The sequence below is a fragment of the Urocitellus parryii genome, chromosome 1, assembly GCF_045843805.1.
Source record: "Urocitellus parryii isolate mUroPar1 chromosome 1, mUroPar1.hap1, whole genome shotgun sequence".
NCBI lineage: Eukaryota > Metazoa > Chordata > Mammalia > Rodentia > Sciuridae > Urocitellus > Urocitellus parryii.
The window spans coordinates 219,690,114-219,834,292 of record NC_135531.1 but is presented as its reverse complement, the minus strand read 5'-3'; the positions used below and the strand labels follow the sequence as shown (position 1 = coordinate 219,834,292).

Here is a 144,179-nt window from a genome sequence, read left to right as displayed (position 1 = left end):
TGTTGAATATTTTTTTCATACATTTATTGACCATTCGTATTTCTTCTGTGAAATGTCTATTCAGTTCCTTTGCCCATTTATTGGTTCAGTTATTTGATTTTTTTGGTTTAAGTCTTTTCAGTTCTTTATATATCCTGGAGATTAATGCTCTATCTGAAGTGTATGTGGCAAAATTTTTCTCCCAACCTGTAGGCTCTCTGTTTATGTTGTTGATCATTTCCTTTGCTGTGAAGAACCTTTTTAGTTTGATACCCTCCCAATTATTGATTCTTCATTAGATCCCACCATTTTCTTCTATTGAATTCATCTTTCCTGTACCAGCTCAAACCAATGCATACTTCCTTGTGTTTCAAAGGTGCTTTTAAAATACTTTCATTCAAGCAATTATATCATGCTTTCTATTCTGGTCATTATGTATGTTTTTTTTTAAAGACTATTATTCTTTTGAAAGCAGAAATCTTCCTGATTAATGTCATATTACTCTTTATGTGCTGGTGACCCTATTTCCACGCTCCTGTTATGAGCTTCAGAGCATCCTGGCTAATTGCTTATTGAAGCTGACTACTTTATGTCTCTAGGACCTCAAACACAATATATCAAAAAAAAAAAAAAAAAAAAAAAAAACAGTCCCATTGTTTTCCTCTCCTGCTCTTCAAGCCTCACCTCTTGGCTTTCCTATCCTAAGAAAGGAAATGATGGCCAACGCAGCTGTCTGAAAATATTCCTTGATGCTATTCTCACTCCTGGAGTTCCACATTGGACTGTCAGTGCTAACTTTTAGCTTTCTACACTATAACCACATTCCTGCTCACAGTGTGTTCCTGTATATCTCCTGTATATGTTAATTTGGTTCATTTGGCAACTGACCTTTCTGCTATCAATTTGTCCTCCACATTAAACACAGATTTCATCATTTCCCTGTTTCATCTCTTTATAGCTAAGTGTATACCTTTTTCGGTAACTCCCTTTCTCTCCAATGTATCTTTTAAGAAAAGAGTTCTCTAAAAAGTAATGGGAGTAAAGAGTCAATATTTCCTAAGTGATTTAGTGTTGGTACCCTGGATCTGCAGCTCAGCACAGGTATTCCTTATTTAGAGTGCTATAATCAGAGTACCAAAGCATGGAGCTTAATTACCTGATGGTATTGAAATGATTACCACCTAAACAGTGACCTGCCTTTCTGAATACATTGACAGTCTATAATACCACTCAGGAGTTAGAAAACTAAAAATGGAGCATCCCTTAGGGTGTTTACAATGTAAACAAAGCAATTTGATAGTGTAAACAAAGCAATTAGATAATATAAGCAAAGTAATTAGAGCCAAAGGAGCAAGTAAATTCTTCAGAACCCTGGAAGTGTTAAATGGAAAAGGCCTCCAGATGAAATTTTGACTGTAGTCTGGTTTCTCAATGTTAACACATTTGATTTGGGGGGCTATATAATTCTTTGTTGGGATGGAGGTTGCATTTTTTTTAGGATATTTAGCATCTTCCCTGGCCTCTGCACATCAAAAGACAAAGCAAGCACCTCATTCCTCCATGTTTCCATGGTTGAGAGTTGTGAGACATTTCATTTATACTTGATAGTGTTATGGGCCAAACTATATGTGCCTTAATCAGACAAATTCCATTTTACCCTGAGACTCCATTTCATGTGAGAAATTATTGTTTCATGAGATTACCCTGCCTCTGCTACCTCCTGCTAAGCACACTCTGTCCAAGGACACATGGAAACAATGTATTATTAAGAAATGCATTTGTAAAATGTTCTCCATTTAGGTACCATTTTTCTTGGGCAGTGTGCTATACCCTAACCTGGGTCATTTTGACCCACTTCCTACATTGCTATGGGTTTTGACTTACTGGTAGTTTGTGGGTTTTAGCTATAAAAATGTACCCAGCCTTCTGAAAAGGGGTGAAGATTGCAGAGGCAACTTGCTTGCTGCATTTCCATCACATTGGTGAATAAAGACCCATGTCTTGCTCCAAAACCAACCTGGTGACATTTCAAATGCACCACAACAATATCATGAGTTGAACTCTATTTAATGATTTTTATCCTATATCCTGCATTGGATATGACAGTATGCCCCAAACTTCCTTTATTCTTCTTATTTCAACAAGTAAAAATTCTGCAGTTAAAGATATTTTTCAGCCACAGTAGCACTCACTTAAGTGGCATTAGTAGCTGAAATGCTTTTTCTACAAGTGACAATCTGTACATTCCAGGTGTTTCTCCTATGGATTTGGCTAAGGAAAACTGGAAATACTTATTAAGCATTATTGTTAGTGTTGTATAGATTTAATGCAATTACTATTAAGGCTCCAATGATGTTCTTTATAGAAATAGAATTTTTAATAAAAAATTTTTAATAAAAAATTAAATTTATTTGGAAAAAATTCCAGTTCCAGATTAGACAAAGCAATCCTTAGTGAGAAAAGTGAAGCAGGAGGTATCACAATACCAGACCTTAAATTATACTGCAGAGTTATAGTATCAAAAATGGCATGGTATTGGCACACACACATACACACACACACACACACACAAAAAAAAAAAAACAGACATGAAGACCAGTGGTACAGAATAGAAGACACAGAGACAAATCCACATAAATACAGTTATTATAATAGCAAATGGTTCTGGGAAACCTGGAAATCCATATGCAAAAAAAAAAAAATGAAATTAGAACCCTCTCTCTCACCCTGCACAAAACTCAAATCAAAGTGGATCAATGATCTAGGCACTAGACCAGAGACCTCATACCTACTACAAGAAAAAGTAGGCCCAACTCTCCATCATGTCAGTTTAGGAGCACAATTCCTCAATGAGACTCCTAAAGCAAAATAAATAAAATCAAGAATCAATAAATGGGATGGTATCAAACTAAAAAGCTTCTTCACAGCAAAGGAAACAATCAACAACATAAACAAAGAGCCTACAGAATGGGAAAAAAAAGATCTTTTCCACATGCACCTCAGATAGAGCATTAATCTACAGGATATATAAAGAACTAAAAAAACCTTAACACCAAAAAAAAAAAAAAAAACCCCAAGTAACTGAACCAATAAATGGGCAAAGGAACTGAATAGGCATTTCATAGAAAAAATAAGTAAGTTCAACAAATGTATGAAAAAACAATGTTCAACATCTCTACCAATTAGAGAAATGCAAAGTAAAACTACACTGAGATTCCATCTCCAGTTAGAATGGCAATTATCAAGAATACAAGCAACAATAAATATTGTCGAGGATGTGGGGAAAAAGGTACACTCATACATTGTTGGTGAGACTGCAAATTGGTAAAACTACTCTGGAAACAATATAGAGATACCTCAGAAAACTTGAAAAGGAACCCCCATTTGATTCAATTATCCCACTCCTCAGCATGTACCCCAAATCAGTACACTATAGTGACATGGCCACATCAATGTTTATAGCAGCCCAGTGCACAGTAGTTTAGCTATGGAACCAACCTAGGTACCCTTAAACAGATGAATGGATAAAGAAAATGTGTTATATATACACAATGTAATATTACTCAGTCATAAAGAAGAATGAAATTATGGCATTTTCTGGTAGTGGATGGAACTGGAAACTATCGTGGTAAGCAAAATAAGCCAATCTGAAAAAAAAAAAAAAAAAAAACAAAGGCAGAATGTTCTCTCAGATATGTGATGCTGACTCACAATAGGTGGGGTGAAGTGGGGTATAGGAGTGGGGTTTCCTTCATTGGATGGGGAAAGTCAGAAGAAAGGAGGGGTGAATTGGGAAAGACACTAGAATGAATCAGACATAACTTTCCTATATTCATATATTAATACATAACTAGTGTAACTCCACATCATGGACAACCACAAAAATGGGAAGTTGGGCTGAGGATGTGGCTCAAGCGGTAGCGCGCTCGCCTGGCATGCGTGCGGCCTGGGTTCGATCCTCAGCACCACATACCAACAAAGATGTGTCCGCCGAGAACTAAAAAATAAATATTTTTTAAAAAATGGGAAGTTATACTCCATGTATATTATAATATTTCAAAATTATACTGTCATGTAAAACTAAAAGAAAGAAATAAAAAATTAAAAAAAATTATTGTTGGGAATTCAGAGTATTTGTTTTCATATTAAGGGAAGGAAAAGCTATTCTTTAGCCCAAGTTTTGAGTTGTGAACAGGTAAATATTGTTAGTGATAAATTTGGTTCAGGGTACATTGTCTGAAAAATCAGCCAAACTGTAACACCCTCATTCCATTGATTATGTTTCTTGAAAATCTTGGTTCACAACAGCTTCACTCCTGTAGCTATGCTTCTGGGGGTTAGCAAGTCAAGAAGAGCCAGCCCAAAGCTCCTAAGACTATTAATCACAATCATCACATCCCTGTCCCTCTCATAACTGCCAGCCAATCAGTGACAGCTCCCATGATTTCAGAAAACAGCTAATTGGTATGTGCTTCACTCTGACGACTGTGTTTCTGATACGCCATGGATCAATAACCATTTTAGTCCAGTGTCATACTAAAACCACTGTAAGTCCATTATTCCCTTAACATACCTGCTTCTGCAAATTCATCGATCACTGAACCCTGTGCTTCCACAGCAGTATGAACTCCTGGCTTTGTTCCGGGGGTTTGTACCTCACAAGTGCACTTCCTTCTTGCAAGCCACTAGGAATTCTATAAATTTTGCATCAGATGTTGTGTTTGCTTTATTATTTTCTCAAAGTTTTGCAACCATTTCAATGGTTCTGCTCTTATTTATGTTTACTTATGTGATTGGAACTAGTAGGGAGCATTAGTGACAAGGCTGTGATATTATCAAATTCCTGTGTCAATATTGTTGTCCATTTTTAAAATTTTTTTTGAGGGGGAGGGGTACTGAGGATTGAACCCAAGTGGGCTTTACCACTGAGCTACATCTCCAGCCCTTTTTATTTTATTTTATTTTTTAATTTTGAAGCAGGATCTCACTAAGTTGCTTATTTAGTTGCTGAGGCTGGCCTCAAACTTGCAATCCTCTTATCTCAGCCTCCCAAGTCACTGGAATTGCATTCATGCATCACTGAACTCAGCTATTATTTATGATTTTAAATATATATTTTTAGACATTGATGGACCTTTATTTTGTTCATTCATTTATATGTGATACTGAGAATTGAACCCAGTGCCTCACACATGCTAGGTAAGTGCTCTATCACTGAGCCACAACCCCAGCTTCTGTTATTCATTTTTGTTTATGTATATGCAAATACTGCAGTGTCAAAGTGCAGTGCAAATTTTCATTATCAATACTGGATAGTCAATAGCAAAAAAAATGCCTTTTGAAGCTTTTTGTGCAGTGATTTTTAATAATGAAAAAGGTGAATAAAAGCAGACATAAGGCAGCACACTAATAGCTATGTATGAGAGTTGCATAATTTTTCTTAACTTCTACCAAAGTGATAGAATAACTTTTTTTTATTAAGAGATTCAGATGAAGATAAAATAGTCAAAGTAGAAGTCATCTTCTACTTGGTGTATGCCTTTAAGCTCAAAAAAATGGAAGGGACTGCTACCACAGTGCTTTTTAATTCAGAATCCTTAAGTGAATTTACAAACATTAAAGACAAAATCTATAGCAAAAATAAGAACTGTAATATCTCTATGTATCACCATAGAGGTTAATCACAGATCAAATGCTTCATCATTTTATGTTATAGCTATATAGAGTTACAATTTAAGAAAAAAAAATATTTGTGAAATAGTTAATACTTTCCCTGTGAAAAGGCCTTGTTTACAAGGCCATTATGAGTAAAATACCTTCCAGCTGAGTCTTCAAAAATAATGACAATTTTCTTTTTTCAGAATGCCTCCTATTGAGTTAGTTATTAGAGCACAGGAGCAAACAAGTTCCGGAGCAGTGTTAAATGAAAAAGACCTCCAAATGAAATGGTGGTCTAAGACTAGAAAAATCAGATTTCTTTCTGTGGAGATAATACAAATACAAAGTTGGTGTACTTTTGATAAAAGTTTCAATGTTTATGCAAATTTGAAACAAAGCATAAGTGAGGCTATGGACATTTTTGCTCTATGTTGTAGCACGTGGCTTAACAGCAAGTGATGTTGCCTGTGTTTGTTGTTGTTGTTGCTGTTACTATAAGGAAATATCTGAGGCTAGGTAACTTATACACAAAGAGTTTAATTTTGGCCCACAGTTCCGGTCCCTACTTAAAGGGTCATATCTAGTGGTGGCCTTTTGCTAGCAGATACTCAAGGTGGTGGAGGGCATGATATGACAAAAGACAATATGCACACACATGTCTACGCCCTCCAGTTTCTCTCTTCTTAAATAGCCACCAGGATTTAATCATGGAGGCCCCTTGATGAAGACCTTGTCTAATGCTTAAGATGTCCCCATTGGACCCACCCCCGAACATCATTAGGTTTTCATCCTCTTAATACTTCTACAAAGGGATTATTTCAACATGCAAACCCTTGAGGGGTATGTTCAAATTCTATCAGAACCAGATATTGTTTTTTACAACAGAGTATTTGCCATGAAATTATTCATTTATTTCAGCATTTACTCTGTTCAAAGTGAACTACTAACGAATTTTTGTAATTTTATTTGTGTTTCTTATTTTTAAGTTCTCTCCTATTTTAAAAAGTTGTTAGCTCTCTAACAAATGAAGTTCAGAGAATCCTCAACTTATATGAAGCACAGAAATCATACTTTCATTCTAAATAAAATGATCCAAATTTCTTGTGCAGTGAAGCCTACTGGTTTCTTGCTCACAACTTTCACTCTCTTTAGGAATAGGATTATACAGTTTGAAAACAGAGTGAAGGTTGCTATCGAAGTTCTCCATTGTTGAAGAGGACTTGTTAAATGTCTTAAAGAAAAAAAAATAATGAAAATTTTATTTCTGAAATGCCAAGGTTGTCTTAAAAGGAAAAATATTATTTAGGAACACAGGGAAAGCCATAATCAAGTGAACTATTATTATGACATTTGTTATGTCTATATTCTGAAATGGCTTTCATTCCTTGAAGAATTTGATTCTTCTTTTTTTAAGTGTTTATGTATTTATTTTTAGTTATAGATGGACACCATATCTTTATTTTATTTATTTTTATGTGGTGCTGAGAATCAAACCCAGTGTCTCACACTTGGTAAGGCTTTACCAAGTGCTTTATCACTGAGCCACAACCCCAGCCTGAATTTGATTCTTTTATATGGATGTTAATAAATATTTTTATAGAATAATAAAATGAAGAATGGAGCAAGTGAAATCATTATATGTAGTCAAAGAAGAAGGGAAGAAAATATCAACAAATGTTGTTCAAAAGTTGTCACAAGCAATTTTTGAAAAAGTTGTAGGTACACAGAAAAAGAGAGAGAGATAAACATACAGATAGACATACATATGCATACACATTATCTCTAATTCGATTTAGGATTAAATAGTGAAGTGAAATACTATCTATTTGGAGCTGGGGCTGTAACTCAGTGGCAGAGTGTTTGCCCAGGACCTGTGAGGCACTGGGTTTGATCCTCAGCACTACATAAAATAACAGCACCTATTCCCCTTCTCTAGAAAAAAAATATTATCTAATCATCTAAGATTGTCAGGTAGGTACAATCAGACACAGATTGATCAGATAATTATAATGGATATATTATATATATTTAATGCAAATGACAACATTCTGTTCCAGGTGGTGGTGTATTTTTCAATTGTATCATTTTACTTTTGAATTTAAGTGCCATCTAGTGGCAATGGATAGTGTTCCCTACCCTACATAGAAGGTCATAGATGATTTGTATTTTCTTTCTTGTAAAGTTATAATATTGAAGATCAGAGAATTCCCAAATGATTTAGACCTAACTCTGCCTATTCCGTTATCTAATTTTATCAGTGGAATATGAAATAGTATAATTGCAAAAGGCAATACACTAAACAGTTATATTTAGTGGGAGCATTTAAGGGCATTTAGGGATTGGGAATATAGTTCAGTGGTAAAGCACTTGCCAGGTACAAAGCCATGGACTGGATTCCCAACACTAAAAAAAATTAAAAATTTGCAAAGGAAAAAGAAAAAAAAGGGGCAATTAAAATTGGAAGCATGGAATTTTATTTATTTAATATTCATTTACTTGTTGGAGAGGGTTACTGGGAATGGAACTCAGGGGCACTCAACCACTGAGCCACATCCCCAGCCCTATTTTGTATTTTATTTAGAGACAGGGTCTCACTGAACTGCTTAGCACCTCACTTTTACTGAGGCTGGCTTTGAACTTCCCATTCTCCTGCCTCTGCCTCCCAAGCTGCTGGGATTACAGGTGTGTGCCACCACGCCCAACTACTTTATATTTAAAATTGAATTCCCAGAATTTACCAGTATATTACGTGAAGTGATTACTCATACTCTTATTACTCCAAGGAAAGAAAAAAAATTATAGGATAAAAAATTAAAATTATCTTCATTACTGGAAAAGATTATCATCTGTGAAAAACACAGTATTGGAAATGGGAATAAAGTAACATCACTGTATATAAAGTAAAATAATTAGAACTAGATTTCTACTTAGGAACTAGAATATATATGTTTTTTAAAAATAGGACACATTCAAAATAGTGACATAAAACTATTTAGTATCTAAAGTTAACTGAGAAAGTACAAAAGTTACATTGAAAAAATGTAAAAATAATAAAGAATATAGGGCATATTTTAAATAAAAGTCATTTCATGCTTTTTTATGGAGAGACATAAAAGTATAAATTCTTCATAAATAAATAGAAATTTCAATTGCATTTTAAGGAAATTGACAAGTAGATTAAAGGTCACGTAAGAAGAATTTAACCTTAAAAATGGGAAAGATTAGTCTCTATGCAGTATGACACTCTATAGGAAATCTTTGTGGTAGTAGAGAGGCTCTATTAAGCAATACTCTAAGATCATTAAAGCAAGGCTGATTAAAAAATGTCTGTTAAAGGAAGAAAAGATAACAATTGATAAATAGTAAGATGACAGACTAGAAGATATTTGTGATTCTGAAGCTGACGGGGTATTAAAATATAGTATATGCAAGGAACGTCTGCTAATTAACCACTTAAAGATGCAATGATAATTTTAAAATGGGGAAAAGGAGTTTGATACAGTAGTAGATACACCTGTAATCCAGTTACTTGGGAGGCAGAGTAAGGAGGATCGAAAGTTGAAAGCCAGCCTGGGAATTTAGCAAGACACTGTCATAATAATAATAATAATAATAATAAGAAGAAGAAGAAGAAGAATACGAAGTGTTGAAGGTATAGTTCAGTAGTAGAGTGCCCCTGGGTTCAAAGAAATAATAAATTAAAAAATTTAAAATGGGGAAAAATAACAATTTATACCAGAAAGAAAATGAGAAAGCTAACAGACATACAAAGAATTGTTCAGTATCATTATTGACTAGAGAATGGCTAAATTTGATAATACTGTAATTTTTGTATTTTTTTTACTATTTAGTCTGGCAAAAGCTAGAAAACTGAATATTTGGCAAGTGTTGGTAGAAGATTACAGAATGCTCATGCACTTCAGGTGAAATAAAATAAAGTGCACTCAGTCTAGAGAGACCAGTTAAGTATGTGTTTCCTAGGATCTGAAAATCATGCTCCCAAATGTAGATTGCCAAGAAATTCTTGCACAGCTCCAAAAAAAGGGACATGTGCACCATCAATCATGGTGGTGACAGAGGTTGGTTTGCTTATGAGGTAATAAGATCTTGGCTAGAAGAAGCCATAGGAATGGGTTCATGTGGTTATATATATATATATATATATATATATATATATATATATATATATTTTTTTTTTTTTGGCATGAGTTATAAAATTAAGCTATTTTAACCATTACCCTAATTTCCCTACTGAAAATGAGTATAGAAATAACCATGGGCATATTTGGTTTGTAACCAGAGAATCTGAGTTGAATACACATGAAACTTGAGTTCAGTGGACTCATTTATGTTGCTTGCAGTCAGATTTATATAAATTTATTATGGTCTCAATATATATATATATATATATATATATATATATATATATATATATATATATATATAGAGAGAGAGAGAGAGAGAGAGAGAGAGAGAGAGAGAGAGAAAGAATAAAATTGTATAGCACTATGTCCTTCTCTTTTCTTTAACTTTGCCACAGCAGGCAGGGGGAACTGCCTCTTCACTATCTAAATCTGAGTAATTAGGTATTGTCCAATACTGACCTATGTTTTTATCTTCATTGTATTTCATACAGGGGCTATTTTAAACACACATGCTGACTTGAAATTTTCCTTTGTGTTCTCTGACTACATAAAACTAAAGCTACACAAAATAGGTACAATCAAATTCTAAATAATATTTTCAAAAAAAATTTAAGAAACCTAAATACAAACAAGGTTTAAGATATTTGTCTAGAGTGGGGAGCAGTGGCACATGCCTGCAATCCCAGCAACTCAGGAGGCTGAGGCAGGAGGATCTTAAGTTTAAACCCAGTCTTAGCAACTTAGCAAGGCCCTAAGCAACTCAGAGAGATCCTGTCTCTAATAAAATATAAACATGGACAGGGGATGTGGTTTAGTGATTAAGCGCCCCTGGGTTCAATCCCTGGTACAAAAATCAAACAAACAAAGACGACAATTTGTCTATAAGTATATTAAAGCTCAAATATAAAATGATAGGTTAACTGAAATTTGTAAATATGAAAAGAATATTTTATATAGTATTTTCTGTGCCACTTTAACTTTTTGTATTAAACTACCAGAGAAAAATAGGGTGATATGAAACAAAAGTTATAAATAAAAGCAACCAAGTCTATGAAATCATACTAACAATGAACAGAGAAATATATAACATGTTTCATCAAACAGAAGCATAAGTAAGGATGGTATTTCACCAAGAAGTGGGGAAGTATTATATAAGTTCCTGGATTACTTAATAAGCTTATTGAAGAAGAATGAATCACACGAATATGTTGGGAGAAAAAAAAGATTTAAAACTCTGATGAAATATCCCCGCCCCCCCCAAAAAAAAACTGAATGAAAGGTTGAGATTTCTTGTTATTTGCCATGAAATACTAACATCCAGATGATACAGAAATGATCCTACATCACTACCTTGAAGATACTGAGGGCAAAGTGGTTAAAGAGTGTTACTAACTCATGAGTGTTTAAGTTTGGCTTCTGAATGAAGACACTGTACGTGAAAGGAACTTGCTCTGGGTTTTCCCCAATTTAACAGTAATACTAAAAATTCTTAAAGCATTACCAAATAGGAAGCTAGGAAACTACCGTCAGGGATAGACATGCACACACTACAGTTAATCACGCTAAATACAGAACTGTATCTATTCTCTCCACCAATAAATTGTTGTCCTGGGAGGAGATAATCAATCAAAGATAATGAAGACAAAAATGGGAATATTCTTGGGGATTAAAGAAATACATCAGGGAGTAATTAATACAATTTGGAAATTTGTGGTATTGGTTAGTGTTTTATTTTAAATGGGAAAGTCATTTCATTTATGTTCTCGTGTTTGATAAATATTCCACTTTGTCTCAAATTGTGCTAGTGTTTTATGTCTAATTTGTATTTTTTCATGTATCTCCATTATGTAAACTACAGACCCATGAACCTAGATGTGTCTTGGGTTGTAGATGGTAGCCAGGTTTTCCCACTGAATTCAGATAGGTAAAATGTCTGATGATGCACATTGGAGCATAATGAAGTGGTTAGAAATACAGATTGTATGTACTTATAGCAATATGGATACTATACGTAGTTAAAACTATAGTGAGAGGAAAAAGAAAAAAGAAAGAGATGCAGAATGAAAATGTTGTGTAAATTAGAGACACGAATCCAAGAAAGTACTCAATTTTCAAGAAAACAAAGGATATACAGTAAGCACATTAGAATGATTGTCTAAGGATGGGACTGGGAAGGGCGAAGTGACAGAGAATGCATATTGAAGAATAGTGTTGAAGAAAATATAACATGGACTTTGCACGTTAACAATGCAGCCAAGAGCTGCAAGTTTTAACCTTTAAATCTGAGATTAAAAACTATATGTAGAAGGTAAGAACTTCTGTTGATATTTTCTGCAAATCAGCTAAATTATAATTTAATATATATAAGGAAGGTTAAGATTTGTGCAATTTTTTTATGTCAGAAGTGTCTGAGATTATAAAAATTCAGAAATAGAATCTAAAGTGTTCATGAAGACACATTTCAAATTCCATGGAAGGACAAAGCCAAAGATTATTTTCTGTTTGAAAAACTGAGAATAGTGAGGGCAATCAGACTGGAGATGAACCTGAAGGTGAAAATCCTGGACCAAAGCAAACACTTAACAGTTTCATGAATGAAGAGTTACAAGAGGGAAGATTTGAAAAGTCACAGCACAGATCAGCTAGTTTCTATTCATCCCTGATCAAAATCTTTCTATTTAAGTACAGGTCAGCTGCCTTTTCTGAGTGTTCTCATTGTTCCCATATGATGACTGCATTGCAATTGTTTACCTGCCCATATTCCCCAGTAGACTGTGAGTCCCAAGGGACAAGGACCAAGAAAGCCTAGTTTGTATTCAGTTTCCAGCACTTGGCACTTAGCAGTCACTTTAAAAATATTTGCTCCTCTTGCCTTACACATACAAAAATGGCAACTATTTAAAATGGTGGATATGTTACTTTGTTTCATAGCCACCTTTTTACTATCTATATGTATCCCACAATATCCTGCTTTATACCTTAAATATACATAATAAAAATTTATTTTAAAAATTTTTGTTGAATAGGAAATAAAATGGAGCAAATGTTAAAGGAATATCTGTATCATACCAGTGCATACATGTAGCCATTATTCTATTATTTGTATAACCTGCTGAAGTGGGGATCTTTTCTTTTCTCTGTCTCCTCCCCCTCCCCTTCCCCCTTCCCTTCCTCCCCCTCCTCCTCCTCCTCCTTCTTTTTTAATATTGGGGATTGAACCCAGGATGTGCTAGACAAGCACTCTATCACTGAGCTACATTCCCAAGCCCTATGTATGTTTTAAATTTTGAGATAAGTTCTCACTAAGTTACCCAGGCTGGTCTCAACCTTGCCATCCTCCTGCATCAGCTTCCCTAGTGGCTGGGATTACAGGTGTGTGCTACCACGACTGGCTCAGGCAGGGGTACTGCTCTTAAAATAAAAATTACTTTCATTTTGTTTTATCAATTTGAACATTAAGAATCTGTAAATATTTAGGTTTTCCTGTGTAATTTTTTATATTTTAATAAAGAAAAATCCCCCAAGTATTTTTTGTTAGTTTTACTAGAAGGCTATTATTATAGTAATTTAAAATACATTTCAATAAAACTAACAATAATAAAAATAATTTAACTGACAGCTGGTCTTTTAAAACCATTTTCTAATTACACTTCAGTTATTACAAGGTCTTACAAAATAAAGCTATTTCAAAAAAAGGAATTTTTATACTATATTATATATTAAGGGAATTCATGAAGAGTATGTTCTACATAGAAAAAATTCATCTACTGTTTTTTAAAAGCTTGGAAGCAATTACTTGAGCAATAAAACCACTCAAATGTTATAGACTTAAATAACTGAAAGTTGAAATAAGTCAAAGAGAAATCTATACAAGTTACCTGTATATTTGTATATATGAATAATGATAAAGGATTCAAGCAAATTACAAACTAGAACCTATGCATTTTATTCAGCACAGTTTTAAAACCTACAAAGCAATCATTATTGCTTGTTTAGTAATTTTTTCACCTTTGTAGAGTAAAATTTTCTTGCATTTTCCCAGATACTTACCCAGCCTAATGTTCTTCATTTCTTGAGGCATTTCCATCTTGTGTTTAAGATCATTACTTTCTGCCTAAAGAATTTTCTTTAGTGTCTATTTTAGCACAATAATGACTTCTTTTTGAAAAGTTTATTTTAATTAAATCCTGTTATAATTTAGATGTGGTATCCCCCCAAAGCTAACATAATCAGTTAATTAATCCTTGATGGAATTACTGGGATGGTAACTGGAGGCAGGTGGGGAGTGGCTGAAGGAAGTGGTTCATTGGGGGTGTGGCTATAGGTTGTATATTTTGTATGTGGAAAGTGGATTCTCTATCTGCTGCTTGAGCATCATATGAGCTGCTTCTCTCTGCCACATTTTTCCACCATGATGCCCTTCCTCACCTTGAGCCCCAACGGATGGAGCCTGTTGACTCTGGACTGAGATCTCCGAAACTGTGAGCCCCGAAATAAGCTTTTCCTCTTCTACGGTTGTTCTGTAGGGTCATTTAGTCACAGCAGTGAAAAAAGCTGACTAAAATAAATCCCATATTCATCTTTTTTAACTTTGGTAAAGTATAATATATAGGTAGAAAAATGCGTGTTTCCTTAACATGCAGACCAATGAATTTTTCACAAATGAAACAAACCATGTAACCAGTACTGGGCTAACAGAATTCCCTCATTCTAGAATATGCCCATTCCCTCTGCTAGTCTGGATTTTCAGTGACCACAAAGACTACAAAAATCAAATGATAAGTCTATTTTGCTACAAGCACAATTACAAGCTAATAATATTCTTCCTAGAGATAAAAAATCTAACAATTGGTTAAGTGAATGTATTAAGTTAACATATTTATAGACTGTAGTTAAATGGTGACTATTGCATTTCAGATCTGGTTTGTCCTGCAAAGACTCCTGTGTTAAAGGCTTGATCTTCAATGCATCCTTATTCAGAGTGAGGCTTTGGGAAAGAGATTGGATCATAAGGGCTCTAACCATCATTAACTAGTGAATTAATCCATTGATGAGTTCCTAGTTGAATGGACTATTGGTAGGTGATGAAAACTGTAGGAAATTGGGCCTACTTAGCAAAAGTATGCCATGGGGGCCTGCCCTGGAAGGGTTTATCTTGTCCCTCTTCCTCACTATTTCCTGGCTGGCCCAAGGTAAGCAGCTTTACTCTATCACATGCTTCTTGCCTTGATGTTCTGTTTTGCCAAAGACCCAAAATGATGAGTCCAAGTGCCCATGGACTGGAACCTCTGAAATCATGAGCCAAAATAAATATTCCCTCCTTTAAGTTGATTTTCTAAGGTATTCTTATTACAGTGATGAAAAGCTGCCAAACTAACACAGTGATATGGATTGGGGTTCCTAACACTCTTGTCAGGGATTGCTCCCCCACAGTACTGATGAAAGATGACTAGAGATCATTGAGGCCAAGGGAAATGGAACGAGTTACTCTGACTGACACTAGCTGTCTAGTGACATGGACTGGATAAATCCTCAGTGAAGACAGGCAGTTATTTTGTATATAGCATTATACTGTATTTGGTTGTTCACTTCTGATGCAATTATAAGAAATTATATAAAAGATAAAAGCAGATTGAGGTATTATATTGGGGAAATGAATAATTGGTATATAGATTCATAAGAACCAGTTTAATTCATCTCCTTACTCCATCCTTACATGTGGAAATTTTCGCTAATTTTTATATTTCAAATAACAAAACAAGTCATATAGTCATTATCTATATCATGAAGTTCAATGAATTGTGACCATTAGTTTTACAGATTCTAAACTAGACAAAGTGTAAGATAAAACATTAGAGATAAAAAAATTGTTAATATGAAAAGGTATATCATTTCAGCACTCTGAGTAAACTTGAGTATATAATAGGATCTGCCAAGATTACAGCTGCCTCCCTCTATGGAGTAGATGGAAAATACCAAGGCAGAAAATTTCAATATTGGTGAGTGGTTTTCCCAGACCCTTCACTGCATATTAAATGCAATGTTAAGCAGTATTTGGACATAACCCATACTGCTTCCAGTCTTCAGCCTGAAATTAAGAATCTTCAGTGATTTGAATGGTCTCAGTCTATAAATTCAGTTTGGATACCATTTTTGTAAGGTACAGGGTTTCCAAGCAGTCGTGATTCAAGTATGAGTTCTTTGTGTTGGCATGACTGTTCAACCACTAAATCTCTGTTTCGGAGAAACATGTGGTAACTGTTAGAGAAAAATGATCAAGATGCTTAGTCTAAAATGCTTCCATTAAAAAGAAAAGCATTGAGTGGCAATGCCAGGACCTTAGGTCTTACTTGGCAATTTCTCCAAGGAGCTCTCAAAAGTAAGATGAGCATTATTTCTAAGCTTTCCCAGAACAGTTTCACCTTATGCCTGCTGTCTTTAAAGTCTTATGCAATGAACATTTACTCTTGACAAAACAAACAAAAAATCCTGATTTGGAGCACAAATACTTTAGTTATCCTACCAAGGATGAAATAAATTTCATAAATATAACCCTGACAGCCAAGGTAGAGCAGTCTATGTCCTTCCTCCGAAGATGTTGTACTGCCTTCCCCTCTCCACCAAAGGGTCATAATTAAGCTTCTCCAAAGACCCTCACCGTAATTGTTCTTATCAATGGGATATCAGCAAAGAGTTCTGCAGAGATCTCAATGTGGTTTAAAGCTTCCTCTTGTCTATAAGGGCCAATTTTATCTGTCTTGTCAAAACTAAGTTTGCCATAAGCTTGATGCTATACAGAAATTACCATCTGTCTTACTGGTAAAAACTTGTGAAAACCTTTGTGTAATCAAAGAAAATGGCACAAAAAGTACTTGGTGTAAACTCCCACAAAAATTATAAACTCCGTATCACTGAGTATAAAGTTCAAAGAAACTCCAGCCTCAGGGCCCAGAGACATTTCAGGTATTAGTCCCCTCTGGACCACTGCAGCTTAAATAAACCAACTTCCTGCTAATTCCTTCGGTGTCCAGCCTCATCTGTCCTACATCAATGTGATCAGTATTCAAATTAGTAAAATGGGAACAGTAGAGATATACTTTAATTTCGGTTAGAGAGAGGATAGGACTAGACTCAAACCTCTCCTACTTTACTAATTTTTCCTTGTATTCTCCATATTCAATCCTCTAGCATGTTTTACATTCTTATCGTAACTCTAGAGCTATTCAGTGACTAAACTGAACTTCCTGTTGTTATTGAATGTTCCAGTTATATCTTGCTTGTTATTGACATGTAGGATTTTTATAAACTTGACATTCTACTCACATACTGAGGCTCAGTATGTAAGTCCTTTGGTTCCAGTATGAGTAGAAGAACATCCAGGTCCCATCTGAAAAATTTTCAATTCTCATGGAAGAGAACTTAGATCCTAAGAGTTTGTACTGTAAGGAAACATCACCTCTTTATTTCCCTTGATGGTGTCTTTCTTTTTTATTATTAAATTTAGTTACTATGGATAGAGAAAGTATGAAGGCGATAACACTAAACATAGGAGAAGATTTTTAAAAAGTTTTGGTGACAACAGGGTCTTTTATGGTTATGTTAGTCTGTTTCCATCAGTACAATCAAAATGCCTGATAAGAATGACTGAGAGGAGGAAAATTTTACTTGACCCCATGGTTTTAGAGGTTCAGTACATGGTTAGTCAATTCCATTGCTCTGGGACTAAGGTGAGACAGAACATGATGGCAGAAGGGTATGGTAGAGGAAACTGCCCAGTTCATGATGGCCAAAGAGCAGAGAGTGAAATCAAGGATCCAGGGACAAAATACATTCCCCAAGATCTCACACTCAGTGACCTACTTCTCCAACCACACCCAATCTGCCTACAGTTAATGCCCAGTAATTCACTCAAAGTATTAATCTGTGAATGGATTAATCCAATGATTAGGTTTCAGCTGTAATATCTAATCATTTCACCTCTGAATATTCCTGCATTGTCTAATACATAAGCTTTAGAGAGGACACCTAATGTCCAAACAATAATATTATTTAAAAATCATGTAAGCTCATTGTGATGGTGCACACCTGTAATCCCAGCAGTTTGGGAGACAGAGGCAGGAGGATCATGAAGCCAGCCTCAGCAATTTAGCAAGGTCCTAAGAAACTTAGTGAGACCCTGTCTCAAAATAAAATGTAAAAAAAAGAGCTGGGGATATGGCTCAGTGGTTAAGTACCACCCAAGATCCACACACACAGTGGGAATGGGGTTCCTTTTGGTAGAATGGGCTGAGAAATAAAAGCTGAAAAAATAGAATAGTAAAAACACCACAGAACACAGAAAGTAGTTTCAAAGTGGGGACAGGATAGACAAACTGACCATATGGATTGAGCTTCTTAACACAAAGTTTTTTTTATTTATATCAGAAGACATCAAAGAAATTCTATAGACTATTCTTCACCAAAATAGGATAAAGATGGAGGCAGGTAAGCTGCTCAGTTCATAATGGTTATGCCCATCTCTGGTGCTACTATGATGGACCTTTCTAGCACAGCAGAGGGGAAGTTCACATGCATCGGGTGCTCTGTCACCATGGGAGAGCCACAGGACATTCCTAGTACCAGACCTACTCTATCCCTGGCTTCCATGCCCAGAGAAGTTCCCATGTATTTCACAGATGGCTTCCAACAGTTAAGCATCCTGAGTTTGATCCCTGGTACCAAAAATAAAAAATAAAAATAAAAGTCATAAAAAAATAAAAATAAAAGTTAAGTATAACCTTGATAACCAGGATGAAACTGTCTTGTCTTGCTCTGATGATGATAGCAGGTGTTTGGATGTCATTAAAATGACAATTTTCAGAGTCTAATTGACTTCTTTCATTGCCGTGTTACCCCATAGTTCTCATCATAACAAACAAACCAGGAGAAAGCCTTTTATAACCTGAAAAGCATTCTAAAGATGTATATACAATAAAACTATCATTTGGAAACTTAAAAACATATTTAGTACTCTTAACGCTATCGTGTAAATGAAACTGTCCATATTCTAAAAGAAAAGATGCACAGAATACCTTATGTTGTATTTTTTAGTCTACTGAGTCAAAATGTCTCTCAAATATAATGAGGACTCAGACATTGTGACTCCAGTTTAGTTCTAGTTTTATAAACTGTAACCTCAGTCCTGACCCAGGCAAGTGCACTTATAGAAAATTATGCTCCCAGGCATAATGTCTTGAAGAAATTGATCAGCATTTTTCTAATGACCTCTTGTTGATCAAAACAATGATATTTTATACTGTATAAATATAAATTTGTGCATATTAATTACAACCCATTTTAATTAAAAGTAGTTCAAATTTGTAAATCTTTTGTCACTTAGGTATATTTTAGGTAAAGATAATATATTTACTTGATAAATTCATATGAATTCTTAACTTCATGTAATGCTACTGTAGAATTTATTTTTTGAGACAGATTCTCAATAAGTGGCAAGCTGGCCTTCAATTTACAATCCTCCTGCCTTAGCCTCCCAAGTAGCTGGGACACCCAACCCCAATTTTAATTTTATATGATTAGAATTTAAGTTACTACAGAGAGGAGTCTCAGTGATGTCATGCAAAACAGTCTGAGATTATCATACAATTGTGAGTTGATAACGTTCCCTTCTCCTTAAGAAAATATCATATCTTAGTACCTCTTGTCATAGTTAAAAGAAATAAGAACTTCAAACATGACTTGCTTTCTAAAAGCAATGTTGAAAGCTGTCAAATAAAACGTTTTGGGTATTTTTAAAATAATTACTCCATTCAGAATCATGTTTTCATATATAAGACAAAGTATGCTGATAAGAGGCATTACAAAAGCATACTCAAACTGCAAAGTTACCTGAAAATAATATGCACATACCCTATCAGCAGTCCAGTAGAGTTGTGACTCTGATGTTAAGACATCCTTTGGAAACTGCAGTACAGTTCCAAGGTGAGGCACCTACTATGTGGCAAAGCAGGTAATTGAGGCCACTAAGGCTTTTTCTAGCCTTTGATGATGGGCACAGTTTACTTTCCTCCCCTTCATTTAGGAAGAACTGGCATTGGGTTCACTTCTGTGATTTCCGGAAGATTCACAATGTGTACTGTAAACCTCTAGGGGAATCCACTCCCTCCTCATGCTCTGGGACTCCAAGAATACCCTTTCCAGAACAATATGTTCAGAGCCATACCTGGCCCCAGAGTCCTTGAAACTCTCAAGAGACTTGTGATGTTTCTCTGCTTGAAGGAAAAGATCATTGCTGTCCTTTGCTCAAAGACTCTGTTAATATTACTTAAATGCTTCTCAGAAGATGAACCAACTGTTGGAATTCATTTCCTTTCAAGTCTGTTCATAAATATTGATTTAATTAAAAATAGAAGAGCCCAAAGTCTTAATGATATTTTCTGAACTACATAACTTTGTCTATTTAAAAAACATTATTTCACAGATCTTCACATAAGTTCAAAACAACAAAGGTAAAATAATGTGAATTTACTTGAAGAGTGGAAGTGTAGCAGCAAGCTAAGCTGAGCAATCAACATTCATTTTAGGGATATTTTTGTAGTGCTTAACATTCCATGTTAAAAGGACCTGGAAGGCCAGGCATGGTGACACATACCTGTAATCCCAAAGACGAGGGAGGCTGAGGCAGGAGGATTTTAAGGATCTCAAGTACAAAGACAGCCTCAGCAAAAACCAGGCACTAAGCAACTCTGTAAGACCCTGTCTCTAAATAAAATACAAATAGGGCTGGAGATGTGGTTAAATGGCCCCGAGTTCAATCCCTGGTACAAAATAAATAAATAAATAAAATAAAATAAAAAGTAACTGCAACTGTTCTAAGTGCTTCCACTATTTTAGACTTAGGAATTGTGTAATTGGGACATCCAAATGATACCAATCTAGAGAGACTCGAGACTCTCTGTAGAGGAGGGGACCCACAGATCTGGTGCCCAAGGGAGTGGGGGTGTCTTGCTCCTTTATAAATTTTAGGTTTCCTTTCTTCTTATGCCTACATGACCAAAAAGCAGGAAGAAAGCCATCCAGTGGTTTATTGCTTGTGTTAGAAAGTGGGATCCTTTCCCAACCCTGGAGGCTGTTAGCAACAGGTTGATGGAAAAGTGCTATCTTCACATTTCCTTTTCTTTGATAATCAGCTACCTGTCCTTTGCCTGGTCTCACAAGGTTCCAGAGCTAGTAAGTGGCAAGTCCATGATGCAAACCCCATATTTCCTGGATCAAGAACTTGCTCTTAAATTACTGTGCTAAACTACATCTCTGTTTACTATTATAGATGTAGGATGTTTCAGGTTTAAAAGACTGATAATATATACTTTAAATTAAAATATCTTCAAGTTGAATGTGATTAATTGATTTTAATTATGGAGATAAAATGAAATTGAAGTTCAAAAATCAGATTTTTAAAATAAATGCTTGGAAAGGCTAAACATATCTCCTGGTTGATCAGTTTACAGCTGCACTAGTTTTCTCTGCTCCTTGCTTGTTGCTTAGCAATGGATTGTGTGAGGTTGCACTGGAGCTGACAGGATAAGGGATGAGTGAATATGGGAGGCACTCAGAGGATGGGCATTGCATGCCTTAAATGAACAGGGGGAGAATAAGGAACATAGAGTTGGAATCACATGAGTAGTATGAGTAATGTTTAAAGTATAAAGTCACAATTAAAAATTTTACATATTGAAGAGCTTGGTTTTCTTTTTCACTGTCTTGTGATTATATCTAAACATGTGCTAGGGACCAAAAATATTCTTGTCACTTTTTCATCCTCTTTTTTTCCTATCATTCTCTGGTCTAAAATTTCCATCAGTTTTGTTTTATTTCTACTACTTCTATTGGTTGGATTTATACATTTAAGTAGCACTTATCTGACTCTATTTCCCATTGCCTCAACTTTGGCTAGAACACACTGATTCCCTTCAATGTAAATAAGGAAATCAGCTCTCCTACATCTCTTGCCCTTCTCCTCTCCCTTTTGCCTCTCAATTTATGCCAGCTAGCTCATGATTTTTATATAAAAAAATAATATTTTCAATACGTAATGCACACATATCCTGTTCAATACAAACATAGTTACACTTGTATTTTGTGTATTGTTATATTTTGGATGTGTGGTGGCCCCCAAAGCTCATGTGTGAGACAACACAAGATGGTTCAGAGGGGAAATCATTGGGTTGTGAAAGCCTTAACTCAATCAGTGAATTAATCCCCTGATGGGATTAACTGAGTGGTAACTCAAGGCAGGTGGAGTGTAGCTAGAAAAGGTGGGAATTGGGCTCGTGGCTTTGGGGTATATATTTGTATTTGTCAAGTAGATACTGTTTCTCTGTTTTTCTGATCATCATGTGAGCTGCTTCCCTCTGCCATACTCTGCCTCTGTGATGTTCAGTCTCACCTTAATCCCCAAGGAATGCAGTCTGCTGTCTATGGACTGAGACCTCTGAAACCATGAGCCCCCAAATAAACTTTTTTTCTTCCCCTACAATAATTCTGGACAGATTTTTCAGTCACAGCAGCGAAAAAGCTGGAAAATACATATATACTTTGGTAATTGGTATATTTGCAAAATGATAAATGGATACAATTTGATCATACTATAATTATACAAATATCTTTCATTTTAAAGCAAGTATTATAGTTTGACACAAAGAGGGAAATTAAATTTCCCACTTAAATTCTACTACTTGAAGACCGTATCAAGCTGAAGTGGACCCTTTGCTCTCTAATTCCACCAGTTTATCAAACAAATGTCACATTTTGACTTGTTTCCTATTTAGATAATTGTTACACTGCATAGCTATTAGTACTTTTTGAAGAAACAAATTCCCCTTCCTTTTATTCACACTACATTCTGAATAGTCTAATTTAAAATGTTTCTTATATTTTACGTGCTTTTAGAAGTACATTTTAAAATCCAAAGTAATTTAAAACATGAAAAGGAAATAAATTTTGAATCTCTTTATACTTAAAATATGTTTTGCTTGACGTCATACTTGATAGTAGGCAGTCAGAAAATACTGATTTTTTCCTAGCATCATATTTGCCTGGGCAATTTTCATGGCAATCTGATTCTCATTCCTTTGTATTACCTTCTTCTTTCCGGAAGCTTTCCAAATCATGTTTAAGTTCTAAATTTTTACAAGAATTGGCCTTACAAATTAATCTTTTTTCATTCTTTTGGCCTGAAGATTCTTGATTAATTTTCTGTTATCATGTCTCTTATTATTTCCCATCTTCCATTTTTCTGTTCCTTTGGGAATTGAGATATAACTGATAATTGGTTCTCTGGATTATTTTTTACCTGCTGAGTTTTATTTTAAGTTTTACTTTGCCCCTTTTCTCTACTTATGGGAGATTCTTCTTTGGCACACATCTAAAGCATAGAACTTCATTTTTACACATGTCCAAACCCACACCACTAGAAATGTGCCTGCAATGCTGACTTCTGTTTTTTATTCCATGAAATACTTTTAATTACAAGGATTGTGCTGTTGTTATTGTTGATTGCCTATTGTTTTCTTTTTTTTTTAAATTCTTTTTTTTTTAAGAGAGAGAGAGGAGAGAGAGAGAGAAAGAGAGAGAGAGAGAGAGAGAGAGAGAGAGAGAGAGAGAGAGAGAGAGAATTTTTAACATTTTATTTCTTAGTGTTCGGCGGACACAACATCTTTGTTGGTATGTGGTGCTGAGGATTGAACCCGGGCCGCACGCATGCCAGGCGAGCGCACTACTGCTTGAGCCACATCCCCAGCCCTGCCTATTGTTTTCTATAATGGATTTTCTATCCTCTCAAATATCTTAGGAATACTAACTTTAACATTTAATATTCCCCAATATTTGCTAACTTTTTATTTGCTCTAGAGTTAATCATTTGGTCCACCGATTGGTTTTTCAGTTTTATGTTTGGTAGTCCTTCTTACCAATTCATTTTTATAATGTATTAATATTAATTCTTAAAAGAACAGATTGCTGTTGGCCAGTATTCTGTCTGCCTTTAGATAGGTTTACTTCCTAAACAACTTCTCTCTTGGAAGGGGGCAATGACTGCAAACTCTGTCCGTGTCTGGTGTGTTGATAAGCAGGCTGGTTACAGTTTTAGGATGTATGGGCAAGGAGTAGGCAAAAAGAGTCTACCTTTCACTGAACTTTAGGGGGAATAGCAATAGACACCTGAGGAATCCTAGCTCAGCTAATTCTTAGATTAAATTTTTAGTATACTTTGGGGTAAATATCACACTTGCTTTGTATCTAAATATAGTGGGGGATTCAGAAACATTGTTGAATAAACATTCTTGGATTAACTTGTCTTCTGATTTCCTTTGTTCCTGTGCCAGCTCTCTTTTCTCTGTTCTAATCTCCCAACAAGTGTTGTAGGCTGTGGCTTCTGCCTTGATCTCCTCATTAACACAACCTCATCTGCTGTCTTTTCTTCAGATTTGTATAACCATTTAGTGTCTTTCTTTGATTTTCAATGATATCATGAAATTCCTTACCATAAGTCACTTTCTTCACTTTCCCTTGAGGATATGGAAGCTGGGGATGATAAACACTAAACACGTGGACTCAGACCATTGTCATGAACTAGATACCTATCATGAACTGGATGCCTTTGACTAGAAAGATAGATGAAAATCTGTAGATAACAGGTGGATGATTATTAAATAGACAAACAGATACATAGAAAATTACATGCAAACATACCAGCTACATAATAAGAAAAAAGTCCATAATAAATATTTTGATAAATATTTTAACGGCAGGAAGTCCTAGATATCAGGATAACACATTCACTTTTTATTTTCAATAGTTGCCTAAGTATCACTAATATGAGATTAAGGGTGAGTGGGTAAAACAATCATGAAAACACAAAGTAGACTCTTGATGGGCAAAACTGTGACCTCGTTCTAACAAAAATATGATCATAGTAAAATGAACATATACTGGAAATGTGGTAATTTTTTTTCAAAAATCTAATTTAAACATGATAAGAATAAATACTGATTGACTTTGTTAAATTAAAAGTAATCATCATAAATCCTGGAAGACACTTGAGGTTATCCCTTTGGATAAATTCTTTGAAGGAAAAGTATTTAGCAAAGAAAATAAATCAACATATTTAAGACTTTCAGTAGATATTTCAAAATTACCTTCAAAACAGTAGTACACACTATGTGTTCTTATTCAGGCAAAAGCCAGTGCTTTTCCCCCATAGCCTCTCTAATATGGCCATCAATTTTAATATCTTTGCTCATTTAATAAGCTAAATTTGTTTTTCCATGTTTATTTTAGTTTTTGTGTCTTTGATTACCTGTGAAGTTTGACACGGTTTCAGTATTTTTTAATGATTTGTATTTTTAAAATTATTTATGTTCTTTGCTAATTTTAACATTGAAATCTCTTTTTACTAATTAAATAAAAAGATTTCCCTCTGTTATTTTTATTGTATTTTCTTACTGTTATGTAGATGCCTTCCATTAAAAAAAATCATTGTGATGATAATCTAGCATTCCTTTTCTCTAAAGATTGTGTCTTTGGTAATATTTTAAAGGGTGTCTCTACTTTTACACTATCTAAGTGTTCACCTTCATTTTTACTATAATTTTTGAGCTTCATTTGCCCCCTTAAGTATGTACTCTACCCAGAAATCTCAAATCTTAAACTGGATGCATGACTGAAAAATACCTGTGGACTGTTTAGTCATCTAACTGACTAAGGAAGGGGAACAAAAACTTTAGTCATGGGTAGGTTATTCTTCATCATTGACATCTTCTCTGGGTGCATTGGAATAGCACATTATTACATTTTTAGTTATGTGGCCCATGGGAACCCTGTCACCCAGCCTTATTGTACTATTATTTCCAATGAAACTCAGATGCCATCTAGAGCTGCTTCTTTTAAAAGCCACTATATTAGTAAAATGGAAGTAAGTTTCAGGTGTTCGAATAGATGCTACTACTGATGCAACTACTGAATAGAATCTGCTACTGCTGCTGCAGGAATCTGACCAATATCTCCTGGACTTACCTTGATGCTAGTAGATACTTTGTCTCTTCCTTCACTTTTCCATGTCCCAATCCACTGTTTGTGTGTGCTTAGTTATTCATGAGCTGCGTTCTGAAGAAATGCATAAGCAGAGAAAGAAAGAGAAAGATGGAGGGAATAAAAGGAGGGAGAAATGAGAACAGGAATACTGGAAGAGTAGAACTGGTGATAGACTATTGATAATATCTATTTACCTAAATTTCTGTCAAATAATTCTTGAGCCCAGCCCGATGGCGAATGCCTATAATCACAGTGTCATGGGAGGCTGAGGCAGGAGGATCACAAGTTCAAAGCTAGTTTCAGCTACAGCAATGTGTTAAGCCCTGTCTTCAAATTAAAAAACAAAAACAAAAATGGGCTGGAGATGTGGTTCAGTGGTTGAGTGCCCATGAGTTCAATCCCAGTACACTCCGCAAAATAATTACAATAATTCTTGAAACAGATGACACCCTCTCACTTGATAGCAGAATATTCAAAAACACCAGTTAGTCAAGCCATTTTTTCTCCAAGACCTCAGGTCTGTCTTTGCTGAAAGGCTATGGAGGCTAGTGACTTTGTCCTCCTCATCTTTGATTTCCAGAACTACTGAGGAATCTCCAAAGTGCAAGTGGCAACTGCTCTCCCTGAATTCACTGCCTTACTTCTCAGACTTATCTAGTATAGATTCAAATAGTTCATTGACCTCTGAAATCAAGCCACCTGATCTGTGGTCAAAGTTTTATACACTGTGCCAAGCTTGAGCTTTAAGTGATAGAAACTTTAAATCCCTGATTCGTCTTAGGCCCAAAGGATTCCCAAGTTTATACTCAGCCCATGGAGATTCCACGGGTTGTATGGGTTTGTTTCCATTTTATTAAACCCTTCCCTCATTTCAGTACAATTTTCAAAAAATTATGAATCAGTTTTTAAGTGTGTTTTTGTAACAGTTTTATCCAGGTATAATTGACACCAAAATCACCATGTTTAAGTATATGATTCAAGAGTTTTTAGTATATTCACAAAGTTAGTTACCTAATTTTAGAACATTTTTATCACCCCCAAAAGAAACCCCATACCCATTAACACCATCCTATTTAAAATATACACACCCAAAGACCCCTGTTTTTCACTGCATTCTTTTTATTTGATGGACTGATTGATTTTCTGGTACTAAGGATCAAATCCAGGGCCTTGTCCATACTGATGTCCATACCACATTCTTTAGCTCTCATTACATTTTTCTTAAAAATTATCTTAATTTTAGTTTCCAACAACATATACATCTTTTCTTACGGGTATTAAAACATAGGAATAATGGGGCAAATAATGTTAGTAAAACAATTCAAAACCAGGGGCAAATTAGTAACTACAGAATTAGTTAACTAAGTTAACTAACCAAATTCTGTTCTCAGAAGATCAGCCATATTCTACTCTTGTTTTCACAAACTAAATATTATTAGCTGCTTGTACCCATCAAAATAGATGGCTTCATTCTTCTTTGTTCATAATTATAAAATTCCATAATTTTGAGTTCATAAGAAGAGATGTATATGACCAAAATTTACATTAAATCACTTTCATTTTTAAAATTAATTAATTTATTAATCTATTTATTTTTTACATCACTTTCAATATATTCTTTCCTGGGAAAATTTGCTATATGTCTACCGACAGTCAAAGGCTTATAGTCCTCTATTTTTATAAGTGAATAGGGAAAATCAAACGACTTGAGGAATTTCTATCAGAAATGTATAAAATCTTGTGCTATAACCAAAGGGACTCACCACCTTCAATTACCTATAGTGGTCTTTCCCCTGACATGTGTATGTTTCTGTGTCTCTCTTTCTACACCAGAAGAAACAAGGGGTCTGTGCTAACAGCCTTCTCCTTTATCACACTGAAATTAGGGTTGTCTTTGCTGTATGAATTCATGAGATTGGCGCCCCTTTTCATAATGGAAATTCCTTGAAGACAACTGTTTTCTCCTTGTTCTCACAGTTCAATAATATCTGAATAGTAACACACTTAGATAATATATTTGGTACAAATATTTAATATAAATGAAGATGGGTTAAATATGAACATGTTATGATATATATGCCATGAAATGTCAATCATTTATAGATCATAAAAACAGCAGTTTTCAGAAAAGCAAAATTTTCTCTATAAATTTTTTAAATCATATGTTCAAAATTTTCTGTCCTGTTTTTAAAGAGGTTTACCATCTCTTTTTAAGATACACAGGTTTCTGGTAATAAAGTGGCAACTCTTTCCTAAGATGTTTCTTTATGTCTCTGCTAATAGCTATAACCTGCTAATTAATTAATTAATTTCTTCCTTCCTTTCTTTTTTTCTGGAGAAGTCTTTTTTTTTAATTTCATCCCATGCTGACTATACTCAAAATTACCATGAAGTTAGAGGAACGAAACACCATTTTGTTTTCTCTAACCATAGTAATCACAGGAAAAAAAATCCAAATATATTAAATATTGGTTATCAACGTCAAAGCCTAATTCTAAGTATTAAGATTGTCTGATACCAATTCTTCCTGCCAAAACATCTGACATAGCAATAGCCAGTGACACAAAGCTAAACTCAAGAGTTATTTTTTTTAATTATTTCATCATTTTTCAAGAATATATGGGGAGAGTTGAAAATATCTTAAAAGTGCATGTACATACACACATATCATCATTTCTACCTATTAGTTTTTAGTGCTGGTCCTCTACAAAGGGGAAGATAGGGCAGGGAGAAGAAGTCAGAATTGTTAGATATCAGGTGGTTTCAGAAGCCTTATCTGGTGAACACCCAAACCCTGAGCAGCTTTCCTCAAGTTTCCAGTTTTCAAAGGAAAAAATCAATTATTTGAGCATGAATTTTGGCTCCAAGTTACTGCTGATTTAATTACATTAGCTGAATTAATCAGAATCATCTTTGTTTTGAAAGAATCCCAGTTAAAGGAGGATGCTCTCCCCTTCCAAGAGAAAAACAGTGTGACTGGGTGCCGGGGGTTTGGGGTTGGGGGTGAGCCAGAGTGGGCTGAAATCCTGGGCAAACACAACCAAAAAACAAAAAGCAGAAGACAGAGCAACAACCTGCTAATTTCTTCTTCTGTACATACGCTTGCTCAGCACCTGTGACAGGAACCCGAGCTGCCTGCAGAATGAGGAAAGGATAAAGTCTACTTGCATGGGAATGTCTTGAAACCTGGAAGTCTGTACTGTGGAAAAGATACTGAGAATGAAGGGTTATGCTCAGCATTTGGTGAAGACTCCATTGGGCCTTCACCTCTGCTGAATAAACCTTGCTCTCCTACCTCTCCAAGTGCTACTTGTCTCTTTGCAATGCCAGCATTTTCCATATTTTTCTGTATTTTTTGTAACAGTTAATTACTGTTACAACCCATTGTTATACTTGTTCTGTGCCCAAGTAACTTCAAGGAAAAAGTTATTCATTGTGTTATAATTGAAGTTTATTTTGTTTTACATGGAAATAGGAGAAACCTGGGAACTATAAGTTTTAACTGGACCCTATTTTTTTTTTTTGCATCTATACAACCCCTGTGGTTACTACTTCAATTTCCATAATTTTAATATTTAGCACTGAAAAAAAAGAGTAGAATGTGACTCCTTTTATTTATCCTCCTTCTATGTGTGACCATATATCACTTAATATGCAAGCAGTTTACATGCCAAGAACAGGTTGACAGGTGAGAAGCTGGTGTGTACCAATTCTCAAGCAAGCTTACTGCAGAAAAAGAAGACTCATTTTTATTTTGTAATGGAGTGTTATGAAGTTACTTTCACTTATTAAAATGATGAGTCTGGAAGGGGATTGAGAGGAAATACTGGGGATGAAGACATAGAACCAGATTGTTCTATTGCATGTATGAATATTCCAATAATGATAATGCACAAATAAAAATAATGGTAATAGAAGAAAATCAGTGGATTAAAGCAAATGACTCAGAAGGAGGAGAGATATTGGAGAAGGAGATTGAGCAAATTGCTATATGCATTTGTGAATATGACATGATGAAACTCACCATGATGTATAATTATAATGCTCCAATCAAGAATAAATTTTTAAAAAGAATCTTGCTTTTTTTTTTTTAAATAAGAACTCTCATTTTCACTCTAATATATTTGAAACATATAAACATAATTACATATAAAAACTCATTTCTAAATTTTATCTTCTGTAATTTTGGAATTTTTTCTATAGTCATGTAAATTGATCAGGGCACTTGTAGTCTGAATGCATATTATAGTGGCTTTTCATTTTTAATATTGACTCCATCACAAAAATTTTCTAATTTTTTTGTCTCTTTGTTCTTCCCATAATATTTTTGTTTACATCTCAAAATAGAAATATAGCCTTCTGATTTTTAGAAGGTATATCTATTTATTGAAAGAAAATATAAGTGTGTAAAATAAAGGAAAAAAGAGAAAAAGAGTGTACTTTGGGTTTTGAGGGAAAGGAGAAAGTGGAGGGTGTTGCTATCAAAACCAATGTGAAAAGACTAAAAGAAGAACATTGAGTCGAATCTCACCAAAGATAAGTACAGGTGAAAAGTAAAGGGAATTTAGAAAAAAAAATCTTTGGAAAATTGATCTATTTTCTTTTATTTTACTTTAGAGCTATGATGCATTTATTTTAGATTTTTAAATAAAGATCATTAAGAGGCATTTTCATGAGTCCTGTACCTTCCCTGGTACATAGTGGTCACTACGCAATTTGATAGTAAGTCTGTGAGCATCTTACCTATTGTGGTTTGTGTTTTTTGTTTGTTTGTTCTTTTTGTACCAAGGATTGAACCCAGGGGCACTTAACCACTGAGCCACAGCCCTTTCTATGTTTTATTTTGAGACAGGGCCTTACCAAATTGCTGAGGTTGATTTGAACTTGGGATCCTCCTGCTTCAGCCTCTGGAGTCTCTGAGATTACAGGCATCTGCCACTAAACCCAGCCTATTGTGATTTTTAAAATTTTTTATTTTGCATTTGTTCTAATTAGTTATACAAAACAGTAGAATGCATTTTTACATATAACACATAAATAGAGTATAACTTCTCCTTCTTCTGGTTGTACATGATGTAGAGTTATACAGGTAGTGTAATCATATATCCACATAGGGTAAATAATGTCTGATTCATTCTAGTATCATTCTTACCCTCATATTCTCTCCCTCCCTTCATTCCCCTCTGTCTACTCCAAAGTACCTCTATTCTTTCTTAGCCCCAATCCTTATTGTGAATTAGCATCCACATATTAGAGAAAACATTTGGCCTTTGGTTCTTTGGGATTGGCTTATTTCACTTAGCATGATATTCTCTAGTACCATCCATGTACCAGCAAATACAATGATTTCATGCTTCTTTAAGACTGAGTAATATTCTATTGTGTATATATGCCTCATTTTTTTTATCCATTTATCTGTTGAAGGGAACCTAGGTTGGTTCCATAGTTTACTATTGTGAATTATGCTGCTATGAACATTGATTTGGCTGTGTTACTGTAGTATACTCATTTTGAGTCTTGTGAGTATAAATTGAGGAGTGAGATAACTGGGTCAAATGGTGGCTCCATTCCAAGTCTCCTGAGGAATCTCCATTCTGCCATCTGTGTTTTTGCTGCTCACTTCTGCAGTGCTAGGTACCAACCCAGAGCATTGTTATGCTAGGCAAGTGCTCTACCACAAAGCTACACTCCTGACCTGTTTTTATTTTTTAAGGTGCCTATCCAGGCAGCAAAACATCAAAGTCTGTATTTCTTCCCAGGCCTCTTATGTAAGGAGCTGAAGGGGAAATAAAATATACAGGATGAAAAGATGGCAACGTTGCCACCCCCAGGACCTCAGAGCTTTGTCCACTTCACAAAACAGTCCCTTGCCCTCATTGAACAACGCATTGCTGAAGAAAAAGCAAAGGAACCCAAAGAAGAAAAGAAAGATGAGGAGGAGGATGGTCCAAAGCCAAGCAGTGACTTGGAAGCCGGCAAGCAGCTGCCCTTCATTTATGGAGACATTCCGCCCGGCATGGTGTCAGAGCCCCTGGAGGACCTGGACCCATACTATGCAGACAAAAAGGTGAGTTCTTGGGACGTCAGTGGCAGGTTTTTGTTGGCTTCCTTCTGTACAAAAACAACAACAACAACAAAAAAATTAAATTGAGGTTAATTTGAACTTAGTGAACATATCATCATCAAAATATTAAGTTAAATACATACATAGTAAATTCAGAATATGTGCTTCTAATTTTTCATTAATCCAGATTTTAGTGTTGCTAATTTGGTTTCTTTAGTCTTTTTAAAGGGTTCAGTAGTATACTATTCTGCCTGTCTGAATATGACACACTGATCCCACAAATTTCAGTCATTATTTTCCCTGCTCATAGTTAATTCCTGAGTGTATAAACTCAAAAATTTCATGAAAATGTTTAATACAAATGAATATTTCTGATTTAAAATTTTAAACACCAAAATCATTATTTTTTTTATTTTATTTTTCAGATTTCAAGAACAGGGTAGCTTGAACTTGACAAGGCTACATAGCAATGTTATGACTTCCATGCTAGCTTGGACTCTTATCATCACCACCTGTAGCATAATTGTTCACATTCTTTCTATTTGTAGAAAGAATGGATGAATGGATTTTTTTAAAAGCACGGGGTATTATTGTTTAAGAAAAATCAAGGACTACTTATTAATTTTAAAACTGATATTCAATGTGAAAGTGAATTTTATGTCACCATTTAGACATACCTGATGTAGTGAAAGGGAACAGGAAAATAAGAGCATGTGAAAATAATTGTTTCTGATTGGCCTCTTGAGCACTTGTTGCCACTTACAAATAAAAGTGAAAATTCATGAAATTATCTCCCCAGTTGGGTTAATGCTTATAGCCAGAAGGCCACTGATAAAGAATAAGCAACATAATGAAGGCTAAGGCAGTGCCTTCTAGATGACACAAATAACTTGGCTGCCATGACAGGGATTTAAACCTGGTCTTTCTGAATTCCAGGGCAATGGCTTGGGTTGTTTTAATGTTTTCCTGTAGCAATTATTTTCTCATTTGTTTTTCACTTCTCACATACAGAAGCGATAGATAATGTCACTCGTTACACAATGGATATAATATTTTAAGAAAGCTTATTTTTGCTTTTATTATTTTTTAAAATTACCATGGATGGTTGGCAAGAAAGTTTTTTTTTTAACTTATAATGTTTTAATTTTAGCCATCACTATTATTACAATTAAAATAGGGAAATTGAACTGAGTGTTTGGAAGGATTCTTCCAACTCTGACATTCCTTAAATTTATGAAAATATATTTTGGGAAAACTCATTTACTATTAACCATGACAATTGTCAGCAAGTATTAAAATTCTCAAAATTTGATGATTAAAATTAGAGATGCTACTTTCTGCCTGATTAGATTAAAATGTAGTACAATGGAAGAGAAAGAAGTTATATTTATTTGTTTGTTTAGTTATTTATTTTACTGGGGATTTAACCTAAGGGTGTTTAAACACTGAGCCACGGCCCATTTAATTTTTTTTTTTTTTTAATTTTGAGACAGTGTCTCCCTAAGTTGTTCAGGGCCTTGCTAAATTGCTGAGGCTGACTTTGAACTTGCAGTACTCCTGCCTCAGCCTGGAATTATAGGCATGCACCCCTGTGCCTGGTAAAAATTGTATTTTAACTAATTTCAGTAGCTACAAATTATTGTTGCTATTGAAGAGATATATGAAAAAGAGAAAACATAGTATTTTGGAAGCATTAAGAAATGCATGATTATAAATATAATTGAAAAGAATCAGAGTTCATTGATCATGGTGATATTGATAGTTGTGTTGTGACCCTGGAAGCAACTTGCCTGAGTTCAGTGGCACTATTTTTTAAAGATGACACTACCAAGTGAAGCCCAACTGCTGTTATCATGTGCTATACTGAAAATTTACATTCTTAACTTCATACTGTTTTCTTTTTACTCCTGCAGACTTTTATAGTATTGAACAAAGGGAAAGCAATCTTCCGTTTCAATGCCGCACCTGCTTTATACATACTGTCTCCTTTCAGTCGTCTGAGAAGAATATCTATTAAGATTTTAGTACACTCATATCCTTTCCAAAATATATACTTGAAAGATATTGGAGAGCAAAGTTTTTACTACTGTATTAGAATATAGGTTTTAGTTCTTTTGCATCTTGAATGACCCTGGTTTTAATTTATGGATTTCAATATAAATCAGTGTAGATCTCAGGATTAGGAGAATGTCATTATTAGCATTTTTATAATATTACTTTTATTTATTTTTCAAAAAACCAAAAAAAGAAAAAAGAAAGAAAGAAAGAACCAAAACTATAAGCTCCTTTAGGTTCTTTTCTAAGGAAAAGTTGTTCATATTTCAGCATGTATTATCATCCAATATTCAAAGTTCCTATTGTGGTCTCTTGTGCTCCTTGATTCTAAGCTACCTTATTCAGCATGCTTATCATGTGCACTATTCTGACAAACTGCATATTTATGACCATGAGTAGCCCTCCAGAATGGACCAAAAATGTAGAGTAAGTGGATATATATTTTAATATAGTTTCACATTATCATTTTCATCCTTTCCTTTCCTTCTAGAAAGTTAGCTTCATAAAAATCATGATGTTTATCCTCTTCCTATATAGTTGCTTTTCTTTAATTTATTTTTTTCTCAATGCTATTATCTCACTAGCAGTAGATTAGAATAATTTGATACCATATTTTCAAGAACAAACTCATCAGCTCCCTTGCCCTGTTCTTAAACATGTCTTCTATCTCTTGTTCTTGAGTGTATTTTTGATAGGAGGAACCTAGGAATTTTCTAGGCAGACCTAACACCTATGTTCTTGGTTATTTCAAGCATCTTCTCTGTCTGGAAATGTTTCTGATATGTACATTTTAAGAATTTCTGGAAAGAACTTTATTGCAATTTATTTTAATAGAAAGTAGGTCTATAAACAAACAGTATCTGCCAATAGATGTCTTTGGTTAATCAGAGGACATAAGTAATAAAGATTTACACAAAGCTATATTCTTTTCACACCTAATATACCTATGGGTTCCTGTGTTTAGGTACACTTTTACTGGAATATATACTTTTGAATCACTTGTAAAAATCCTTGCAAGAGGCTTCTGTGTAGGAGAATTCACTTTCCTTCGCGACCCATGGAACTGGCTGGATTTTATTGTCATTATTTTTGCGTAAGTACTCTCATTTTTTTGGAATGGCGAACTCATGAAAATCTCAGACAGCACAGTATTACAGTAAGAACAACCCATGGGGTCTGATTTTTCCTGCATACATAAGGGTTGCAGTTAACAGAACAAGAAGCTGTATGAAAGTTACTTGTTGATAGGTAAATAATACATTTTTCAGATAGAGTATTTCCTATTCAAATATATATGACATCAAGATTGATCACCTTCATGCTTAGAACTTGAGTGAATCACCTATGCAGTACCAATTAGGTGTGCATTTTTTCCAACATTTTACTTAAAAATCTTAAAAATCTGTAAGAAGTACAAAAATATCCTCAAGTTATTATAAGTATGGTGCTCTTTTTATTAACTTGTATTATTCAAGGTCTAATGTGGGGGCTGGGGGTGTAGCTCAGTGGTGGAGTGCTAACCTAGCACATGTGAGGCACTAGGTTTGATCCTCAGCACCACATTAAAAATAAATAATATAAAAGTATTGAGGCCATGTACAACTAAAAATTTAAAAAAGGGCTAATACATGTTTTAAAATAAAAAAGTGTTTTATGGGAATTGTCACTATTTACTAGACCTAATATTAATGCCTTTTATATGCATTCCATATACATCTACAATTTATATTTGAGGGAAATATTACATTAAGACATTTTTTTAAACAGAGAGAGAGAGAGAATTTTTAATATTTATTTTTTTAGTTTTCAGAGGACACACATCTTTATTTTATTTTTATGTGGTGCTGAGGATCGAACCCAGCACCCCATGCATGCCAGGCGAGCGCTACTGCTTGAGCCACATCCCCAGCCCAAGACTTATTTTTAATTTATTTATATTGTTACTCTTCCCAAATGTGTTTCTCAGAAACATTTATTTATCTTTAAACTCAAACTTAGGTACATTATTTTCTATTATTTTGAATCATAAAAGTAATCTATGTTCTTTGAATCCTTTAAGCAATTCAGAAGTGTCTTAAGATTTCTAGCCTCTGATTCCCTCACCAGAGACCACCTCCTTATTCATCAGACTTCCTATTTGGGGGTCACATATGATGTTGTAGTTCCATCTGCTTCCTGCCGATTAGAAAACTTTATGCTAAAACAGATTACTCTTCCCGTAGTCTCTTTTTTCTATCGATGCAATTTACAACCATGAAATCACCCTCTTAAAGTGTGCCATACAGTATTTTTAGTATGATCACAGATGTGTAACCATCACCACTGTCTAATTTGGAGACATTTTTACAAATGACCCTGGACCTGGACCCATCAGCAGTCACTTCCATTCCCTTCTCTCCCAGACTCTTGGAAAACACTCACCTTTTTTGTTTGTTTGTTTGTTTTTCTTTATGGATTTGCCTCTTCTTATGGATGGACGCATAAAGTATGCAAGTGTCTGACCTATTTCTCTTAACACCCTGTTTTCAATGTTTTATAGAAATTTAAAAATCTGCATTACTTTAATGTTGCTGGGCTAGTAATTGAAGCATTTGTTTAAGCAATTAAGCAGTTGATATTACAGTTTCATCTTGTTTTCATCAAAGGAGTCAAAGCAAAACCAATTAGATTAAGTTAGTTAAAAATTAAAAAAGACTTATAGAACTATGTATTTAATGAAGAGTAACAAACAGAGAAACTACCTTGACTAAAGGCACAGGTAAGTATCATAGAGTCTATCTAAATTCTGAATAACTCTGATTTAATTCTACAGGTATTTAACAGAATTTGTAAACCTAGGCAATGTTTCAGCTCTTCGAACTTTCAGAGTATTGAGAGCTTTGAAAACTATTTCTGTAATCCCAGGTAAGAAGTAGTTGGTGTGAAACATTAGGCTACTCATAACTCCAACTGTTTGGGAGTTGTTCTTTGTCTGTTTGTGTGTGTGTTGTCACCGTGTTTGTGTATAAACTCCCCTATTGCAGATATGTGACAGAGTTTGTGGACCTGGGCAATGTCTCAGCGTTGAGAACATTCAGAGTTCTCCGAGCATTGAAAACTATTTCAGTCATTCCAGGTGAGAGAGGGATTAAACACAAGAGCTGACTTTGATCTTTTGGAGGAAAGATAAAAAAAAATTTCTCTTATGTGATTTTAACTAAGTGTGAGACCTTTCATTTTCCCACAATCACAATTAAAAGTCAGCCTTTGAGTTTAATCAGTTGCATGGGTGTTGGAGAATGAAGATGACCACGTTGGCTCACATCTCCACTTGAAATTTTCCCTCCTGTCTAAGGGCTCACTTTCCATTTGCTTTTCCAGGAAGGAAAATTTCAATTAATTTTAAATGCTTCCCATATATTTTGAAAAATAAGTAATAAACATCAGCATGGGGGTATTGCATGACACAGTTGTTTTATATCTCTCTCAACAAACCATTTCTTAATTGAAAATGAGTTCATTCTAAGTTGTCATTATGTGCTGCAATGCAGACTCTTATTTGTTTTGGTTCCATTATAAAGAGATGGTTTGTTTGACCAGTGGTTTGAATTATAAGTTACAAAAATTATGCTACTAGTGAGAATGAATATGATCTGAGCAACCAAACTATTCATTAGACATCTTGAATATTCCTTGGGAATATTTTGCTATTATTAATCATTTGCTTTTCTAGGTATAAACAAGGTATACATAAAATGTCAAATCTGCCCTTGTGAGGTAGTAGGCTTTTTTTGAGTTAGATAACTTAAGATCATTGACTTGACAGAGTGCATGCGTTTCTAGGAAAGCTGGTGTTTTGCTTTTGTTTTTCATTTAGAGGTTTTGTCATTATGAACATATTCTTTTTTTCTCTATTTACAGGCCTGAAGACCATTGTAGGGGCCCTGATCCAGTCTGTGAAGAAGTTGTCAGATGTCATGATCTTGACTGTGTTCTGCCTCAGCGTGTTTGCTCTAATTGGGCTGCAGCTGTTCATGGGCAACCTGAAGCATAAATGTTTCCGGGATGAACTTGAAAATAATGAAACATTAGAAAGCATAATGAATACATATGAGAATGAAGAAGACTTGAAAAGTAAGAATGTCTCTGTAGTTGATAAAAGGTTGAAATAATACTAAAAGCATTGCTCTCTTTTAACAATGAAATGTTGCTTAAATTTTAATTATTTAAAAATCATTCAAATATATAGAAAGTTGCTACAATGTGAATTTTTATCATGGTATATATGATTTTTATAAATCTGCCTGATTTTTAGCTTTCTAGCAGTTCTGGCAATAGGAAGAGGGATAATTCCATAATTCTCAATTTCTGTAAGATAAAACAGAATCAATTTGTTATAGAAAAACAAATATATCTATGAATTAATAATATTAGCCATTTCATCTAACTATATGATATATTTTATGTTATAGTTTTATTATAACATGCTAATATTTATTATATAATGTGATATATTATTTGATAATAAAATTACATTTTACAATTTAATTATAATAGACATAGATAATAAGAAAAGTGCTAATATTAATAATCAAATATTAAAATATGTATCTCCTTCCCATCCATGTCCTATGGGGGTGGTGGAGTCGGAGTTCCTCTACCTGAAGCAGGCTAGTTGCAACATAAAGCTCTAAGAAATGAATGGGGATGGGGGGATCATACTATATACAAAAGTAGTTTTAAAAAGGGAGGGCAAGACAGCGCTATGACTTAGGGGTTGAACTTCCACACTGGGAAGAGAGAGGGAGTAAGCTGCATTTCCTTTTTTTATACAAGGGAACTTCAAAGGTTTTCTACAGAACCTTCTTCACCAAATAAGGCAGGAGGTGGGCTGTCCAGGCCCAATGGGTCACACCCAATTCCAGAGCTACTTCCTATCCCAGGGATCACTGATCACCAGCATTGTGTAATCCATTAAGTGGGGGTGGGGCACAAAATAGCATGCAATGTCAGACCAAAATCTCCTTGGCTCAAGTCCAAGTTAAGATGCTAAATATCCCAGGAGTGACCTCCCACATCTCCTGGTAATATTTCTATGGATTTGTCTAAAACAAAGCAGTTTACTATGCTTTATCAATACCACTCTTATAACCAGTGATAAGTTTTATAACTTTTTCTGATGGCTTACAATATAGGTTGATGGTATCATATCAACTATTAATTCAGTAGAATTAATTCTGTAGGTACAACAGGAAATGGTCTGCTCTATCTTGGAGTCTGCTTAATTCTGAATTATATATTAGAGTGTCATATATAAAGCATGAACTGCATATTCACTGAACAGTTATTCCTTATGACAGTGTATTTCACAAAAGCTATTGATAAATATTAGGTAAAAATGAAATTAAAATTTTACTTTCTAACACCTATAGTGTTTCTCTATGCTGATGCTCACATGAACACATAAAATTTAATAGCTAATTTGATCCAGGGAGGAAGGCAGAAAAAAGAAGATGAAAACAGGAAAGCTAAAGGTTTATAAGAAAAATAACTAATATATTTTCCTTTAATACCACCATTCCATTAGGAATTTGGCACTTTTCTTTCTTTTTCATTTTCATCTACTGTTTTAATCTGTATTTTGCTGCTGCGACTAAAAAGACAAGAACGATTTTACAGGAGGAAGCGTTTATTTGGGGGCTCACGCTTTCAGAGATCTCAGTCTATAGACAGCTGGCTCCATTTCTCAGGGCTCAAGGTGAGGTAGAACAACATGGCAGAGGAGTGTGGTAAAGGGATGTGGCTTGCATGATGATTAGGCAGCACAAAGAGACTCCACTTTCCAGATACAAAATATATACCCCAAAGGCATGCTCCCAAAGACCCCCCCTCCTCCAGCCACACCCTACCTGCCTTAAATCACCACTCAGTTAATCCCATCAGGAGATTAATTGCTGGTTGGGTTAAGGCTGTTGGAACCCAATCATTTCTCTTCTAAATCTTCTTGCATTGTCTCACACATGGGCTTTTGGGGGACACCTCACATCCAAACCATAACACCTACTTTTCTAGTGTCTGATTTTTATAAATATGATATTGGATTCTACTTTTAATTTCCAGAGAATTTTATTTTTTAATTTACATATTGTAAACCTAATACATCTGATGGATAATTGTTGATATTTACATTACTTTTTGTGAAATTGTAGCATTTATTTAAATTTAACTTTTTTCACAGAGTATCATTATCATTCCTTTTATTCTGAATCTTTATTCCATTCTGAGTTTATAATTTGAATGTTTTTAAACCTTTGTTAAAAGAAAAACTTAGATAAATTTAACAGAATTTACCTGAGCAAAATGTTTGGTGAATCAGGCAGAATTCAGAACAGGAGAGGTTCGGAGAGCTGTACACAGTAATGTAGGCAGGCATTGTTTATAGACAGAAGAAGGAAGTGACATACAGAAACAGCTGAATTGGGTATAGCTTGGCAGACTGGATAAATTGGCAGCCTATGATTGGCTAAAACACAATCACTTATTATAAGAACGTTCCCTGAAGTTAGTTTATAATTTGTTTACATACTAATCTAGGTTGCAGTTTCCTATGTATGGAGGCAGCTTTAGGACAAATTTAATTTAATAATTTTCTCCTTCTGGTCAGCTTCCCAATTTTGAGAGTTTGATTGAAACCTTGGGCATTGATGGCTCTCTGTCATCATAATAACCAACTTATTTGATCCCAGTATGAAATTCATATTTGTCATGTCTTGTCTGCTGGATGTTTCTTTATGTTCTATTGTTTTCATAATTTAACTGTAGTGAGACCCTTTGATGTATAATTGATTTCTGCATATGAGCATTTAAAACTCTTGAGAAGATTCAGAGCACCAAAGAAACTTTACGTGGCTATTAGAATATTAATATATTGAAGAATACTCCATAATAGGAGCCCCCACAAACTGAACTGATCAAAATCAAATATGTAAAAAATTAGCTAGAAAAGGAATTTACTTCCTTTAATCAAGTAGTTGGTTGATGCCTTGCAACCAAGTTTCTTTCATACCGAATAGATTTATCAAAGTGCAGTAGGATATATTAACTCTTTCTTCAGTAAACATGTAGTTCAAAACTATCCTATTATTTAAAATAACTTTGGTAAGAAAATTTAAAGAAGTTTGCTGGGCAACTGTAGTCTTTGCAAGAGTTGGTTATAATAGTTAATGTTTGAAATTGATTTAAAATCATAACCTTATTTACATTTATTTCAAACCAGGAAAGGAATGTTCTACCAAAAGATGCTCATTTTGAGAGATTTATGCCTACTGGAAATTTCCTGTTTAATCCATAGTGCAAATAAGGAGTGAATAATAATGTTTACTTTGCAATTGATTATGACTTGACAGTGCTAACATTAGAATTCATAATAACCCACATTAGCCCCTTATTTGTGACTTACTGAGACAGGAAGTTGCCTTGGCATATGGTTAAATGATCATGATAGCATTAAATCTTCCACAGATAAAAATGTTCTGAAGAGCACAAGAGACTGTTCCCTGTGGGTGCATTGAACATTAGGAGTCAGCAGTAGGCAAGACCTAATGATATTTATCAAAGGCTCCATTATTTAATTGTTGCATGGTTGGAGGCTACCATCAATTAAGGGATTAGATTTATAAATTTGTTTACAAACTTTCAAGTTCTCTTTGTTGCTTTTCTTACTTAATTTCTGGTATAATTTAGCTGTATATTCTTCACTATAGATTTTACCTATTTTCATATTTACACAAAGAATCTGAATATTATTAAAAAGGACTAAAAGTGCAATTTGAACAAATAGTCACACTTGGAATACAAGTGAAATTTGTTAAAGGGTGAACTAGAAAATTTTTTAAGCTCATGTAAGGATTTAGGTTTTACATGACATATCCAACATTTAGGTAAATTCACTACAAAAGCTGTTGATTATGAAGTCTTAATTATGATATTATCTGGCCAAGCATAAACAGAAAGTAAGCACAGGAAAAAGAGGAAATGGGCAAAGGTTTCATGATAACAGAAAAGAAAAGTCTGGATTCATCTCAAGAAAACTTTCCACATCTAGGTTGTTACCTGCTTCTGAGAAGGAATCTCAAAAGGTTAGTTTTATCTTCAGGTCTCAAATGGATGTACAGTAGGGTCCTCTTGAGCTGAGAGATGTGAGTCCAAGATTGAAACCATGAAGTTTTGCTGCAGAAGGGGTGATGAGGAGACCTTGGTATGATCTCTTCCAAAAAGGCTCAAGGGCAAATGTCTTTTATTGTTACTTTGAAAAGATCCAGTCTCTGGGTTCTAACTCATGAAGAGTTTGCCTGTCATCACTTGGTGTCACGAAGGGCTTTTATTCCCTGTTGTCAAACTTTGCTTTGGAATAACACATAACAGCCTTGTAATGTTGAATCAATTCAAATTCTATGTAAGAACAGGAAATACAGGTAGTACTGTGAGGGGAAGACACCTTCAAGTGATTATTTTATAAGGCTTTAATCCACTAGAGGTAGATCTCATCTCTATCAAGACCAATAGGGACACCTTTAGCCAAGACAATCCAGTCAGTCCTCTCAGTTTTGCCTAATGCCATTGTGTTTATTATATCTCGTTTAACTATTTTGTAACCTTCTGAGTTAAATAAGTTTTCCCTATCACCGGCGATTTCTCTAGGAATGCCTCATGGAGAATACATACCTTCTAAAAACTTTTTAGCTATGCTACAGCGTTGACCTTCCTATGTGGATAAACTTTCATATGCCCAACATTTATGTTGATAATTGGAAGAAATTCATTCATAAATTTTCAAATGATACTATAGGTGACAGAAATGTATCACCCAAGGTTTTTATTGTCTTAACAAGTTCATGGGTTTGATAATCCAAACATTGGCTTTAATTCATTTTAGCAATTTTAGAACAGTCACCTAAGCAATTATTTCATATGTTTCTTTTAATCATCTTAACTATTCCATGAGTCATGGAGTGCAAAACTCTTTAAGTATGGACGCTTTAAGGACATAGCCAAGACCAAGCATCCATCTAGGCTCTGCATGAGACCACATTTAACACTGGGTTTACATTATTTTAAATACAACTTTTATTTCTCCAAATCAAGTGCTCAGATTTTGAAGAATTTCATTCCATTTCTGAAAAATTACTAAGAATAAATATAAATAACTCAAAGAAGTTTGAGCATTACTAATTTGAAATTACTTTTCATATAATTTAATATATATACATATATATCCCAACTAATTTAATGTATCTGTTTTCATAAGAAGAAAGCTCCCTTGAGATGTTCCAAGGGACCATTGAAAAAATTCGAGAATTAACTTGAAATCAATAGAAATATTTAATATATCACTTGATTTTGAGAAGTTTATCTAAAATATTAAGAGGTCTAAAACACTTGCTAGATTACAGACCACATGAACAATAAGTCATTCATTTAATAATAGTGACAATTTAAAGACTTCAAAAGGAAATACAAAATATAACAGAGTTGTAGAAAAATATTATGTCTTTTAATAGAAAGGACTCAAATTTTCTAAAGCCATCAAAAGCCTAATAAATACAGTAACAATTGATAACATAGAATTATCTTGGTAAAACACAGAATCTTGGTTTCCTAGATCAATTACCTAAAAGATAAAGAATTTTTTAAAAATTTCTTATTAAGAATGGACAAAAACTCCAAGAAAACTTAGTTGTTTTAACAGAAAGAACCAAATTCTAGTTTCGTATCAGTGTACTTTTTATATTTATACTAAAAATTTTTATAAAAACTTAAAAATAATTTTCTTAATCTTATCCAACTAGATCACATATAAAATTTCCTTCACAAAGTTCCTCTTCCATAGCACATCTGACCTTGGTGCAGTCCTTCAGTTATTTGTTCTATACTTTTCTCCTTTCTTGTTTTGAAATAACCAGTCACTTGACTTCAGGACGAAGATTACACCCTTACTTCCTTAACAAAACAAAGCAGCCTCACAATCTTTTAGCTTTTTCCTACGCAAAGTAAAACTTACCTTCCTCATATACCTGCATATAGAGTTGTTTTCTTCCTATTTCTAGTAATCCTACTTATATATTAGAATTATTAAATCTTAGTGGCCTTAACTCTGCTCTGGAAGTGAACAGAGCATTGCATGAGAAAATTGGGGGAGTGGCAGAGGCACAAGGTCGGACTGAGACAGTGACAGAGGTGAATGAAAGGTCAAAAATAAGAAAGGATAGTATTTATAGACAACACTTTCAAGAAATTTGATTGTAAAGGGCATTTAAATAAGGGGCAGTGGCTAGCATTTTTTAAAAAATATGGGTTTTGACAGGAAATTCTCTAGAAGTATAAATGAAAGAGTATTAATATATGGATTAATTCAGGAGGATAGACAAAATCAAGGCCTTGAGAAAGTAACAGAGCTGAGGAAAGATATCTCTGCTGAAGCAGAAAGACAGATGGTGGTATAAGCTGCAGAGTTATTGAAAGGTGATTAAGTTCAAACCCAAGGGCTTTTTTTCCCCTAGGGAAATATAAAATGGAATCATTGGCTAAGAGTGCAAAAGGAAGAGGAGAAATCTACAAAAGGGTTTGAGGAAATGAACTGTATGATCATATTAAGGAATGGAAAATTGAAATTATTTTGAGTGCCAATTTGATATTTAAAAACATCTATTCAAAATATATCAATTCACTTGGTTGGAAGAATTTCTCCACCAATATTCAGTCATTTGGGAGCAAACATGAAAAAGATAGGTGCCAGATTATATGTAGGTTGTGGTTCGGCCAGGTTAGCATGAGAAACAAAAAAATGCATAGAAGGTGAGGTTATTAAGGGAATTATGATAATGAGCGCCCATGGGTTTAATCTGGACAAGGAAAGAACTGAACTCAAGAGTCAGTTGCTAGATCATGCAAAGTGCTGAGGTAAGTGAATTGGCATTACTGAAGAAATCAAAGAATTATAATGGTAAAGGCAACCTACATAGGAAGCCTGAATATAATTGATATTGTTTTCTTGTTCCTATAGCAAAACCTTTTCAGAGGTGTTTTTAAAAATCCATTATCAAATAAATAAACTCATTGTCTAGACTTTTGTTTAAAAATGTACAATATATAGATTTCCCTTGATGTTACTTACCATCTACTTCAATGCTTATCAAACACCCTTTTTGCTGCTGTAGATGAAAGCAAGATTCAATTGCAGTTTGAAGCTAAATTTCCATTGTCATACATTAATATAATGTGGTTCTATGGGGCTAAAATGGGATTTGTGTTGCTCCTATTTTCTCAGTGTTTGACATTTAATAGAGAAAATTTTTGCAGAAACTGCAATGCTAATCTTCACTATTACCGTTTTTTTGTTTTCCTTGTCTCCATCCATAGCTCTTTTCTCCATGGGACTTTATCTCACAGAATGCAGAGTTATCATTTGGGGGCTCTCAACCCCAGCCTGATCCTCTGCACTAGTTTTCTCGGAGTTGTCTTATTGCTTCTTGATAGGAAAACATACCCTCCACCTCCCAAAGCCCAAGCACATATTTGTTCCAAGCTGCTTTTCTAAGCAAGGCAGATAGACCTAACCATAGAATATGTTTTGCCATTTTTCTCTACTGATCCTGCAATTAATAGGATATTCCCATAAAATATGCACTAGAGTAAATAACAATTTTAGATTTTTGTTACAGTAAGTTTTGTAATTCTCTTATTTCTCATATGTATTTCTACAACCTTTGCTATTATATTACATTATCTTCTTAAAATAGATTTGAGAAAATAATTCATGTACCATAAAATTCCCCTTTCTAAAATGTACAGTTCCCTTTTCAACCACATTCATGGAATTGTGCAAGCCTCACCACTAATGTGAAATATTTTTATCTACCCAAAAGAAACCCAGTACCCATTCATAGTCACTCACCATTCCCTTTTGCCTCTAGGCGCTGGAAAATACTAAGCTGGGTTCTTTCTTCATGGATTTGCTTACTCTGTACATTAAACACAGATGAAATCAAACAATATTTGGCTTTTGGTATCCTTTCTTTCACCTAGCATGTTTCAAAGTTCATCCATGTTGTAGCACATGTCCACAATCCATTTCTTGGTTTGTTTGTTTGTTTTCTGTGGTGCTGGGAATTGAACCCAGGACCTTGTGCATATGAGGCAAGCTCTCTACCAACTGAGCTATCTCCCAGCCTCACAATTCATTTCTTTTTATTATTACATTTTAACATTTCATTTTGAGCATATACTATATTTTGTTTATATTTACCAGTTGAGAGACATTTTTCCCTTTTTTAGGCTATAATGTACATTCACGTACCAGTTATTATGTGGACATATGTTTTTAATTCTCAGTGTAAACTAGTAGTGAAATTAATTGAGTCATGATTCAATCTTTAGCTTTCAAAATCATCCTTACTTTTTGTGTACAGAGTTTGATTTTTTTTTCATTCCATTTTCCCCATTTCTTTAGATATTAAAATTAAATTCTCCAGAGGCCAATTATTCTAACAATTTCATGTCTACTTGTTTAGAAGTCATTGTGAAGTGTTCTACAAGACCTGAGTGAGCTACCTGCATTGCTTCTCCTTTCATCATTCTTATACTGAGTCAAATATGGCAGCCTAGCAGCTTGCTAGTACAGGTAGCTCTAAAGCCCATTCCTGTATTGCAGCTTCTCCACAATTGGTGAACAGTAGCTATTAGCTTAAAAGATTATGCCAAGTATTCCTTCCTCAGTAAAAAGCCTTGGAGGTTTATGTAAGACAAGCCTGCATCTTAGATTCTCCTATCCTCATGCTTCTAGGCCCATCTACCCTGAGGCACAGAACTCTCCCACCCCAAAAAAGCTGTTTATGCATATTCTGGCTTACATTTCCATCTCAGACTAAAAGGCTTTACTCTTTAATTTGCATAAGTAAAACAGTGATAAGGAGTAAGTCAATTAGTCTTATCTGAAACTGGATTAACAGTTTAGTAATAAATGTTCCTGTCCTTGAAAGACTAGTATAGAATGTGTGGCTTTCTGATATTGCTTTACATATTATATCCTTCTTAAACTATTCAACAACTCTATAAAGTAGGTATCATTAACCACATTTTACAGCACCTAAGGCTTGAAGGTTTAAAGATAATTCACTTTCATAGGAAGGATAGAAGCAACACTCAAATCCAAGAATATCTGACTTCAAAGTCTTAATTTCAGTATTACTCTAAGTTCCCTCATAATTGCATTTTTTTTCTTCAACTTGAATCAAATAGGAAGTTTGACCCTTATTTAAAAGAACAAATATTCTGGAGTGATGTCAAAGCTTTGAAGCCAACAGGAGACCCTTTACTACCAAAAATAGGCATAAAGTGTATCATGAAAATTATGAAGTGGAAAATTTGCATTTATTTCACTGTTAGAGCTTCAATGCCTAGAAATGAGTGGGTCTTAAATAAGCATTGGTTGGGGAATGAACAATATGATAATTTCAGAAAAAAATTGTTCATTCATAGTACTGCTTTGCTGATCCTTTGCCTCTTCTACAGTATTTTGGGACTCAATTAAGAGCTCCCTTCTCTCCTTCCTTTTCCTCTCCCTCCCCTACCCATTCTCCTTTCCCTTTCTTCCCCTTCCCCCCTACACCTACTCTCTGGATAAACTCCTTAAATCCCCTGACTTTGAAGACCATCTCCTTGATGATGATGCACCTTGGACAGCTCTAGTGGCCTCCAGCTTCTCATCAAACTCCCTACATGAAAAACAGAATTTAATTCTTAATGATCATCTCAAACTAGGCATGGCTAAAACAGAGCTTTTTCTCCAGAGAGCCTCATCTCAGTAACTGCACCACCATGTCACCAAGTCCTCTCTCTTGCATGCACCCCACACACCCTCCATCAGCAGTTCTGTCCACCATATTTCCATCCCTCCTCTGTATATCCACAGCTGTTCTCTGAGTTGTGGGCATAGTATGGTCACTTAGTTGGTCTCTGTTTCTGCACTTGGTTGTCTATAATTCACTGCCTATAAGAAACTACAGAGACTTGAAAAATGTTAATGAAATCTCCTACCACTCCTTCCCACTTCTGTTCCTTCCTATCTTACTTAATATCCAAACTCCTACTCCTTTTTGTGATAAGCAGAGTGCTACACAATCTGGTCCGTGTGTGGTCCTCCCACTCATTGCAATAGGGCCATCTTACTGGTTCTTTTACACACTGATTTCATCTTGGCCTCAGAGCCTTTTCTCATGCCTTCTCCCTACCCATTTGAGTACAGAGAAAGATTTGGAGAAATAAATGCAAATTTTCCACTTCATAACTTTCATTATACCCTTTATTCCTCTTTTCTGCATTGTCAACTTCTTTGTCACATTTAGGTCTCTGTTCAAATGCCTTCTCCTTAGAAAGCTCTTCCCTGACCACAGCTCCTCATATTGTCTTAATGTATTTTCTTTAGAGCTTTTATCACTATCTGAAAGTACTATGTATATTTATTTATTTACCTGTTAAGTGTTATTTGGATTTCTTTTTTGTCATATCCACTGACGGGCATATATGAAGTTAACAGTAAATATTTGAGGGAGCATATATGAAAATATAATCAGTAAATTGTTACTCATTGCTCGGGATTGAGATGGGATATGTGTATGTGTGTCTTTATTCATTAATTTACCTGTTATATCACAATTAAAGCTTACGCGCTATAACATTCTATTCAAATTCTTCCTAAACAGAATATTTTTATTACTTGGAGGGATCCAAAGATGCTCTCCTTTGTGGTTTCAGCACAGATTCAGGGTATGTAATATTTGTTTTGTTTCTAGTCTAAATGCTGCAAAAGAAGAAAAAACATGTTCAATTTACCGACCAGAAACTTTGATTCTTATATTGTTTTCAATGTTTATAATTAATGCATATTCCTGAAAGCAATCTTAAAAGCTATGCTTAAGTTAAAACAAACTACAATTTTTATGTAAAAATAGAAAAGAATCACTCCCCAATAACGGCATGGAAAGTGGGTTGAAGCCTTTCTTCAAAGAAGAGTGACAAAATCAATGTTTCTTAACAGCCCCCAAGGTTCTATTCATTCTCTAGTTAAACATAGCTTGTGGGTAATGAAGTATAGTGTCTTTGTCTTTCTATAGAAAAGAATCCCATGGACTTTGGTAAAAAAATTTAAGAACCTCTTATTTATATGCATATGCCAACTTCATTTTGCAGTAGGACATTTGTTGCTGCTCTTACTTTTGTCTAGATAGCTCTTCATCTATTGCTGTGCACACTGAGAACATAGAAATAAAGAAAATGTTGCTGCTCCTCCCAGAACACATATGTATACTATGGCATGATGGAAGCCAAACCAATTTTAGAAGGAGAAAGTCTTAAAGCTACAAATTTTTATGAACTTAATTGATATATTTCAACTATTCTTGATTCTAATTTATTCCAAGAATAATTTGAGGGGAAGCAGTTTTGCAGAGGCCTTCATCAATCTTTATTGATCCAGGCACTATTATATAACATCTGGTGAAAGTTTCCAAATTTTGCCACCAATGATGCTGCTGCTGCTAATGGCAGCCACCATTTATTAAATGCTTTCTATGTACAGGAAATAGGCTAAGTATTCTGCACATTGTATCTTTGTTAAATTTTAAACCAGTATTATCCTTTCTGTGTTCTGTGCTATTATTCTGTTTTCACAGAAAGAGGGAACTCTGTCTTGGAGAATTTAGGTGATTTGGCAAAGTCATCAACTAGTAAATAATAGGGTGGGGTTTTTACTCATGTTATCCAGATTCCAAATCATGTGTTCTTAGTCATCACACAACACTGTCCCATAAAAGAAACCTTGGGTTTGTGACTTCTGTAAAGTGCTCTGCGGTTTGCATGCTGAACACACCCTAACCTGTCATATTTTTTTTCACGTATAGTCAGTGTCCAGAAGGATACTCCTGTGTGAAGGCTGGCAGAAACCCTGATTATGGCTACACAAGCTTTGACACTTTCAGCTGGGCCTTCTTAGCCTTATTTCGGCTAATGACCCAGGATTACTGGGAAAACCTTTACCAACAGGTAGGTGCCCAGAAAGACATGCATTTTTAAATGACATAAAAATCTAGTGTATATTGTATACCAGTCATAATACAACTTTTTCTTTAATTCAGTTGAGAATAGAAAAACTCTACTGTTTATTACTAAAATTTAAAAAAATGTTTTACTTTCAACACTAAAAATTAGAGCAGATTTACCTTGAATCATATTTTTCTCATCTTTTCTAAGCATATTTGGTATCTTTTCTGTTCCTAAATATATCATCCCATGCAAAACCCCAGAAAAACAGCAGAAAACATTCTGTGTTCTTCTCTCAATCCACTCCTTGTATGCTCTGCTTTCCTCTCATGCTTGGGGTGTTCTTAAACACAAGAAATCTCCTCTGCTCATGTGTCCACCATGTTTTAGTTTTTGAACTCCTATTTATAATTAAAGATCCAATTCCCTTCTCTAAATTTTCCTCTCCCAAGTCCATTTCTCTCTCCTCTAGACTCCAATGACTTCTTTTATAGCCTTCACTTGAAATCATCAGTCTCTGCTACTAAAATTATTCATTTACATGTTATCTCCTCTTACTTCAGGGTGAAACTCTTGGAGTTGTGGATTCTAGCCACTTATTTATATATTATCAGCAGCCAAACACAAAGGAAGAAGACTGAAATGATTGTTCTGTATAATAAATAACAACAAATCTCTTTTCTCAGAGCTTCCACAGATTTTTTTTTTTTGGACAGTTTTGTATTAATTTAATTTCTGAGAATATTATGAATGAATATAGAAATGATAAAAATACACTTCATATGAAATAAAAAGTACTGCAAATGATTTCTTTCTTTCTTTCTTTCTTTTTTTTTTTTTGTTTTGAGATGGGGTCTTGCTATATTGCCAGACTATCTTTGAAGTTCTAGGCTCTAGCATTCTTTTGCCTCAGCTTCCAGAGTCATTGGGACTCCAGGAGTGCATCACCATACCTGGCTCTGATATTTTAACTATGCAAAAAGAGGTTACCTTACTCAAAATTAAAGAAACACAATAGTGACTTGTGATTTTTTTGCCTCTCAGAATGACCAAAAAATTTTAAAAATTAAAAGGAGATCAAAAGAGAGACGAATTGTATTATGTATGGCAAAGTAGGTTTGTTTTTTTTTTAATATCACTGGTGACCATTGAGAAGCTCACATGGGAATTTCTATGAAGAGTAAAATGAATATACTACTTGTCCTAAAAAATCTACAACTAGGAATTTACTTGAGAGAAGAAATTGATGAAAGTAAACTGTTAGAAAAAGGAATTGAGTTAACTTGGCATCAGAAATTTGAGAGGGAGACATTTTTCATTTAATATCTGTTTCTCCTATTTTGAATTAATTTAAAAGTGTAAAGTATTATAAAGTATAATGCGTTTTAAAATTATTAACAAGAATGTTAAAATAAACACCTATGATAGATTTATTCAATAAGGTGATTTGTCATATATTAACATTAAACACTACCATTAATAATTCATGTTAAAAAAAGAAAAGATAGGATTTTAACAATAAAAGATACCTTAAATTTTATCTACTCTTAAAATTTAAAAGTAAGCATAGGAGCTAATTTTTTTAAGTAATTTTAAGACATGAGAAATATGATATAATTATATAACTATACTTAATTAAGACTCATACTTATCTTTAGATCTATTAGATTTCTATATTCATTGTACTGAAAATATTTGTTTTAATCCGGATTGTTTTCCATGAAGATATAATTTTAATCTTTTATATTTTTATAGGATGATTTATGCAAAATCACCCAATTTACCACTTCTAATATACCATTCATGTTAAAATAATTTGCTGAAAAACACTTTGTCTTACTAATACATTAATTTTTACTTTTCCCTAGACACTGCGTGCTGCTGGCAAAACCTACATGATCTTCTTTGTTGTGGTGATTTTCCTGGGCTCCTTTTATCTAATAAACTTGATCCTGGCTGTGGTTGCCATGGCCTATGAAGAACAGAATCAAGCAAACATCGAAGAAGCAAAACAAAAAGAGCTAGAATTTCAACAGATGTTGGATCGCCTCAAAAAAGAGCAAGAAGAAGCTGAGGTATTGTTATTTGGTGTAAAGTTCTTCCTAAAAGTAGAAATGCAAATAGTAACAACAGAGGTCTTTGGTCTAAATTCAGCCTTTCCAGGTAAATTTTTCTTAATTAATTTCTATATGAAAATAAAATCCTTATATCTAGTGTAGTTGTAAGAATCAGTTCTGGATTGAGCTAAAATTGACATCTTCTCCATATTTCACTCTCTGTTCTAAGGATTGCCTCTAAGACTGTTATCAGCAATGCAAAGTCCCAAAATTTTAAAGGATGCATTACCCCAGAATAACAATCATATGCAAAGGTTTAAGAAAAATTGTTTTAATGTTAATAATCTGTGGGGTAGAAAGCAAATGTGCACCAAAATGTTTTTCAGTAATGTTGCAGGGATTTTTTAAGGTAAAAACTGAAATTTAACAAGTCCTAATGGTTTTAGTCATTTAGGGTAAAGTCACAGATTCTAGAGGATTCCTCTGTAGTGCTCTCTCCAAAGGTGTACTTCAGTAGAGAAACTTGGGAAGGAAAGTACTCAAAGAAATATAATTTCTAATGTAGTGTAAGATTATTGAAACTTGTTTGATGATTTGATCTATTTAAAGCTCTTCAAGGATTCTAAGATTATTAGGACAGGGTAACAATATGTGATACAGAGAAACTTTGATATACAAATGTATACAGCATAGTATTTTAATAATATTAAAATCAGAAATATTTAAAAATTAGAAACACAGTTAAGAGCATCATGATATTTTTGTACCTTAAGAGTATGATTCAGCCCAAAATTAAACATTTAAAAAATTATATCATGAGGGGAAAAAAGCTATAAAATAACAGTGAATTAAATAATAGGTTACAATCATGATTTTAAAACTATATACATATATAAAAGGCTGAATGAAATGTTAAGACCACCTATTTTTGAGAGGCATGATTATGAGAACTTTTCTGTTTTTCACTTACCTCTTTTCCTCAATTTTTTAAAAACAATAATTGTTTATTTTTTATTAACAACCAACTTTATAAAGAGCTGAATCAGATACTGGGTTATCCCAGGTACTTCCTAGGGAACCCCTAGGAGTCTCTTATAAGAAAATAATCATCAACCTTACCATTCTCTTGAGCTACTATTAATTTTTAATAATTCATTTCAGCTTTTAGATAATTTAATCTCACTAAACTGTAGAGTGCCTGATTCTACTGATAATGTTGAGTAGCTAACTACCTGATACATAAACACATTATCCCATTACATGGTTTATGTGAGATTTATGTACCCTAATTGCATAGTAAAATTTTGACATGTGATGTTCAGATTTGCATACTGTAAGCAAATTCATAGCATGTCATAGTTAAATTCCAAAGCACCCTGGAATTTTACCACAATGTGGAAGAAGCAGGTATATGCCTTGTAAGCTTTCTGGTCATAGTATACAGGAACACGGTCACATGCACAGTGCAATTAAATGGATGGGTATAGGTGCCCATCCAAGCAATTTTGTTTCTGCAGAATTTGAAAGTGGTTGACACATGTGTAATGTCCGGGCCCAACAGGCAATAGCAGTGGCAGCAGCTGAATATACAAGTATCGGGCGAAGCAGAATTATGGGCCTCTCAGAGAGTTCGTCTGAAACATCCAGACTGAGCTCGAAAAGTGCTAAAGAAAGAAGAAACAGAAGAAGGAAAAAGAATCAAAAGAAGCTCTCCAGTGGGGAGGAAAAAGGAGATGATGAGAAGCTGTCCAAATCAGGATCAGAGGAGAGCATCAGAAGGAAAAGTGTCCACCTTGGTGTGGAAGGTCATAGACGGACACGTGAGAAGAGACTGTCCACCCCTAATCAGGTAGTGTCCAAACTGCTGCATTGTGTCATCAGAGCTGGATGGGGCAGTGGAGTACAGTGCTATGTGCTGGAGTAAGGGCCATGAGGAGAGGAATTTGAGTGGTTTATTTGGGATGTTTAAGTAAAGTCCTATCTATCACTGGACATTTATGAAAGAAATCAGACACATTCAGCTTTCTAACTTGTTCGTTTTTGGTTGTCTTAACTTCTTTAGTGATCTAATATTCTTTCCTTTTTCTCTTTTTTGTCATGCTGGGGATTGAACCCAGGGGTCCTCTACCACGTAGCTACATCCCCAACACTTTTTATTTTGAGACAGAGTCTCACCAAGTTGCCCAGTGTGGCTTTGAACTAGTGATCCTCGTGCCTCAGCCTCCCAGCTCTCCAGGATTACAAGAGTACAACACCATACCCAGCAATAATCAAATTGTACTAAACAAAATATTTCTGAGAATCACAGAAAAGATGAAGAAACTATTTACATTATAAGTTAACTTTCATAGTTCTATTTAGCGTATGTCTTTAAATAACTTGTTGATTTTAAAACTGATCATAAACTAGCTTCTCTTTTTTCACCACTTTTATCATCTGGTTATGATATCACCAGAATATCAAGCACTCAGTTTGTAACTGTAGACACCTTTGACATCCTCTCCCCACAGCTTCATCAGCTACTACTTCACAGTCTGTTAATTCTGCTTGGTTGAATTTCTCTTTCCGTCTTTCATTTTCCTACTGAAACTATCATATCTCAGGCCCTCTTGCCTTCTATTCTGCACAAACCTCCAAGATGAATCATTGCTTCTATTCCTTCTATTATTCCTGACCTTTCCCTCCATCCCCAAACCACTTTTCTAAAATGAAAATAGAGTTGTCCCCCTGCCCAGCTTCAAAGGAACGAAGGAGAAAAGGAAGGAAGGGAGGAAGAAAGGGAGGAAGGGAGGGAAGGACGGAAGAGGGGAGAAGAGAAAGATCAATCATCTTCTGTTGAATAACCACTGATCATAGAACAAGATCCACACCTTTTCCATGACTGTCTGGGTTGGGCTTTGTTCTCCAACCTTCTATTCCCCTCACCCTCAGTTCAGGAGGCTGGAGTTTCATCTTTCCTGCAGGCTCAGTACTTTTAGGTCTTTAGTTCTTATCCCACATGACTTTCTCTAACTGAAGTCATTTTCTGCTTTATTCCTCCTATCATAGCACCACTGGTTCTTCACTCCTTGCTCAGGTGTCCCTTGTCCTGCATATGTTCCTCTCCCCTCCACTTTTCCCAGTCTGCTCCTCAGTGCCTCATACAGAATTACTGTCTTCTTCATCTTTCCCTTCATTTAAAATTTCCAGCTTCTCCCACTCAAGTCTGCAATACTCTGCCAGATATATACAAAAATGATTCATTACCTTCAAAGATTTCATAATCTAGATGGTGAGATGAAACTTGAACTCATATAACGTCAATAAAAAGAAATATGACAAATGTCATTTGGACTATTAGTTTTAAGGCAAAGACCTTGCCATATTTGTTGTTAATAGTGCCTGCCCCTTTGTCCTTTATATAGCAAGCACCAATGCTAATTGAATCTGATATATTCAAAGAATTTCCATTCAGTTTTGGTTTTTGGAAATAGTTTCTCTTAGATGTGATTCATACCAGTGTGCCCACTGCCACTTTGGTCATGAATGCCTTTTTTTTTTTTTTGACTTCTAACATTTCATGACTTTGTAAATTCACTGCTGATAAAAGTTCTTTTCAACACAGCTTACCTGGGCTCTCAGTGCATAATGTCGAGTTGCAGCAATGTAATGTGAAGAAGCACACAGCATGGGGCTTTGACATTAAGCACGCAAGGGTAGATATATGAAAAACAAAACGACAGGTATCAGTACAACATGTTTTAAGTGACATGTCTGTATAGCAAAATGAATGGTGCATAACGACTGGAAAGGGTACTGTAAGACATAATAGTAGAGAGCTAAACAATTTACCTGCTCCTGAAGAATGAACTATTCAAATTCCTTCATTCTTTTCTGGGGAGAATTTGTCTTATGGTTGAATTGCTTTGTTTTTAAACATATTTCCTTTTAACCAGCACCGAGTCACCTGCTTTCTGGGCAAGTGGGTTCAGTGGCAGATTCATAAAGAACACTGCTCTAGGTAGGCACTCTGAGATACATGTCATCTTTTATTTTGTTTCTGTAGTCACCACTCAGCATCCGTGGCTCCTTGTTTTCTGGAAGGCGCAGCAGCAGAACAAGTCTTTTCAGTTTCAAGGGTCGAGGAAAAGATATAGGATCTGAGACTGAATTTGCTGATGATGAACACAGCATTTTTGGAGACAATGAGAGCAGACGGGGCTCCCTGTTCGTGCCCCACAGGCCCCAGGAGCGACGCAGCAGTAACATCAGCCAAGCCAGTAGGTCCCCCCCACGGCTGCCGGTGAACGGGATGAAGCACAGTGCCGTGGACTGCAATGGTGTGGTTTCCCTGGTTGATGGACCCTCAGCCCTCATGCTCCCCAATGGACAGCTTCTGCCAGAGGTGATAATAGATAAGGCAACTTCTGACGACAGCGTAAGGACTTTTTCCATAGCTCAGGCATGGCTGAGCCTTATTCCTGCATCAATCAGTGTCTCTGCTAGAGGGGCCTTCTCTCTGGCCTGTGAATGGCTCTGCATTTTGCAACACTTTCTCCATAGAAACACACCTTTAATTTAATTAATTTAATCCTCATATTATATGTTGTAGGAATTTAATTCAAAACATAATTTACATCCCATTTTTGATAAACGGTCCTTATCTCTTGATGTTATAATTGGAGATTATAAATCATCCCTTTAAAGAGCAATCTATAAAAGTTATATGTAGCAGCACAGAAAATATGTTGAGAATGCTGATATTACTAGTAGATAATCGGTCCCATTTCTGTAAAGAAATTTGAATCATTTGCCACTTTTTACCCTCTTTTTTAGGTTACTACTTAATATGTACCTTATAGCAAGGGTTCTTATTTGAGCTATTAAAAATAAAAATAGCAACAAATGCATATTTAGGATTTACAACAACTCCATGTCATGATATATTACTATTACTGTTTTTACATGGGAAAATTGAAGCACAGGGAAGTCAAGCAGTTTCCCTGTCCTCATCCAGCCAACGATAGCTCTGAAGTCTAAACAAGCTGGCTGTGCTATTCACAGCTTGTGTTCTTCACCACCACGCTCCACTGACTCTCTAGGACAGTGGCTCTGGTCTTGCAAATAATTCAGAATGTCTATGCTTCATTCCTCTACATAAATTTAACCATACTATTTTCACTTTTAAAATATGTGTCTGGAATACTGACAAAATACCCAATACATATTAATTCAAACAAACATAAAACTAGTATATTACAAATAGTAAAAATAATAATAATAATTCAAGAGTTTCAGAGTCACTGAGTGGTTAGATGAAAGTATCTAATTAGGCTTGAAGGTGAGATCCTTCTGGTTCCTGGAAGTTCAGGAAACTTCTTTAGCTCATTCACTATGTTGTACTGCATCACAAATGTCAGCAACGGCTTTGACTAGTGCAGCAAGCTTCAAACATATGGTACATTCTCATTTGCAGACCATGCAGTATTTCACATGAGAGTAAAGTTCCATCAAAGCCATGGCCACACATACGTTTCAGTTTGACTGAATGCATGTGCTCTTGGGTCTTGTGCGACCTCTCTGCTTGCTTGATACAGCTTCATCCTTTCTATCAAGGTGTTCTTATCAGCTGAGCATGTTAAATTTCTATGAAACCATGCTTTTGTTATATTTTATTTTTCAATTATGTGTATTAGTAATCTATGTAATTTATGTGAGATTTGAAGATTATTTCACATTTTTAAATGAAGTGTTTTCATTTAAGAGCTTATTTTACCACGGGGGAAAAATGATACCTCAATGAGTCTTAAAGCTAAAACTGCAAAACTAGATGAATCATAAATTAAATCAGCATAAATATGTGGCCTAACATAACCGTTTAGATGAAAGCACTGTTTTGCAAATAATATAATCTCTATATTTCAGACATTTCTACATGAAAAAGAATTTGTTTAATCCAACAAAATCCTGTTTGAGTTGGGTGAAATTTTTTTCTGCTTGTGGAATGTCAGTAATTTAGAGATTATAGCACATAAAATGTGGCTATAGAGAGAGCTGTATAAAGTCATCTCCAGCTATTGTGTATCTGCCTTTGTGTATACATACACACATATACATATTTATTCCTGTATGTCTGTTTTGATGCATGTATACACAGGATTATGGCTATACAACCATATAACTTTATGACTCAAGGACTATATGTTATATGAACTATATGAACATATATATATATGTATATATATATATATACATATATATATGTTTGTGAAATATATTTCACATATCATATAAAACAGATGATGAATATAGAGTTGTATGGTTGTTTGTGTATATGTGTGTGTGTGTTAGCATGTATGTGTGAGTGTGTGTATTATTGGCCTATACCAAACTATTGTAGATTTTTCAGTTTGATTTAGTTGCCATACTTAAAACATCAGACATTTTCACTTAAAAGTGAACATACCCTGTGTGTCTGAGCTCATATTTCTGCATGGCAATGTGTTTTAGAGATGAACTGGTCACCTGCTTCAGATGGAGCTTATATTCTCCCTTTTATTATCGTTTTCATAAGTCTTCAGGGTCCTTTTCAAGTTGAGTCATTCAACATTATATGCTGGGCTCAGTTAGTGAGGTGCCCATCTTGTTGGTAAGAGACAGTCATTACGGTCACATTTGTTAATGCTCAAAAGAACAGTCAGAGAAAGTTATCAGAGAATACTGAGGTTCTACCCCATCATAGGCATGCCACCACCACCTTTGTCTCCCTGCTTTCCTGTAGGATTCTCCCTTGGTAAAAAAAAAATCTAAATAAATTGCATACTCAAGAGGATAGAGAGATGGACATCATCCTACAGTAAAATCAAGTTTTGTTTTACTTATATACTTGAGTTATAATTCCTTCAACCCTCATAACAGGAACATGAGGCAAATACTGGTAGGATCCTCATTTGCCCATGATTAAATGGAGAGTTAAGTAAACGACCCTTGTGATTGAGAGCCAGAAAGCTGCAGAGCCATAATTTGAGCCAGCAATCTAGTCTTTACTTTTATTTACTATAGCTACCTAAGCAAGATTTAATTTTATACCTATACTTTATTAGAATTCTATTCTTAAGACTCTAATTAAGCATTTTTTTTTTTTTTAGGGAACAACTAATCAAATACACAAAAAAAGACGTTCCAGTTCTTATTTCCTTTCAGAGGATATGCTAAATGATCCCCATCTAAGACAAAGAGCAATGAGCAGAGCAAGCATATTGACCAACACTGTAGAAGGTATGTGATAATAGGCTCTTTACAGTACAGATTCTCAAATAAAATTAATGTAAATCCTGGTCACCTCTAAATAGGTACAAGATATTCTTAGGAAGAACTCAAAGGATATAAAATGGCTTTGAGTAATCACAAAGATAATCAAGGGAAACTGATAGAGTTATTCTTATGTTCTTAAAAAATGGATTACATTATTTGTGATTAAGAATGAACATTGGGTGAAATAACTTTTCAAAGATAAATAACTTAATGATGATTGATGCAGAAAGCCAAATTATCCCAGAACTGTGTGACTCTTTCACTATGTAATCTTATAAACTACTTCTACTCTCTGAATTTATCTCATATGATAAGCAAAGAGAGTCAAAAGGTAACAACATTAAAAATGTGCGGGCTCCCACCCTCTCCTACCACAGTATGCCCCAGGTTTCACCTTTCTGTTGGCTAACACTTCACGCCCCCCCTCCCCACTTTCATCATGGCCCCTAAGTTTTTAACTATCCTGTAAATTTATGGAGAAAAGTAAAGGAGTTGATGGGGTAAAATGTCTGTTTTGTGGGTTCCTCCTTCACTTATTTCCATTCTCTTGTTTGGGGATTGTTTTCACTTATACACTAGCAAAAGGTTTTCTGAAGAGTATAGAATTTTCTTACTATTGCCATGAGATTAAAGACATAAGAATACATATGTGTATTGGTGGAATATACATGTATCACAGCACTGTTATGCAAAGTCTAAGCCACAAGCCTTGTTTGAATATTACTGTGTATTACTGATGTTTATCTGGTTACCAATAGACAATTGACTAACTTCATGTTCTCTGTGTTTCTTTCTCCCAGAACTTGAGGAGTCCAGACAGAAATGTCCACCTTGGTGGTACAGATTTGCACACACATTTTTGATCTGGAATTGCTCTCCCTATTGGATAAAATTCAAAAAGTTTATCTATTTCATTGTAATGGATCCTTTTGTAGATCTTACAATTACCATTTGCATAGTTTTAAACACATTATTTATGGCTATGGAGCACCACCCAATGACTGAAGAATTCAAACATGTGCTCACTGTAGGAAATTTGGTGAGTCTCTTATAGTGTTTTCTATATCCATAGCTATTCTCATAGGTTTTCAGTGTTGCCATTTCTTTTCTTTTTCTTTAAGTCAGTGGGTCTGTAGCTGGATAATTATACGTACCTAGAATTTACCCTTATGAATAAATGTGCAAGGTCAAGTTTCTGGTTATAGTTCTTATTTTCAAATAATTTTGCAATAGTCTTGAGTTCTATAAATAACAATATTATTTACATGCTTGTCATCATTTGGGAAGTTAATAGTCATCTTTGCCTGCCAGAATGTCTGTCAACACTGACATTTTGATACTTTTTTTTTTTTTTTTACTTACATTGCATCTTCCTTTTTAGTGCACACTCCACTTTTTTTTTTTTTTTTCCTGTGGATGCATTAGTTTGACATAATCGTGGTGAAGTATCTGGGACTTTGGAATTCCAAAGCCCTGGATTTGACCCTGATTGTGTGACATACTAATTATATGAATTTGATCAAATCATTTGAACTTTGTCTAATAGTTGAAAACTTTAACTCCATGAATTAGCATTCTACTCTCCTTCTACTTTTTCTTGTTCATGGAGGTCTAGATCATGCAAATCCATACTTTCTCCCTGAGTTGGCGACATCACTGTGAACTCAAAAGACATTCACCCTGTCTTCTTTCTGTTATCACAATCCCAACTTCAGTTGATCCCTGCTAATCTCTTGGTGCTACATTGTTTTACAATTGTCTCAAGCATTTATTGACCTAGATGTTTTCCTTTGAACCATCTTTGGTCTGATTCTTTGAGTCAAAGTATACCTGAATGATTCATAAGCAAGCTTTTCACCATTACCACTTCAAGCGAGGCCTTTGATACCAGTGTCAGGAATCAATTATGTTTTGCAATGCCCTTTTATCAAAATTTGGGATGTCTAAGTTTAGCTGCCACAGTGTCAGTTAATTATGTTTTTCTCTCCTACTGATAAATCTTTCGAGAGTGAGTCAACATGTTCTTCATGGCTGTAAGAATAGTCAGATTAGAAGAAAACTTGGCTCAAAATGTCAATGTCAATCCATGATTCTTTTTTATCTTCTTCCAAACTCGTGACCCCACATGAACTTATTTGCAAAGAGTGACTATGTTAAATGTGAAAGCTTTTACTTCTCTGGAATTTTAATGTGCTCTTCTAAAATGCTATGTCATGCTGATAAAATTTGACAGCATAGATCTTTTTAACCCTTTGATACTTGTATGGGAGGTAAAAGAAGAGTGACACTTCCTTTAGAGAATTAAATGAGATAATAATATTCATTTGTAAAGTGTGTAGCACATTGTCTGGAACAATCAATGCTAAGCAAACAGGCATTATCATCATTGTGTTATTCCATGCCATCTAACAATGACAGAAGTATATTTCTTACTTAGGTCTTCACTGGAATTTTTGCAGCTGAAATGGTTTTAAAACTAATTGCCATGGATCCATATGAATACTTCCAAGTAGGCTGGAATATTTTTGACAGCCTTATTGTGACTTTAAGTTTAGTAGAACTTTTTCTATCAGATGTGGAAGGATTATCAGTTCTGCGATCATTCAGACTGGTAAATATAAACTAAGCTTACCCTTATACTCTGCAATGAAGGAATGTTTTTGGCTCCTAATTATTATTATTTAAACCTTTCAGGTCTTGAGTCACAAGAAAAATTTGCTCTAAATATTTAGTAAACTGTACTTTTTTCCCTGAGTCCATTCATTAACAAGTACAGTTAAAGAGCTAAAACCACGTGAATGTTTTAATTTTACCATCTTGATGATATGATTAATTTTAATTTGAAGCATATGCTACTATAATAGAAACATTTTTTTTTACCTAGTAGGAAAATAATTTATTTCACAGTGGGAAGTTTAAATATTTCATCCATAATATGTTCCTATGTTTATGGATTTGGTAATTAAAGATTAATTCACTGTTCCCAAAATAATTGATTGATATGAAAACAAAAAGAGACTTTTGAAAACATATTTTTCCTAATATGCTAGGCTTTTCCCAATGTCAGCTTGAGGAAAATTATAAAGGTATTATAAAATAAAATTAAGGTTAAATTATCAATTATAAAAGAAACAATACCTAACAACATGAAGAAACTTCTATTTCAATCCTGAACTAAAATTGCACACTTTGTAATGTGTGTTGTAGCTATATTCTCCCAAGTGTAACAAAAGAACAGAAAGATTGAAAAGAAAGAGATGAAAATGAAAAAAGGAATAATCGATTTTAATAAGATAATAATGACAATCTTACAGGACTAAAGTCTACTTTAAATTTAGGACAAAAATCAAAAATGGAAACATTGACATTTTTATAATTATAATGTTAAAATTTATATTTGCTTTTAGCTCCGTGTCTTCAAGTTGGCAAAATCTTGGCCCACACTGAATATGCTAATAAAGATCATTGGCAATTCCGTGGGGGCACTGGGAAACCTCACCTTGGTGTTGGCCATCATTGTCTTCATTTTTGCCGTGGTTGGCATGCAGCTCTTTGGAAAGAGTTACAAAGAATGTGTCTGCAAGATCAATGAAGACTGCACGCTCCCACGCTGGCACATGAACGACTTCTTCCACTCCTTCCTGATTGTGTTCCGAGTGCTGTGTGGAGAGTGGATAGAGACCATGTGGGACTGTATGGAGGTTGCTGGTCAAGCCATGTGCCTCATTGTTTACATGATGGTCATGGTGATTGGAAACCTAGTGGTAAGTAACAGATGTTTACAGATTTACTATTCTCTATTGAAATTATTTTATAATAATACAATCTGTTATTTTTATGACTTTAAAGCTATATTATAATAAATACAGATGATTTTAATACAAGTGAGAACAGGAAACAAAATATTGTTTTAGTTTTCCTGGAAAAATCTCCCTTTTTTATATTCCTCAAAATCAACCCCTGTTCATTATATGCAAAGTTCCTACTTTATTCTTTCTTTTTGATAGTGGTGTCATATGATTCAAATCTGTGATTTCATGTCTATTAAAAGATATGAAGCCTTTTCAGATAAAAATCTACACTAGTAAATAGTGCATAATTATGTTAACAATAACAAAAATGAAGGTATAATGAACTAAAGCAAATGAGAAAACTGGTTTCACCACCTTATAGTCACAAAATCTAGCATCTGTAGCAAAGATCAGCAAACTATGGCTAATAGGCCAAAGTCATTCCCATTCTTTAACATGATCCTGTGAGATAAGAAGGATCTTTATAGCTTTAAGTTATCAAAAAAAAAAAAAAAGAAAGAAAGAAAGAAAAAAGAAAAGGAGAGGAATATTTTATGACACAGGTACATTATATAGATTTTTTTTTTTTGGTAACTACCAGCATATTTATTTATTTATTTATTTTTTATTGGTTGTTCAAAACATTACAAAGCTCATGTTATATCATCTTTCATACATTTGACTCAATTGGGTTATGAACTCACATTTTTACATAATGGCATATTAGTGACTGTTGTATTCTGCTACCTTTCCTATCCCCTACTATCCCCCCTCCCCTCCCCTCCCATCTTCCCTCTCTACCTCATCTGCTGTTGTTCAATTCTCTCCCTTGTCCCCCCCCTTCCCCTCACAACCTCTTCTATGTAATTTTGTGTAACATTGAGGGTCTCCTACCATTTCCATATGCTTTCCCTTCTCTCTCCCTTTCTCTCCCGCCCCCACTCGTCTTTGTTTAATGTTAAACTTTTCCTCATGCTCTTCCTCCCTGTTCTGTTCTTAGTTGCTCTCTTTATATCAAAGAAGACATTTGGCATTTGTTTTTTAAGGATTGGCTAGCTTCGCTTAGCATAATCTGCTCTAATGCCATCCATTTCCCTGCAAATTCTATGATTTTGTCACTTTTTAGTGCTGTGTAGTACTCCATTGTGCATAGATGCCACATTTTTTTTATCCATTGATCTATTGAAGGGCATCTAGGTTAGTTCCACAGTCTAGATATTGTGAATTGTGCCGCTATGATCATTGATGTGGCAGTATCCCTATAGTACGCTCTTTTAAGATCCTCAGAGAATAGTCCAAGGAGGGCGATAGATGGGTCAAATGGTGGATCCTTTCCCAGCTTTCCCAGGAATCTCCATACTGCTTTCCAAATTGGCCTTAACAATTTGCAGTCCCACCAGCAGTATACAAGTGTACTCTTTTCCCCACATCCTCCCCAACACTTATTGTTCTTTGACTTCATAATGGCTGCCAATCTTACTGGAGTGAGTTGGTATCTTAGGGTGGTTTTGATTTGCATTTCTCTGACTGCTAGAGATGGTGAGCATTTTTTCATGTACTTGTTGATTGATTGTATGTCCTCCTCTGTGAAGTGTCTGTTCAGGTCCTTGGCCCATTTGTTGATTGGGTTATTTGTTATCTTATTGTTTAATTTTTTGAGTTCTTTGTATACTCTGGATATTAGGGCTGTATCTGAAGTGTGAGGGGTAAAACTTTGTTCCCAGGATGTAGGCTCTCTATTTACCTCTCTTATTGTTTCTCTTGCTGAGAAAAAACTTTTTAGTTTAAGTAAGTCCCATTTATTTATTCTTGTTATTAACTCTTGGGCTATGGGCGTCCTATTAAGGAATTTGGAGCCCGACCCCACAGTATGTAGATCATAGCCAACTTTTTCTTCTATCAGACGCAGTGTCTCTGATTTGATATCTAGCTCCTTGATCCATTTTGAGTTAACTTTTGTGCATGGTGAGAGAAAGGGATTCAGTTTCATTTTGTTGCATATAGATTTCCAGTTTTCCCAGCACCATTTGTTGAAGATGCTATCCTTCCTCCATTGCATGCTTTTAGCCCCATTATCAAATATAAGAAAGTTGTAATTTTGTGGATTGGTTTCTGTGTCCTCTATTCTGTACCATTGGTCCACCTGCCTGTTTTGGTACCAGTACCACACTGTTTTTCTTACTATTGCTCTGTAGTACAGTTTGAACTCTGGTATCGCTATACCTCCAGATTCACACTTCCTGCTTAGAATTGCTTTTGCCATTCTGGGTCTTTTATTTTTCCATATGAATTTCATGATTGCTTTATCTATTTCTACAAGAAATGCCATTGGGATTTTAATTGGCATTGCATTAAACCTGTAGAGAACTTTGGGTAATATCACCATTTTGATGATGTTAGTTCTGCCTATCCATGAACAGGGTACATTTTTCCATCTCCTAATATCTTCTTCTATCTCTCTCTTTAGGGTTCTGTAGTTTTCATTGTATAAATCTTTCACCTCTTTTGTTAGATTGATTCCCAAGTATTTTATTTTCTTTGAGGATATTGTGAATGGAGTGGTTTTACACATTTCCATTTCAGAAGTTTTGTTGCTGATATACAGAAATGCCTTTGATTTATGGGTGTTGATTTTATATCCTGCCACTTTGCTGAATTCATTTATTAACTCTAGCAGTTTATTTGTAGACCCTTTTGGGTCTGTTAAATATAGTATCATGTCATCCACAAATAGCGATAATTTAAGTTCTTCTTTTCCTATTTTTATGCCTTTAATTTCTTTTGTCTGTCTAATTGCTCTGGCTAGTATTTCAAGAACTAAATTGAATAGAAGTGGTGATAGAGGGCATCCTGTCTTGTTCCAGATTTTAGAGGGAATGCCTTCAGTTTTTCTCCATTTAGGATGATGCTATCCTGAGGTTTAGCATATATAGTTTTTACAATGTTGAGGTAAGTTCCAGTTATCCCTAGTTTTTCTAGTGTTTTGAACATAAAGGGATGCTGTACTTTGTGAAATGCTTTTTATGCATCTATCGAGATGATCATATGGTTCTTGTCTTTAAGTCTATTGATGTGGTGAATAGTATTTATTGATTTCCATATATTGAACCAGCCTTGCATCCCAGGGATGAATCCTACTTGATCATGGTGCCCAATTTTTTTTGGTATGCTTTTGTATTTGATTCGCCAGGATTTTATTGAGAATTTTTGTATCCAAGTTCATTAGAGATATTGGTCTGTAGTTTTCTTTCTTTGAAGTGTCTTTGTCTGGTTTCGGGATCAGGGTGATGTTGGCCTCATAGAATGAATTTGGAAGAGCTCCTTCTTTTTCTATTTCTTGAAATAGCTTGAAAAGTATTGGTATTAATTCTTCTTTGAAGGTTTTGTAAAACTCCACTGTATACCCATCTGGTCCAGGGCTTTTGTTGGTTGGTAGTCTTTTGATGGCTTCTTCAATTTCTTCCTTTGTTATTGGTCTGTTTAAATTGTGTGAGTCTTCCTGACTCAATCTGGGCAGATCGTATGACTTAAGAAATTTATCGATGTCTTCACTATCTTCTATTTTATTGGAATACAGGGTTTCAAAATACTTTCTAATTATCTTCTGTATTTCTGTAGTATCTGTTGTGATATTGCCTTTTTCATCCCGTATGTTAGTAATTTGAGTTCTCTCTTTTCTTCTCTTCGTTAGCATGGCTAAGGGCCTGTCGATCTTATTTATTTTTTCAAAGAACCAACTTTTAGTTTTATCAATTTTTTCAATGTTTTTTTTTGTTTCAATTTCATTGATTTCTGCTCTAATTTTAATTATTTCTTGTCTTCTACTACATTTGCTGTTGTTATGCTCTTCCTTTTGTAGGTTTTTGAGGTGTAGTGTGAGTTCATTTATTTGTTGGTTTTTTCTTTTTTTGAGGAAAGAACTCCAAGAAATGAATTTCCCTCTTAAAATTGCTTTCATTGTGTCCCATAGATTCCGGTATGTTTTGTCTGTATTGTCATTTGTCTCTATGAATTTTTTATCTCCTCCTTTATGTCTTCTGTAACCCATTGATCATTCAGTAACATATTGTTCATTTTCCATGTGATGTAGGATTTTTCCTTCCTCCTTTTATCATTGATTTCCAGTTTCATTCCATTATGATCAGATATGGTGCATGGTATTATCTCCACGCCTTTATATTTACTAAGAGTTGCCCTATGGCATAATATATGGTCTATCTTTGAGTAGGATCCATGTGCTGCTGAGAAGAACATTCATCCACTTGATGATGGTTGATATATTCTATATATGTCGGTTAAGTCTAGGTTATTGATTGTGCTATTGAGTTCTATAGTTTCTTTATTCAGCTTTTGTCTAGAGGATCTGTCTAATGGCGAGAGCGGTGTGTTGAAGTCACCCATAATTATTGTGTTGTAGTCTATTTGACTCTTGAACTTGAGGAGAGTTTGTTTTATTAACGTTGCAGCTCCATTGTTTGGTGCATACAAATTGATAATTGTTATGTCTTGTTGGTGGATGGTTCCTTTTAACAGTATATAGTGTCCTTCTTTATCCCTTTTGATTAACTTAGGTTTGAAGTTGATTTTATTTGATATGAGTATGGCCACTCCTGCTTGCTTCCGAGGGCCATGTGAGTGGTATGATTTTTCCCAACCTTTTACCTTCAGCCTGTGTATATCTTTTCCTATCATATGAGTCTCCTGAAGGCAGCATATTGTTGGATTTGTTTTTTTGATCCAGGTTACTAGCCTATGTCTCTTGATTGGTGATTTTAGGCAATTATCATTTAAGGTTACAATTGAAATATAATTTGTACTTCTAGTCATGTTTATTTATTTATTTATTTTAGTTTGGCTAGTTTTTACTTTTTGGTTATTTTCCTCCCCCTTGACGGAGATACCTCCTGCTGTTAGTTTTGGGCACTATTTTTCAATTCCTCTTCTTGTAGTATTTTGCTCAAAGTGCTTTGCAGTGCTGGTTTTCTGTCTGCGAATTCTTTTAGCTTTTGTTTATCGTTTAAGATTTTAATTTCATTGTCAAATCTGAAGCTTAATTTTGCTGGATACAGTATTCTTGGTTGGAATCCATTATTTTTCAGCTTTTGAAATACATTGTTCCAGGATCTTCTCACTTTCAAAGTCTGTGATGAAAAATCAGTCATTAACCTAATTGGTTTACCCCTGAATGTAATCTGCCTCCTTTCTCTCGTAGCTTTTAATATTCTCTCCTTGTTCTGTATGTTGGCTATCTTCATAATTATATGTTTTGGAGTTGGTCTATTATGGTTTTGAATGTTTGGTGTCCTGTAGGCTTCCAGGATTTGGCAATCCATTCCATCTTTCATCTCTGGGAAGTTTTCTAGAATTATTTCATTTAATATGTTGTCCATTCCGTTGGTTTGAATGTCTATGCCTTCTTCTATCCCGATGACTCTCAAATTTGTTTTTTTTATGACATCCTATATCTCTTGAATAGATTGCTCGTGGGATTTAAGCATCTTTTCTGTGTTGACTATATTCTTTTCAAGATGATAAACTTTGTCTTCATTATCTGGTGTTCTGACTTCTACTTGATCTAGTCTATTTGTAATATTCTCGTTTGAGTTTTAAATTTGGTTTATAGTTTCCTGCATTTCTAGGATTACTGTTTGATTTTTTTAAGATTGCTATCTCCTGGTAAAGCTTGTTCTTTGCCATTTGAATTTGTTTGTTTAATTCATTTTCAAAATATACTTTTTTTGCTTGGACTTGCTGTCTCATGTCTTCTCTAATATTCCTTTCAATCTGAGTTAGGTATGCCTTGAGTTCTTTCCCTAACCATGTTTCTGATGCTTCTAGGTCCTCCTGTCGATTTAAGTTGTCCTGCATTGTTTGTACTCCTTTTTTCCCTTGCTTTTTCATGATGTTCACGCTACTTTCCAGCTCTATTTGATTGCTGTGTTTCTGCTCTCTTCTATAAATTTGTTTTGGTTTTTTATATCTCTGTTGTCTCTCCTTTGTGTTGGCAGACTATGCCTGCTAAAGTGGATTCTGCTGGGAAGGAATTCCGATGGCTGAGCTCCAGTGATGTCACCTCTTTGCTATGGTGGCCCTCAGGCTCCTTGCCGGGGTGTCCGAATGGGGGGGGTGGGACTGGACTGTCTCTGGTTGGTTTCAGCTCCCCGGACACCGGCGGCCGGGCGGTCCCCAGCCACCCAGTTGCGCGGGCAGCCGGCGGGCGATCGGTCACCGGCGGGGGTGCAGTCTCCAGCCGCTCAGTCGCAGGGGCAATGGGCCGGCTGTTGCTGGTGGGCGGGCAATCTCTAGCCGCCCAGTCGCAGGGTCAGTCGCTGGCGGGGGGCGGACTCCAGCTGCCCAGTCACGTGGGCAGTGGGTGGAGTTTCACCAGCGGGTGTGCAGTCTCCAGCCGCCCAGTCCCGAGGGCCTGACCTCTAGTCCCCTGGTTTCTCCTGCTAGACCAGATTTCCACTGAGTGATACCTCTTGGCAGTTCAAACTGTACTCTGGGCCTGCCGTTTGCTGGGTGTGGAGGGTGGCTATTGAGAACCCCGGCACTCTACTGTTTTGATTTTTTCCGTTTGCCCATCCCCCAGCGCTGGCATGACAGGTTTCTTTTCCCCGCTGATGGGAGGGGGAGTTGAAGGTCGTTGTCTCTAGTTTTCCCCGAGTCTTTATGCAGGCTTGCTCTGATAATCCCTCCCCCGGAGAGCCTAGGAGAGATTTTATGAGAATTCCCTGCTGTATGGGAGATGAGCTGAGTAACACACACCTGTTTTATTGTTGCAATCTGTCGGAGAGTGGTGGTGGTTACTTCAGCTCTCCAAGATGGTGGCCGCTGGTTTCCTTGGTGGAGTTTCCATTGTGGGGGATAGAACTGTACCACTTCCTTCCCAGTCTGAAATCCCAAACTCAGCCCAGGGCTCCGTGAGGCCTCAGGTGGCAGGATTTCACAGAATCCGCAGCAACGTTTCTCCCTGCTTGCTGGTCACTTCTTGGCAGCTCCCCACCATCTGTAGCCTCGGGGCAGGCCGCGAGGATCAGTCAGCCCGGATCTCTGGTCACACAGTTGGCTCGTGTTTGAGACTCAATTACTGGTCCTCGGTGCTGTAATCCTTCCTCTAGGTTTCGGTGCACCCCCATTTTGCTGTATGTTCCTAACAAGATAGTTGTTTGTCTTTCTAACTCGTTATTCACCCGCGCAGTGGCGCGGTACACGGGGTGTGATGCACTCTATTTGCGGCCATCTTGGGAATCCATTATATAAAATTTAATTTTGATGTCTATAAATAAAGTTTTATTGAAACATAGACATGTTCATTCATTTACATTATACCAATGGCTGCTTTTATACTATAATGGCAGAGATCTTATGTCATATAGAGCCCCAAATATTTATTATTTGGCCCTTTACAGAAAACGTTTGCCACGTTGGTCTGTAGCATGTTTTACAGAGGAACCTTCCTATCTTTCCAGTTAATATTTTCTTGGCTTGAATCTGTTTTCTTTCTTCCTTATTCTGGTTGGTAAATACCTTCAAGCTTATGAGCAGGAGAAAATTAGGATAAGATGCTTTTCCATGAGCCACTAACCTCAATTTTCAAATCCACCATTGGCATGTCTCAATGATATTCTTATTATCAATTCACTCATTAGATATCACAGGAGATAGGGTACATTAACAGCTATATGGTAGGTACCTTTATTCCCAGTGGATTGAAGAAACCATTGAATTACTTTTGTCTTTGCAATTTTCATGAAAAAAAGCAGAAGGGGTTACATTTCAGAATACAAAACTATGTTCATCAGGTCAATATGCCAAAAATATAAGGTGAATTATGAAATATATACTTTAGACCTTTAACACACACACACATACACACACACACACACCATGAACTACCACTCTTTAATTCTTGATCATCCTCAAGTTATAGTGGTAAATAAATTTTCTAGTTTTATATAGGCTTTATACTATGCAATAAGATACATATTTTCTTTGTCTCTTCTGAGCATAATTTGCAATTTTGTATAGCAAGATTTGTTTGTGTATTTCTTCTCACACAAATTCAACATAAAATAGTGAATAACTGAAACAGATAAGTGGTGAAAACTTGCCAGACTAAAGCCAATTATCACAAGTAATTTAAACATTTATTATGTATTCGAGTATACACAAAGGGCAGGGATTCCTTGGGCTCTCATCAAGTTATTTATTCAATATTTTTATATCTCCTCTGTGAAAAAGAAATGTTCTATTTAGTTATTTTTAGGTATAATTTATGTTTAGAGTTTATTAGAATATAGAGAAATGGTACACAAAAAAATCAGGTGAGGAAGAAGTGAAAAGTGAAAGCAATGAGGTTAGAAGATAATGCTTTTGACATTTAGAAAAGAAAAAGAAGTTCTAAGTTAAGACTCAGGGAAAGCTTTGAAGCAGGCCTTTGAAGAACACATAACATAATATTTGAGCATGATCACTAGAGTGAGGATAATGTTTCTGTTTAAAAGGCAATACAGATTTACAGTAAAAACAAATGAGATAAATTACTGATTGCTTAATCCATGCAGAATTAGTAATGACTGATTCATAAGGTCACTCATTAGCTATTGGTTCATGATAATAAATAAACAAACAGAATTATAATTCATAAAGTTGACAAACAACTCTAGAATAATTAAGGAACTACCAGTTATAAAGAATTAGAATCTGAGAAGTAATTTAAAAGTTATATTACTGATATGCCCCTCCACATTAGAGCTATATCCTAAAATAGTCTAATTTTTAAATCTTTTCTCTCATTTATTCTTTTTTTCTTTTTATTGGTTCTTTTCAGTTATACATACACTAGGATTAATTTTGACAAATTTTAAAAGCATAGAATATAATTTGTTCTAATTCAGTCACCATTACCTCCCCTCTCCCTCTCCCTGTTCCCTTCCCTGTACTATACTGACTTTTCTGCTATTAATTTACATTTTTTAAAATTAGTGTTCTGTGGATATACATGACAGTGAGATTCACTGTGGTATATTTACATATGTACCTAGGAAAGCTAGGTCAGATTCACTACTTTGTTCTTTTCTCATCTCATCCCACCTTCCTCCCCTTCAGTCCCCTATACCATTGATCTTTCTTCTCTCTCTCTTTTTTTTTTATCCCACTACCCCTTATTTTGGATTAGCTTCAACATATAGAGAAAACATTTGACCTTTATCTTTATTTTTGACTGGCTTATTTCACTTAGCATCATAGTTTCTAGTTCTGTTCATTCACTGCATATGGGTCAGTTTACTACCATTTAATTGAAATGGTTAAAAACCCTAAGTTTAAGGGCTAGGATAGAGCACTGCTTGCTAGCATCATCATAATAAAAAATAATAATAACAACTCAATGACAAACAGACACACAAAGAATTTCCATTAATTTTAAACTTTAGAATAACAGATTTTACAGAGACACGGCGTCTGATAGAAGAAAAAGTTGGCTATGATCTACATACTGTGGGGTCGGGCTCCAAATTCCTCAATAGGACACCCATAGCACAAGAGTTAATAACTAGAATCAACAAATGGGACTTACTCAAACTAAAAAGTTTTTTCTCAGCAAAAGAAACAATAAGAGAGGTAAATAGGGAGCCTACATCCTGGGAACAAATCTTTACTCCTCACACTTCAGATAGAGCCCTAATATCCAGAGTATACAAAGAACTCAAAAAATTAGACAATAAGAAAACAAATAACCCAATCAACAAATGGGCCAAGGATCTGAACAGACACTTCTCAGAGGAGGACATACAATTAATCAACAAGTACATGAAAAAATGCTCACCATCTCTAGCAGTCAGAGAAATGCAAATCAAAACCACCCTAAAATACCATCTCACTCCAGTAAGATTGGCAGCCATTATGAAGTAAAACAACAAGTGCTGGCGAGGATGTGGGGAAAAGGGTACACTTGTTCATTGTTGGTGGGACTGCAAATTGGTGCAGCCAATTTGCAAAGCATTATGGAGATTTCTTGGAAAGCTGGGAATGGAACCACCATTTGACCCAGCTATTCCCCTTCTGGGTCTATTCCCTAAAGACCTAAAAAGAGCATGCTACAGGGACACTGCTACATCGATGTTCATAGCAGCACAATTCACAGTAGCAAGACTGTGGAACCAACCTAGATGCCCTTCAATAGACGAATGGATAAAAAAAAATGTGGCATTTATACACAATGGAGTATTACTCTGCATTAAAAAATGACAAAATCATAGAATTTGGAGGGAAATGGATGGCATTAGAGCAGATTATGCTAAGTGAAGCTAGCCAATCCCTAAAAAACAAATGCCAAATGTCTTCTTTGATATAAGAGGAGTAACTAAGGACAGAGTAGGGACGAAGAGCATGAGAAGAAGATTAACATTAAACAGGGATGAGAGGTGGGAGGGAAAGGGAGAGAGAAGGGAAATTGCATGGAAATGGAAGGAGACCCTCATGGTTATACAAAATTACATACAAGAGGAAGTGAGGGGAAAGGGAAAATAATACAAGTGGGAGAAATGAATTACAGTAGAGGGGGTAGAGAGAGGAGAGGGGAGGGGAGGGGAGGGGAGGGGAGGGGGGATAGTAGAGGATAGGAAAGGCAGCAGAATACAACAGACACTAGTATGGCAATGTGTAAATCAATGGAAGTGTAACTGATGTGATTCTGCAATCTGTATACGGGGTAAAAATGGGAGTTCATAACCCACTTGAATCAAACTGTGAAATATGATATATCAAGAACTATGTAATGTTTTGAACAACCAACAATTAAAAAAAAAGAATAACAGATTTTAATCAGCTCAAATCTGTATCCAGAAACTGTTGCATTAATAAACTAATGTATTAAAAAATGAGACTTTGCAATCTTTAAAAAACAAATACCAAATGACTCCTTTGATATAAGGGGAGTCAACAAGGACAGGGTAGGGATGAAGAGCTTGAGAAGAAGATTTACATTAAACAGGGATGAGAGGTGGGAGGGAAAGGGAGTGAGAAGGGGAATCGCATGGAAATGGAAGGCGATCCCCAGGGTTATACAAAATGACATATAAGAGGAAAGGAGGCGTAAGACAAGATAATACAAATGGAAGAAATGATTTACAGTAGAAGGGGTAGAGAGAGAAAAGGGAAGGGGAGGGAAGGGGAGGGGAGGGGGGATAGTAGAGAATAGGACAGACAGCAGAATACATCAGACACTAGAAAGGCAATATGTCAATCAATGGAAGGGTAACTGATGTGATTCAGCAATCTGTATACGGGGTAAAATTGGGAGTTCATAACCCACTTGAACCAAACCGTGTAATATGATGTATTAAGAACTATGTAATATTTTGAAAGACCAATAATAAAAAATAAATAAATAAAAATGAGACTTTGAACAAATACTTTCATGACTGTTTCATTTTTTGCCCAATACAGTAATAGATATGACACGAATTGGAACTTATTATTTACATTGGTGCTATCCATTAGATTATGATAAAATTTGTCTTATTAGGATTTTTGAAGTAAAAGAACTGCTTACAGTGAAATGACACAACAAAAAAATCGTACTGAAAAGTGTGCTGACACTTGCATAGGTCAAGTACAATAATGCTTTAAAAGACTTACATCATCAATATTCCTATTAAAACACAAACATATGTAACCATATATTTCATAGTAACACATGAAAAGGCTAGAATTAAAATAAAATTTTAATTAAATAAAATTAAAATAAACTATTTTAATTTGTTAATGATCATCAAAATTGTTTTCTATGATTCATAGATCCCTACCTCTAGAACTTTGTTTGACAGTTTCAACCTGCTCTCTCATACTTACACATCTCACAAAGTGTTTAAGATGTGGCTAAAATCAAGGGTGAGTCCTTTCTCCTCAGGTGTGATTTTGATTTTTTTTTTTAATGAGAGGTGGATGATTTTAGTCATGAAGAGACTTAATCAAATAGTAATTCAATTTCCTTTTTGTTTCCTATATAATATAATGTTTAAATATAATTTATGCATTTTCTACCATATGTAAAATTATTCTTCTTCTTTCAAAACACTGTTGAGTTCACCTGGATCTTACTTCAGGGAAGAAAAATGGAAATGGTCTTGCTCATAAACAGGACTTTTTTTCAAGGATAGACATTGTAGTGACTTCTTTTGTAACCCTTCCAGGGACAAAATGATAAGCAATTAAGCCAGTTAGTGTCATTATCTCATAAGAATCAGATCGAATGCATGGATCCTCTTCTGTCCCTTAAAAGTCACTTCAATTTGCCAGTTGACACAATAATTAGGCAAAATGGTTTGTTATAGGAACTCTGTAAGTACCATGTGTTTCTTTTGTTGAAATAAATGGCACTAATCTTCTGGAATCAGTGAACAGAGATCTTGGTCTGAATGACCTGATTACAATAATACACCAATTCTCTTGTTTTATTGTTTGTCATTGGAAATAAGTAGAGATTATAAATGAGTATTAGGAGAATTTTTAAAGTTTACTAAATGCAATTTGACAAAGGGACTTCTGCTACAGAAAAGGACTTAGAAATGACCTACCTTGATGCTGAGGGATCATTTTGTGCTCCCCACTGTAATTCTTCATGGGTAAGGGTTACACTGCTCTCCAGAGTTCCCAGTTCTCTGGTGTATGGAGTGAGTAGTGAGGATTCTGCCCTCCCCTCCACTGCTCTCACACGTTGTGGTCTGTGGGTGAGAAGGTTCGGGGATTTTTTTTTTTTTTTTTTTTTTTTTACTGATTTGTTTTGTAGCCTATATTTCAGGAAAGTTTGCTTAATTTTTATTTCTTGTCTCTATATTTCTCTGCCTCTCATTCTTACCCTGATATAGGTTCTGAACTTATTTCTGGCTTTATTGCTGAGTTCATTTAGTTCTGACAATCTCACAGCAATTGAGGAAGACACGGATGCAAACAACCTCCAGATTGCTGTGGCCAGAATCAAAAAGGGAATAAATTATGTGAAACAGACCTTGCGTGAACTCATTTTAAAAACATTTTCCAAAAAGCCAAAAATGTCCAGGGAGATAAGACGAGCAGAAGATCTAAATGGCAAAAAACACAACTATATCTCAAACCGTACACTTGCTGAAATGAATAAAGATCACCCCTTCCTCAAGGGAAAAGATAAAACCAGCGGGTTTGGAAGCAGTGTGGACAGAAGCTTGATGGAAGGAAGCGACTGTCAATCCTTTATTCATAATCCCAGCCTCACAGTGACAGTGCCAATTGCACCTGGAGAATCTGATTTGGAAAATATGAATACTGAGGAACTTAGCAGTGATTCAGACAGCGACTACAGCAAAGAGGTAAGACTGTTTTACACACATTGTTACATGTTACCAACTAGTAGGACATGAATCAAATTTCAGATGTCTGTTGTCTTCAGTTTTTTCCAACATTGCATAGGCTAATGGACAATGTGTGGGTGAGTTTACACAACAATGTCCTGAAGGTTCATCTGATAAAGTTTTCTTCTTGATTCTTAGTAATTAATTTAATCTTGCTTTGCTGTATTTGAAAGCACCAGGTATCTTTGATGTTATCATCATCCTTCATCCCATGTTAACAATTGTAAAGTCACATCAGAGTCCTTCCAAATTCTGTTGAATGCGCCTTTCATCGTCATCTTCACACTCATTGCCAGCCCCGGCCACTGAAAGTGAAGTCTCTATTGGTCCCTCTGGCACTACTTTCCATCTACTCTAATTAACTTATTAGGTTAATTTCACTCAGATTTAATCTTAAACACATCACCCCACGATGTGTTTATGGTCCCCAAATTCTCTTGAATTATGCATTGTATATAAAGCCACCAGCCTAGAGCCTCCAGGAGCTTTAACCAGCTGTATGTCTTCATGATCAGCTGTAGAACCATCACCTGGACCAGTCTTCCTTTCAGATCATAAACACTTTCTACCTGTGTGACATGCTTGTGATTTCCTTCTGCAGCCAAAATCCTATATTCATTCTTCAAGGCATAGTCCTCAGATTCTTCATCTATAAAACTGAGTATTTAAACTATAATTTACATTAATATTCAAAGTGTTTAGAAAAATACCCAGCGTTCCAATGTGTTACCCATTGTATCTAATCTCTGCCCAAATGGATGGAATCTTTTCTCATTTTTAATCTGATACTGTCTTTCTTGGATTTATTATTTAGTCTTGTGTTTTAATGTTTTTGAAATTATGGTATGCATCAAATTGTACTTTAAACTCATTGAGAACAGGAACATCTTTAAAAGCTTTCTTTTGGGTCCTCTTTACCCATCTTACCTGTATATTTTTAATTGAGTCAAAGTATGTGTTGAACTATAATTTACTATGATGAAATACAACTACCACAAGTGAATAGTATCATAAATTATTTTTTATGACATTGCTTAAAAGATGCTTCAAGCAAGATTTACTTGCTTGAAAATAATTTTATTTCTTTAGGTCACATTAAAAAATAGTTGACAGATATTTGCCAAACATCTTATATCTGTTTAACCCCACTAAGACCTGCTCTCTGTGAGTTTATAGTGGATATAGAAAAGAAGGTTATATGGAATAATGATGAACTACATATTAATCATGAACTATATATAATATATATATTATATATATATATATATATATATATAGTCATATATATATGTCATGTATACTGTAAATGCTCAGTGCTTACATATTGTGAGAATAAGTGATTAAATGAAACTTTTTATTTAGTCAAGGAAATTTTTTCCAAGATGCTGAAATAAGGAATAAAATATTTTATATTTTAAGTCCTTTATATACAAGAAATAATGCTTTGAAAAGTTATTTATTTTATCTTAAAGGTAGAATCTCAGATTCTGCACACTTTCATGGTAGCAAGTATCTGAGCTTGGTCTCATATAGAAAGGGAAATTAACTCAGTTACCCATTTTTGTATGAAGAAAGATTTAAAAAGATTGAAAAACCTCAGTTGCCTGTCAGACAATCACTCTCTGTGCAAGCTTAGGACTCTAGGTGTTGAAGCACTTCAGGAGTTGCAGGGAGTAAACCAAAGTGATTTCATTTATTGAGTATTTTGGTACCTGAAATAGACTGTTAATGTTACTGATTAAGATACTGTGCCACCTCTCCCATGAAACATTCCGAAAAATCATCTTGAAGTGTGCCACCTTCAGGACATTGAAACCCACTAGACAATATACTAGAGCAGAGCAAGGAGGAAGTTTCAACATCTATAGGAAATGATAGCTCAGAAATATTAAGCTGTGGTCAACTGGGAAATCCATGTGTCTAGAGTCTTCATTTCCAGCTGTTTAAGATTAGAATGTTTCTGGAATAACTTTTCCTTTATTGTTTTTTGCGCTTCAGTTTAAACCCATGAAGTGCAAATTTTCTTTATCTAAAGTATCTCTAACCCCTCTGTGCGAACCTTCCCTGCTCTAATTCCCATGATCTTCTGCTCCCAGTTGAATTTCCAGCTTCTCAAACTGCTTATTTTCTCCTTTGTACTTTCTTCTTGTTTCCATCTCTTAGATGTCTTTAAAATCCCGATTGTCACATTCCTGATGAGACTTGATGAGCCAGAGAGGCAGATCTAGATTACCTAATAAAATGTAACTCAGAATTCCTTACATTCAGGTCATCTGGGTCCTTATAATTTCCTTGGGGCATGATTAAGAATACAGGCTCTCAAGAAAGAGTGCTTGCCTCAAATCCTAGCTTTGATTCTTACAAACTCCATTATCTGGAGTAGTTCATTAAGACAGTAAAAAAAAAAAAAAATACACACACACACACATACATACATACACACACACAAAGAGAGAGAGGGAAAAAAACTGCTTTTTTTCAGTTTACTTACATGTAAAATAGAAATGCAATGAAGATTACAAGACTAATAGACAATGTCTGTCAAAAAGTAAGTGTTCAACGAACAATTGTTGTAAGTATAGAATTGGATCATCACACACACACACACACACACACACACACACACAGTCAAGAGCTATTTGATATGAAAAGAATTTAAAAGAGGTAACATGATGTCGGGCAGTGGTTCACAAATTAGTGTGTGGAAGACATTTGGGGAGCTTGTTACAAAGGCCTTTTCTAGACATAGTCTCTGAAATCTGCCTAAATCTGAATGCAACCTCTGAATCCTTATCAAGACTGTTCCTAGTGACTACTGTGATGGATGGAGTTGTCGTGGGAAGTGAACCTACCTTCTTCCCTGACTTGGGTTCATGTTCCTGATATATCATTTTGATTATTCAGGTGCTGTTATGTTTTTTGCATTTGACTCTTTAAAGACCTTTATTTTCAACAAAGGGAAAGAACATCAAGGGCATTTGACACTCTTTCTCCCTAAAATCCCCTGTCTGTATGACCTAGTACCCCATTTCCCAGTATACATTGTAGAGATATTTCAGTCTACCTTTAACACTGACTCTCAAGAAGGCAGATTTCCATGGCGGGTACGTAGTTAAATGTACACTCCAGAATCAAGTCAGAATATTTAATAGTAAAACATCTTACCAAGAAATGAGCTCAATTGAAAGGTTCATTTAAACATTTCTGAGAAAACAGGTGGCAGCAGAACATCCACATTTATCAGAACAGTCTCTTTGAATCAAGAAGGCATATGGTCATCTGGAGTATATCCATGAGACTAAATCTCCTGTCGCTGCTTCTCGGAATGTCAGCACTGAATTGACAGCTTCTCTCAGTCAGCCTCCTACTGAGGAGCAGAGCAGCCCTTAAGGCAAAACGCAAACATTAATACACAGATGCGCAAATCTTACCACCGGCAATGGAATGTTTCCTCATTATGGACCTCAAGTGAAGCATGAAATGTATCCATTCATTCAATAAATATTTATTGCAACTTGCTATGCTCCAGGCACTGTGTTGATTTCCAAAGGGAAAATGTCCTGCTCTCACTTAGCTGCAATACAAATCTATCTTAACTTATAAGTTAAAATGTAAGAGCCCAGGGACTGGATATAAGGTCATGAACTGTTTGAACAATGTATTAGTGTCTTAGTGCTTAGGAAACAAACTTGATGACTAAAACAACAGACATTTTTGTCTGGCAGTTTTGGTGGCTGAAAGTCTGAAATCAGTGGTTCACCAGGGCCACACTCTTTCCCAAGATTCCAGGGAAGAATCTTCTGATTTATTTGAGCTTCCTGGTTTCTGGTGGTTTCTGACAATCCTTTCAGCTTGCAGCTGCATCACCACAATTTCTGTCCCCCTCTAGATGGGTTATTTCCCCTCAGTGTCTCTGTCTTCTCCTCTTCTTATAGACACCAGTTATATTGGATTAGAACCTACACTAATGACCTCAACTTCACTTGATTATATATGCAAAGACCCTATTTCCAAATAAGATCACATTCAAAGGTACCAGAATTAGAATTTTAATGTATCTTTTAGAGAGAATACAATCCATACAAAATATTTTGACTTAGAAGACTGAATGGATATTGATACTCTTAAAATATGCAGAAAGAAGATAAAATTTATGGGGTAGGGAAGATATAGCATTTAGTTTGGGGTCACTTAGTTTTGAGATTCTTGCAGGACAGAAAAGTGAAACTGAATTGTAGGTATTTATTAACATGTCTTAAGGAAAAAAAATCAGAGCTGAAGACAGGTTGGAATTTTGTATGTTAACTTACATTAGTCATGGGATTATTATGAAAGAGAAATCTGTGTGTAGAAGATTTAATGAGCAGTGTTCTATGAAACAATACCTAACATCTATCAAAAGTGAGGGATTCCAGCTGATTGGGCAGAGGGGGATGTTGAAGTGCTATAATTACAACAGAGGTCTTGGTTGATCCTACAGTGTCCCTAGTAATAGTATGACACTTTGGCATAGACCCAAATTAAGGGAAGAGGGTAAGGCAGCACCTCTGTTCCATGATAATTTCCAAAGAAGGACTAGGCTGTGAGCCATCTGCATCTAACCACTTCTGGAAGCTGAAACAATCAATGGCTCACCAGAGAGTGGGATCTGAGTTGCTCTCCACAGCATCTCCTACACAGCAAGGAGCACAGAAAGTTAAGAGGACACTTGATCGCCTCAGCAATGCCAGAAAAGCAAGCACACACACACACACATGCAAAGGGAAATATGTAGACTAGCCACTTTGATTCACATTATAAAATTTTTCTCCTCATAATAATCCTAGATAGTCCATGTAATTAATCTGTATTTGTAGAGACTGAGACTAAAACAATGAGAAAAGATGCTATTACTTCCTTATGCTTCTGGGGCTTTCTAAAATTTGAAGTCCTGGCTTTAGGCCCTATCTTGCATGCCACAGAAAGACAGGAGAGTGAGTAGGAATATAATTATTTTCTGTTACCTCTCTGTAATGGTTCAATTTAGAATCAAATATTCCCTTATAATGATATTATGCATTTTCTGGTACATTGTTATTCTAATATTGCACTCCTAATTGCACTCATAATATTACTTAATGCTGATTCATTAGGTTATAGTTTATCTCTGAAATCATTCTCAATTTTTATATTTTGGGTATTTAAATTTGTTTCCTCAAAATTATCTCATTATCTTCTTTATGGAACTGATTTTAAATCTTATAATACTTTTTATCTCAAGATTAAATAACTCTTCCCTTCCCAATCATTCAATATTACCAGTATACTTTATATATTATAGCATTGGTTTGTGCATATTAGTGTGTGTACATACATATATTTGTATAAAATAATAGTGCATTACAATAAAATGCCACTATTTTCTCATGCAAATTATTGACAAATATGACAGACTCTTTGGAACAAATCCAGGCCCTAGTGGTCACTCCTAATACATTCATGTCTGGTAAAATCCCCTTTGCAGTAGCTTTTAGGTTCTTAATAATTCTAAGGCTTATTTCAATCTCACTTGTTTGTTAATGAGACTGAAATGTGATTCAGAAGCATCATTGAAAAAAATGATGAAATAACATTAAAAAGCATCACTGAAGTTCAGTTCATTGACTTTAAAGCTTTTCCTTTGTCTACATGACCTATTGCCTTATTACAGAAAAACAGTAAACAAATTTGGCATTGTTTCGTTTAAAAAAAACCTCATTGTGTTTTTGAATTCTCATGTTTTTTTTTTCAGGGAGTTGTGTTTATTAAAATTAACTAGTTATTATATCATTTCTCACAATTAAACTGTATAGGCTGTAGAGTACTCCCACTCACTGGTGCACTAAACTATACCTATCCATTCAGACTCCAATTATTTGAATAAAACTACTTTACTTGATGGTACATGAGCAATCCCCATATATGCATCTTTTTTTTCTGGCATTACTTTTGTATCCTGTGTAAGTCAAGGTTCTGTTCAGCTGCATAAAATGAACACCTAAATACATTGGCATAACTAGACCGAATATTCTACCTTCATATTTAACAAGGTCTGGAAGTCAGCAGTCCACATGGTTTTCATGTTCAAGGCTCTAGTCTTCACATGTGGCTTTCTTCTATTTAATCCCCATTTTCATATATGACTGATATAATGTAGCCATATTTATGTTCAATTTCCAGGCAGGAAAGAGAAGGAAAGAAAAAGAGGCAGACGAGGTGCTTGTCACACTAGTCTGAGGAAAGCTGAAGCTTTCCCAGAGATCCTGGGCTGACTATATGGCTTGTGTCTATTGGCAACAGCAGTGAGACACAGTCTCCCTTAAAAGCAAGGTGGCCTGGCAGAAGCAGGACATTTATCTGCGTATATTGCCACCTTGATTAAAATGTGGACTGTCTTAGTAGGACACACCGTAAAAGATATTAGTAGTGTTTGATATGCTTCTTCCATATTTTTACTTCTCCTGGTTATTATTCCTTTTTGAGAAGAAATTCCTTTATGAAATATTATTTACAAAAGTGTCAAAAATTGAAGGAAAATAATTTTATTTTCTAAAAGATGTAGACACTGGATATAACTTGGGAAAACATGTAGCCCATTATACCATATTGGACATAGCTTTTCTATGTTCATTTATGAATCCATGAGTAGAGAAACTCCATATCATGTACAACCACAAAAAATGGTCCTAGTTAGAATTAGTTATACTACTTATATGTATATATGTATAATATGTGAAAATACACTTTTTGGTCATGTATACCTAAAAAAATGAATAAAAATCAAAAATAAAATGAAATAAAGGCATATAAAATTATCAAGAAAGAAAAATTAATTTTTACTTATTAAATTAGAAAAATCTACAAAATAAGAATATATTGAGTTGAGCAATAAGAAACTACAATATTCATTTTACCTACATAAAGTAGACATTTCACATAGCTCGTTGTAAAATAAAGGCAAATAAAAATGTGAAACAGAGTTTATTCTATGAATGTACCTTTATTAATTACTTGTATTAATACTAGGCTACTTAGTATTATTTCATTTATTTATTGTATTTATGTATAACAAGAGAATGTTTTGAAATTTTCTATGACTATGTACCCAGCATTATGATAGGTGTAGTTTTCTCTCTCCCAAGTTATACTCATGAAATATTTTTGGCCCTTTATAAATATTGGGTTCCCAAAAAAAACACACTAAAACTTCATATACTTCAAATGTGAATAGAAAATAATCATTAACATGAAGATGTTTATGATTTAATAATTTGCACCTAAGATAATTGTGCAAACAATTATACCATGAAGCAAAGCAAAGCACTTTTCATACATAACAGAATAACAAGCCAATCCATTGAGGATGCCCTGAGCAAGGGACTGTATCAGGCTGGAGCACATGAGTAGGGAGTCCCTTGAGCCAGCTCCTACAGTATGGAGATACGGTCACTGGGCAGATGTGTCAGAAGGAAATCTCAGGCAGAAGAGCAAACATACATATGGTTCACCTGATTCACTCTTTCATTTATCCATCCACTCATTTATCTATTGAGTATTCAACTTGGAAAGCCATCATCTTTGGAAAAACTTAAAAGTGCTTTCTTGTTAAGAAATGGGTTCATTCTACTGATTTGACAAAAAAAAATTGTTTAAAGATCTGTTGTAATCAAGGTTAAATATTTTATATCCTTTTGCTGTAATGGTGTTTTTTTTTCCTTCATCATTAGGTCTATCTATTGATTTTTTTTTCTCAAATTCTTTTTCTGAAAGAGGAATTTTTAGTCTACAAAAGAATAGTTTAGGTTTTTACTTATTTCTGAACTTTAGAAAGTATAATCTTTTCCAAAAATTGATTTGACTCAGCAAGATCTAGGTCTGACTTACAGTTGTGTTTTGGGAGGAAGCTGGCCTTTGATCTTGTCTTTTATTCATAGATTCTTTATTAAGAATCACTCTTCTACATAATGATTTTATACCATTTTTTCCTGCCAATTTTCTAAAAATCTTTCCATCTTTAAGGGATTTGTTCACTTGCCAAAAAAGAAAGAAATATTGATCTTATATATTTAAATCAATGTTTCTTACTGTTTATATTTCAATAAGTCTGAAACATCACTTTCCTGCAATGCTGTTTAGAATGTCAAAATAATAAAATGTGATAATTAAAGGTAAACCAAGAAATCCCAATTTTACAATATGCTTTTCCAATTTATACAATTTACTCTTACCCCACTCCACACTGTATATTACCTGCTTTTAAATGATGATTGTATTGAAGAACAAGCAGAATGTAAAAGTTTTGCATCAGCACATTATAGTATTTAAATTTATCTCTTAAATAATATAATTATGTAACTTGTTGATTAAGTCTATGTTGAGTAATACTTAACCTTACTACTATGTTTCAAATATATTACTTAATGTGCAGGATTTTCAAACAGATAACTAATTTCTATCTACAGGTACATGATGTAAAACGTGATAAAGCACAGTTGACTGAACTCTCTGTTTCATGCCGCCTTTCTAAACTTCAGTAACTACCCTTCTTACTTCTCACAGGGGTAAAATCAAACTGGATCATTCAAGGATGCAGATCGGTGCTTTAACCAGGCAGACACATATGTGACCACTTTTACACAGGTTACCTAAAAACATAATACATATATGATATTTTTTTTCAGTGTCTTGCATGCTGTTCAGCTACAAAATCTATTTTGCCTGATCCATTGCAAGAAAGTAGAAACATAAGCGATTGTTCAATAGATAAATTGACATCACAGCATGTCATGGGGGCAATTCCATCATTCTTTGTGTTTCTCTTGATGACTTCTTTGACATATTTTTCATGTCCTTAGGTGATTTCAAGTGCATGATCTGTAAACTTTTATTGGATGGATTATAAAAGTAAGATACAAAATGTAACAGAAGCCATCAAAGCAACATTTAGTTAAAAAGAAAATTTCTATCAACTTTAAATTCAGTAGGTTAGAACTTCATTAAAAACAAGTTTTGTGGGAGAAATTTTTCAGGTATAAGCATAAATTCAGAGCAAAAAATGATCATTGCATTTTTACTCCCATATTAACATATAAGGGATTTAAGACTCATATGATTCAGCTGCTTTCTGAATACACAGCTATGAAGTTCGGGGCAGAGCTATATTACTTTAGCTTGTAGTCTAAACTTTCAGTACATTTTTAAATGATTTTAAGCACCATGATCTCTGAGATATTATTTTTTCTAATCAATTCAATAATTTACATTTGGTTTTATTTGCTCATATATAGGTTGCATCAACTAAAAGACAATAGATTCCACCTATGCATGAGAGATAAGTGCTTAAAATGTTTGATTCTAGAACCAATATTGCTCACTGATGAGAATAAGTTTCTGATTGTATAATTTTCTGACTGGAGTAGACCCGGAGCAGCTAGGAGGTCTAAATACAGCAGATTGTGAAGTGAGCACTAAATCTTTCAGTTAGATAGAAAACTTTTTTTTTTTTTTTGGCTAAACTTAGAACACTAGTATGGGTAGCTTTTTCTAATATTTCTTTAAATTATTAAAGGATATATTACTTAGATATATAATATATTACTCAAATATATAATGTTTTGTTTTAGTAAACTTTAATTCTAATTGTTTCTAATGAGGAAAAATATATGTTAATGAGAATCTTGCCTTTTTTTATAATCCAGTTCATATTCTGAATTCTTCTGTCATTGTTGAAATGTTCATATTATTTGTTATCCATTGTGAAATGATGAAAGCAAAACTTTATCCTGAAATTGATACAGTCTATGCTAACAATTTACAATGGAAAAAAATTATTGTTGTGTTTATTGAAACTTGAAATTAATGTTAAATATGATCTTAAGTTAAAAATGATTAATTTTTCTATTTAAAATTGGTTGTAATTTAGAGCTAATATTCTTTTTTAAAAGAGAGAGAGAGAGAGAGAGAGAGAGAGAGAGAGAGACAGAGAATTTTTAATATTTATTTTTTTTTTCCAGTTTTTGGTGGACACAACATCTTTATTTTATTTTTATGTGGTGCTGAGGATCGAACCCAGTGCCCCACGCATGCCAGGCAAGGGCGTTACCGCACTCATCCCCAGCCCCTAGAGCTAATATTCTTGAAGAAAATTTTTATTTCACAATGTAAAAAATTGTCTTTAATGAGCCTAAATAGAGATTCACATATATACAACGGTATCTACATGTATATAGGTAAAAGTCATTGCATCTGAGAAAACTCTTTTCAGAAATATACTTACGTACATCTATATTTACATATACATGTGCATGTTGTAAATTCATAAATTATTGTTACTATTTTTTTCAACAAAGACTGTTAGGAAAGATGTGTATGTTAACAGATGATCTTTTGATGAAATCAAAACTGAATATTTCAGTTGTAAACAATGAGTTAAATACAGAACATTGGCAGAAGTTGCCCACATAAAATTTAGAAGAAACACATTATTCATGTAAACTTTATATTTTGCCTTATATTTTCAATATTAGAAATCTACATGTTTAAATGACCATTCAGTGAAATTTGTCTGTCCTCATTATTTGTCTGTCATCATTATTAGTAGTTTCTGAAGATAATATAACTATTTCAATGTGCAGGTTGCTTCTTTCTTTTTCTTTCTTTCCTTCCTTCCTTCCTTCCTTCCTTCCTTCCTTCCTTCCTTCCTTCCTTCCTTCCTTCCTTCCTTTCTTCCTTTCTCTCTCTCTCTCTCTCTCTCTCTCTCTCTCTCTCTCTCTCTCTCTCTCTTTTTCTTTCTTCCTTTTTCTGGATTATTTAAAAATTAACAACAGTATTTAACATATTCAAATCTTAGAACCAACACTTTAACCTCACATTCTGCCTTCAGGTTTATTTAGGTTGCAATCCTTGTTTACCCACTAACTGCAATTTTCCAGCAGGTCTCAGTAGTAACAATGTTTAAATGTTTGTTTCCAAAGTTTACAGAACACTTCTAATTGGAAACACTGTAATCCAGTTAATTTAATACTTGTTTTCTGAAAACAACCAGCCGAGTATTTTAGTGACTGGGCACAGAGCCCTTGACTACAGACTGGTGCTTTATATTCCAAGACTTTATTGGTGAATGCCCTGTCCCTTTTCCTTAGAAGCTGAGAAACTGAGAGTCCAGTCTTGTGTGGCCAAATGTTACTGTTTTTTTCTGTTTGCTTTATATTCAATGTCTTATGTTTAATTCTATCCATTGTCATATTACTGGATTGAAAGTGTCCTAGGTGAAAGACTCTGGGAAAAATAAGACCTTTCGATAAAACCATTGGTTTTATATTTAATGTCCCTGGTGGTAACTACTGTGTGACCTTGTTATTCCTCCATCTCCATGTTGACCTGTGAGGGAACTGTGAAGTGCATTTACTGAGGAATGAGCAGCTGTTTCCCATGAGTCTATACAAGATTCCTGTGCTGGCAAACAAAAACAAAAACAAAAACAAACAAACAACAATAACAACAAAAGAATACTAGAGAAAGAAAAAAAAATCTGTTTTCTGATTTGAAAAAGCAGAATTTTAGCTACTCGTAATTATAGTGTGAGCCAATATTTTGCTGCAACTTGTAAATAAGCCAAACATTATCTGTTAAGTCAGTGAATATGAGAATCCTGATAACAGAGAGGAAAGTAATATTATATTTCCATCGATCAAGAATATCTAGAGTACTTTTTTAACATGGGCAATTTCAGACATATCAGAAACAGATTGAGGGTCCAGAAATCTAAATCAGGTAAAGAAACTAGATTTTATTACATTCAAGATGGAAAACACAAGTGATAATATCATAGGTGATCTCTAATTGAAAAAGGCTATGCAAAAATAAAGCTTGTATTTTCTCCAATACCTTTTAAAAAACCATGATACTTCTAAGTAGAGAAAGATGACTGTGATCTTTTATTCTGGAATTGTTCTTTTTTTCCTCTTTTGTAACTTTTATGTTTTGTTTACTTATTTTTATGTGGTGCTGAGGATTGAACCCAGGGTCTCATACATGGGAGGCAAATGCTCTACCACTGAGCCACAACCCCAGTCCTTGTGATCTTTTATTCTGAACCTTATTTTCCTCCTTAATGATTCAGGAATATCATTACAGATATGGACTGCAATATTGGGTTGTTGAATTTAAAAATGAGTGATAATGAACTTGAACCTAATCAAATTGTTTTTCTTGCTTATTGATACATAATGGAGCTTAACTTATTACTAATGTCTCCCATAATTTTTCTTTTTTGTGCCAATACCTTTATTTCAGTTTGCTTCTTTCAACCTTCTTGCTGTCTATTTTGTATCTTTGTGTTGATACTCCAGTGAAATAAATATTCTAGGCTCTGCTCCTTAAAAGAATATTTATTTTCTGTTTTGAAGCAAGCAGCCTTATGGTATGTACTTTAAATGTAATATCTCTGAGATATTTTCGATGTCAGTCCTCCTTTTTGAGAAAGATTTTTCTCATTTCTGTGTTCTCTACAGTGCTGCTGTGTTTGATGGTTTTTGCTTTTGAGTGGCAGATCATTAGGTCATTAGATAATATTTCTTCACTCCTCTTGGAACTAGAAATTATTGACTAGAATTAACTACCACTCATAACAACATGAAATATCCTTGTAATATTAATGCTTATCTCAGGAAATATCAGTAATAAATTAGTAAGTGAATGACGTAGGGCATTTTCTACTAAGACACATATTTAATAATGTCTCTACTCACATAATATTGTAGAAAACACACCTTCAAGCCAATCAAAAAGAATAATAAAGGTTTTGATTTAATCATATTTTCAATAAAAGAAAGAGGCTTCTTAGATAGCTGCATAAGTTCACCATTAAGATAAGCATTGCTTCAGAACTACCACGTTTAATGGATACACATTGAAGAATATTGAAAGATTAAAATTTTTGAATCAAATGTGTTGTTTTTATAAAAAGAAAAGAAAGAATTTTAGAAGGTATACTCAAATCACCTTATTCAATAAAAGGAAAGAATGTAACTGTGGAACTCTTTCTATTCCTTACAACAGTGAGTTCACCTTCTTGGGTCTATGCTTAGTTTTAATTTTATTAGTATGAAGACTGCCAAAGATTAAAAAAAAATTGTTAAAAACTAAGTAAAATGGAAAAAGGAAATTTTATGTTAAAATCAAACCTCTTTGAAAATTACAGAAAGGTCAATTGTGATATCAAAATGACATTTCATCATACTAAAATATTTATTTCACTTTTCTGAACATAGCATATTCTTTCTTTTCCAAAACTACAAAGAAAACTAAATAAAAAGATCAAATTTATAAAAATGAAGGCAATCATAAAATTAGAATAGAAAGACATATATAGTTGGCATGATCTTTTCTGTGTAGTAAAAATAAATGAGACAAATTTTAAGGATATTAGCCTTCAATTTAAAGACTTACTTTTAGGATCCCATTAAAGAAACTTGTACCTTAAAAAGTGTAGATTTCAAAGGGTGAATAGATTAGACCTCAACAGTCTCCATTGCTAAGGTATGTGAATTATATATATTTAATTTTATATAAAGTACTAAAATAGCTACTATGTGAATACCTAATGCATTTGCAGGAAAGCAGTAAATATCTAAAAATCTATTGACCACAATAATTTGATTTGTGATCTATGTTAATTATAATTTATGCTGACTACTCTGTTAATTCAGTTCCAGTGAATATTACTGGATTGTTTTAATTTTGATGTAAAATCTGAGTAATATCCTGAATTTAATTGACAAAATTTACCATAAAACCTGTATTTGAAAAGGAAAGTTTCAGTGGCAAGATATACTACATAAATTTTCCTGAATTATCACTTTCTCGTTATCTAACTCAGCCTGAATCTTCTTTGCCAATGCCCTTTTAAACAGTGAGAAACCAAATACTGATATTGAATATGCTTTCATTAATCTAGACTGTCAGAATTCTGCAGATAAAATTTTATTTAAAAGTTGTTGACAGTTGAGAGAAAACCACTATTTCTATTATTAATATTTTGGCTAGTACCAGAGAGGTCCTGATATTCTTCTATTAGCAATTCTTACTACTGTTTTGCCTCAAAATCTAGGCCAGTAGTTATTTTCAGGGTTATAGGACTTCATCTCAACACCATAGAAACATAGAGACTTGTCTTCCAGTTCCTGAGTGAAAGTTTACTTACAGGTGAGAAGTCAAAGAATTTATTATATCAAATAATTACAGTCTTTTTGAGACGGTAAAAAAAATACCAGCTTTTGTGATAATTGGCACAATAATAATATTAGTATATCTAAGATTTTCCAATGCTCTTTCCTGACTTAATGTATATTTTATAGCATTAAGTTTTATAGAATATTCAGTTATAATTGATTTCTTTTTCCCTTTCTTATTTTAAAGTAACTTTAAATGAATTCAGTTTTAAAAGTTCATTTAAATGAATTTTTATATCAATGTTATTCATAACTGATACTATGAACAAACTCCTCAACCTAGTAGAAATAATGCATCTGTGCCAATCGAGGCTAAACATGTATAAAAAGGACTTATTCTTAAGTTATTCTTTATGTACATTAATTGTGTCACTTAAATTTTTTTATTGGTACACACTAATTATACAGAGTAGTGGGTTTTATTATAGTACATTTTCGTCTGCATAGAACACAATTTGATCAATTTCCCATCCTAATACCTCTCATTTATCCTTCCTTGTCTTAGTACTTGCATTTGCTTAACCTATGCTCCAAAATTACAGCTGTAATCTTAATGAGAAAAGCATGTGTTTTAATAACTAATAGCTTTACATAATCACATGTCATTTAACAAATGAAAATGAAAAATGAACACTTTCATTAATATGTTGCTCTATTTCTTTGTAAAACAAGATTAAGGAAATTTGACAGAGTTTTGCTACAATTTCTGTATGTATTTGCTATAAAAACTTCCGTGTAAGTGTGTATAGACATCATGTTTTCATAGTTCTGGGGGGAGTTGCTTGTTATGATCAGCTAGATGATCATAATAATGACACTGAATTCATTGTTCTGTGTATCAGTCTGCCATGTTTGATTTCACTGAATCTTTGCTTCAGAGTTTGCATGGGGTGTTCCCTTTAGTATCCACTCTTTGGGCATTATAAATAATACATTATTCTCTGTCCTACTGTATCCTAAAATTTTAAAATAAAATGGATAATGTTAGTATGGTCCTTCACATTTTGATTCCTATGCATTATTTGATTCGGTGGGTCTCCTTTAGAGACCTTCTATCTATATCATCCTGCTACATATTTTTTAATTCAAGAAATAAAGAATGTTTAGCTTTTATTTTATGCTATTATTTTATCTTAATGTTTACAAACTTTTTGTTCCAACTGTTGGATATGACCTTCCAACTCTCCAGAATTGGCAATTTGATACTTATATGTTATTTCTATTAGGGTCTTCATTGTATTAAAATAATTACTGTTTTATATATATTTATATTAAACATAAAATAATAATAAGATGTGGCCAGTGCCTTACCACATAGTTAACATCAAAATATTGCCTATGAGAATTTTGTCCAAATATCTGTTAGCTTCATAAAAATACAATGTATTTTTCTCAGGATGTGTAGATAGAAAGATCAAGTACAGATGCATTGTGAGGTTCCTTGACCTCAATGTGTGTTTATACATTTGTATGGCCATCTTACTGTGAAACTTTTTTCATAACACTTTGCATGACTGATTATTAAATGAGGCTTATATGTAAGACTTGAATGGACCCTAAATGATCTCTCTGGGGGGTGGTAAATTCCTTTTCAGAGATTAAGCCGATTGAGTTCCTCTGAGTGCAGCACAGTTGATAACCCTCTGCCAGGAGAAGGAGAGGAAGCCGAGGCTGAACCTGTGAATTCAGATGAGCCAGAAGCCTGTTTTACAGATGGTAAGAAAAAAATTAAAACACCAACATTTATTGGTGTTTTGGGTTTTGTCTTAATACTTAGTACTAATTGGGAGGATCATGTTTACAAAAAGTCATGAGGCTCCATTCCATGTTGATTCCCTGGTGACTCTGTTTAAAGGTGAGTCATTTGACCTCTCTAAGCCTCAGTTTCTCCATTTATGTTACTCTACTAGCAATGCTTTGCAATGACAGTGCATTCACTGTAAAGTTCTCTGCTGCTGTGGGAACTTCATCCTTCTCATTCTGGATCCTTAATTCACATTCAAGCATCATGGAACCACTAGAATTCAAGTTAATGGGACAGATGGTACTGTTGTCCTTTTCATCAAAACTGAAATTCACTGACACTTCAGTGAGCAGTCTTATAATGTTACTACAGCCCAACTCAGAACTCTTCCTCCACTTGGTTTCAGAGGTCACAGTCCAATAGCATTCTTTTATAAAAGTTCTGAGTCCTTCTATTTCTTTTATTGACTATTTTTCTGCACCTCTTGAAATTAATAATGTATCCCCCCACTTTTGGCCCTTGGTGTCTTCTTATTCCTAAAGTCTACGAGATGGCTTGAACAACCATTTCTGTGCTGTTGACTCTTACCCCAGACACCCTCTTGAGTTCTAGATCTGATTACATCAGTTTGTTGGTCATCTTCACCTATTGCCTTAAAACATTTAAAGGTTAATAAATATAAAACAAATTTAGTGTGGTCTCCTTCACATAATCTATAGCGTCTTCTATTCTTTACCTTATTTGATAACATCGTGATCTACCCTGCCTCTAAGGCTAAAAGCTGAGAAAGCCTCATCCTCTTCTTTTCTAATCACAAGCTTATTAGACACACTGGGGATAGGGCCCACATTCTCCAGAGGATTCTGATTCATGGTTAAATTTGGGAACCCTTGTTTTATAGGATAAAATCAGAAGTCTATAATCTGACATGTGAAGCCTTTTATATTTGGCCTCAGTCTTTTTTTTTTCTAATATTATTCCTTCCTTTTCATTCTCTGCCATACTCAATTTCTCACTGCCCTTGAAATTTGCCAGGGGTTTTATTCAAAGAGGTAACTTTGACCTCAATCTAGGAAAGTGTTTCATATTATCTGAACAAGCATTATATCTTCTAAATAAAAAACACAAACCTAGAGTAGGCTTCTAGGAGATCTGAGCCTAGTAAACATGATTTTCAATTGGCCTACTAGTAACCATCTCTGAGGCCATGAGCCCATTTTTTTAAATCTTGTACCTCATCTGTAAAATGGATATAACAACAACATTTGTATCATAGAGAATGGGACAGATCAAATGAAATAATTATTATTAATTAATTGGCATAATGCCTATCTTCCTTTTCACTCTGCTCTCCTTATTGGTTTTCAAGTATTTTAACAGTCCCGTGTAGAAGTTGTACTAGCATTGATGCTAATGACTTGATATTTACTCATGGGCTTACTTTCAACATCACTATTTTTGTAGAACTCATTGATTTGCTTTCAGTCTCTGAGACTTTCTTAAGAGGTCTCCTAAAACACTGATGCATTAAGCAAAGTGACTAAAAAATAAAAATATCTACAAACTGCAATAAGTACATGGATTTTATTTAAATACATGCCAAATATCATTTTATGTGAGAAGCAAAGGAGCATCATACCCAGTTGTTATAAGTTTTGTGTTTGCTGAAATCACTGCTGTAAGCAGAGCCCACAGAATTTCCCTTGTAATTGTGCATGTTAAGAGCACTTGCAAATTTTATCCACATGTCTGGTTGTTTCTCAATAATTAGCAGCAACCTTGTATAGTTAAATCTGTGTAGATGTACCAAGATTTCCCTTATCCATTTTATGATAACCATTGTGAAGATTTTTCTTTATAAAGAGGTTGGGTTTATAAAACAAATAAAGCCTTCAAACCAGAAAAGGGCTCTAGAAAATTTTTAACCTCTACAGAAAGTGTTAACACTATACTCTTTCTTAAGAACTTTACAAAGGTTGTTATTCAATCCTGAGAAACAATAATGAATATATTCAACATAACTAAATATATATATATATTTAGTTATGTTGAGATCATTTATAGTTTTAAATTGAGGCTGAGGCTAGTGTAGAAGAAATTTCATGATGATACATTTTCAAATGAACCTTGGCCTGGGTCATTGAGAACTGATTGCGGTAACCCAACTCTTAGTCACATCGTTTTGATAACGCTCCACTGGGGAGGCTTTATACAGTCACCAGACCTCTTTGGTTAAGAGACTCAGCCTGATAAATTTAGAATAGCAGCCAGTTTGCTCAACCTTTCAACCTCTTATTCATTTACTCATTCCTTCTTCCAATAAACAATTATTAGACACCTTCTATATGCTGTGTCCAGTTCCCAGCACCAGAGGAATATAGAGTTGTGGATAAAAACAAGTTCCCTTGCTCAAATAATGTGAAAATATAAAGATGATAAAAGGAAAGGATAGATACTAAAGGTAAGGGATTAGAACTTACTAGCATTCAACATAATGGCTTGAGAAGGTCTTTTTATTAAGGTGACATTTTATCAGAGACCTCAGGAAAAGTAAAGTTGGGCCATGTGAATATATGAAGGAAGTTTATTGTAGGCAGAATAACAAAGGCACTGCCCTAAGACAGGAATATGCATAACACGATGAAAACCAAGAGGCCAGTAGGAATAAAACAGATTGAGAGATGTGAAGGGTGGTAAAATTTGAGATAAGAGATGTAGTAGAGGCCAGATCATAAGAGCTTTGAAGAATATTGTAAGAATCTGGTTGAAAAATCTCATGATATGCCATCTTAAGAGTGGATGGATAGATAGCAATGGAAAAAGATGGGAGATTTCTTGGAGGTCTCTGCAGTAATCATCCAGGTGAGAGATGATAGAAGCTTAGTTTACGTCAAGAATGGTGGGAATGGTGACAGGGTGAGATTCTAAGTGTATTTTGAAGTTGGTGATGGATTTGCTGCTGTACTGGATATAGAAAGCAAAAGAAAGAAAGGAGTCAAAGATGAATTCATATTTGGGGGTCTCAGGGTTAGTAAGCTAAACCCTGAGGGCAATATTTATGAACCTTCATCTCAGATAAAAAAAAATGTGCCCACTTTTCTAATTAGGATAATAATAGACAATATATTGTCTCCACATTGACAACATTAGATTTTACAGGATTAGAAATTGTCAACTTGTTTACTTACATTGGAAATTACTCTTATGATTCATGACTGGTCTACCACGAGAGCTGACATCTAACTAGTGCCAGTACATAGCAGCATTTGGCCTCCAGAGATTTTTGTTACCAGAAAAGCAGGAGAAAAATGAAAGGAAGTAAGAAAGATGGATAAATGAGTGACTGTGCTTCCACTGCCGATGATTGTTAAAATGATTTTGTCATTCTCTGACTCACATTCATTGATACTTCTCAGCTTCATAGCTATCACCTTACTAATGTGTTCTATTGACTTTGTCCTTTGTCTTGTCCCTTAGTTCCCCTTTCTTCTTTCCTCTCATGCCATGTCTGTCCTTAGCTCTGTCCAATGGCTTTGTGATTCTAGACTTCAGACTACTTCCCTAGGGCCTGTGTTGTTCTTTACTATTCTTCATTCTGCATGTCTTGGCAGCCTGTAAAATTTTGAATTTGACATGTCACCTTGATTCTCCTTGATTTTATATTTCACTCCTTTGGGATTATACAGTTCATTAATTGTATAGTCAGAATTTGAGTTAAAGAGAATAACCTTCTTTCCTTAAAATGATGTATTTTCTGTTAATTTGGTAGGTGGAAACAGCTCATCTCCCCAAAATGTTCTGAGTTCATCAACTTATAAAATAACTAATTACCAATGCTGACTTGAATAATAGAATAACCAGCTCCTTTCCAATTTTCTTTCTTTAGAAAGGAAAATGTGAATAAAACATTTATTGTAGAGGATTTAGGTATTTTAATGAAACAATGGAGAAAAGGGTATTTTCCTAGTAACTTCTTACATAAATTTTACTGATTATGCTATTTTATTTTTATTAATGAGCAGTTTGTCTTTGAAGAAACCAATAAGCTCTTTTTTATTGGAGATTATGGGTTTAACATGATGAAACCCAGGTTAGACTTTATGTAATGTATCATGAGAGCAAATTAATGAAACCACCCCAAAAACATAGCATTTACCCATCGGGACTCATTAAATGTTTGAGACGTTCTCTGTTATGTTTACATTTAATTAATAGTCCTTTCAAGAGAAGTGTGTGATAACGTTACTAACCAGCTTAGTTAGAAATCTCTTGCATAAAAGCCAGACAGGCTGTTGAGCACTCTTGCCTCAAAATAAAAGGGAAAATTTCTGACGAGTGCTAAACCCTGTGGGCAATATTTCTGAACTTTTATCTCAGATAAAAATGTACCCACTTTTCTAATTAAGATAATAGTGTTTTTTTCTTTCCTTGTAAAACTGTTTCTCTTCAATTTTAAAGCTGACAAAAACTCCATACTATAAAATGTTTTTAAACAAATGGAAACTTTATTCTCCAATAATCTTTACTTGAAGCAAGTAGAGTGTTCAGCATGTAATCTTTGTTTTCAGGTTGAACATAAATTGTGAAGTCTCAAGCATTAAATTTCTATTAAGACTATTCCATCTCAGCCCAGCATAGTGGTTCACACCTATAATCCCAGCAACTTGGAGGCCGAGGCAAGAGGATGGCAATTTTGAGTGCAGCCTTAGCAACTTAGTGAGTCCCTAAGCAACTTAGTAAGATCCTGTCTCAAAAAAAAAAAAAAAAAAAAAAAGAAGAACATTTCATCTCAAATGTTTCTACTCACTTTTTCAGAGCAATATATAGCAATATATTTCATACCTAGAAGTCCCAAGTCAGATTTGTTTTTAATTTAGAATACTTCAAATAGTTTCATTTGCATCTTTCAATGAAGATGTATTTCTTTTGAACTTAATTTTAGGATTTACCATTAATTTCTATAATACTCTTTAGGATGGCATTTCTGAAAATGTTTTTAATAGAAGAGTGGAAGCATCTCAAATTATAGAATAGATCTACACCTAGGAAAATCTGTTAGCAAGAAGACCCTGAAATACATCCCCTCAGAGTTTATTTCATCCATTCAACTCATTAAATAAAAGTGATTTAAACAGTGTGGAGGAGATTTAGGAGAAATTAGTGAATTACAGAGAGCAATAACATAAAAAATAACTAACAAACATTCAGATAACACCATGGAAATAAGAAGATGAGAGAGGTGACATCCAAATGGAATTTGAAATGGCAGGCCTAAGTGTTAGAAATGATTTGGTTGAAGAAGTATCACAGAAAAATCTTTTCATGAAATATTACAGTGTAAGCTTTTTACTTGTTTTGAATATCAAGATGTTGCATGCATGTCTTTCTTTCCAGGTTGTGTTCGGAGATTCCCATGCTGCCAAGTTAACATAGAGTCAGGGAAAGGAAAAATCTGGTGGAATATCAGGAAAACCTGCTATCGGATAGTTGAACACAGTTGGTTTGAAAGCTTCATTGTTCTCATGATCCTCCTCAGCAGTGGAGCTCTGGTAAGACATCTGATACCTAGTCAATAAATTGATTGTCAGTATTTTTAATAAATGAGTTAGAAGATAAAAATATCATGGCAGGTTGTTTTACCTAAGGGCAAAAAAAAAAAAAAAAAAAAAAAAAAACCCTACAGATTGCCAAGGACAAAATTTCAGCTGAACTCAATGAATATTTACTGAGTTTTCCAACATGTCAGGCACTATTCTTGCTATGTTGAATGTAAAGATAGATCTGATTTGGGTAATATTCTCCAGGAGCTAATAGTAATGGGGAAGAGAGATACATGGTGCTCACAGACCTGAGATGAATTTATAAGTAAATATTATTCATAAAGCAACAAAAAACAATTGGTCATTTGTTATTTCAGAATGGTACACAGCAAAGCTTTGCAAGGTCTAGAAAGAATAAACGTTTTCAGCCTGTCAAGGTGGGTTGAAGGGAGCAAGCGTATAATGGTAAGAAAGCATAAAACAACATAAGATATTCAAGAAATTAAAAGTTTCTGAGCTATAGAGAATGCCATGGGAGGAAGATCAAGTACAGGTGACCAGAGAAACTGGGGAAATATAGGCACTGTCAGCTCCTGAAGCAGTTTTTATAGAGGAAAGTAAATGAATGTTTTAGGGCAAGAATCGAAGATGTTTCTTATCCTTGTTCATATATACATGCCTTGTAAAAGGGATCTAGGAGAACTATAATCTTTCTGAGACTTTTTAAAATTGCAATTCTTTCCTATGACCCTGACAAAGAGGAGCCATTAGAAACCCATTAGCCCACATTCAGCTAGATATGCTCCTGGAAATTCCATTATACTGAAAGCAGAATACTTAAGTACTTTACACAATGCCTCATAGACAGTCTTCATAGATCTGGAATTTGATTTTACAACACTCACAGGCTAATACATTAACCTGTTCTTTCATAAATGCTGGCAGAGATGAGATGCCAGGTTAGAGATAAAGGTCTTCTTTACTCCTGGCACCAAGGTAGCATATGCTTGAATGCATTAGTGTTGGTTGTCCTGTCCCAGATCCTGTAGCAGCATAGTATGGGGCTGGGTGAAGGCTGTACACTAGAGGGTAAACATCATAGGTGAAGAACTCAGAGCTTAAGGAAACAATCCTTTTATACCAGTTTATGCTGCTCTTTGTCCTACTCACTTCCCTCAAGGTTGTTTGCCTCAAACCCAGCGCCGAGAAAGGGCCTGGCTGAGAGCAGTCAGGGCCTTGTATTCTTGGCATTCCCATTGAAAGCACCCAGGTACCATCACGGGTCCTCAGTAAATTGCCTCTCCAAACAAGCCTCACTTCTCAAAGGCAGAGAATAAGAAAAACACGCTTACTTATCTGGTATTGTGTAAGCAGGAATCTTAATATTTCTGTAACATCTTGTATTCCTAGTAACTGAAGTTCCTTCTATGCTGAGTCATATACATGACCAAGACTTACAGAGAGGAGATTTAAAACGCAAAAGTTTAGAGTAATTTCTTCTTTGAAATATTTAAAAAGGAGATGACATTTTGGGGGAAGGTGTTCTCAAAAATGGAATCCAAATGAGTTATATGAAGGAAAAAAGTATTTCAAGAAGTTAATGTTTTCACTGGGACAGTTTGCTAATTAGGCTAGATTTTTTTAAATAACTGTCTACAAAATGAATAAAAACATAAGAACTTTAAGTTATCATTTAGGATATATTTATTGTATTTCAAAATGTTTATATAAATTTTCTCATTTACTTAACAAATGATCCTGTAAAATTATGGTGTTTTTCTTCTACCAATGAAGAAGAAGCTGAATGCAAAATTTAAAATGTTCCTTAATGTCCCAAAACTAGTAAACCACAGAGCTGTCACTTAATTGAAGTTCAGCTTTAATCTCAACTTATTTTCATTCAAAATGAGAATACATCAAGAAGAAACAAATGAGTTATAACTGAAACGACTACCAGTAAAACCTAAACCCCTACTGTGGCAGAGCCCACATTGTGGCATCCTTGCCTCCTGCTCCCACATCCACAAAATGGGTCCTAGAAGCCAAGACCCCTGCAGTGAAGCCCTGCATCCTGCCCTGGGACCAGTCAGTAAGCAATAGTGCATCAGGGCATCTGCTTCTCCTCACAGAGAGTCACTGCTGGTCCTGCTGTGAACCTGAACCTTAGTTGCAGGAATAGGAACCTTCTTCCTTGAGACCCAATCCTACTTGACTTCATGCTTTAAGGGCAGTCATTGCCATCATTGCTGCTCAAATGGCTTGCCTGATTTCTCCAGAACTTGGGAAAAGGGAGCAGGTAGGTCCTAGGAGCTAGAATCCTTCTGCTACACTCTCATTCCACTGACCCCAACTTTGGCCTATTGTTGGCACCTTCTTTGTGCATCTTAGTTATCTGTCAATTATCTCCACCCAACTTCTTCATTTTCTTCAGTACTGATATTAAAAGTTTCCAAAAAGTACTAGGCATAGTTTTTAAAGTATTGAGAACAGAACTTGGAAACAAAAGAATGAGAATGATACATGCCCATAACCATGGACAGGTAATACAGTATTAACCAACAAGGATATAGGTCCTTTGGCTTTCTTTCTTCCAACAAGGTGAACAGTGTTTTACCCTGAAGGTAAAATCCTAAGAATTTAGAACTATTTAGATCAGCAATCATTTTCAATGTCTCAGTGAGCTCAATTCTTTAAGTCCATTCAATTTTTTTCCCAAAAGACTTATGGCTACAGGTCATTGTCTGTCACATTCGTGCAATGAATTGAATGGTGATTTGTAGAGTCAAAGCTTATGAGAGATGATGAAGTATGGATGCAGGAGTCAGAGGGAAAAAATCATGTTCTGTAAAATGACTGTGTTCTGTAGCCCTAGTAAGCTATTGCAATCATGAATTTGGCCAATTTTCCCTCTCACCTACTATTTTCTCGACATAGTGGTAGCACTGGAATGCACAAGCTTGTCAGAGCCAAAATAGAGGTTTCAAATCCTACATCAGGGTGTAAAGTGGAGAGTAAGATGTAAAAGATTTATAAGACAGGCTCACCTGAGATATGTCCTTAGATTATCAGGATTCATTCAATTTGAATGAGGAGAAGTGTTAGATGAAGGGAGAAATCCCTACAGGGGTCAGATATCATGTTTTTTCTCTGAAATAAATTATTAGTAATTTCATTATTTTGCACTGTTCTCTTTGCTGCTTGAAACAACTGGTAAGAAGACCAGAACAAAGTGCCATTGGGTATCCATAACCTAGAGCAGGGACAGATGGCTCACAGCAGTATTACATTTCAGTGGTCCCCATCAGAATTGCATTTCCTGTTTCTCTAAGTTTTAAATTATGCATGAATTGAAATTCAAATATTATTTCCACAGGCTTTTGAAGATATATATATTGAAAAGAAAAAGACCATTAAGATTATTCTGGAGTATGCTGACAAGATATTCACCTACATCTTCATTCTGGAAATGCTTCTAAAATGGGTGGCATATGGTTATAAGACATATTTCACCAATGCCTGGTGTTGGCTGGATTTCTTAATTGTTGATGTAGGTCCCTTGGAGTCAATTTTAAAAGGCAATATTAAATTTATTCTTAAAATGTGTTCTGAAAAAAATCTTCATGGATATTACCTATTATCATATTTTAATTTTGTTAGCTTCATGTATTTTCAGGCCATAGGTATATGTTTTTAGAAGTGTTAGTACAACTAGAAGAAATATATTCATGAGGAAAACCCTCCAATGACGGGAGATTCTCTTCTGTACCATTCTAGCATTTATAGTGGACTTTTGTATGTGTTTTCTGTAATCAGAGGAAATGTAATTCTTTAAATATATGATCTGAATATCATTCCTGTTAAGATTAAGAACAAAATGAAAAACTAGAGGGTGGTTAAATATCACAGATTTATCACAAATTAAAGACAAAAAAATACTAATCTGTCACAATATAGAATTAAAAGACGCAAAAGGATAAAGAATGTATCAAGTTGTCTGATCAATGAGCTGAAATTTATGTTAAAAAAAAATGGCTGCTATGGCCCACTGGCTTAATATTGGGGGAAGGAAAAGAAAGGAATTTCAAAATGCTTTGTTATAAGGACAGAGAAAACTGAAAGAAGTCTCGATTTTTGTTCCTGTCTCAAACAAACAACTGCCCTTTACCTCCAGAATGGCAGTAAAGCAAAGTAGCCATTAATAATTTCAAATGATAAATTCAAAACACTGCTGAGTACTTGAGTGACAGAAAATACATAAGCATACTATATGTATTATTATTTTTAAAAATATGAAACTATTTTTACAGGCTTCTCTTTGAGATAATTGGGAAAGAAATTTAAACTAGTTTATGTGATGAAGGAATCTAAAATAGATACTAATGGCATACCACCCATTGTTAATCATTCATTTGTATTTGGTGTAATTTATTTTATACGTTAATGATCTAAGTTAATATATATTGATATATTTTATATTATTGGAAAAGGTATGACCTTGTTCACCCTCCTTTATTATTTTCAGGGTATGTTCTTCAATCTTTTGCATAGATTTTCAGATATCTAGTCTTTGTGGTTAGGAAAGAAATATTCAATACTCAGTTGAATATTTTTTTTTAAAATGCAGTTTTTAGAGAGTTATTTTCTATATGATGCCTGGAAAAATTAGAGTGCCACTTGAAATTTTATACTACCAATAAATGCTTTAACATTCAAGGGTGTACACCATCACTGTTTTCAAAATATAGTATCATTCATAGATAATTATAAATATAACCATAAACAGCAAATTCTTCCCACAAAATCAAACCAAAACTAGTCATATTTACTCAAGAGTTCAGTTTATCAACTATTATGTGAATCTCAGTACTTTTTTTTAATACTGGGGTTGAATCCAGGGCTCTTTACCACTTAGCTAAGTCTCTGATCATTTTTATTATTTTTTAGTTTGAAACAGCATCTTACTAAGTTACTTACGAGTCCACTAAGTTGCTGAGGTGGCCTTGAATTTGCAATCCTCCTGCCTCATCCCCTTGAGTCTCTGGGATTACAGGTGTACACCACCACACTCAGCCGCTCTTTTTTTTTTTTTTCAATAGCATAAAATATTAAATACAATATCACTTTTTAATATGAATTATTCACAATTTTTTCAGTGTACAGCATTTTCATTATACCAAATGTAGAATTCTCACAGAATTTTTGTTACTTTACGTTAATGACTTTATACTGTTTTTATTCACCTTTAATAAATAAAATTATTTAGTTACCACCCAGAGAAAGAAAAGTCATAAGATGAATCCCTTTTGTAATAGAATAGTTTTAAAGGAAAACTAACCAAAATAATAAAGAAAAAAAAAAAACAAGAAAAGGAATATAGGTTATTTTTTCTCTTAAACTTTTAATACAATTGGGTTTTTTAAATTTTTATTTATTTTATATTTTTTATTGGTTGTTCAAAACATTACAAAGCTCTTGACATATCATATTTCATACATTAGATTCAAGTGGGTTATGAACTCCCATTTTTACCCCAAATACAGATTGCAGAATCACATCGGTTACACATCCACATTTTTACATAATGCCCTATTAGTAACTGTTGTGAATATTCTGCTACCTTTCCTATCCTCTACTATCCCCCCTCCCCTCCCCTCCCATCTTCTCTCTCTACCCCATCTACTGTAATTCATTTCTCTCCTTGTTTAAAAGGAAAATTGCATGGAATTGGAGGGAGACCCTCATTGTTATACAAAATTTCATATAAGAGGTTGTGAGGGGAATGGGAAAACAATTGGGTTTTTTAAGTTATAAAAATATTTAAAATACCTTAAAACTTTGAAAATATTATCACAAGTATACACATTTTTCACTCAATTTATGACAAAAACATTTACAAATACAGATTAATTTCTTTTCAATTAAGAAATGACTGTTTATAACAAATTATTTTGTTTTATACTTGAAAATCTGAACTTAGAATCTCAATGTGTGTAATAAAATGTTTAGGAATACTTAATGTATAGAACTCAGGAAAGCATATGACTTCAATTTGAAATTTTGTTTTTTGAAAACAGAAATATACATGTATACAATATTTAATAATACACAACTTTGAGAGTAAGTTCCACAGAGTATTCTGGCTGATAGAGATAGAAATCTAGGAATATAGATTTTGGAAATGATTGATTTTTTTTTTAAAGACAGGGTCTTAATATGTTGCTTAGGTTGCTCTGGCTGATCTCAAACTTGTGATTATCTTGTCTTTTGCTCCCAAGTAGCTGGGCACACACCCCTGAACCCAGCCTGAATATTTTTATTTCTCAAAAATTGAGAAGCTTATTGTCAACAGTCATTCTCAGAGGAGGATATCTGAACCAAAAACATAGGCACATGTATGTAGGAATTCATTAGGGGGTAAATTCTCAGAACCCCTCCAAAATCTACTGAATCACAATATCTGGGACTGGGAACCAGCAAACTGTTGTAGATTACAGATTAATCTAATGCATATTCAGGTTTCACAATCACTGATTTGATTTGCTGTTCAGAGGATGGACTCTTCTGGTTTCTACAAGTTTTTGATTATTTGAAATTTACTTGATTGAGCATTATAAATTAACATGAGCACATATTTGTGTATGTACAAAGGTATGCATAATTTGCTAGCTGGATAGATGCATATATAGAAAAGCATATAAATATTCTCAGACACAGAGTACAATGTAGTTTTTTCAACAATGTTCATATATTCAATATCATAAAACTGGTTCAACAGTGGTTTAGAGTACTGGTCTACTACTTCCAGAGGCTATTCAAATTGTAATCAGTGTTTTAAAACTTTTGGGTTTTTTTCTGATTAAAATGGGAGTATATTTAGTTTTTAAGTGTACTTTAAATGGAAAATAATGATCTCAAATGACTGAATTTAACAGTGATAAGAGAAGCAATTTAATTGTAATGGAAGCAATTAGTTCTATCAGTTATAAGAAATTTAAAAGAAAATGCAATATCACATTTAGTTCAATATTCTGAAGTAACTACATAAGGTCCAGCACTTTCAAATCTTCTGTTTTGTAAAACAGCTGACTTGTCTTTGAGTAACAGCAACAGTGACTTGGGAGCCATGGATTTTTTTTTTTTTCAACTCCTTAAATAATTAAATATAAGGAAATTGTCTTTGAAGTGTTCCTCTTCTTCCCTGACAAACCCAAATCTAGTCGTTACCTCAGTTCATAGTGAAAATATTTAAGACATTGTTCTTCAGCATTATCTGTGGCTACCCAGTGCAAAATAAATAAATATTTAAGTGGAATTTATCCAGAGACTAAAACATTTACAGATCCAAATCCAAAGCCATTGAGGAAATCTTTTTTTTTTTGTTACTAAAATATATTTTGATTTCTGATCATGTTCTTTCTTCTGAAATAATTTATGGTTAGAGCTTAGATTCCTGTTAGATACTGGCATGGATGGTCATTGTGATTGGTCTACCTAACACAATAAAATTTTTACATATTTAAGTTTATGCTGAAGCCAATGAGACCACCTACTCTCATTCTCTGTTCAATATAATTGAGAATTTCTTCCATAAATTATTACAAGGTAGATCTTTAGTGCCAGTCCTGAGAAACTGAAGGATAGAAATATTCTGTCAGGAAATTTGCCTCTTCTCAAAATCATGAGTCTTCAGATTGTTTTTGAGTAAGTTTTATATTCAGGCTTAGATTTATTTTAATGTGACACTTTTGTGTCAGTTACAGAATAAACAAACTTTGTTAGGCAGTAGATGTTATTTCAATTGAAACTTTTATAGTTGTTCTAATAAAATTTTCACTTTAAATAATCAAGTGCATAAACATCAATTAACAAAGTATGAAAATTATTATTTCTGTTTAGATATAGTAAACATCTTTCATTCCATTATTATTATTATTGGTTAACTTTCCTTGAAATCTAATTTTGGACAATGAGATAATTGTGTAGAAAATTATACTGTTCTTGTTGAGCTTCTCTGAGCATTGAAATTAACTTTTCTTCTTGATCCTTTATCAATTTCATTGAAATAATAAAAAATGTTATTTTTATAGGTTTCTTTGGTTACTTTAGTTGCAAACACTCTTGGCTACTCAGACCTTGGCCCCATTAAATCTCTTCGGACGCTGAGAGCTTTAAGACCTCTAAGAGCCTTATCTAGGTTTGAAGGAATGAGGGTAAGAAAATAGTAAATTTATTAATATAAAGTTCTTATTTTTAAATGGGATACTTATAGTGTAAAAATGAATGGGTATGTAGTAACTTTGGGCTGTTCATTTACATGCATATACATATATAGATATGGGCTGTTTATAGTAAGTGTGATATACACATATATACAGTATTTTAGCACTTTTTTAAAACAGAAGAATGAATCGAGATATTAATTCTTCCTAGACATATTATTTTTAGGCTATTGGATGATGAAGATAAGTGACTCTTCCCTTTGTAAATGGAAATCTGTTTTCTAAAAGTCAAGTGAAAAGACCTGACACCAACTCTCATATACAATTTGGGGACTTTCCTGTATCAAATGCTCAAATAAAGTTTATTTGGAACTACCCCGTGTGGCAAGCATAAGAAAAGACAAGGAAGTGAAGTAACATTGGCTGTCACCTTCAATTTCATATTTAAAATAATGGTTCATAGTTAGTGGAATTATGTCAAAATTACATTTAAAGAAAACTAAAGCTCTGAAAAATTACTTTATTTACACTAGGCTTCACAGGACCTAAAACAAAATTTGTTTAGCAGGGACAAACAAGATAAAATAGATAACACCTATGACCAACCCACTTTTAAGGTTGCTTTGAATCAACAAGTTAATGACACACACAGAGGGCAGTGACTGAATTTTCTATAATTAGTTCATATCCTCATTTATTGCTATGCTTCTGGAATTTTTTGCTCTGATTTGCAACTATTTTCTCATACCTCTTGTTCTCTCAGCCTGGAATGTTCCACCTTGCTTCCTCAATCCCAACTCACCACTTGATGCAGCAAACACATACCTACCTTGAACCTTAGTATGAATTTGCCTTGTCTATTCACCATCAAGAATAAGTGCATATCCTTCCTGTATGATTACACCCAAAACTCCCATTATATTGAATGTTCCTTGTTTCCCTGACTGCCTTTCTACCTATAGTCTCAGACCAATTTCATGCAGAGAAAAGTCTAGCTCACTGATTCTCTAACTGTGGTCACTGATCAGCTATCAGCATCATCTGGCAATTTATTAGAAATGAAAATCCCTGGACCCCAGCCCAGACCCTACTAAATCAGAAACTGAACTCAGAAATCTGAGCTTTAACCAGCCTCATGTGAATATTACTGATCCTTCAGCCTAGCAGTTCTCACTGATAGCCCTGTCAACCTAAGTCTTATGGTAACCTCTACTACTTAATATATCCAGTTAATATGACTTTCATGTATAGAAAAGAGATGATGACTATATAAAAAAAATCATAAGAAAAATTGAAATGCTCTTTATCATATAAAAATCAAAGAGTTACATTTCATTTTATGCAGAAAGAAATTCTTGACATTCATTTTTTGAGCATTAGTAGAATGTCACACTCCATCTAGGACTTAGGAGTGATCCTTGGATTTGAGGAATGTTATATGGCATTTTTATTAACAGAATATTCTTGTCCCTGCAAAACCACTGCCTTTGGTGATTAAGTCAGTCTATAAATTTACACTGTTTACTCTTGTTTTTTTTTTTATCTAAAATCTAGGTGAATTGGATTGAAAAGAACATTTTAGTGTATTTGGAAGAGCACAATAGCAATTTATGTTTGTTAACTATGTGAAAAGAAATATTTTTAACATGGTTAACAAAACAATACATTTGAAGCATATTGAAGCTAGTTTCCTTGGAGTCCTAAGACTTTTTAAGCCTATTTATTTCCCAAGTGGCTTCTAATCAGAGTGATAGGAACATATCTCTCATTGTTTCATTATTACACTTTTTTAACACCAACTATGTGTCAGCTGTTGTGCTATAAAAAAGAACCCAGTGCAATGAAAAATAGATTCCAGTCCCCCAAGGATTAGTAGAGCAGATTATCATAAGACATAGTGTTCTATGGTATCTGCTGTAAAACAGTGAGCATACAATGGTGCAGGAATCCTACAGAGGAGGAAGTGCCTGCCCAGAAAAACTAAGAATTCACAATGAGATAACATTGGAAACATAACTGAAAGAATAAGCCCCAAGCCACAGGCAGGTGGGCATTAGTGGTTGAGAAGCACAGAGTTGAGTATGCAAGGTGTTTTGGGGGCAATGAATACAGGGATCAGTGTGCTTAGGCAGTAAGCATAGTGGTATGGGTAGCTGGAAATGGAGATAAAAGGGTAGGCTTGATGGAAAGTTAGCCATTTTGAACTCAACTTGACTGAAGAAAACATGTCATCTTTCTAAAAAGAAGCACAGTCATAAATGCTTTTTGTATCACTTCACATTCCCATGGAGCCTCTATAGGTCCACGGACTCAAAAATAACTACTGTTCTGGTCACTGGGTTAACAAACCATAGCCCTTATGACTGTGGCTAATTGACTGTTTTTGCAAAGTAAGTTGTATTAGAACATAATCATGCCCATTTGTTTGTATCTGATGGTGGTTGCAATGGCAGAGTGCAATAGAGCTCATGTAACCCAATACCTAAAAATGTTGAAAAATATGTTTGCCAACCCCTGTGCTAGATAATCTCATATGTAGTCAGAAAGCCCCATGTGTCCCCATTTGAAAATGTCTTGAGAGCCTCCTTAATATATTGAAAACAAGAAGGACCACAATGTGATTGTACTGACACATTATTATCTTCTACACACTTGTTCTCAAATGGGACTATGGCTGTAGTGTAAGAAAACAGACAATTTTGAAGGATTGGGGTAAATAAGAAAATCTACAGACTCAAAAATGCTACAGAAGTTTTTCTGGAGAAAAATAAAAATGTCAAAATCACTGGTGATCAGTAGCAGAAGAAATGCTGAGTGGCAGAAGAAAAGAGAGGAATTATTTAAGACAAACTATGTATCTTTTTTAAATGAAGCTAACACTATCTGTACTTGCCCAAGAACTTAGTAAAATGTGTTTTTAGAGATAGATTAATGAATTCAAGAAGATTACTTTTATTTCATAGAAACATAAATCTACAGAGTTCAAACCTTTGAAAGACTCCCAGTTTTATCTCTACTAAGGTATATCAGTAGTTTTTCTGTGTGGGGAATAATTAATGCTGGTAATTCTAGGATTATGAGACTTCAAATGTATATATCATTTTTAATACTTATTTTTTTATGTTTCTCTCTTTTCTAGAATGTGCAGATTTTATGGTTTCATCTTATCAATATCAGGTTTTTGGTTTATTATTTTTTCATTTATTTAAGCTATAATATCCTCTTAGTCACTCTGTCTTGTGTTTTTTAATATTTTTATTGTGTTAAATGTGTAATTTATAAACTCACCAATCACAGAACTCATTTCTCAACTGGTCTTGTCTTGCTTGGCACTCTATTGAAATAGAAGGCATTTAATATATACCCATCGGTTGCTTGATTTGATGCCTCAAATAAAGGTGGTTTTCTGATGTCTTTAATACTGTCTCCATGTTGCCTATTTAACCTTTTTTGTTTCACCAGCCCTAACCACTCTTTCTTTTCTTGAACACTAGGTGGTTGTGAATGCACTCATTGGAGCAATCCCTTCCATCATGAATGTGCTTCTTGTGTGCCTAATCTTCTGGCTGATATTTAGCATCATGGGAGTAAACTTGTTTGCTGGCAAGTTCTACGAGTGTGTTAACACCACAGATGGGACACGGTTTCCTCAAAATCAAGTTGAAAATCGTTCTGAGTGTTTTGCCCTGATGAATGGGAGCACAAACGTGAGATGGAAAAACCTGAAAGTGAACTTTGACAATGTTGGGCTTGGTTACCTGTCTCTGCTTCAAGTTGTAAGTGACCCCGTGCATGAATACTCAGAATTTACTGTTAGGTGAAGGACATGGGACATTATTTAAATAATTTATTAACTAGAAATTAAAAATAAAATGCTGTGTGGCTTTTAAAATAGAGTTGATCTGTCTTAGAACCCTATAAACATGGTTAAGAAGCATAGGTTTCTTGTGTTTGAGAATTATGAACTGAGAGTTGACTGCTATTTCACCATCTGAATATTGCTTCAAAAATAGTAGTTTTTGGACTTCCAGTTTTTTTCCTATGGGGAAATGAGAGGGACTTTCTAGTGGTATAGACTATCCTTAAGAAATGGAGAAAAATATTTCCAAACGTACTCATAAAATTCCCTTTCACTTATCAAAAAATGAAAGTTTATACCCCAAATTCACAGGCAATTATAACAATTTGGAAGTAGAATTAAACTTTAGATTGTGATTTGGGAATCTGTCCTCTTTTAAAAACAGAATCTTTATATTAAGTCGGTGCTTGGAAATACAGAAAAACTTACTAATTTAATATTACTTAATATATGTTGTAAGATTAAATAGACAAAACTATATATTTATGGAAGTTTGGGAGCATAAACTTCACATTCAGATTCTGTTAATGTTTTATTTACAGGCCACATTTAAGGGATGGATGGACATCATGTATGCAGCAGTTGATTCTGTTGATGTAAGTATTAATCAACATAACACTAAACTTTACAATTTAAAAAATATCCTTAGTTTACTTCAGTGGTCCTCAAACTATAGCTGCATGGGGCCCTGTGTATGTGCAAATATAACAAAGAACTTCCACCTGATAATTAACCTAGTGGTTATGAGTGCAGCATTTGGAGACAGATCCTGACTCAAATTCTGGTTCTAAGGCTCTGCAATGGTCATTGAACATAATTCTTTACCTTTCTGAGCCTTAGTGTACTCTCCTGTAAAAATAACATAATTCAGTACTTACCTCAAAGGGTTCTTTTACAGATTCAACAAGAAAATGCAAATAGAGCTCTTAGCATAATAGTGGCAATAAAATGTTTAATAAATATTAGTTTCTTGATATAAAAATGAAATAATAATTTTAAATAGTTTTTATATTTTGAAACACTTTGGTAGATTTTATACAAAATAAATTCCATGGAAAGAAAATTTAAAGATTACTAATTAGTTCATATTGTCACAGATTCCTCTGAAGATATTTTTGTAAACAAATGAAGAAACAATAAAACAAAATTTATCTAAGTATGGTGTCATCCCCTTTACAGGTTTTTCTGGAAATAAAAAACATACTAGAGATTATTTAGTTACTAACTTTTCTACCAATCTGAGAACAAGTACTATATATGGGTAGATTCTTTATAATCATTTGCAGATTACATCTATGTACATAATAAGCATCTGTTAAATTTTTTTCAATACTGATTACATTTTTAAGAATGCCAGGTTAAGCTGGGCATGGTGGCACACACCTGTAATTCTAGCCACTTGGGAGGCCAAGGCAGGAGGATGGCAAGTTTGAGAGGCTAGCCTTGGCTAACTTAGCAAAGCCCTAAGCAACTTAGTGAGACCTTATCTCAAAATAAAAATAAATAAATAAATAAAAGGGCTGGATATGTATTTCAGATATAGCTCAGTGGTAAAGCATCCCTTGGTTTAATATCCAGTATCAAAAAAAAAAAATAAAATGACCAGGTTAAGCCTCAATAATGCTATGGTTTCTGAAATACCAAGTTTGCCTAGGCTAGCACTGAGAATTGCCTTGTCAAACCACATGAAAAAGAAATGAAAACAGTGACTGCTAACTTTTTAATTTACTTTTAAATTTACTTTATAGGTAAACAAGCAGCCGAAATATGAATACAATCTTTACATGTATATGTATTTTGTCATCTTTATCATCTTTGGGTCATTCTTCACTTTGAACTTGTTCATTGGTGTCATCATAGATAATTTCAACCAACAGAAAAAGAAGATAAGTATTTCAAGTATTTTCATCATTTCCCTGAAAAGAAATGAATGATTATTTTCCCCAAAAATATAATGTGAAAGTTACTTTGGTATCAATTAGTAATTAATTTTGTTAGTGCTTCATGTATTTTTTGAATAATTGACAATAGATACAATTATAGATGTGTTCAATTTTACTCATTTTTGTGCAGAAAATAATTTCCTAAATCATAAATTTCTTAAGCAATATATCAACTATTCCATTTTTTTCCAGCGTTCCCTATAGAGGATTAGAAACAGTCACTAATTCTTTATTCAAACAACATTTCATAGTTATTTGACTTTCTTCTGAGCCACTATTCTGTGTGGTATGTATTAGGTTGGTCCTCTAGTAGGAAGAATATAAATGTGACTTTTGAACTTGAGTTTATATTAGAGCATAAGAAATAAAAACTAAGATTTGTTGAGTTCTATAAGCCAGGCACTTTCCTGAATATTTTTATTTCATTAATTCTCACACTGACTGTGGCTGCCTTATTTCATTAGGGCTACCATAACAAAATACCGCAGGCTTAGAATAACAGCATCCTGTTCTCTCACCATGCTGGAGGCTAAAAGTCCAGAACCAGATTTGGCAGGGTCATGCTCCTTCCAAAGCCTCTGAGGGAAGGTCCTTTCTCCATCTGCCAACTTCTAGTAGCCCAGGCATTCCAGGGTTCCTGGAAGCATAACACTAATCTCTCTGTCTGTATCTACATACTAATCTCTGTGTCTTCCTCTTCATCTATTAAGGACAATACCAGTTGTCCCTATTAGAGCAACTACTGAATATTGGATTAAGCACCCCTCCACTTCCCCATGACTTCACCTTAATTTAATTATACTGCAACCACACAATTTCTGAATGAGGCCAACTTTCTGAGGTACTAGGGGTTAGGATTTCAACATATTTTCGGGGGGGGGGCACATGATCCAATGCAGAATGTCAAGTTTAATGGTAATATTATTATAGACAATATCTTAGAAATGAGGAAAGGCATAGAAAGGTTAAATAATTTACTTTAAATTATACATCTAGAGCTAAAGGTGTAGCTCAGAAACACAGCATTTGCCCAGTATGCACAACGCCCCGAGTCTAATCCCCAGCACATTAAAAAAAAATTACACATATAGTAAGCAATGGAGTTTAATAGAATCATTCGTACATCCCCTGAATCTTGAACATTTGGTCTATTTTACTATATTCCCAAATATTATGATATAATATCATAATGAGTAAAAACTAACAACAATGAAAATGTACATGAGCAGTCAGCCGAAAAGTGGATACAGCCATAAAAAGGTCTATTCAATGTGACACTTGAGCAGACCCTAGAACATAAATTAGAAGATAGGCAGCAACTGGGAAGTAAAAAGATGATGATCCATATGAAGGGATCAGAACTGTGGAAGCTTATGCCCAGTGATGATTAAGGAGGCAGCCATTTGGGAATAATAACAACCCATACAGTCTGTATGCAGATTAGAATTGTGAAAGAAATAACAAAAAAATGAGGTTTGGGCCTTTTTAAAAGCAGATATGAGAAGTCATGTGAGATAATTTTCAGCAGGAGCTGATATATCATTACAACAAGTAACTTTTGAACAACACCTTGATAATTAGGACTTATAGTTTTATCCTGCATAAAGTATCTCACATGTGTAATCTATAAGACATTAGTATCCCTAGTTAAACTCTCAGAGATGTTATGTTATTTGTATATAATCAGCCATAAAATAGTTTCATCATAAATCTAACCCCAGAGCTCCTTTTTCCAAAGAACATGAATCTTAACTTCAATAAAAATTTATCTAGCTGGGCATATTGGCACATGTCTGTAATCCCAGTGGGAGGGTGAGGCATGAGGATCTCAAGTTTGAGGCCAGTTTTAGCAACTTAGTGAGACCCTAAGCAATTTAATGGTACCCTGTCTTAAAATAAAATAGAAAAATGGCTGGATGTAGTTCAGTGGTAAAGTGCCTCTGGGTTCAATTCCCAGCACACCGCCCCCACCCCCGCCACCAAATAAATTAATCTAGCAGTGATTCACAGAATAGTTGATGAGAGACAGAGGTAATTTCAGACCCTATTTTACCAACCATGTGGGCCATACCGTATAGTATCCAAAATAGTCCTTTGTGGCAATAAAGAATAGGACGTATATTCAGTCAAGATATTTTTAGATGGTGGATTCCATAGTTTGCTGATGATTTGCAAGAGCATAGAGTTTGAGTATTGTTTCTTGTCAAGTAACTGTTTACTCTGCCTGTGGTACCTCCTCCAGGAAAAGAGATCTTTGGAGGATGAAGAGAGGGCATGATTTCAGATACTGGCTTTCTACCTAAGAGGTAGATGTCATTAGTGCATGTGATCGACTACTCACAAGCATATGAATAAGTCTGTTGAACTTTAAAGACCATGTTTTCCCCCCCGAAATGCAATGTTGCCTCTGAATGTGTTTAGCCTTAGTACTTTGATCTCACCTTCTGGATCTATCCACATCTCTTTCTGCTAACCAATCCCACTTTACTAGATTTTTCAGCTGTCATCCATGTTAGTACTCTCTTCATCTTTAATAAATTCATGTGACGATTGGATTTTAATAGTTAATCATAAGTGTCTTATGGAAAATTAGAATATAAATTATTATTGGGTTCAAATTATAAACTGAAAAACTATGGGAAGTTATTAATTGGGAAAGTTATGTGATATATTTACAGACATGCCTAGTACAAACCTGAGCACTTGAGTAAATCTAAGGAACAACAACCCCCTTCAGTAATTATAATCTTATTGTATAGGATAATAGCAACTACTCTATAGCATGTTGAGTATCCTTTCTCTAAAATGCTTAAGACAAAAAATGTTTTGGATTTCAGAAGTTTTTCAGATCTTGGAATATCTGCAAATGTGTGTGTGTGTGTGTGTGAGAGAGAGAGAGAGAGAAAGAGAGAGAGAGAAAGAGAGAGAGAGAGAAAGATGAGAGACACTGGATACTGAAGATGGGACACAAGGCTGAATGCAGAATTCATATACATTTCATATGCACCTTATACTCTTAGGCTGAAGGTGATTTTATACAATATTTTCAGTGCATCTGCCTTTTTTTTTTTGCTACCCATCATATGATGTCAAGTGCAGCATCTTCCACTTAGGGTATTTTGACAGTATTTGAAAAGTTCCAGATTTTAGAGCATTTCAAGATGTTGGATTTTGGCATTAGGGATGTCAAACTTTGCTTGTCAAGTACCAGTATTATGCTAAGTGTTCAGCATATACTCTCACAATTGATCCTCTTAATAAATGAATGATGTAGCTATTCTATTAAGAGGAGGTGATTTGTATGTAAAGAGATTTAAAACCTGCCTAGGAATAAGAGAAAAGCTTTGAATAAAGTTGGTAAAACATCAAAACTGCAGTTTTAATTACCAAATAATACCTTACAGAGTATCACACACCAGTAGACTAGCCTGACTTAGAGACTCTCTGCCACCTAGCTTTTTGCACGAAGGATACATTTTGCACAAGACCTATATAATTGACAATAAAAAAGAAACAAAACAGCAAGACTGGGTTCTCTACTGGAACATTTCAAAATTTCCTCTTAGTTTTCTCCCACCCTTCATCGTATTGACAATCAGGCTATGATTAGAAGAAGACACAAAATCTGCTACTGTGATTTTCACTTCTAATTCAGAGTTCTTACTTGATATGTTCCCACTCTCCCCTGATGAGTTTTCAACATGCCGTGATATTCAGCCCCACTAATAAACAATTTGGAACGCTGGGGCATCTCTTGACTTTGGCACAAGGCTCTCTCTCATGACTAATATTGGTAGATAAGATGAATGCTAAAATTACATGAACACTGCATATCCACTAGAGGAAAGTAAATTAAAGCACTCTAAGAACTCTCTAAATCTGGTTATCATAGGTGTTTGATGAATAAGTAATGTGGTGTAGCAGGAAGCTCAACATTCCTTAACCCAGGAGAACTGAAGGGAGGCCATAACTGGGTCATCTTCAACCTAGGACCCTACCAATTAAAGAAGAATTTGAGAACTACAATTTCTCAAAACTGGATTATTCTATTAGAATATTCTAAATTAGAATGCATTATTATAATTTTTGATGTGACTTTAATAGGTGATACTATAGACCAGTGGGGAATATGTACATATCTGTAAAAATCACAGAAAACCTCAAGAAATTAACAAAAGTCTAAAGGAATAACCAAAGCTTTTACCTCCCCTACATGAGATTTCATCTTTTCCAGTATGGGAAAAAAAACCCTCATTTAAATGTCAACTTTTTACTATAAAGTCATAATGATTGTATTTTCTTTCTTATAATCAATCAGAAAGTCTTTCAGTTCTTACCAGTTCATTATTGTGACTTTCCTTAATACCAAGAATTTTATTGTGCATAATGGTATTAACCAATAAAGCATGAATATGGCAATTCATTTTTTGGGATGTCATAAGGAGTTTCTTGAAATACAGACATAGATATAGATGTGGATACAGACACAGATAAAGAAACATAAATTAACTATTTATTATGTATTCATTTTTCTCTCTTAAAAGAGAAAAATGAATACATAATATAAACAAATACAAATATAGAGAGAGCTGTTAATAATTTTGGGCTCATACTTCTTATAAGAGTCAAAAACACTAACCAGATCATCAAAGAAGATATTTACCACTATTAGTTCTTATAACCCTCACTAACATATTTGTTATTTAGCAATATAATGCCGATAAGAGAAGTAGATGAAAATATCAGCACATAGTCTGAAATAACACAAGTTAGTACACAAAAAGATAATCAAGCCAATCATTATTATATGTAATGTATATATTTTATGTATGCACATTTCATTATGTATGGAGATTCATGTCACTATACTTAGGTAATCCTTTAAGAAAGATTTTGTTTATAGCTACAATGGACATAATAAAATGCATTTTGTTTCTATATTAATTTATTTTTTAACCTGTTTTAGGATCAGAAAAAGAAGTCATTCAGTGATTCTGGTTTTAACTAGATGTGTTTTATTTCTTTACCTTGGAGGTCAAGACATCTTTATGACAGAAGAACAGAAGAAATACTATAATGCAATGAAAAAGCTGGGGTCCAAAAAACCACAAAAGCCAATTCCTAGGCCAGGGGTAAAAGAATGCTTTATATTAACATATATGCATATATGTGAATTTTAAAATTACATTTAGTTGCTAATGAATATTCAACTTTATAGATGACATCTGAACACTTCTCTAATTTCCACATTATTCTTGTTTCTTATAGAACAAATTCCAAGGATGTATATTTGACCTCGTAACAAACCAAGTTTTTGATATTACTATCATGGTTCTGATCTGCCTCAACATGGTAACCATGATGGTAGAGAAAGAGGGACAAAGTGACTACATGACTTATGTTTTATATTGGATAAATGTGGTTTTTATTATCCTTTTTACTGGAGAATGTGTGCTCAAGCTGATCTCCCTCAGACATTACTACTTCACTGTAGGATGGAACATTTTTGATTTTGTGGTTGTGATCCTCTCCATTGTAGGTAAGGCCATTGATTCATCTTGAATTTTAGTTTTGAATAAACTAAATTCCATATGTGCCCAGAGCAGTGTCTGAATTCTTGAATGTAAATTTACTTTGATGTAAATTAGTACAATGAAAGAATGAAGGAACCTTAGAAACCAAACCAAACCCCTGTTTCAGAACCCTGGGTTCACACCTACAGGCTTGAAAGTCCAAAGTTTCACCTGTTGGGAAGACATAATACCCATTGACATTTACTTTCCATGTTTACCCTTAACAAAGCTAGCTAAAATGCTTATTTGTAGATATGTCTTGGAAACCAGTGCAGAATTTGAAATTGCTGCCAGTTTTGGCATATAAGACCTATCTTTTGATTAGTAATATGAATGGCCAGAATATCCATGACTCTTTGTGAAAGTTCTCCCTGAATTTAAAGTCTCAAGAAATGTCAGCATCATTTCTTAGGGCTCAATACTTGGCCCATCTATAAAATATAGTCATTTCTCAACCAACCACAGTAATATCTATGAATCACAATACATACATAACTTTATACTTCTTCCCTTTTCATTATCATGACTTTTTCTTTCTCTTTTTTTCTCATTATCTTTACACACCTAATATTTTAGAATTATATTTATTTTTAGTATTCTAAACTATATGGTAGGGATTATGTAGATCATTTGATACAAATGAAACTTACAGATGATCAAACAAACCCAGAAAGGTTAAAGGTTTCATGTCATAGAGCCACAAAACTGACTGCTACAAAAATTAGAAGAGGCATTTAAAATCAATTATTAACAAATATTATCACCACAAATGACATTAAAATTAAAATATAAGAAAACAAATTAAAATTTAATTAGGAATTTTATACTAACACTAAGGAAAAATAATAATGAAATAATTCCCAACAAGTCAAGAAGACAAAAAAGCATTCTCCTATCACCTCCATGTTTAGCAGTGTTGGCTAATGCCAGCAGATAAGAAAACAAACAGGTACACATGTTAAAACAAGGGGCCAATGATCTTTATCACTCTCCAAATCACTCTAAAATTAATCTGGAAAGAAAATTAGAGTAATGAGGAGTGGCTTCGTATTGCTTGATATTATGACTATGTGATATTCATGATAAGTATAATAGGGTTTCAAAATAAAAGTTCAATGGATTCAAAGAGATAATCCAAAATAAACTTGAAAGCATAGAGACCTACTTATTTACTAAGTACAATGATCATGTGAATCAGAGGTTAGTATTTTTAAAAATGGAGTCAACAGAAAATCAAGGGTCAAATGTCTTCTCTCATATGCAGTAGCTAGAGCAAAATAAGGGGGTAAAAAAGAGAGGGGTTGGATATCATAAAGACAGAAGGAAGATCAACAGAATAGAAGGAGATGGAGGGAGGAAGGACAAAAGGACGAAAAGAAGGAAGGACAAAAAGGAGAGGAAATGCAGAATAAATTTGCTATGTGCTGTAAAATATACCACAGTGAATTTGACCTTTATGTATTCTTATAAAAAAACAATTAAAAATATATAAATGAGTAGAAGGTAGGCCAGTAGAGTAGGAGACTGGGTGAAAGAGGAGGGGAGGGAAACAGTGGGTAAGGGTACTGGGAACTGGAATGAAGTAAATTAAATTCCATGCTTGTATAATTACGTCAAAATGAACCCAACTATTATGTACAACTATAAGGCACCAACAAAAGAAAAAAGAGAGAGAGGGATAAGTGAATTATGAGATAGAATCCTGAATCTCCCTCCCAAGTTCATCATAGTTTTTTCATAGTGTTTTTCTTTCTGATAGTTAAATTGTGTAATGTATAGTTTTGGACATCCTGTTGGTAACAATAAAACACCAACTGGGAAGCAGAGGCATGACAATGAATCAAAGGACATTCAAAAAAATGGAGTTAAGTAAAAAATATGTGGAAAAAGATTTTGTGTGTGTATGTGTGGTACTGGGGGTTGAATCCAGTTCCTTCAGCATGCTAGGCAAGAACTCTCTCATTGAATTACATCCCCAGCCCTGGGAATAGATATTTAACCGTGAACTCTAATAGTCTTTTCTATTTATGACACAAACCTAAGTCTATAATGAAAATAAAATAATGGATATGACCATAATAATCAAAATGTCCAGTGCAAGTAGACTTATCACACATAAAATTGATTGAAAAACAAATAAGAAATGGGGAATTTTATGCAACACTCAAGTCCAACACTCAAGTCCAAAATGAATCAAACTTCCAAAAGAAAAATCACTTTTGTAGATCAATAAGAATATAGTAAACATTCTAATAGACAAATAGGCAAGGACCTTCCTCAGGCAAAATTTTAAAATAACCAACAAAGATACAAATATCCAATCAATAAGAAAAATGTTAGCTTATTTTCTAAAAAAATAAATAAATAAGTCATTTTAATAGACTATAAGTAGCATATAGATGTTCTTGTAAAAAAATAACAACAGCAACAAAAAAGGCAGAATGTTCTCTCTGATTTATAAATGCTAACCCAAAACAAGGGAGGTTGGGAAGAGAAATAATAGAAATCCATTGGATTGGACAAAAGGGAAACCATGGAAAAGGAGGGAGGGGAAAAGGAAAGACTGTAGAATTAATCGGACATAACTTTCCCAGCCTTGTATTTGAATACACGACCAAGATAACTCTTCATCATGTAAAACCACAAGAGTGGGATCCCAATAGAATAAGTTATATTCTCTTACGTATAATTTGTCAAAATACATTCTACTGTCATGTATAACTAAACAGAACAATAAAAAATAAAATAGTAATAATAATAGGAAAAAAGAAAGAAAAAAAGATGTTCTGATAAAAATTGTAAAGAAGTGCAATGCAGCTAAACACAGTGGCACAGGCCTGTAATCCCAGCAACTTGGGAGACTGAGGCAGGAGGATTGCAAGTTCAAAGAAGCCAGCCTCAGCAAATTAGCATGACCCTGTCTCAAAATAGAAAACAACAACAACAACAAACAGGCCTGGGGTGTAGCTCAGTGGTAAAGTGCACTGCCCAGTATTGGTGAACGTGGAATATGAGCACTTTCATATACTGCTATTAGACATATTATAGACTTTATAGAGATAGGTTTGTCAATCTCAAACAAAATTTTAAATATACAGTTAACTCAACTTCCATTTATGTGTTATTAAAACACTTATATAACTAGGAAAAAATGCCTATTTAGGTAATTTTTCAGTCAGAAAATTGAAAGTAATATAAATGCTATTCTTCCATATGCGATTATTTTTACAGAACATTACAACTGTAAAAATTGTCATTTGTATAGCAATATTTACACCACATGTCACAAAGAGAAACTACAAAATCAAAGGACATCATTATATTTGTGTGTCTATTTGCACGTTCATGTGTTTGAATCCAAAAGTGGAGTACTGCTCAACAAAATATTAAATATTAATTAGTTATAACTGGTAATATTTAAAGTGATTCATATTTTCTTTTAAAACTTTGGTGTATTTCTTGAATCTTTCTATATGAGTAGTTATTTTCTTATAATTTAAAAATATTGTGAAGGAAAAAAAAGGGTCTGTGAACTTAGTAAAGTAGGAAAAATGTGAAATAAGAGTAATTCTACTCATTTCCCTTTTGCTCTACTTTTGAGAGATTGGTTCAATATAAACTTAACAGTCCTGAATTCATAAGCGATAAAGATGATACATAAAACTATTTAGAATTATGATACTGTTTAGTATGAATATTTAAAGATATTCTTTTCATTTTTTCCTCCCTAATAGGTATGTTTCTTGCTAAGCTGATAGAAAAATATTTTGTGTCCCCAACCCTGTTCCGAGTGATCCGTCTTGCCAGGATTGGCCGAATCCTACGTCTGATCAAAGGGGCTAAGGGGATCCGCACACTGCTCTTTGCTTTGATGATGTCCCTTCCTGCCTTGTTTAACATTGGCCTCCTGCTCTTCCTGGTCATGTTCATCTACGCCATCTTTGGAATGTCTAACTTTGCCTATGTTAAGAAAGAAGCTGGAATTAATGACATGTTCAACTTTGAGACCTTTGGCAACAGCATGATTTGCCTCTTCCAAATCACCACCTCTGCTGGCTGGGATGGATTGCTGGCACCTATTCTCAATAATGGCCCACCTGACTGTGACCCAAAAAAAGTTCATCCAGGAAGTTCAGTTGAAGGAGACTGTGGGAACCCTTCTGTTGGGATTTTCTATTTTGTCAGTTACATCATCATATCCTTTCTGGTCGTGGTGAACATGTACATCGCTGTCATCCTGGAGAACTTCAGTGTTGCTACTGAAGAAAGTGCAGAGCCCCTGAGCGAGGATGACTTTGAGATGTTCTATGAGGTTTGGGAGAAGTTTGATCCCGATGCAACCCAGTTTATAGAATATAGCAAACTCTCTGATTTTGCAGCTGCCCTGGATCCCCCTCTTCTCATAGCAAAACCAAACAAAGTCCAGCTCATTGCTATGGACCTGCCAATGGTCAGTGGTGACCGGATTCACTGTCTTGACATTTTATTTGCTTTTACAAAGCGTGTTTTAGGTGAAAGTGGAGAGATGGATTCTCTTCGTTCACAGATGGAAGAAAGGTTCATGTCTGCAAATCCTTCTAAAGTATCCTATGAACCCATCACAACTACACTAAAACGAAAACAAGAGGATGTATCTGCTACTATCATTCAGCGTGCTTATAGACGTTACCGCTTGCGGCAAAATGTTAAAAATATATCAAGCATATATATAAAAGATGGAGACAAAGATGATGATTTGCCCAATAAAGAAGATATAGTTTTTGATAATGTTAATGAGAACTCAAGTCCAGAAAAAACAGATGCAACCCCATCCACTGTCTCCCCACCTTCATATGATAGTGTAACAAAGCCAGATAAAGAGAAATATGAAACAGACAACACAGAAAAGGAACACAAAGGAAAAGATGGCAAGGAAAGTAAAAAATAGAGCTTCATTTTGACGTGTTGTTTACAGCCTGCAAAGGTGATTTATTTGTGTCAATAAGACTCTTTTAAGGAGGTGTATGCCAAACTCTTTTTATTGAAACATTCTCGAAGACAGTCCAGTAACAAGCTCTGATTCTCTAAGACAGGTGGGCAGCCTTAGCAGATGGCTATTTTTGCATTGATAAATGATTCTGCAAGAATTGTATAAGTAACTCTGGAGGAATTCATCATCACAGCAAACAAAGGTGATTTGATATTTTTAACATATCAGAAGACCATGTAGAAAATTTTCATATCTGCTTACTTCTCACTAGCTCGTACTTACAACCTCCCCTCAAACACATGCACACAAATACAAACACAAATAGGAAAATATCTATTACTTAGAAATCAATAAAAGTATTTTGCCTTGGTTTTGGAATGAAGTTCCTAATAGAAGTAATGGACATCAGGAATGAATGTTTAGTTAAAACATCTCCTTATTAGGGAGCTATAAAATTATTTTTCCACGTACAGAGATCATTCTACATTTTGAGGTGCTTGAGTTCATTCTGCATTGCTTCAGAACCAATTTATATGTGCCTATAAAATGCCATGGGATTGAATACAAATATAGGCTCTTTATTTCTACAAATATTTTGGATTTACCTGAAGTTACATTTATCTTGACTCAGAGACTTGGTATTGACTCAGAGACTTGGTATTGAGTTTCATAGCTTGTGTTGTGTTGTGTTGTGTTGTGGATGGGAATCTCACAATGTTGCCCAGGCTGCCCTTGAATTCTTGGGACCAGGTGACCCTCTCAGTTCCTGGAGTAGCTAGGACTGTAGTAATAGCACACCACCACACATGGTCAGCCTGTCCTTTTTTAAATCTCCCACTTTGTTCATACAATAACAACCAAATTTGAAAATTTATTCTATGTATCACATTTCTCCAAAAAAAATGAAGGTAATTAAGAGGAAATGTAATTGACAAATATCTATTTACTGTTATTTATACAATCTAGCACTGGTGTGTGCTGCTCAACAATACAAATAATGGCCCAACTCAGTCTCTTTTGTCACATTGATCCTCTATTATGCATTTTTGTTTAATCATCCTTTAACTCTAGGCAAACTTGATGTTTCACTTCAATAAAATGATTCCCAATATGCAATTATCTATTTGATCCCAGAGTATGAGTCTGAGCAGATAATGACTTGGGCACAGTATTTCCTACATCACTTATACACTATCCCAAATGTGTTTGGCAAGTTTTCAAGTTATAATATAGGGCAGGCTTTTAATACCTGCTTGCCGGGTGTTTACTTTGAATGAAGTTACATTCAAAGAGTGATTCTTGTCAACTTGCTTTCTTGCCTCTAATTTGCTTTCTTACATTTGAGAAGTAATCAGTTTGAACCTCTTTATTTTCATCTACAAAATATCATGAGGATGTCACTTTCTCCTCAATATTCTTTGATATGAAGTATATTTTGCATTAAACAATAAAGTAATCTGGGCTTATGATTTTAAAAGTATATGTTTATTTTGCTCACTCTAGCTGTGTTCACCCTACCAATGATGAGAAATCTAGTTTTTTAGAAAAATGCCCTTGTTAAATAATAATAATAATAAAACAATGAATGGCCATGATGCATTTTCTCAAGATCTTTATTCCAGAAACATGAAATCTTTCTTGTATCAAGTTATCCATGATTAGGCAAAGATTGAGGCACATAAAAAGTAGTTTTATTTAGAGAACTTTTCCGGAAGACTTTGAAGCACATATTTCAAACATACTTCATAAATATACTTTTAAAATTTTAAAAATAACAAATTATATTTATGTAAGTCATTAAAACACATTTTTGTTGTTCCATACAATTTTTTTAAATAAAGGAATATTTAATCATACCTCTAGTGATGAAGAGACATGGATAGAGAATGAGAGATGGAGAGGAGAGACTAAGAAAGATAGCCACAAGAGAATCAAATTAAAAACTGACATTTCCATGGAACTTTATGTCTAGAATGTTTTTAAATTGTGATGTATTTTATAATACCCATACTCAATACAAGAGATTATCACTTTGAGACATTTGTCCCAAGGTACCTATGAAATTAAATCTAGGGCCAAAGATTCTACACTATATTTATTCATTCATCTTAGGTTATTTGAATCACTTCTAATTTAGTATGAAAGGTGCCATGCAGTGTTTCACTAGACTATATAAAGCATTGCATTACATACCTGCTAAGCCCATTGAAAATAGGTCTTGACAATTTAATTAGGGAACAATAAAAAATATATGACATTTATAAGATTTTTAAATGCTTTCAATTAAAAAATTAATATCACCTTAAATATGGATTCAGTTCATCATTATTTTACACCCATATAACTACTATAGGATTTTGAATTTTTATATGATTCAGTATGAAAAGATGTTTGGTGGGCAGGTTTATCTGTGACTTATGATTAAATATTTTTACATTGCCTGATTTTTATGTAAAATAAAAAATATTGGCTACTAGATCTTCATCACAATTTTTTCTTAGCATTTCAAAAAATAATTATAAAATCATTCTTTTTTCTATTATGAGCTATAATTTTTTTAAAAAAGATAACATGGTTAGATTTTATACAGATATTCTTCTCCCAGAAGTGACTACTTGTGACATTTTATGAATTAAAGATAAATATTTGGCACCAAGAGCTCATTAAGTAAAGCTTTAAGTAAAAATAGACTTCTCTTTCACGTAGATTATTGTTTGTACTAATTATAAAAATACTACCCTTCTGAAGGCATTGTCATATTACTACATAAATTATATATTCATTGAACTTAATGATGTAGAATGGCAATTACAATGAAAATTTAAAATTAGACAAAATAGAAGCAAACAGATTTGAACACAAATCCATACATAGAATTTTGGTGTAAATAGAAGAATCTCATTTAACCTTTTTGTCTGTTACCTAATTTGCAAAGATATAAGTGACATGTGAGCTGTTTCTAAATACTTAATTGTTGAAAATCTCAACATAAGATGTTTAGCTCTATTTTATAGAATTTTGATAGCTTTATTAAAAAGACTAAAAATAAAATGCATATGTAAATAAAGCACTCCTTACTAGCAATTTCAGAGAATGTTAATGGAAATAATGAAAAGAGGGTCAGCTAAAGTAGGATGGCCATGTAATTGGACTGGGTTTAGGACCTATGAATAGAGGCCACCATTTTTTTAAATATGTATGGTTTGTTATGTTATTGTATTCTTGAGGAAAACAATCAAGGATTGCTTCATGAAAATAAGTGAATAGCCATGAATATAATAATGCTGTTTACATAGTTCTTCACAAATTTCATAGATCTATGAATGCTCAAAATGTTTAAGTTTGTCATAAATTATATTGTAGTGATACTTGAGATTTACACATTGTAATAGAATCTAAAAATAAAGGTTATAAAAATAAAATCATATTGGTATGTATTTCTTTCTCAGTGAGCATAGCCTCTATAAAGACAAATTCAGTGCATCTCTAATAGTAACTAATAGCCTTTTTTCTTTCTTCTTTCTTTATTTTATGTTTGAAAGTCTGTACAACTTTAAATATCCTTCATAAGATATACTCCTAGATACAAAAGTTAAAGAATATAGATTTCCAAAGCAATTCATCCAAATGCAAAGCAGTATTTATGCAGAAGGAGAAAATTGGTACTGGAAATGAAAATACATGAACATTTAGCCATACAGTGAATGTACAATTATTTTGTTGTTGTTGTAATAGTATTGTGAGATTTTGTAGGATATATAATGGCTAAGAGCTTCTTACAACTAGAATTGTATTTGGATCACAAATTTGCCATTATTTAACATATATATGTTATTACATTATCTAAATACATTATTTAACATCTATAATTCTCAGCTTTCTCATCTATAAAATTGGAAAAGAGTACTTCTTAACAATATGGTTATAACATCATTGTTGTATGTCTTAATAAGACAATCCATATATAGCAATTAGAATAAGGCCCAATACCACAGAATCAAGAATTAACAATAGTAGTGATAATACTGTGGCAGCCAATTTACTATTAATAATGTAAGAGTCCAGGATACCTTTGTATTATACAGGAAGACAACGCAATCTACACAAATGTCAAATGATAAAAATATTTTCTCTTGCATATGGCAAAATATAATACCTAGAAGAGTGTCATTCATCCTGTTAGTGAGTAGTTAACACTTAGGGATGTAAAGTATACACAAAATATTTCAATATTTAGCTATTTTTGAGATTTATGAATTCAAACAATATGATGAAATCAAGAAATATACACATTTACAAAGATTTAGCATATGCTGAGACATCTTAATGTGAGAGAGAGCTACATTTTGCTTATGTAAGAAAAGGCTATAAACCAACTGTGATATACTAACTTCATCTAAAGTGAAAAAAGTGAAGCCTTAGGAAATGTGAGAAGGGATGTGTGTCTCCAGACAGAAAACCTACATACCTACATCCATGCTCCTACCTCACAAAAGATAACCTCATGAAGTTGATAAAATAAATTTGTATTATTTAAGCTCTTCAATTTGTGATAATTTTCTGTGAAGAATGAGAAAACAATACATTTCCTGTCATCTAATATACTATGTTAATGGTAAAAGAAAAGGGAGATCAGAGGGAGAGGTTGGCATATTATTCTCACTTACAAAAGACACAAACGTAAAGGAAAGGCCAATCTTTTCCTTATCAGAAATTTACAGAGGAGATTTTTTTTTTCTCCCTCGTTACTCTACTATTCATATCAACCATTCAGTGCGACTTATTCTTGGCACCTCATCTATCAATTTATAATCAGAAGTCGAAGAAAAGGGGTACATTGAAGTGATATTCTCTTCAGGTTGATGAGAATACTTGATCCACTTATGTCTCTAAAATGAAGGCCAAAGGAATCTATCTACAGCAAGTGTATTCTAAAATGTTTTATTTGAAACATGAAAATATTTCCATGCCAAAGACATTTAAGGAGAGGTAAATGTTAGGGTAGTTGGTACAAATATGCACAAGAGACACATCTCTGAGTTCAAGCAAATGTTTATTGACAGGGATTGTCTGTCAGGCTGCCTGTCTGCCAGGTGCAGCAAACAGAGTCACTTGAATAGAGGTTTTATATGTTTTATAACAAGGAACAGGAGCAAGTAGGAAATGACCTTGGGTGCAATAGGCTAGAATTGACCTTGGATACAGGTAGCTGAGTTAACAATAGATTTTTGTATGTAGGGACCTTGTAATGGGGGTAGTTATGGGAACAGAGTATCTTAAGTTTCTTTTTCTTGGCAGTTTATAAGTTTGGGTTCTGAGTTCCAGAACCAAAATGAAGTTACTAATGTCTAGGGACCTAATAGTACATGCTATAATTAACCCTTAGAGTAACTCACTTTAGCATATTAGACTGGCAAAATATGAAACTTTGAGTCAGAGAGAAAGGATAAATTATTAGTTACAGTAATAGCCAAGGTATTATCATTTTTGTGTTAAATCCTAACTGAGATCAGATTGATATAATAAAATAGGGTGGCTTAGATAATAGGAATTTATTTTTGCCACTTGTGAAGGCTAAGAAGTCCAAGATTTCTGGGTGTGGTGGCACATGCCTGTAATATCAGTGACTGGGGAGGCTGAGGCAGGAGGATCACAAATTCAAAGCCAGCCACAACAACTTAGTGAGGCTCTATTTTAAAATAAAATATAATTTTTAAAAAGGACTGTGATTTTGGCTCAGTGGTAAAGCACCTGGGTTCGATCCCCAGTACAAAAATAAAAATAAAACGCAATGTCCAAGATCAAGGTGCCTGTCAATTGGACTCACAGATAGGGTTCCTTCTCAGGCCTGTAAAAGGCTACAATCTCTGAGTCTCACAGAAGGAAAAAACTAGTTTGGGTCTTTCTTTCTCTTTTTTATCAGGGCTCTAATTCCATGATGAGCTGTTTGTATACTTATGTCTTCCTTCTCAGTGACTGGAATCACCATCTACCCAGTTGTCCAAACTAGTAACCTCTCTCCTCATCCCTCCACATTCATTCACTCAGACCTTGGTCCTCCCTCCTAATTACAATGCAAACTCATGCACTCCCTCTAATTTCCACTGCCAACCCCTAATCCAATCTATCATTACTTTGAACCTCTTCATAATACAATACAATATTTTTTTTATTTCATCACCCTAAATTTATTTTTCCCTCACTTCTGCATCTATTGTCAGTAAAGTAGTCCGAAAAGATTTTTTTAAGATTGTTATTTCTTTGCTTGAAATTTTGTGTCATTTCCATAATGGAAATTCAGCAACAGTTCTTCATTGCTGTTATGATAAAATTTAAAACCCATGAAAGGATTTTGCCAGTCCTACACTATTTTGCCTACAAGCTCTACTAGGTCTATAATCTCTTCAGCATGACTGGCTCTCCTGCCATTTATCTTATTTTATCCCTATTTTATTTTGTGTGTTTTGGCCTCAGTAACTTTCCTTCAGCTTGCAAAACAAAAATACAGTGATTGGCAAGGTGACGAAAGAAAGCCTGTCATCTCAGAGGCTTGGGAGGCTGAGGCAGAAGGAGCTCGAGTCACAGCCAGCTTCAGCAATTTAGTGAGGCACTAAGCAACTCAAAGAGACTGTCTTTCTAAATAAAATATAAAAAAGGGGTGGGAATGTTGGCCCAATGCCTCTGGGTTCAATTCCCAACACATAAAAAAAAGAGTCTATGATTATGTCAACCTAAATAACAATCAGATTTTACAAGATTTTACAAAGAATAATGAAATTTGCGTTGGGGTTGTGACTCAGTGGTAGAGGGCTTGCTTCAATCCTCAGCACCACATAAAATGAAATGAAGATATTATGTCCTGCTGGGGCCATGGCTCAGTGGTAGCGCACTTGCCTGGCATGTGTAAGGCACTAGGTTCGATTCTCAGCACTGCATGTAAATAAATAAAATAAAGCTCTATCAACAACGAAAAAAGTTTTTAAAAAAGATATTGTGTCTGCCTACAATTAAAAAATAAATACTGAAAAAGAATAATGAAATTTATTTGGAAATATGAGAGAATTGCAATGAAAATAGATGTATCATAGTATACTATGAGTGAATTTTAAGTTGAGGCAAAGCGAGGTTTTTACAGATGAAGTGTGGAGGAATAAATAAGGTGTTTTCTGTTTATTTGGCTTTTTGTTTTATTTTGGGTACTGGGGATTGAACCCAAGGGTGCTTTACTACTGAGCTATATCCAGTCCTTTGTAATTTTTATTTTGAGATGGGGTCTAACTACATAGCTGAGACTGGTCCCTAACTTGTATCTTCCTTCCTCCAGCCTCTCAAATAGCTGAGATTATAGACATGTACAATCATGCCCTAATTAGTGCAAAAATATTTTAAAATAATAATATTCACTGTAAGAATTAATAATAAGAGTGGTGCCAGGCCAAGACTGAATAGACATTTATTGGGCAAAGGTTCTTGAGGAAGTATTTTTGGTGTAAAGCTGTAGTGGCCTTTGTCTAATGTGGTTTGGCAGAGTCTTTTGTAATAATTATCATCAAGAACCCTTCCTTCATAACCTCCTGTATTTTTCATTTATTTTTTTTTTGTTAGAGTTGACATAAGTGATTCCATTTTTATTCTGAACACTTCCACACTTTCACACTTATAGTCCATACTTGGGCCAGTACATCTGGCCTGAAAGAAGCTATGTACATATCCTTCACTTGATAGTTGACATATTTATATGGAATTGATTCCACTCCTTATAAGATGAATAAAGAAAATTGGGACAAAGTAAATGACTACTTTTCCTCAACAGTTTTAGCAGTAAGCTCAGAAAATTCAGATAACAACAAGTAGGAAATAATATTTCTAAAAATTAAAAACTATAGTATATATTCTACATTAAAACCAAACATCTCTTCCACTAATATGAGGTAACATTGGCATTCATGCATTCTTGACTCTTGGGTTGGTTAAGACTTTGTTGTTGGAAGATATCTTGTACATTGTGAGATGCTTAGCAGCATTCCGGGTGTCTAACCACTAGATATCAACAGACACCTCCACTCTTTTGACCCTATCCTATTTTGTGCGTTTTGGCTTCAGTAACTTTCCTTCAGCTTGTAGGGTATTCAAAACAAAAATACAGTGCTGGGCAAGGTGGTGAAAGCTTGTAATCACAGAGGCTTGGGAGGCTGAGGCAGAAGGATCTCAAGTTCAAAGCCAGTTTCAACAATTTAGTGAGGCCTTAAGCAACTCAAAAAGACGTGTTTCTAAATAAAATATTTTTTAAAAGGGTTATGACAACTAAACTGTCTCCAGACATCACCAAGTTTTCCAAAAATCTTCCCCAGCTAAGAGAACAAGTGCTCTTGACATTTTCTATCCAGGCCTAACTTATGAAAGTCCTCTGTCATCTTTACTATTTGCTTAAAAGAGACTAAAACTCCAGCAATATTTTCTGAAACAGAAAACCTGAGGATGGAACCTCAAAATAGGCACACAGCAGCAGTGCCAGCCATTGCCTGATGGGTGGGTTAGAATCTTTTCCTTTGTTGTTGTTGTGTGTAAGAGAGAGAAAGAGAGTTATTGCTATGCTTATTGGTTCATAGACATATACATAAACAGTTGCTTCCTTTCTCTCATTTGTATTATTTTTTAATGAATTTACTCTTCCTTACCTTGTCTCTTAGTTACGGTTTTTGTTTCATATAATTTTGTTTTATTTTTATTTGTTTCTCTTGTTCCTCTTTTTTGCTTTTCTTTTGCTGCTAACAGCCAAATTCTGTTGCTCTTTCTCTTTTCCTTTACTTTGTTTCTCTTATTTTGTCTTCTCCTTCCCTATAACATCACCAGCTACATATCTTCAGCATTCTTTGTTCACTTTGTGAAATTGAAAAATCTCTTCTACCTTCCTATCACATTTTATTTTCTCTTAATTAACTGTATTTTTTGCCATCTTTTACAGCTAGTTTGTTTATATAACTCCTGCCCCCACATTCATGCTGTTGCAATTATTACTGCTGTTGTTGACTCAGTTGACAACTGTTGTTCATTTTAATGCCAGATCTAGTTCATTGTCACTTTTTGTTTTTGTTATTGGACATTGCTAGCCCCACCATTTCTATTGTATGTGTGTGTGTGTGTGTGTGTGTGTGTGTGTGTGTGTGTAGTAATCAACATGAAACATATCACAGTAGGAACCAGATATTTATTTTAATGCTGTATACAATTTGCATTGATTGTTGCTATTGTTTGTTTCCCACTATTCTGTGAGGGACTGGTAGCCTACAGGGACACTCTAAGTTGTATAAGTTCACAGAGTAGAGACTCTGCTGCCAAACTAAACTCAACCAAAAGAGAGCAGATGTTGCTTTACAAACAAATTAATGCCACTCAATCTTCAGCAATACTTTAATACAAAGAATAGAAGAGACAAAAACCCAAACTAATAACCAGGCCCCAAGTAGAAATAGCTAGTTGTAGTCCTTAGGTCACACTCATGGATATCTACTCCTATAGTAAAAACAGAGAATTAACACAAAGACTGTAGATATCACAACTATGGGGGTCTCAATCTAGATCATGCTAGTATATTTTGGCAAAGGAAGACTGTACCCTAAATAGGCCCCAAAAAAGAGTGGAAGAGAAATCCCTCCTCTAACAGATACATAGTACCCAATGGAGAAATATAAGAAAGATGAAAAAAACAAGGTAATATAATGCCTTCTAAAATCCATAATTCACCAACTGACTCCAAAGATATTGCAGTGGATTAAAAAATCAGATAAAGAATCCAAAAGAATTTTATAAAAATGATGAATAAATTCCAACAGGACATAGAAAAGTAACTGAATAAATTAAGGAAGTCCATACAGGATATGAATGATGCATTCAATAAGGAGATAGAGATATTGAAAAGAACAAAACAAATATCTCAGAAATGAAAGACACAACAAAGCATGTTCAGTTGAAAGTCTCTCTATAGAGTCGACCATGCTGAAGACAAGATTTTTAAGCTAGAAGACAAAGTGGCCAGCCTTGAACATTCATTCAGCATTAAAGAAAATAAAATAACCATGATCAGAATATATAAAAACTCTGGGATAATATTAATAGACCAAATTCAAAAGCCCTGGGAATTCAAGAGGACTGTGAAATGCAGGCTAATGGAATGGATAACCTCTTCAGGGAAGGAGAACAGAAAAATTTCCCAACATTTAGAATGTGATTAATATCCAGATATATAATACATCCATAGCCTCAAATAAGACAAAATCAAAAAAGAACCTCTCCACAATACTATAATTAAAATGCCTAACATACAAGAACAGAATTTTTTAAAACTCAGGAGAAAATGTCAGGTCACATTTAAAGGCAAGCCAATCAGAGTCACTTATGATTTCTCAGCACAAACTAAAAGCCAGGAGGCCTTGGAAAGATGGAATGATATGTTTAAAGTCCTGAAAGAAAATAATTGTCAATGAAGACTGCTATATTGAAATGTATTGCTATCCTTGAAGATTGAAAAGGAAGGAGAAATAAAAGGCTTCCCAAACAAGCAGAAACTAAAAGAATTCATGATTACTAAATTAGCACTACAGAACTTACTTAAAGAAATACTCCACACAGAAAAAATTAAAAACAAACTCCAGTGCTCACAAATAAACAAATCTCATTTGAAGAGTAGCTAAGAAAAGGAGAAATAGGACCAAATTTAGTATTAAAAATAAATCAAAATTGCAGGAACTAATAAATTCTCTTTTAATAGTAACATTAAAATAAAATTGTTTCAACTCTCCAATTAAAAGACACAGGCTGCCCGAATGAATTCTTTATAGAGACCAAACTATAAGTTATTCTCAAGAAACACACCTTACAGGCAAAGACAACCATGGAGTGAAAGACAAAGATTGGAAATTTATATACTATGTTAATGGAGCCTGAGAATAAGCAAGAGTAGCTACTCTAATAACTGACAAAGCAAATTTCACACCAAAATTAATAAGAAAAGACAAAGACAGTCACTTTATATTGGTAAAGAGAACAATCCAAGAAGAAGATAAAACAATAGTAAATATTTATGTCCCAAATGTGGTTGTATCTGATTACATAAAAGAGACACTACTCAAATTTAAGCCTGAGATAAATCCATAGTAGAATAATACAGGGTGATTTCAACTTACCTCTCTCACCATTATATAGGTCATCCAGACATAAACTCAGTAGACACTCTGTGGACCTGAAAAATGTTATAAAACAGATGGACTTAACAGACAACTACAGAATATTTTATTCAACAATAGTTGACTACACTTTCTTCTTAGTGGCTCATGGAAGCTTCTTCAAAATAGACCATAATTTAGCCACAAACAACTCTTTAGCAAATTAAAAAAAAAATCTAAGGATAGCTTTGTTTCTAAGTAAATTATTTTTATCTTGTACTATGAAAGAATACTAGTTTTTTTCTTAATAAATTTCTGTTTGTGAGAATAAATCTGTGGAATAAAAAAAATAAAAAATTACTTAATTTCTTTCATCTTATCAGACTGTAATGAAATGAAATTATAAATACACACAACAAAGCCCTACAAAAACTATATAAACACAGAAAAACTAAATACTAGATTTTTGAAAGATTAATGTATAATAGATGAAATCTGAAGAGAAATTTTAAAACTCTTAGAATCAAATGACAATAGTCACACAATATACCAGAACCTCTGAGAAATTATAAAGGCAGTTCTAAGAGGACAATTTATAGCTATCAATGCCCACAAAAGAAAATCAGAAATATTCCAAATAAACAATTCAAGGATGCATCATAACACCCTTGAAAAAGAAAAAGAAATCAATTTCACAGTCAGTAGAAGGAAATAAATAATTAAAATCAGAGTCAAGGATCCAAGATGGTGGGCCAGAGGGAGGCAGCATTATGTGTCACTCCGTGACCTGGGACTTAAGAAGTGAGAATACTTTTTCTCTGTGAGTGATATTCCTGCTTCCACACAGGAATCATGGCCACTGTGCCTGTGCAGGGCTCCAGGCCTCAGCTTCAGAGTAGGTCTCCCAACTAATCACCCACACAGGACTACCAGGTGTCCAAGCAGAACCATCAGCATCCCCCATGCAAAACTTTCAACCAATAACATGTAATGATAGAAGCAGAAACAAAAAAGAAAAAAATCTTCTAATGAAGAGAAACCCAGGGCCAGATGGATTCTCAGCTGAATTCTTCTACCAGTCTTTTTAAGAACTAATACCAATATTCCTCAAATTATCCCATGAAATATAAAGGGAGATAACACTTCCAAAATTCGTTTCATGAAGCCAGTATAAACCAAAATCACATAAGGACACATCAAGAAAAGAAAGCTACAGAACAATATCTCTGATGAAATAAGATGCCAAAATACTTAATAAAATGTTAGCAAATCATGTTCAACAAAATATTAAAAAGATTGTACATCCTGACCAAGTTGATTTTATTCTAAATAAGGATGGTTGAACACACAAATCAATAAATGTATTCATCACATAAATAGAATTAAGAATAAAAGTCATTTAGTTATTTTCATATATGCAGAGAAGGCCTTTGACAACATTTAACACTCATTCATGAAAAAAAAGAAACTAGGGATAGAAGGAACATACCTCAATATCATGAAGGCTAAGGATGGAGAGCCTAAGGCCAACTTCATAGTAAATTGGGGAAAACTGAAAGCATTTCCTTTCAAATCTAGAACAAGACAAGGATGTCCACACTTATTTAATATAGTGATAAAAATTCTAGCCTGAGCAATTAAATAAGAGAAAAAAATAAAATGTTTAAAAACAAAAACACAAGTCAAATTATCACTGTTTGCAGATGATATAATCCTATACCTAAAAGATCCAAAAACTCTGCCAAAAGACTCCTAATGCTAATGAACAAATTTAAGTAAAGTAGCAGGTTACACAATCAATATACAAAAATCAGTCTCTTTCCTGTATATCTCTTTCCTGTATATCTTCTGAGAAAGAAATCAGGAAAATAATTTTATTCACAATAGCCTCAACTAAATACCTAGGAATAAATCTGACACATCTTCCCAAAGAGGTGAAAGAGCTCTACAGTGAAAACTATAGTACACTGAAGATAGAAATTGAAAGAAGACTTAAGAAGGCAGAAAGACTGCCCATGTTCACGGATAGGCAGAATTAATATTGTTAAAATGGCCATACTACCAAAATCAATTTAGAGATTCAAAGCAATCCTCATCAAAATACCAATGACATTCTTCACAGAACTAGAAAAAATAGTCCTCAAATTCACTTGGAAAAATAAGAGACCCAGAAGAATCTAAAGCAATTATAACCGCCCCCGCCCCCCCCAGCCCCCACCGAAAGAAAAAAGTAATGCTGGAGGTATCACAATATCTGACTTCAAATTATAATAGCTATAATAACAAAAACTGCATGGTACTGGTATAAAAACACACATGTAGACCAATGGCAAAGAACAGAAGGCACAGAGACAAATGCACACAAATATAGTCATCTGATCCTTGACAAAGGTGACAAAAACACAAACTGAAGAAAAGACAGCCTTTTTAACAAATGATGCTAGGAAAACTGAATATCCATATGTGTAAGAATGAAACTAGACCTTTACCTATGCCCTAATCAAAAAATCAACTCAAAACGGATCAAAGACCTAGGGATTAGAACAGAAAGTTTGCAACTCCTAAAAGAAAGGTTAGAGTCAGCACTCCAGCATATAGGCACAGGCAACAGCTTTCTCAACAGGACCCCAAAAGTTCAGAAAATAATACCAAGAGTTAATAAATGGGATGGTATAAAATTAAAAAAAACTTCTTCATGGCAAAGAAAACAATTAGGAATGTGAAGAGAGAACATACAGAATGAAAGAAAATTATTGCTAGCTAGTCTTTTGACAGAGGATTAATGTCTAGAATATATAAAGAACCCCCAAATAACTTTAAACGAAAAATCAAATAACCCAATTAATAAATAGGCAAATAAATAATAAGACACTTCTCAAAAAAAAGAAATACAAATGGCCATCAAATACATGAAAAAATATTCATCATTAATGATTAGGGAAGTTCAAATCAAAACTACACTGAGATTTCATCTCACACCAGTCAAATAGCAGTCATGAAGAATGACCCAGCTATACCACTCTTTGATATTTATACTCAAAAATTAAGGTCATCACACTACAGTGATACATATCTATAGCAGCACAATTCACAATAGTCACACTATAGACGCAGCCTAGGTGTCCATCAAGGGATGAATATGTAAGGAAAAATGGTATACATTCAAAATAGAGTTTTATGCAGCCATAAAGAAAAATGAAATTATGCTATTTGAATTAAAATGGGTGGAGCTAGAGACCATTGTGTTAAGCAAAATAAGTCAAACTCAGAACTTCAAGAGTCATACATTTACTCTCATATGTGGAAGCCAGAGAACAAAAGGAAAAGAAAGTTGTGGGAGGCGGGGGGTGATCATGAAGATTAAAGGGATATCAGTAAAGACAGGGAACTAGCAAGTGAGAGGAAGGGAGGAAGGGGGAAGTGCTGTGGAGTGATATTGACCAAATTATATTGCTATATTGTGTGTATGTACAAATATCTAACAAATCCCATCATTATGTTCAGCTATAATGCACCAATAAAATTTTACCATAAAATTTGCAATGATTAATTATGTTACTTCTCAGTCTTCTAAGTGAATGACTTAAAATAAGATAAAATACTTATTTCATTTTGGCATTTCTGGCCAAAGACTTAATGAATGTGGACTTGCAAGATGTCAGTGGAGGACTTGGGATGTAACTCAGCAGGAGAGCACTTGTCTAGTTCAATCCTCAATACCACATACACACAAAAAAAGACATCAGTGGAAATATCAGATTAAGGACTTCTGAAAATTCACTTCTCTACAAAAGAATGGAAACTCTGGCAAAAATGATTTAAACCCAACTTTTTGAGAACTATGAGAATTCACCAAAGGAGAATTTTTTTAAACAAGGAAATGACTGAATCTTAGTAAGAATAGCAAGCTCCACAGTGGCCTTGAAAACTGTTAGTCAGCTTTTTCCCATTGTGATAAAATACGGGAGGAAACAATTTAAAGGAGAAAAATTTTATTTTGACTCATTGTTTCAGAATTTTCAGTCAACAGTTGCTTTGACCTGAGGTGAAGCAGAGCATCATGGTGGAAGGGTGTGGTGAAAGAAAATTCTTTATCTCATGACAGCCAAGAAGTGGATTGGGGGGCAGAAATACAGATGGAGACAAAGAGAGGACGGGCCTAGGGACAATTATACTCTGCAAGGGCATGCTACAAAGGACCCACTCTCTTCAACAAGGTCCAACTTTCTACAGTTTCCACCACCTCCCAATAGCATTATATTATATCAAACCATTGAATTCATAGCTGAATCCATCAATCCATTGATGCAATTGCTTTCATACCAATCACCTCCAGAAATCCATCTCTGAACATTGCTATATTAAGGACCAAGTCCTGAACGAACAAGCCTATCAGGGACATTCCAGATTTAAACAACTCCAAAAACTCACCTACCTAGGATACAGTGAAAACCTGAAGGTAGAAGCCACTAGAAGGACAGAACAAGTTTGGAGCTTCCAAGAGTGTCACTATTTGATCTGTCCAGTCATTTTCTGGAAAACATATGTGCAAGGCTGTTTTCATTTAGCCTAACTCATATCTTACCCAGAGCAAACAGACCTTTCCCTGGGTTGGTCTGCAATAGTTTTGACATTTCAAGTATACGAGGAAGTAATTAGATTTGGAGCAAAAAAAAATTCTTTAAAAAGTTTAAAAGAAGAAGTTGAGGTATGAGATGACCATAGTAGATTTTATGAAGCTCCCATACATTTCTGAGAATCTATAAGGCAACATGCATGCCCAGGGCTCTGAGCAACCCAAACCATGCATATGCCCTGAGCTATGAGGAAATAGGATCATAGATACAAATAACCAAATAGGTAAATATTAAAGAGAGTATAAATGTTTTCTGTTTGTTACTTCTCTTTTTTCTATATGATTTAAAAGATAACTGCATGAGACAATTTAAAATCTGTATAAGTAAGTATATAATGTTTAAATATGTAATTTATATGGCTTAAAAACAAAAAGGACTGGGAAGAGAAAGAAAATATATACAAAGTTTTCATACTATTAAAATTAAATTGGTACTAATCCAAAGAAGATTGTGATAAATTAAAAGGTTAATTGTAATTCCCATGGCAACCACTAAGAAAATAAAAGAAAAATATAGTAGAAAAAATAACAAGTGATTAAAATAGAACACTAGAAATTATTTAACACAAAAGAAAGCTGAATGGGAGGAATAGAGGAATTAAAAAGACTTAAGACATTAAGACAGTAAATAATAGAATGGCAAATAAGAATACTTGTCTTATCAATGCCTTGAGATGCCAGTTATTTTTTTAGTTATTCATCAGAGAAACTCAAGTTAAAATAGCAATGAATATCACTATACAACCATCAGAAGGATTGATTTAAAGAGACTGACAATAACCAGTGATTTCAAGGACATGCATGAAAAGGAATTCTCATATATTGCAAATGAGAACATAAATTTATGCCAATACTTTCATAATATTTGTCAGTATCTATTAATGCTAAACACACACACAGTCTATGACTTAAGATTTAATTCTTGGGCATATATACATGGGAAAGAATGTTGATAATCATCAGAAAATCCATTTGTGAATGCTCATAAATGCTTTATTCATAGTAGCCTCAAAAAGGAAACAGCCCAAATCTTCATGAAAATTAGAAAAAATAAATATTGTGTTGTAGGTTTAAGACATAATGTTATGGTTCAGATACAAGATGCCCCCCCCCACCACCACTAATACTGAAGCACAAAGCTTCAGTATTAGTGGCAGGAGGTGAAATGATTAGATGTTGAGAGTTGTAATATCATCAGATTAACCCATCTGATGGATTAGTAATTTTTAAGGACTACTGTACTAGATAGTAACTATAAGGAAGTGTGGTGTGGCTGGAGGAGGTGGGTCACTGGAGACTTGCCCTTGGGGACTATATCTTGTCACACCCACCCACCCTGCTCCTCTCTCTCTCTCTCTACTTCCTAGTTGAGCAAGTTCTTATACCCCAGCCCTTCCACCATTGTGCTCTCCCTTGTCTCAGGCCCAAAACAATGGAACCAGCCAACCATGGACTAAAATCTCAGAAACCCTGAGCCAAAATGAAATTTTCTTCCTCTAAGTTGGTCTTGTCAGGTATTTTGGTCACAGTGACATAAAATTGACATACATACTGTACAACAATAAGAAAAGACAGCATACTGATGCATGAAACATGCAAAAATCTCACAAACATGATGATGAACCAAAGATGCTAAACTGATGTTTACATAATGTATAAAGCTTAAGAACACACAAAACTTTTTAAGCTAATAAAAGTCAAAAGAATGGTAACTTTGGGGTGGCGACTGAGGAGCATAAGGGAGACTTCTTAGGTATTAGAAATTTCTTATATCTTATTCTGTGTGGTGTTTACCAGGAAATATAAATATGTGTATTGGACATGTACAGTTTCCCCCTATAGTATATATTTATTATACCTTAATAAAGTAATGAAAACCAATAGCAACAACAAGCCTCTGGCTGCTAAGGTCGGCCACAACCTCAGGCAGCTACAAATGCAGTGTCAGTCACCTCACCACTCTCTTGCTTGCTTCTCCTTTGCGTTTGCTTCCTGGAGATTTTCTTTAATTTCTTGAAAGCTCAGTTTGGACTCGATAGAATATTTATTTAACTTTACCCACAGACATTTTATATTGGATTTTATTTTTCAAAATATTCAATCATCTAATTTCTGGGCACTAAATGGACACTAAATGATTTCCTGTCTAGGAATCTCCTATCATTTTTCCTGAGAGTGATTAAAAACAAAAACCTTAGTGAGACTTGGTCTTCTAATATATTCCAAGATTTTTTTTTCTAAAGATACCCAGACAAAAAGAGAAATTGATTAAAAATTAGAAGGGAAACAAAAAACTAAAGACAAAAAGATTCATAAACCTGAAACTTAAGTTTGTAAATTTAGATAATATTTTAGTTTTTTTATATGAGAGTAATTATTTGGTAACTTAATTGAAAGATTATTTTCCTCCTGCACTGAAATTGCATTTTTATTAATAACACAAATCCTTTTGAGAACTTAATATAACAGCATGAGTCATTTATCACTGGAAGAACGTTTTGAAATAAAGAATGCAATATGAACAGTTGTCTTTCTTTCACCTTGCAATAAGTATAAAGATTTTTCTTTTCTTCTTTACATAGAAAACATTCTTTATGATCTACTTCATACTAGAAATAAATTGATGTACATAATATCTAAAATGTTCCTGACATTTGAAAAAGAACCTCAGTACATTCTTCTTCTCTTTCTTGCATAAACATTTACTTCATCTCAAGTTCTGTTGCTTCCACCTGTCAAATAGATCCCAACTACCTATTTCCCTTCATCTATCCCGCCTTTGCTGTAGTTCAAACCACTATTATCTGCTGGAGTAGTCACTTCACTGGTCTTTTGACTCCACTTTGATTCCCTGTAATCTGTTCTACACACACACACACACACACACAAAAAAAAAAAAAAATCCTTTTAAACTCCAATTTAGATCAAGTATCTTCCTCATTATCTCAATTTTTCTCAAGGTTCTTCAGAACTCCCTATTGCTCTTGTCATGAAAGGCAGACTTCTTAGCACTGAAAGGACTTTACCCACCCTGGCCTCTGCTTACTGTGCTGCCCCATGTCTGCACCACATTCTTAAACTCATGGAGCTTTAGCTCCACTGACCTTCTCTCTGCTTTTGGACCAACAAGTTCATTCTTGCCTCAGGGGCTTTTTCCTGTTCTTCACCTGGAATGCTACTCTGATTCTAAACACAGCTGCATCTTTTTAGATTTCAGTTCAAATATTTCCTCCCCGAGAGACTTTCACAGTTCAGCCTACTTCAAGTAACCCACTGCCCTGGTCACTCTTCTACATTGGGCTGCTTTATGGCCATCTCACCATTTACCAGTATCTAAAATATTTTTTATTTAATCTACATGTTTATTTATCTCATCTGTCTGTTGATAAATGTAGCCCCATAAGTTACTGCTCTTCTTTGTTTTAGTTATCTCCACCCCTAAATGGCCTGACTTTCAGTAGATGCTCAACAAATAGTTAAATGGAGTCTTCAGATTCACCTTGGCTAAAAGGAAAACCTCTGATGGACTAATCTCATGAAAATGTCAATGTCTGATCACAGTTTAGTGATTGCTTTTCAATAAGTCTGTGAATTCAAAAGAGAAGTCCTTGGAATACATGATGAATATGGTAAGGGAAAGGATCTAAAGAAGGGCTTTACTGGAGCCTTCTATTCATATCACCTGTTTGTGCTGGGTTCTGCTAATTTTGTTTGCTCTAGAAGACAAAAGCAAACTGCCTTCTAAAATCAGCCCATCAGGAGACAGAAGAGGAATGCCTTCCAATGGTGTGCTGGTAAGTACTAGTAACCAGCTCTCCTGGAGGAAAAGGTATGTGCCTTTTGCCAGTTCCTATGATGGAAATACCCACACCATGGCCAATTCCAAGCAATCGACTTAAAGTCACTGAAGGTGAAGTCAGGAGAAGCTGTGTGCCATTGCCCTCTCCAGCTGGCCCAGGCTGGCTCCAGCACACTGCTGATGTATTCCATATGTCAAAAATAGTGTGAAGCACTTCATAATCAAGCTCTCCTACTTTAGCACACCCTGCAAAATTGGCTGGTTTGTTACATGTCAGAAAAGGAAAAAAACTTTGGGTAAGTTGCCAAGAATACACATCATGAAGAGTGAAATCAGAGTTCAAATCCAGATGACTCTGACTGCAGGGACCACACCTTTCATATCTATCCAGGAATGGTAATGAACAAAGCCCACAACAATGAAAAGCAACATACAAAACAACAAGAATTTTGTGAAGCATTGAGCTGCTTCTTAAGATCATGGCTATTTTCTGAACATCCTGGATGTCTCACAGATGATGCGAATTTTATTTCTAGCATCAGCTGTCCATGGAGTATATAATTACTTGAATGAGATTCCTAAAAGTAGAAAGTTAATCAGAGTTCAGCGCACCAACAAAATCTTGGAACCCTCTTTCTACTTCTTTTTTTCTTTTTTTCTCTGTCTGGTTCCTTTATTTTATTTAATTATACATCTCCTTACACCATTAACATACTGGACACGAAGAAGAGCAGACATATGAAACAAGACATAACTAAAGGTGATTCTAATATGCACCTAAGTTTGATAACCAATTGAAACTGCTCTGGATTTTCGTTTAAAGGTGCTAGATTCTTTGCATAACTCTTAGTGTTCCTTCCTGAAACCAGCCTGAAAACAGTCACGAGGTCTTTTTTTTTGTTTTGTTTTTTTCTAGTTTGTTTCAAGCACAATCAGGTGGGGGAAGTTGGAGTGTCAGCTAAGACCCTCAGTAGACTGTGCCTCTGCAGTGAGTAAGGAAGCTCCTTTGGGTCTCCACCTCTGCTATTAACTAAGTGTATGATCTTTCAGGGTTGAATGACTTTTAACTTCTCTATTTTTTTTCCTGTTCTGTAAAGTATAGGTTATCACAAGTATTGTATTAAGAAAGTTGGAAAATGCTTAGAAAAATTCTAAGTTGTACAGAAAGTTAGTTTTCATGATATAATGACAGTGATGCTTATATATGGTACACCAGGGATAAAATAAATTGGAGCACCTCCCATTTTCAAAGTATAGTCCAAGATTATCTGTTTTAATGAAAAACCCAAAATAAGAATGTGAGACAGTAGCATCTCAAATACTGCTTGATTGGTACTTTTCCCCTTGGTCCAGGGTAACCAATGTGATGATGATTTTGAGGTGTAGACAGCTTGCTTTACAGTCCAGGTGCCTCATGGAATTCACCCACTGCAGACAGAAGCAGTGAACCCTCTGTGCAAACACTTGCCAGGTTTTTGCCGGTTGCCTAGTGATGTATTATTTCTCTGTGTATATGAGGTTAAATCAAAAAGAGAGAGGAATCATTTTTCATAAAATGTTTTACAAGAATACAAGACAAATTGTGATTTGGTTGTGTTCTGCAAGTTTTAAAAATTCTTTATGAAATGGCTCCATCTTCTGGCCAAAGAAACAAAGACTTTTCAGAATCCAAAATGAAGTTCAGTTTCATATTCCACAAACTAGTGTAGCACAAGTTTGTGAAAGAATAAGGAAAAATTTTAATTAGAAAAATTTGACTTATTTTTTGGTCTCAGAATTATACTTTGTTGATTGTTTAAATCTATTTCTCTTTTGTGGAGGGGGGTGGGGGTGCTGGGGATTGAACCCAGGGCCTTGTGCATTAGAGGCAAGCACTCTACCAACAGAGTACTA

At 34.4% G+C, this 144,179-nt stretch overlaps 1 protein-coding gene across 3 annotated transcripts; it reads left to right on the top strand.

Annotated features, from left to right (window-relative positions):
* Positions 1 to 31,677: 31,677 nt before the first annotated feature.
* On the top strand, positions 31,678 to 122,647 carry Scn9a (sodium voltage-gated channel alpha subunit 9). 3 transcript variants are annotated; one of them, XM_026411135.2, is made up of 26 exons: positions 31,678 to 31,935; positions 33,846 to 33,964; positions 34,324 to 34,413; positions 34,952 to 35,080; positions 37,011 to 37,102; positions 37,888 to 38,100; positions 48,726 to 48,789; positions 49,923 to 50,064; positions 51,930 to 52,136; positions 53,680 to 53,967; positions 56,164 to 56,502; positions 59,246 to 59,375; positions 60,212 to 60,450; positions 61,849 to 62,022; positions 62,819 to 63,175; positions 76,075 to 76,551; positions 92,438 to 92,558; positions 97,981 to 98,135; positions 101,500 to 101,673; positions 106,214 to 106,336; positions 109,840 to 110,121; positions 110,747 to 110,800; positions 111,953 to 112,090; positions 117,175 to 117,279; positions 117,416 to 117,686; positions 121,455 to 122,647. In XM_026411135.2, exons 1-26 carry the CDS (start codon positions 31,678 to 31,680, stop codon positions 122,645 to 122,647), a joined length of 5,934 nt encoding a protein of 1,977 aa, XP_026266920.2. The 3 variants fall into 3 exon arrangements, with proteins under 3 accessions (XP_026266920.2, XP_026266921.2, XP_026266918.2); XM_026411136.2 differs by lacking the exon at positions 37,011 to 37,102 and adding an exon at positions 36,800 to 36,891; XM_026411133.2 differs by lacking the exon at positions 37,011 to 37,102 and adding an exon at positions 36,800 to 36,891 and having other exon boundaries at positions 56,164 to 56,535.
* The last annotated feature ends 21,532 nt before the right edge of the window (positions 122,648 to 144,179 follow it).

Coding starts and splice junctions, on each gene's coding strand:
- Scn9a (XM_026411133.2), top strand. CDS start 31,678: ATGGCAACGTTGCCACCCCCAGGACCTCAGAGCTTTGTCCACTTCACA. Junction 35,081..36,799: donor TTTATTGTCATTATTTTTGC/GTAAGTACTCTC, acceptor TTAATTCTACAG/GTATTTAACAGAATTTGTAA. Junction 36,892..37,887: donor AACTATTTCTGTAATCCCAG/GTAAGAAGTAGT, acceptor CTCTATTTACAG/GCCTGAAGACCATTGTAGGG.